The 134,944-nt window shown below is 44.4% G+C and overlaps 1 protein-coding gene and 1 pseudogene across 1 annotated transcript; one reads left to right on the forward strand and one right to left on the reverse strand.

The window, feature by feature from the left end:
* The first annotated feature begins 10,249 nt into the window (after positions 1-10,249).
* On the forward strand, positions 10,250-89,398 carry LOC141270694 (uncharacterized; annotated as a pseudogene).
* A 28,255-nt stretch (positions 89,399-117,653) lies between these two features.
* On the reverse strand, positions 117,654-120,565 carry LOC141271416 (uncharacterized). Its single transcript, XM_073681498.1, has 2 exons — positions 120,052-120,565; positions 117,654-119,768 (listed from the first exon to the last, which is right to left on the reverse strand). The coding sequence occupies exon 2, from the start codon at positions 118,767-118,769 to the stop codon at positions 117,654-117,656; it is 1,116 nt and encodes a 371-aa protein (XP_073537599.1). The 5' UTR covers positions 118,770-119,768; positions 120,052-120,565.
* Between the last annotated feature and the right edge of the window lie 14,379 nt (positions 120,566-134,944).

Consider the following 134,944-nt stretch of genomic DNA (forward strand, 5'->3'; position numbering starts at 1 on the left):
AATTTAGGAGCATACGGAAATTTGATGGACATCTCTTTCGCAAAGGAAGATGGGGTAAAAATTCAAAACAGACTTTTATCTATTATCATGGAAACTGTTGACGAATCTCCACTAATTTCGGGACCAGTGAATCAAGAGACTGAACTCTTAGAGATAGCTATGGAACCTAATCACCATAAGGTTTTATCCTTCCTACTAATCTCATCTCCACATTTTCCAATAATCATGGGGTTGCCATGGCTACAGACTCAAAATCCCACAATCAATTGGGGAACCAAAGAAGTGTCTTTTCCATCTACTGTACACTCCCCACAGGCTTCACCAAATGAAGAAGTTGTAAAGGATCCTGAACAATCTTCTAAACTACCATCTATATATAAAGAATTTGCTGATGTAGGTGACAAGAAAAATGCAGACAAACTCCCTCCTCCTTTGCCGTATGATTGTCCAATTGATCTATTACCTGGAGCAGCAATACTCTTTGGAAGCATTTAATCACTGACAGAGCAGGAATTAAAAACACTCAATGAATATATTGATGAAAACATAGGTAAAGAGTTTATTCGTCCATCTTCATCACCAGCTGGTGCGCCTATATTTTTTGTCAAAAAGAAAGAAGGTTCCTTAAGACCCTGCGTTGATTACGGAGAATTGAATAAAATTACTGTAAAGAATTGTTACTCTTTGCCTTTGATTCCTGAGTTGCTGGACAGAGTTTGTCATGCAAAGTTGTTCACAAAACTGGATCTTCGAAGGGCATACAACTTGGTTCATGTTAGACCAGATGATGAATGGAAAACGGCATTCAGATCACGTTATGGACACTTTGAGTACTTAGTCATGTCGTTTGGAATGTGCAATGCTCCTGCAACATTTCAGCATTTTGTTAATGACATTTTCAGATATTTGCTTGATCAATTTGTAGTCATTTATCTGGATGATATAATATTTTCTAATTCTGCAGACGAGCATCAGAATCATGTGAAAACTGTGCTAGAGCATCTAAGAACCCACCATCTTTATATTAAGCTGTAAAACTGTGAGTTTCATCAAACAGACAAACAGAGATCCAGTTCTTGGGCTATATAATGTCTACTCAAGGATTGCAAATGGACTCTAGGAAGATTCAAGCTATCACTGAGTGGCCAACGGCAAAAAATGTGAAAGAAGTTCAATGTGAATGAAGTCCAATTTTTACAGATGTTTCATTGAGAATTTTTCAAGTACAAATGCACCAATCACCGAACTAACAAAGAAAAGCATATCGTTTGTTTGGTCTCCTCAAGCACAAAATGCTTTTTCTTGCCTTAAAACTAAGTTCACCACAGCTACTATACTAATTCATCCCAATCATGAACATGCCTTTATTGTAGAAGTGGATGCTTCAAACGGTACAGTAAGGAGCCATTCTATCACAAAGAACAGGAACAAAAGATTTGCTACGTCCTTGTGCTTATTTCTCCAGAAGTTTGACTGTGTCAGAGAAGAATTATGATGTGGGAAACAAAGAGCTCTTAGCTATCATTGCTGCTTTCAAGGAATGGAGACATCATCTAGAAGGAGCAGCTCAACAAATTGTTGTTCTAACGGACCATCGTAATCCTGAATTTATCAGGTCTGCCAAATATTTATCCCCCCGCCAGGCTCGATGGAGCCTCTTTCTTAAACCAATTCAACTTTTTTATCTCTTACAGACCTGGCTCCCGTAACGGTAAGGCTGATGCTTTATCTAGGATCTTTTCCAAAGATCCTTATACAGCAGCACCACCAACTATTCTGCCTGAGCCCATCTTCCTGGGGGTGATCCATAACAAAGACCTGCTGGAAGATATACGGGAAGCATAAGAGACAGACCCAATTCTTCTGCATCCACCAGATGATCTGTCTCTTACCTTTCAAAATAAAGAATGGACTCATAATCATTGCATCTATGTTCCAGAAACTGTGAGACTTAAAGTATTAAAATTAATCCATGACTCCAAGTTAGCAGGACACAAAGGAATTAAAAAAACACAAGAATGTCTGTCTCTTTTCTTTTGGTGGCCCAATTGCCAAAAAGATATTAAACAATATGTATCTTTCTGTAACACCTGTGCTATATATAAAACTCCCTGCACATCACCAATGGAATTATTGCAGCCTCTGAAAATTCCATCTCGTCCTTGGGGCTCTATATCTATGGAATTTATTGTGGAGCTACCAGTTTCAAAGGGAAAGAGTTCAATCCTAGTAGTGGTGTGCGGCTTTGGTGATTCGATCCATTTCCCTGCACTGGTTTACCATCTGCTAAAGGGACTGCTGATCTTATAATTCAAAATGTGTTTAGTCTTCATGGGGTTTCAGATGAAGTCGTCTCTGATCGTGGAACACAATTTACATCGAGATTCTGGAAGAATTTTTGTGCAGCATTGGATATTGATGTCAGTTTATCTTCTGCATTCCATCCACAATCTAATGGTCAGAATGAATGCACAAACCAAACCTTAGAGCAGGGGTCGGAAACATGCGGGCCGCATGCGGCCCCTGAGGCTGCTTTATGCGGCCCGCAGGCACAGACCCCTTCATGATCCTGACTTGTTCTAGGAGGAGCCGCCGACAGCAGCGCTGCATTGCCGCACAGAGACCGTCTCCCAGCATAGCATTTCCAATGCCAGCCGCCGGCCAATCAGAGGTCAGCAGTTGATATCTGCGTGCCGGCGCAGCGAGTATGACGTCACTGCCATGCGCAGATGTCAGCTGCTGGTCTCTGATTGGCCGGCGGCTGGCATTGGAAATGCTGTGCTGGGAGACGGTCTCTGTGCGGCAATGCAGCGCTGCTGTCGGCGGATCCTCCTGGAATAGGTCAAGATCATCAAGAGGTCTGACTCTGTGGTGCCTGCGGGCCACATCTGCAGGAAGGATGCCGAGGGAACGAAGGACAGGGGAGAATCCTCTTTTTTTTTTCTATTTTATGTATGTGATAACAGCACAGGGGGCACATAGCCACAAGATGGGGACCTGGATGGGGCACATAGCCACAGGATGGGAACCTAGATGGGGCCATAGCCACAGGATGGGGACCTGGATGGGGCACATAGCCACAGGATGGGGACCTGGATGGGGCACATAGCCACAGGATGGGAACCTGGATGGGGCACATAGCCACAAGATGGGGACCTGGATGGGGCACATAGCCACAGGATGAGAACCTGGATGGGGCACATAGCCACAAGATGGGGACCTGGATGGGGCACGTTGCCACAGGATGGGGACCTGGATGGGGCACGTTGCCACAGGATGTGGACCTGGATGGGGCACGTTGCCACAGGATGGGGACCTGGATGGGGCACATTGCCACAGGATGGGGACCTGGATGGGGCACATAGCCACAGGATGGAGACCTGAATGGGGCACATTGCCACAGGATGGGGACCTGGATGGGGCACATTGCCACAGGATGTTTGCCATTATTACTATATGATGCTAATTGTAAGACAACATTACTGTATGTGGCCAATTGGGGGAAACAAAATTGTAAAAATTAAAATAAATAAATAAATAAAGCATGAAAAAATATTGGGCACTAAAAATGCAGTTTTATATGTAAACTAAAGTAAACACAAAAAAGGTGCACGTTTATTATCGCCACATCTATAACGACTCAAGCTATAAAAAAATAAACACGGCAAAAATGTTCAAAGGGTGTATACAAAAAAAATGGTATCACTAAAAAAGTCACATTGAACAAAGAATGCGGCCCCCCAAATTCAAATTTCTCCCATGTGCGGCCCATATACCCAACCGAGTTTGAGACCCCTGCCTTAGAGCAATATCTCAGATGCTACATTTGTTATCTCCAGGATGACTGGGTTCATTTGCTTCCTATGGCAGAATTTGCATACAACAATTCGCAAAATGCTTCGACCAAACACCATTCTTCCTAAATTCTGGGTACCATCCAAATATCCTTCCTAATTTTCTCAGAGAAACGCCTATCCCTGCTGTCACCAACAGAATACAATCCCTGCAACAGAATCTGGAAATCCTAAAAGACACTTTAAGAATTGCCTAGGATAAATTTCGCAGACCTTCTCCAAGCTTTCAAGTGGGTGATGAAGTATGGCTTTCCACCAAGAATTTGAAACTCCATATACCCTCACCAAAACTGGGTAAAAAATGTATTTTTCCATTTAAAATAATTGGACAAGTTAAGCTCAGTAGCTTTTCGCCTTCAACTTTCCAGAACAATGAAGATACATCCAGTGTTCCAGGTCTCCTTACTAAAGCCATTTGTTCCAAGTCCTTTTCCAGGGAGTATCTGTCTTTTAAATACGCAATGATTAAAGATGCTCAGTCTGAAACGCATTTGATAAGATAAAGTATCCCAGCGGGGTTGTGACATGCTTATTATATTTTAATACTTGCCTAATCAAGTTGATGATTTTAAGATGCTGACGCTGGAACATCTTTTCTTCTTTCTAAAGTTTGTGAAGGGGTTAAAAAAATGTAATAGTATAGTAGTATATTAGTCGTCAGGTAACTGGTAATAATTATCTCATTTGTGTGGTCTATTTGTACACACACGCTCCACAGACGTCATACGCATGGCTCTGACGTGTACACGCGCGGCTCCGCTCCACAGATGTCGTGTACACTGCTCCGCAAACTCATACACGCATGGCTCCACTTGTGCACACACACGCGGCTCCGCTCCTTACACGTCGTACATACACACGCGGCTCCGCTCCATACACACACGCTCGCATCCGCTCCGTACACACACGCTCGCATCCGCTCCGTACACGTCGTACACACACGCTCCGCTCCGTACACAAACGCACGGCTCCGCTCCGTACACACACATGCGCGGCTCCGCTCCGTACACACACAGACGCGCGCGGCTCCGCTCCGTACACGTCGTACACACACGCGGCTCCGCTCCGTGCACGTCATACACACGCGGCTCCGCTCCGTGCGCCTCGTATATGCGCGGCTCCGCACGCCTCGTACGCGCGCGGCTCCGCTCCGCATGCCTCGTACGCGCGCGGCTCCGCTCCGCACGCCTCGTACACGCGCGGCACCGCTCCGCACGCCTCGTACACGCGCGGGTCCGCTCCGCACGCCTCGTACACGTGCGGCTCCGCTCCGCACGCCTCGTACACACGCTCCACAGACGTCATACACATGGCTCTGACGTGTACACACGCGGCTCCACTCTACAGATGTCGTGTACACTGCTCCGCAAACTCATACACGCACACTCATAGACGCATGGCTCCACTTGTGCACACACACGCGGCTCCGCTCCTTACACGTCGTACATACACACGCGGCTCCACTCCGTACACACACGCTCGCCTCCGCTCCGTACACGTCGTACACACACGCTCCGCTCCGTACACAAACGCACGGCTCCGCTCCGTACACGTCGTACATACACGCTGCTCCGCTCCGTGCACGTCGTACACACGCGGCTCCGCTCCGTACGCCTCGTACACGCACGGCTCCGCTCCGCACGCCTCGTACACGCGCGGCTCCGCTCCGTATGCCTCGTACACTCGCGGCTCCGCTCCCTACACCTCGTACACGCGCGGCTCCGCTCCCTACACCCACACTCGCGGCACAGCTCCGTACACCTCGTACACACGCGGCTCCGCTCCGTACGCCTCGTACACGCGCGGTTCCCCCCCGTACGCCTCGTTCACGCGCGCGCTCCGCTCCGTACGCCTCGTTCACGTGCAGCTCCGCTCCATACGCCTCGTACACGCGCGGCTCCGCTCCGTACGCCTCGTTCACGCGCGGCTACGCTCTGTACGCCTCGTACACTCCGCGGCACTGCTCCATACACCTCGTTCACGCGCGGCTCCGCCCCGTACGCCTCGTTCACGCGCGGCTACGCTCTGTACGCCTCGTACACGCGTGGCTCTGCTCCGTACACCTCGTACATGCGCGGCTCCGCTCCGTCCACCTCGTACACGCGCGGCTCCGCTCCGTACGCCTCGTTCACGCGCGGCTACGCTCTGTACGCCTCGTACACTCCGCGGCACTGCTCCGTACACCTCGTTCACGCGCGGCTCCGCCCCGTACGCCTCGTTCACGCGCGGCTACGCTCCGTACGCCTCGTACACGCGTGGCTCTGCTCCGTACGCCTCGTACATGCGCGGCTCCGCTCCGTACGCCTCGTACACGCACGGCTCCTCTCCGTACGCCTCGTACACGCGCGGCTCCGCTCCGTACGCCTCGTTCACGCGCGGCTCTGCTCCGTACGCCTCGTACACGCGCGGCTCCTCTTCGTACGCCTCGTACACGCGCGGCTCCTATCCGTACGCCTCGTACACGCGCGGCTCCGCTCCGTACGCCTCGTTCACGCGCGGCTCCGCTCCGTACGCCTCGTACACGCGCGGCTCCGCTCCGTACGCCTCGTACACGCGCGGCTCCTCTCCGTACGCCTCGTACACGCGCGGCTCCTCTCCGTACGCCTCGTACACGCGCGGCTCCTCTCCGTACGCCTCGTACACGCGCGGCTCCGCTCCGTACGCCTCGTTCACGCGCGGCTCCGCTCCGTACGCCTCGTACACGCGCGGCTCCTCTCCGTACGCCTCGTTCACGCGCGGTTCCCCCTCGTACGCCTCGTTCACGCGCGGTTCCCCCTCGTACGCCTCGTTCGCGCGCGGCTCCGCTCCGTACGCCTCGTTCACGCACGGCTACGCTCCGTACGCCTCGTACACTCCGCGGCTCCGCTCCGTACGCCTCGTTCACGCGCGGCTACGCTCTGTACGCCTCGTTCACGCGCGGCTACGCTCCGTACGCCTCGTACACGCGCGGCTCTGCTCCGTACACCTCGTACACGCGCGGCTCCGCTCCGTACGCCTCGTTCTCACGCGCGGCTCCGCTCCGTACGCCTCGTTCTCACGCGCGGCTCCGCTCCGTACGCCTCGTTCTCACGCGCGGCTCCGCTCCGTACGCCTCGTTCTCACGCGCGGCTCCGCTCCGTACGCCTCGTTCTCACGCGCGGCTCCGCTCCGTACACCTCGTACACACGCGGCTCCGCTCCGTACACCTCGTACACACGCGGCTCCGCTCCGCACACCTCGTACACACGCGGCTCTGCTCCGTACACCTCGTACACGCGCGGCTCTGCTCCGTAAACCTCGTACACGCGCGGCTCTGCTCCGTACACCTCGTACACACGCGGCTCCGCTCCGTACACCTCGTACACACGCGGCTCCGCTCCGTACACCTCGTACACACGCGGCTCCGCTCTGTACACCTCGTACACACGCGGCTCTGCTCCGTACACCTCGTACACACGCGGCTCTGCTCCGTACACCTCGTACACGCGCGGCTCTGCTCCGTAAACCTCGTACACGCGCGGCTCTGCTCCGTACACCTCGTACACACGCGGCTCCGCTCCGTACACCTCGTACACACGCGGCTCCGCTCCGTACACCTCGTACACACGCGGCTCTGCTCCGTACACCTCGTACACACGCGGCTCTGCTCCGTACACCTCGTACACACGCGGCTCCGCTACATCCACACTGTAAACCCCTCCTGACCCCACACATAACCTTCCCCTCATCCAGCACCATGACAACCAGCACAGCAGAGTCCTGCATCCACTGAGGCCCCTGATCATGTGACCCCTGACTCCTCCCCTCCTGTGACCTCATCACAGGTCCTGTGCGCACAGAACAGCCATATATGTGGTGGCGGCTCTGCAGGTGGAGGTATGTGGAGATCCCCCATTACTGGGCGCGGGGGGCATTAACCCCCTCAGTGCTGAGACTATTTGATGCTTTTCTGTTGTTACTTTCTAAGAATAGCAAGGTTTTTGATCCTTTTCCTCTGATAGATACGACCCAACTATGGAAGAGCAAATATTGAAACACATATTGCTCTCATAGTACAGGGCCCTTTTATTGGACCCACACAGTATAATGTTCGCAAAGTACCGCAATCCCCCCACACACAGTATAATGTTCCCACAGTACCGCCATCCCCCCTACACACAGTATAATGTTCACACAGTACTACCATCCTCCCACACACAGTATAATGTTCCCACAGTACCGCCATCCCCCACACAGTATAATGTTCCCACTGTACCGCCATCCCCCACACACAGTATAATATTCCCACAGTACCGCCATCCCCCCACACACAGTATAATGTTCTCACAGTCCCGCCATCCCCCACACAGTATAATGTTCCCACAGTACAGCCATCCCCCCACACAGTATAATGTTCCCACAGTACTGCCATCCCCCCACACAGTATAATGTTCCCACAGTACTGCCACCCCCACCCACACAGTATAATGTTCTCACAGTCCCGCCATCCCCCACACAGTATAATGTTCCCACAGTACAGCCATCCCCCCACACAGTATAATGTTCCCACAGTACTGCCATCCCCCCACACAGTATAATGTTCCCACAGTACCGCCATCCGCCCCACACACAGTATAATGTTCCCACAGTACCGCCATCCGCCCCACACACAGTATAATGTTCCCACAGTACCGCCATCCCCCTACTCACAGTATAATGTTCCCACAGTACTGCCATCCCCCCACACACAGTATAATGTTCTCACAGTCCCGCCATCCCCCACACAGTATAATGTTCCCACAGTACAGCAATCACCCCACACAGTATAATGTTCCCACAGTACCGCCATCCCCCCACACACAGTATAATGTTCCCCCAGTACCGCCATCTCCCACACACAGTATAATTTTCCCCCAGTACCGCCATCCCCCCACACACAGTATAATGTTCCCACAGTACCGCCATCCCCCACACACAGTATAATGTTCCCCCAGTACCGCCATCCCCCCACACACAGTATAATGTTCCCACAGTGCCACCATCCCCCCACACACAGTATGATAATACATGTTGCCTCCACAGTCTGGTACCACCCATCACTAACATGCTTTTTTCAGTAAAATTAGTGCTAATATCATGAGTCTATAACATTTTATACACTTATATCCTATCTGCTCGTTTTGTCACAGGGGTGTGATCCTCGCATTTAGTCAGTGCTGGCACCGCCCACGCATTTGGATTTTGCTCCCGGCGAGCGCTGATGTAAGTGGAACTGTGTAGTTCCCAGCTTCACTGCACATGCACTATGAGTCGCGGCTCCCCACGCATGCTCATAACTAACTCATAACTACAACTCAATGGGGGAAGTTTACATAGTAGATAAAACATGACAGGTTCCCTTTAACATTTGATAAAAAGGAGCAACAGGTGTCTTCTGCTTTTTCCAAGGTTTTTACGAAAAATTGTTACTGACAATTTTTTTTTGAAATTTTATAACACTGCTTTTTTTCTGGTGATTTTCTTATAATAAAGGGAAAATGTCAGGAAAAAATAGAATACCCAGAGGAAAAAAACATTTAAAAAATGCTACAACACTGTCCATGTAGAATTTATAACAGTAATTCTGTAGGTTACAAATAACTCCTGTCCGTGGTGTTTTTGGAAAGAAAAATTCCTCACGCTTCTGTGTGTGAATCAGACAAGAGATCTAACACGATAGAAGATTACAGCCCGGGGAAGACGGGAAATATTCATACAGGCGGCTGGTGGTGATGTAGTCAGTTCTGGCCAGATATGTTTATAGAGCCATAGTAGAAAATGAAGATGTCGTCCTCATCATGAAGTAGTTATTTCTCATTCTTGTGTAATGAATATCGTCTGCAGTATTGCTAATGCTGATTCCAGTGTCGGTAAATGAGACGAGAATTAGTATTATGGAAGATGAGTCTATAAGAAACGTGTTCAGTTGCAGACATCGAGGAAGAAACTACTTGTTGTGTGTGGCCTAAATATATAGGATTTAATAGTAAATATAAAGAAGAAAAAAATGAAAACTGGAAAAAAGTAAAAAATATTATTACTCACATTAATGAGCCACCACAACCCTTTTACCACCACTGATTGGTCCCCCTCCAGTCCCTGTATTTCCTGGTCACATACGATCTCTACAGCTAATCAGCAGCTGAAGCGGTGACCAAAATAGCCAGTGACTGGGACAAACTGACTGTCACCAATTCAACTAATGTTCCAGTGTATACAATCTTACAATACAACATCTACACTTTCTATCTCCTCATATGTTCCCTTATGATCTCCAGTAATTGTATTATTACACAGGATTTTTTTTATGATGTTACATTGGCTCATCTTTTCCCATTCAGGTCCCTACAATATCAGATCCTCTCAGTGGAGATCTTCTATATTAAAGAATTTTCCAGATTAACCCATCAAGGATGGATAGGAACAAGATGGCAGAGAGGATAATACACCTCACCCTAGAGATCCTCTGCCGGCTTACTGGAGAGGTGAGAGATCCTGATGACGTCACTTTACATCATTCTTATTTATGCCAATAATAGATGGACAGAACTGGAGAGGTGAGGACTCTGGAAATGTCTGTAGTGAGATTTATTAATGTGTGTCTCCATAACCAGGATTACACAGTAGTGAAGGAAACCTCTAGTAAGCGCTGTCAGGCCCCTGTGTCTGAGGGATTTGGAAGACCCTTGAGCTCAATGATGGGGCCTCCACCTAACCCCCTTATACATGATGACATCAATGACCAGAAAATCCTAGAACTCGCGTACAAGATGATTGAGCTGCTGACTGGAGAGGTGACACTGCTGGGAATGCTGGGACATTATACAGTAACACTATGAAGGAATTAGGGGGTTGACGGTATCATTGTATGTGTCAGGTTCCTATGAGGTGTCAGGATGTTGCTGTCTATTTCTCCATGGAGGAGTGGGAGTATTTAGAAGGACACAAAGATCTGTACAAGGACGTCATGATGGAGGTTCCCCAGCCCCCCACATCAGCAGGTAATAAACGGAACTAAATACACACAGCCTATAATTATCTGTATGTAAAGAATGAATTCAGACCCTGTATGTGTTTCCTCCAGTTCTATCCAGTAAGAGGACAACACCAGAGAGATGTCCCCATCCTCTTCTTCCACAGGACTGTAAACAAGAAAATCCCGATGTTCCTCAGGATCATCAGGTAGATGGAGAGAAGGTGTCATGAGATCTCCCCTATGATGTGTAGACGGCTGTGAAGGTCTTGTGTTCAGTCTTGTTTTATCCCCCAGTATTATATGTTTTATACTTGTGTAATGAGAACGGTGGAGATGGCAGGATTAGAGCTGATCATTGATGTGACTTCTCCATCTGTCTGTGACTTTTACAATACTTTTTTCAGGGTAAAGATCTGATCCATATTAATACTACAGAGACATGTGTGATGGGTGATGAGTGGTGTAAAGAGGAGATTCCCACCGAAAATTGCCCAGGTGAGTTGTAACCACTAAATGCAGATAAGTCACAGATTCTTTTGGCTGTGGCTGCTTTATCTTCAGTGTAGTCTGGCCATATCACAATCAAGCAGTCATCATTCTCCTGCTAAACCAAAACTGTCCCCATTACTTTGGGCATTGGAAGTCCTTCTGTTGGAGTGAGACCTGTTCCGGCCAGAGCTTGCTGCCTGGAGAATGCTCCTACTACCTGGAATTAGAAGATGCTGACCCTTACCTTCCCAGATCTCTAAACTGCAAATCCAAATGACAACATGCGTAGAATGTGCTGAAAATATGGAGAATCATGTGAAGAAAAATATAATCCGTATGGTGGACCTTGCTCTTATCACGAGACACCAATATAAGTCTTTTATATTTATATGCTCAAATATAAACAGTAGACACATGAACACAAGAAATATAATACAATTATCATTTTTTTCTCCTTTGTTTTTCTATTTAAATGATTCACTGACACACATTCAGAGGAGAGAAAAGAAGAAAAAAACAAAATTCTTAGCATGTTTCCTAAACTCTTTGCTTCTACTTATCACAGCAATTAATTTATTGGGACGTGTAACTTGGCCCAAGCTGTTGTTATATTTTTAGAAGTTATCCAGTCCTTAAAGAGCCTCCTTGCAGATAACAACCGTGGCAAAATTAGATTCTTTGTAGGACAATCCATCTTGACTCAACAAATGTGATAACTGGTTCCCTAATTTCCAGCAGTGCCAATACATATGACATAGATCAGCCACTTCTGAGTTACACTTGGGACATTTAGAATATTTATTTAATATATCCGATTTTCTGCATAAAAGCCGGGGACGGAGCAACCTGTGAATAACCATAAATTGGAACATTCTCTCATGTGATGTAGAGAAGAACATTAGCAGAATTTACAATTATTTCCCATTGTTTAAAATAAATCCAAGATCTAATCACAGCATTTATTCTCTTCTGAAAGTCGATTAATTGAATGTTTTATAGGGAACTAATTCTGACTTTACAGATTTCACTTGACAATAAACAATCCATGAAAGGATATGTTCCCCCAAAACGAAAAGTCAGGGTGAAGTCTGAATAGAACATCTTACCTGCAAATAAGGAAAGAAATCTGAATCCTCTAATCCTACTGGTATAACAAATCCCTCTTTTAAAATCTGTGACAATAATTATTCCCTTTTTTATCCAAAGTTCGGCACTGTAAGAAATGAGGGAGATTAGTATTATCCCACAGTGGACATATAGAGGCCGGGCAGCCCACCCACATGACATTATTTAAATGCCTCATAAAATTGAGTTAGCAAAACAAAACAGGACATTAATTAAAGGGAACCTGTCATCAGGTTTTCCCCATATAAAGTACGTCCACCACCATTATGGCCTCTTAGAGCATACTAGAATGCTGTTAAAAAAAAGTTCCCAATCCACTCTGCAAATCCAGAAAAAGACATTTTATGATACTCACAGATGGGGTGGTCTGGTCCAATTGGCATCTCTGGTATTGATCCAGTGCCTTCACTCTTGATCCGGAGCCTCCGCTCTTTTATCTGGTGCGTCCTCTCTTTTTACAATCGCCTTCCTCTTTCCTTGCTTCTTGTGGATGACGCATCCTAAGTCGTCCACAAAGTGTACTGATCATGCTCCTCTGCCCAGCCGAGGACCGAGTAAATTTCTGTAATGCACATGCGCCAGGAAAGGCCTAAGAGTGCCGATGACCCAGAAATAAAACCAATGCATGTGCACTACAGTAGTTTGCTCTCTCCTCGGCAGGGTATAGAGGAGGTGAAATTTACGACATGGGAGGAAGGAAAGAGTGAAGCTACAGGATGGTGTGGAGACAGCACAGGTAATTGCACTATGTAACTGTAGTATCGATGGACTAGGCCTCTGGCCTGATACTAGCCGCACACCCTTATTCCGAAGCTGGGACTTGGGCCTCAGGTGCTGATGCTGACGTTTTGTTTCAGGAACAGAAGCTAGGCTTCATGCCTCCCACCTCCGAGCGCGGCTCTGGTCTTGTGCTTCATGTTTCTGAGTGCAGCTCTGGCCTCATGTGGCTCTGGCCTCACGCCTCCGAGCGCATACGACTCTCATCTTCGGGCCTATTGCCTGAAGGCCTTTTACACCTTGTGCATCTGGGCCTTGTGACTCATGGCCTCATACACCTCTTGCCGCCAGGCATCTGGTCTTTAGCTTTGTTCCTTTGACCTCCGGGCTTGGGCCTTGTGCCTCTATGCTTGGGGCTTATATACCTCGGGACTCATAAATCTCGGGCATCTGAGTCTCTTGTCTTGGGCCTCTGTGGGTCGTACGCCTCTGGCCTCGCTGTCCCATGTGTCCGGGTTTTATGCCTGGGGCCTCCAGCTGCGTGCCTCTAACCTCACTCCTCAGGGCTCGTGCCTCACATCTTGTGTCTCTATCTTTGACTGTGGTTAGAGGGGCCTAGTGCCTCTGAACCTGGATCCAACTTCATTTGCCTCATTCTCTCGGACTCTGCCTTTAATTGGTATACTCTGTATTCTATTTTCTAGTTTATGGTTGAAGAAAAACATATGTCTACCAAGTTCATCCTAGAACATGACATAATATTGATCCAGGAAGAGGAGTTAAAACCTTATGAGTGACAGATGCTAATTTCACTATATTAGGGCAAGAGATCCTTCCTGACTCTAGTTCCGGGATCAACGTCCCACCAGAGAATCTAGTTTCCAAACCCTTTAATACTATATTTATCAAGAGAGATGTCCAGGCCCTCTTTGTACTTTGTTGGGAATCAAACATTACATTACCATGTTACCATAGAGAATCAATATTCTCTCTGCTCTAACAGTAAAGAGTCATCCTCTGTGATTGGGAAGAGACCTTCTTTCCTCTAACGTAAAGTTTGGCCACCTGTTGCTGTTGCAGACAAAGCATAAAAGATCATTGGGAAGATGTATTGCTGTTCCCTCGTATTTGCACTCTCTAGTGGAAACGCATTAAACCCATTGTTTTTCCGAGCTAAATGAGCCCAAGTTTGGTAACCAGTCCTGTTTACCAAGAAAAAAAAATTTATTATTTTTTTTTTTGCAAATGTCCACACAAGTGTTTTGTATAAGTGTAAATCCAAACCCATTGTCTGGGGGATATAGTTCAACCTTGGTTATGCTGCCTGTCTCTGGGGGGAAGGGTTCTTTTCGTGTCTGTCTACCAGCTCTCTGAATTGGCCCAAAGTCCTATATTAGGAGCTACGGATATAGCAAAACAGTTGATGATTTTTCCTATTGTGGTAGATAGCTCGCTCAGCTGCACACGGAGGTAGACTCAGGTACACTGCCTCTTTAAAACTTCTGCTTGGTTTGTTAAAAAGTTCACCATAAACCAACACTGAGTCCACAAAAAAAAACACAGCCCGCTGGGCAAACAGGAAAAACAAAGCAAAATGGCAACACAAAAGCACAGTCTTTGTGGAAGCAGGGATCCGCCTGCTCACAGTGCAGATACTCTGTGTGGTTCAGGATAGCTCCACATAAACAGATCTGGAGTTCCTCACTCCAGATCTACTGAACGTTGAATGCCTCAGCTGGCCAAGTATTTAAACTTTCCCCAGACCATACCCTGGGGAGGAGATATGGAGAACAACCTCACACTCTCTATGGTTGTTCTCATAAAACTCGCCCTTTGGAAATGGAGACTTAACCCCTCCTTGCACATAACGTGCTGGAGGGGTTAATGGTTTTAATTCACTGACGCCAAAAGCCTCAGGGAAACATATTTCCTCTCCAGCACTTTACCAGTGACTTTGTCACACTACATTATACATATATACTGTTTATGGCACAGCCGATCGCTTTCTGCCTTCTGGCTAAGATCAACTGTACAGTCATGGCCAAAAGTTTTGAGAATGACACCAAAATTATATTTTCACATGATCTGCTGGCCTCTGGTTTTTATTAGTGTTTGTCTGATGTTTATATCACATACAGAAATATAATTGTAATCATATTATGAGTACCAATAGGTTATATTGACAGTTAGAATGAGTTAATGCAGCAAGTCAATATTTGCAGTGTTGCCCCTTCTTCTTCAAGACCTCTGTAATTCTCCCTGGCATGCTCTCAATCAACTTTTGGACCAAATCCTGACTGATAGCGGTCCATTCTTGCATAATCAATGCTTGCATTTTGCCAGAATTTGTTGGTTTTTGTTTGTCCACCCGTCTCTTGATTATTGACCACAAGTTCTCAATGGGATTAAGATCTGGGGAGTTTCCAGGCCATGGACCCAAAATCTCTATGTTTTGTTCCATGAGCCATTTAGTTATCACCTTTGCTTTATGGCAAGGTGCTCCATCATGCTGGAAAAGGCATTGTTGGGCGCCAAACTGCTCTTGGACGGTTGGGAGAAGTTGCTCTTGGAGGACATTCTGGTACCATTCTTTATTCATGGCTGTGTTTTTAGGCAAGACTGTGAGTGAGCCGATTCCCTTGGCTGAGAAGCAACCCCACACATGAATGGTTTCAGGATGCTTTACAGTTGGCATGAGACAAGACTGGTGGTAGTGCTCACCTCTTCTTCTCCGAATAAGCTGTTTTCCAGATGTCCCAAACAATCGAAAAGGGGATTCATCAGAGAAAATGACTTTGCCCCAGTCCTCAGCAGTCCACTCCCTGTACCTTTTGCAGAATATCAGTCGGTCCCTGATGTTTTTTCTGGAGAGAAGTGGCTTCTTTGCTGCCCTCCTTGAAACCAGCCCTTGCACAAAGAGTCTCCGCCTCACAGTGCGTGCAGAAGCACTCACACCAGCCTGCTTCCATTCCTGAGCAAGCTCGGCACTGCTGGTAGTCCGATCCCGCAGCTGAAACAGTTTTAAGATACGGTCCTGGCACTTGCTGGTCTTTCTTGGGCACCCTGGAGCCTTTTTGACAACAATGGAAGCTCTCTCCTTGAAGTTCTTGATGATGCGAAAGATTGTTGACTGAAGTGCAATCTTTGTAGCTGCGATACTCTTCCCTGTTAGGCCATTTTTGTGCAGTGCAATGATGGCTGCACGTGTTTCTTTAGAGATAACCATGGTTAACTGAAGAGAAACAATGATACCAAGATCCAGCCTCCTTTTAAAGTGTCCAGTGATGTCATTCTTACTTAATCATGACTGATTGATCGCCAGCCCTGTCCTCATCAACACCCACACCTGTGTTAATGGATCAATCACTAAAACGATGTTAGCTGCTCCTTTTAAGGCAGGACTGCAATGATGTTGAAATGTGTTTTGGGGGTTAAAGTTCATTTTCTGGGCAAATATTGACTTTGTAAGTACAGTAATTGCTGTTAAGCTGATCACTCTTTGACATTCAGGAGTATATGCAAATTGCCATTACAAAAAATGAAGCAGTAAACTTTGGAAAAATTACTATTTGTCTCATTCTCAATACTTTTGGCCATGACTGTAGTATCTTTCGGAAAGGTTGGTAAGAGAGCAGCCCGCCAATGTAGATTGATCCAATGCACACTGTTTTTTGTGTGCTTGTTAGTACGCCAAGTGGCTCATATAGTCATCTGGTGGAAAGCATGGCCCCCAGGATCTACGCCATTTGTTCGAGGAAGATTGAAAGCCTGAAGTGTGAAGTGCCCCAGGAGTGGAGATCCTTTGGCACATTAACTCACTGGGATTGAAAACCCCCTTGACTTTTGGCACATTTTACACTAGCACTTCTTTTAATTCTTCATTGCTCACACACTTTTCTGGGCCTTTTGGCCTCAGGATGCGGAATTTTTTAAATTCCCGGTCAGTATTACACTGAGAAACCTTCACATGTGGTCGATTTGGTTACAATTTTGTCGGGATGGTTCCCATATGGGTTCCTGTCTTGGCAGGTCCAGGGAGGGAGTATGTGGCCATTAGGTTCCGCTCCCCCCTTACTCCCTTCTTTTAGGGAAAGGGGGCATTAAGGCCCCCACTTCTGGTAGGGGGCGACGTGACTCCCCCTTTCCGGGTGGGGAGCATAGGCTTAGGCTCCCAGTTTCTTGCTTGGGTGACTTACTCAGGCAGAGGGTGGGAATAGGATTGGGTATCCTTTGACTTTGGCTAAAAGAGGCCTTAAGTCCCTGTCCCTCACTGTGGTATTCTGGCTCTGAGGGACGGGGAAAGGTTTGGGGGACCCTTCTCCTTTTGGTTAGGGTGTCAAGAGACCAACATCCTAGTGCACTTTTTTTGTGGCACTTTGTCTCTTTTTTAAGCGCACTCAGGTAAAGACACGAATTTGGGCTTTCAATAAAAAAAAAATCATGGTAAGTGCATTTATTGAGGCTGCTTTCATCAATCCCAGGGTCCAAACTCCCTCTGTAATTAACATCATAGTTACGTAGGTTGAATAAAGACCTAGGTCCATCAAGTTCAACCTTCCACCAGTTGTACATTTTGTCACTAATTTAACTATAGCCCACAGTGTTCCTCTAACAGATGGTGTGATGATGAACCCAGCATTGGTAACGTCAGGGCCAGTTACCTTACAGACTGCGGTTGTATATTTCTTTAGCTTCAATAGTGGTCCAACTCCTTACTTGAGGCCTAGAGATTTATGGATTTAGAATAGACATCAGTGGGCTTCGAGGTGTGTAATGTACACTGCTCAAAAAAATAAAGAGAACACTCAAATAACACATCCTAGATCTGAATGAATGAAATATTCTCATTGAATACTTTGTTCTGAACAAAGTTGAATGTGCTGACAACAAAATCACACACAAATCATCAATGGAAATCAAATTTATTAACCAATGGAGGCCTGGATTTGGAGTCACTCCCAAAATTAAATTGGAAAACACACTACTGGCTGATCCAACTTTGATGTAATGTCCTTAAAACAAGTCAAGATGAGGCTCAGTATTGTGTGTGGCCTCCACATGCCTGTATGACCTCCCTACAATGCCTGGGCATGCTCCTGATGAGGTTGCGGATGGTCTCCTGTGGGATCTCCTCCTAGACCTGGACTAAAGCATCCGCCAACTCCTGGACAGTCTGTGGTGCAACGTGACGTTGGTGGATGGAGCGAGACATGATGTCCCAGATGTGCTCAATCGGATTCTGGTCTGGGGAACGGGTGGGCCAGTCCATAGCTTCAATGCCTTCATCTTGCAGGAACTGCTGACACACTCCAGCCACATGAGGTCTGGCATTGTCCTGCATTAGGAGAAACCCAGGGCCAACCGTACCTGCATATGATCTCACAAGGGGTCTGAGGATCTCATCTCGGTACCTAATGGCAGTCAGGCTACCTCTGGCGAGCACATGGAGGGCTGTGTGGCCCTCTAAAGAAATGCCTCCCCACACCATTACTGAACCACTGCCAAACCGGTCATGCTGAAGGATGTTGCAGGCAGCAGATCGTTCTCCACCGCTTCTCCAGACTCACGTCTGTCACATGTGCTCAGTGTGAACCTGCTTTTATCTGTGAAGAGCACAGTGCGCCAGTGGCGACTTTGCCAATCCTGGTGTTCTGTGGCAAATGCCAAGCGTCCTGCACGGTGTTGGGCTGTAAGCACAACCCCCATCTGTGGACGTCGGGCCCTCATACCGCCCTCATGGAGTCGGTTTCTAACCGTTTGTGCTGACACATGCACATTTGTGGCCTGCTGGAGGTCATTTTGCAGGGCTCTGACAGTGCTCCTCCTGTTCCTCCTTTCACAAAGGCGGAGGTAGTGGTCCTGCTGCTAGGTTGTTGCCCTCCTACGGCCCTCTCCATGTCTCCTGGTATACTCATCTGTCTCCTGGTAGCGCCTCCAGCCTCTGGACACTACGCTGACAGACACAGAAAACCTTCTTGCTACAGCTTGCATTGATGTGCCATCCTGGATGAGCTGCACTACCTGAGCAACTTCTGTGGGTTGTAGAGTCCGTCTCATGCTACCACGAGTGTGAAAGCACAACCAACATTCAAAAGTGACCAAAACATCAGCCAGAAAGCATTGGTACTGAGATGTGGTCTGTGGTCCCCACCTGCAGAACCACTTCTTTATTGAGGGTGTCTTGATAATTGCCAATAATTTCCATCTATTGTCTATTCCATTTGCACAACAGCATGTGAAATTGATTGTCAATCAGTGTTGCTTCCTAAGTGGACAGTTTGATTTCATACAAGTTTGATTTACTTGGAGTTATATTCTGTTGTTTAAGGTTTCCCTTTATTTTTTTGAGCAGTGTATAAACATCCCAATGCTGTGCCTATTTATCCATATCCTAAAGGTTATTGGATTAGTCTTTCTTCAATCCATACAGGACCTCTGTCCTGCAGGACTCCTTGTGTTATGGTAAGCTGGTCTGTACCCGGGTTTAGTTCATCATCCTTTTCTGTGCAATAAGAGGTGTTCAATGTTTTTATAAAAACTAAGGCAGAAACAAAATAAACATATACCTTTCTGTAAGTAATTAAGTAAAAGCAATAGTGAATATAAATAACATTAGGTACTTAGTAAGCACTGTTTTTGATTAAAAAAAGCGTAAAAGCCATCCCACCAGCGTCAAGGTGTACCCAAATTCGGGATGGTCCTAATCTCTAGAATTAAAACCTTACCATGTGTCATAGTGACATCTGTGTGAATAAGGGCTGACCAGGTCCGATTCCCAACCATGAACACGCAGCAAATGGGAAGCTATTTAAATGTAATGTCCAGCTCAAAGGAAGGGAGTCCATACCCTTACCTGCTCTAAAAAGATTTCATCCTAATCTGTTTCTTCAGGGCTTTGCTGTTACTGGATATTATGGATCTAAATTCGGACATATTGTTCCTGGTTAGGGATCTGGAGATGCAATTCATAGGTTCTCAAGTGCTTGTTAAATTGATTCTATTGTCTACATTTTCTTCTGATCGTACAGATCAGCTACGATATCTAGCCTAGTTCTTGTCCGGGACTATGGTCCTTCAGGGCTTCTGTCCATCCTCAGTGCTATTTCTGTGGTATTACTCCTGTATGCTGTCCGGAGGGACATAGTGGAAAAGGGGAATTAGACCTACCAGCAAATCTATTTCCAGGTAGTCCCTCAGGACAGCACCATTCTTTGTCATCCTTTATGTTTTATCTTGCAGATGAGTTTCTATAGTTAGTATAGACCATTTTCATCCATCTTTCTGTGGTAATTTGAAAGACACAGAAGGATGGAGGTGGGAGCGGCCTTTTAATCTCTCTGAGATCCTGTCCCTGTATAGGTCAATGAAGGACTATCTCTTGGTTTCCTGTCCCGATGAACTACCGGGAAATATAATTACCAGTAGATCTAATTCCGCTTTTTGGGATCTGCTGAGTGGATTTGGGACTTTACAGCATTCTAATATGCTATAAAAGAGGCCCTAATGGTGGTGGCCGTACTTCATATGGGGAAAACCTGGTGACAGGTTCCATTTAATACATAAAGATCTGATATTTTTACCTTCACGAGCCTGAAAGATATTTTCTCTGTTAAGAATTCTACAAATGTCCATTATATAAGAACTTGAACTGGAGCGATCCATGGTTGAGTCTTAGAGGCCAGAAAATAAAAGTCCCCCTTTATTACAAGAGCAAGTGAAGTTAACCCTTTAAGAACCAGAGTATTTCTCATTTTTGCACTTTTGTGTTTTCCTTTTCTTCTTCCAAGAGCCATAACTTTTTTTTCTTGTTGGTATAGATGTGTTAACACTAGTGTTGAGCATTCCGATACTGAAATATCGGGTATCGGCCGATATTCGCGGTATCGGAATTCCGATACTTAATTCCGATACTTTTACAATATCGAATACCGGAATCGGAAGTTCCCATAATGCCTGCGCTCTGCAGTGTCTCTGAAGGATGACAAGCTGGATGGCAGCGCTCAGCTGCGATCCAGCCTGTCATCAGAATGCCATCCCAGCGTGGGAGAATTCTCCTGATCGTTTAAAAGCCGGCGGGCGGTAAAAAGCCGCCGGCTTTTAAACAATCACACAGCCCCATACTGCTTCCCCGCAGCCTCCCACCCCGATCCTCCGCTCCCCTCGCCACCTCCCATCCCGATCGTAAGTTAGGACCGGGCGGGGAGCGCAGCACGAAGGAGCGGGGAGCGAAGGACCCGGGCGGGGAAGCCGGCAGTGAAAAGACTTCACCGCCGGCTTTCCCGTTCTGTGCTGCGCTTTCCCGCCGGTTATTTCAGATGAACAGCTGAGGTATCAGGTGATGCCGATCAGCTGTTCATTTGAAGTAGCCGCGGTGCCCTCAGAGGGTTCATGTGAGTTCATGCTTGACTGCATTGCATGAACTCACATGAACTTTCCCACGGCCGCACAGGTCAGCCTCACCTCCCAGACGATCAGACCCATCATGATTGGTGTGTGCGGGGTGTCTGTGCGTGTGTCTGCGGGTGTGTACGGTGTCTGTGCGATGTGTGCGGGTGTGTGCGGTGTCTGTGCGATGTGTGCGGGTGTGTGCGTGCAGGCAGACATAGGCCGATGTGACACTACTACTCCCATCGGCCTATGTCTGTCCCCCGTCCACTCGTGCCAGCAGGATCAGCTCAATGGGAGCAGTAGTTCCCATCAGCCTGATCCTGCTATTTAAATTGCCCTACTGTGTCCCCAATAAATTTTAAATACATGTCATTGGTGGCCAGTGGTTACCTACAATAAATTAGTTTATACATTACCTGTCCCCGCTGATCGCCACCTAAAATAAAGTAAAAAATAAAAAACTACACCTATACTCACCTAGACACCTAATTCCCTGAAGCCATCGATCTCCTGTAATAAAATATAAAATAATAAACCACAACCTTATCCTTACCCCTCCGTAGTAGTCCATGAGTGTCCCACGATGATCTCCAGTTTAGAGCAGCCACATAGAATGTGACCGCTCTGAACCGCTGCCGCCGCTAGAATGATGGGGCCGTAAAGCAGCCCCATCATTGCATAAGCGGGTTCGCCGGAGTTCAGGCAGCGCTGCTCCGGTTAGCTCCTTTACGGCCCTGCTGTATCGTGAGAAATTCCCACGGTACAGCAGTGCCGTAAAGGAGGTCTCCGGAGCTGCGCTGCCTGAATGCACTCCGGTGACCTCAGTCAGTGGCTCCCGCTGCCGGGAGCGGACGTGTTCCCGGCAGTGTGAGCTTACAGCAGCCATGCACACCTGTCACCATCTCAAGATGTGACAGCTGTGCATGGGAGATCAGCGCAGGATCGTGGACAGGTAACTATTTTTTTTAAGTAAACTAAGAATTAAATAAAATGGTGTGTTTTATTTCAAATAAATTATTTTTTTCTGGGTGTAGTGTGTTTTTTCTTTTTAACACTTTGTAGGTTAGTAATGGGGGTTGTCTTATAGACGCCCATCATTACTAACCTGGGCTTCATGGCAGCTGGCGCTGACATGAACCCCAACCCTATTACCCCCTGCCACCGCACCAGGGCAGCGTGGAAGAGCGAGGCTAAGCGCCAGAATTGGCGCATCCTATGGATGCGCCATTTCTGGGGCGGCTGACGGCTGGTGTTTCTAGCCTGGGAGGGGGCCAATATTCATGGCACCCTTCCTGGGCTATTAATATCAGCCCCCAGCTGTCTGCCTAGCCTTTGCTAGCTATTAAATAGGGGCTACCCCACGTCATTTTTTGGGGGGGGGGTTCCCCATTTTAATAGCTAGTAAAGGCTAGATATTCAGCTGGGGGCTGATATTAGTAGCCTGGGAAGCTCCGTGGGTATTACCCCCTTCCCAGGCTTCAAACATCTGCCCCAGCCGTCTGCTTAACCTCCTCTAGAGACTAAAATTACGGGGAATCCCACGCCAATTTTTTTTTAAATAAATCCTTTATTTTAACACTAAATGACATTTGAGGAGTTAATAAAGATGCAGTCCCTAAATTATTATTTATTTTTTAATTAATTTTTCCCAAAAATTTTGACGTGGGCTTTGCCATATTTTTGTATGCCAGCCAGGTACAGCATCCAGCTTCTATGAACGCGCCATTTTCCGGGGTGGCTGCGGACTGCAATTTGCACCGGGGGGGGGGGCAGAAAGCTTGAGCCTCCCTGTGCTGCAGATTCCATCCCCCAGCTGCCTAGTTGTACCTGGCTGGACACACAAATAGGGAGAAGCCCCACGTATTTTTTTTTTTAATTATTTCATGAAATTCATGAAATAATAAAGAAAAAAAGGGCTTCCCTATATTGTTGTGTCCGGCCAGGTACAAATAGGCAGCTGGTGGTTGGGCGCAGCCCGTTCCTGCCTGCTGTACCTGGCTGGACACAAATATAGTGCGAAGCCCCACGTCAATTTTTTTAAATTATTTCAGGAAATTCATGAAATAATTAAAAAAAAATTGACGTGGGGCTTCGCACTATATTTGTGTCCAGCCACGTACAGCAGGCAGGAACGGGCTGCCCCCAACCACCAGCTGCCTATTTGTACCTGGTTGGACACAACAATATAGGGAAGCCCTTTTTTTCTTAATTATTTCATGAATTTCATGAAATAATTTAAAAAAAAAATACGTGGGGCTTCGCCCTATTTTTGTGTCCAGCCAGGTACAACTAGGCAGCTTCGGGCTGGAATCCGCAGCGCAGGGAGGCCCAAGCTTTCTGCCCCCACCCCCCCCCCCCCCCCCCGCTGCAAATTGCAGTCCGCAGCCGCCCCGGAAAATGGCGCGTTCATAGAAGCGCCATCTTCTGGCGCTGTACCCAACCCATCCAGGGCCCTGGTGCGGTGGCTCACTGGGTAATAAAGGAGTTAACGCCAGCTTGGCATTATCAGCTGGCCCTAAGCCCGAAATTCATGGGGTCACGGCAATATTAGACATGACCACCATGAATTTCTAGTAAAGTATTTAAAAAAAACACAACACCCAGAAAAAAGTCCTTTAATTGAAATAAACACACAATTCTTTATTGTTCTAAATTAAACCATACTTACCATCACGCCCATTCCAGCTGAAGCCAACGATCTCCTGCAATAAAAGAAAAATAATAAAGCAACCTCATCCTTACCTTTCCATGGTTCCCAGGACAGCTTCAGCTCTGCTACATCGAGATGACAGGCTGGACCGCTGCAGAAAGCTGCCATCCATCCTGTCATCCCGCAGACACTGAGAAGCGCAGGCATGCTTGCGCTCCTCAGTGTCTCTCTGTGACGGCATCCCGATGAGCCGAGTTCATGTCCAATGAACTCGGCTCACCTCATGCACGTCACTGACAGCGTGGGAAAATTTTCCTGCACTCAGCGCTTCAGCGTGAGAATTTTCCCACGCTGTCAGTGACGTGAATGAGGTGAGATCATGTCCAATGAACTCGGCTCACCTCATGCACGTCACTGACAGCGTGGGAAAATTCTCACGCTGAAGCGCTGAGTGCAGGAGAATTTTCCCACGCTGTCAGTGACGTGCATGAGGTGAGCCGAGTTCATTGGACATGAGCTCACCTCATGCACGTCACTGACACCGTGGGAGAATTCTCACGCTGAAGCGCTGAGTGCAGGAGAATTCTCCCACGCTGTCAGTGACGTGCATGAGGTGAGCTGAGTTCATTGGACATGAACTCGGCTCATCTGGATGCCGTCACAGAGAGACACTGAGGAGCGCAAGCATGCCTGCGCTTCTCAGTGTCTGCGGGATGACAGGCTGGATGGCAGCGTTCTGCTGCGGTCCAGCCTGTCATCTCGATGTAGCAGAGCTGGAGCCATCCTGGGAACCATGGAAAGGTAAGGATGATGTTGCTTTATTATTTTTCTTTTATTGCAGGAGATCGTTGGCTTCAGCTGGAATGGGCGTGATGGTAAGTATGGTTTAATTTAGAACAATAAAGAATTGTGTGTTTATTTCAATTAAAGGACTTTATTCTGGGTGTTTGTGTTTTGTTTTTTTTAACTTTGACTATGGGGTTAGTAATGGGGGTGTCTTATAGACGCCTCTCCATTACTAACCTGGGCTTGATGTCAGCTGGCATTATAAGCTGACATCAACCCCAACCCTATTACCCCACTGCCACCGCTACAGGGCAGTGGGAAGAGCGAGGCTAAGTGCCAGAATTGGCGCATCCTATGGATGCGCCATTTCTGGGGCGGCTGACGGCTGGTGTTTCTAGCCTGGGAGGGGGCCAATATTCATGGCACCCTTCCTGGGCTATTAATATCAGCCCCCAGCTGTCTGCCTAGCCTTTGCTAGCTATTAAATTAGGGGGGACCCCTCGTCATTTTTTTGAGGGGGTCCCCCATTTTAATAGCTAGTAAAGGCTAGGTATTCAGCTGGGGGCTGATATTAGTAGCCTGGGAAGCTCCGTGGGTATTACTCCTTTCCCAGGCTTCAAACATCTGCCCCAGCCGTCTGCTTAACCTCCGCTAGAGACTAAAATTAAGGGGAACCCCACGCCAATTTTTTTTTAAATAAATCCTTTATTTTAACACTAAATGACAAGTACAGTAATCAACACTGTCACTGTACTTCATATATATGTGACTGACATGTTTCTATCTATCTAATCTATGTATGATTCTCTATTCCTTCTATTCTAAATTGTCGGGTACCGCTGCTGAATTGCCGGCCGGCTTTTTTAAAGAGACGGTGCATGAAAACACAATTATTTTTTAAAATAAATCCTTTACACTAAATGACAAGTACAGTAATCAACACTGTCACTGTACTTCTTATATATGTGACTGACATGTTTCTATGTATCTAATCTATGTGTGATGTTCTATTCTTTCTGTTGTAAATTGTCGGGTACCGGTGTATGCCGCTGATGAATTGCCGGCTTTTCGCGTAATACATTGTACATTATTCTTAGTTGTTTTCCTTCATGTAGAATTAACCTACAAGGAAGAAAGGGTTTATTTTCATTCCGATATTTGTGTGCCATTGACTTGCATTGGTTTCCGGTATCGGAATCGGCGATATCCGATACTTTTTGGGTATCGGTCCGATCCAATCCGATACGATATTTCCTGATATCTGAAGGTATCGCTCAACACTAGTTAGCACTTGTGTTTTTGCAGGATAAGTTGTAGTTTTGAATGACACCATTCCTTTTACCATAAAATGTACTGAAAGAAATTCTAACTGCAACAAAATTATGAAAAATGCAATGCTGCCATTGTTTTTTTGGGTATTGCTTTTATGGTGTTACTTTTGCTGTAAAAAGTGTCTGGCGATATAATTGTCCACATCAGGTTGATTACAGCGATAACAAACATTGATAGTTCGTTTCTGTTTTTCTATTTAAGTCTTGGGAAAAAATTCTGAATATTGCAAAAAAAAACATTATTTTCCTTTTATGTTGGCATTTTCTGAGACCAATTTATCGTGTAAGTTTTTATTGGTATCATTTTGGCCTACATAACGTTTTTTGCTGGTGTATTATTCCAGTATTTGGGAGACAGAACAAACAAACAGGGTCGAACCTCATGCTCTACTCATTCGTGCTCTGAGATCTAATGTTTGATTGTCAGCTGGTTTTGTCTACATAACTTGCAATTTCTGTGTATATTTTAGAAATGTTATACAAATTTATTTTTAAGGATATTTTATTCAAAAATAATAATCTTTATTCTTGGCAGATGACTGGACCCGGAGATCACAGGGACAAGTGACATCAGCAATTTTTAAATCAGATGACCTTGAGATCACACAAGATATAAGTGAAGTCAATGCAATTACTCCAGATATTCCATCATCCCTTCACAGCAAAGATCTATCATCTGATCCTCTTAAACAGGTCCAAACTTCTGATTCATCACAGGCTATTACGGAAAATAAAAGTCACTTTAAAAATCAAACTGCTATTAGAGCGAAGGAACTATTACCAAGTGCAGAAAATAGAAATAATTTTTCCCTCGAAATGTCTTTTGTTGCTTATAAAACAATTCACACAAAGGAGAAAAGATTTTCTTGTTCACAGTGTGGGAAATATTTTAACAAGAAAGCAAAGCTTGTTAGACATGAGAGAGTTCATACAGGGGAAAAGCCATATTCATGTTCAGAATGTGGAAAATGTTATACCCAGAAATCAATGTTAGTTATCCATCAGAGAATTCACACTGGGGAGAAGCCATTTTCATGTTCAGAATGTGGGAAATGTTTTAAACAGAAATCAGTCTTAGTTACCCATTACAGAACTCACACAGGGGAGAAACCTTTTTCATGTTCAGAATGTGGGAAATGTTTTGCAGGTAAATCACAACTTGTTAGACACCATAGAACTCACACAGGGGAGAAACTTTTTTCATGTTCAGAATGTGGGAAATGTTTTACAGATAAATCACATCTTGTTAGACACCAGAGAACTCACACAGGGGAGAAACCATATACTTTTACAATCTGTAAAAGAAAGCACATAACAGAGACAGTCAAAGTAACGACAAATAAGTAAATGAAAAAGGAAAAGCAAGTTAGAACTTACATTAGAATTAAAATATATGTAGTTCCTAATAGACATCACTACCAATAGATGTGTTTTTACTGACCTGAGATATAAGAGACTATCCTGTAATTGTCACCTGTACACTATAGCTGACAACTTGCTGCATCAGCCACGATCAGTGTTGGCACCGACCATGGCCGTTTAACCCCTTAGATTCTGCTGTCAATAGTGAGTACAGAATCTAAATAGTTAACAGGATGTTGGGGCTCCCTCTTTAACCTCAACGGCACCCTGAGATCTTGATTGTGTGGTCCTAATGTTTGCCTTGGCAGTTCATGGAAAAATAACGGCCTTAGAGTCTTCTGGCAATAGCGGCCTGTTCAGAAGTTATAAAAATGTAGGTGGTAAAAATAAACTATTCCATTATTTTCATGCCACTTTCCATTATTTCCTGAAAAGAACTAGAAGGATTAATGAACTACCTGAAAGCAATTTTAAATACGACGAGGTGTGTAGTTTTTAAAATGGTATGATCTTTGGGTGGTTTTCAACATATAGGACCCCCAAAGTGACTTCAAAACTGAACTGGTCCCTCACTATATGGACAAGAGCATTGCAATTCCCTTCGCCCCCCCCCCCCCCAAAAAAAAAAAAAAATGGTCAAAAATGTTCTCACCTGAAATTTTTGTTTCCAGGTGTCCATAGGCAGCACATAATGGATTAATACTTTATTTCCAGCTGGAACAGTTGATAGGTTAATAAGCAATGAAATAATTAACCACGTCAAACTGACCACTACCATACTACATCCCAAAGGGATGTATATATATTTGCATTATATCTACCATGTATATATTTGCAGCAATAAAACAAAATGGTAGGAATTAGTCCTACTGGTAATGGTATTTCCAGGAGTCCATCATGACAGCGCCACCAGGAGGTCATCCTTCTTATCCTTGATGGGGACAGGAAATACAAAAGAGGTTAAATAGCCCCTCCCCACCACCACCCTCCAGTGACTTTCCAAGTACCACACCAGGATGGATGCAACAAATGTGTTTATTGAATTTCCTTCTATACACATCTACTCCACGTAGGAGACAGGAAATCCAAGGGAAGGGAATGTAATAGTGCTGTCATGATGGACTCCTGCAAATACCATTGCCGGTAGGACTAATTCCTACTTTCCAGGACATCCTTCCTGACAGCACCACCAGGAGAAATAGCAAATAACTCCTTTAGGGCGGGATTACTGCTTGGAGGACTTTCCTCCCAAAGGCCGTCTGTTGATTTGACAGAACGTCCAATCTGTAATGTCTACAAAAAGTACTTATACTTGACCAGGTCTCTGCTCTACAGATCTGATCCACAGAGGCCCCCCGTTCTTTCTACCAATGAAGCAGACATTCAGTGAGCTCTAATGTTCTCCAGGGGAGATTGTCCAGCTTCAATGCAAGCTGAGCTGATTGTTGACTTTATCCAACTAGCAAGAGTAGATTTTTGATGCTTTCCTTCCTTTGTTTCTTCCACCGAATTTTATAAAAAGGTTTGAATCAGTTATCCAGACTTCCGTGATCTTCAGGTATTGTAGAATTGTTCTTTTAACATCCAGTGAGTGGAAAGAAAGTTATCTCTAATTGGTATAATTTTGACAGAAGGAAGGCAAGACGATCTCCTGACTCCTGTGGAAATCGGTAGCTACCTTAGGTAGGAAAGCTGGGTTTAATCTTAGGACGAAACAGTCTTCCTGGATCTTCAGGTATGGATCTTGTATAGAAAGGGCCTGGATCTCACCAATGTGTCTAGCTGTAGTTATTGCAACAAGGAAGACAGCCTTAAGGGTTATGCTGTTATATACAGAAAAAATGTCCTATGCTGGAGGAAAATAAAGTAGCATTTGTTTCTTCGCCCTGTTATCTACAGTGGTGGCCAAAAGTATTGGCACCCCTGCAATTCTGTCAGATAATACTCAGTTTCTTCCTGAAAATGATTGCAATCACAAATTCTTTGGTATTATTATCTTCATTTAATTTGTCTTCAATGAAAAAACACAAAAAGAATTGTCCTAAAGCCAAATTGGATACAATTCCACACCAAACCTAAAAAAAGGGGTGGACAAAAAGTATTGGCACTGTTTGAAAAATCATGTGATGCTTCTCTAATTCATGTAATTAACAGCACCTGTAACTTACCTGTGGCACCTAACAGGTGTTGGCAATAACTAAATCACACTTGCAGCCAGTTAACATGGATTAAAGTTGACTCAACCTCTGTCCTGTGTCCTTGTGTGTACCATATTGAGCATGGAGAAAAGAAAGAAGACCAAAGAACTGTCTGAGGACTTGAAAACCAAATTGTGAGGAAGCATGAGCAATCTCAAGGCTACAAGTCCATCTCCAAAGACCTGAATGTTCCTGTGTCTTCCGTGCGCAGTGTCATCAAGAAGTTTAAAGCCCATGGCACTGTGGCTAACCTCCCTAGATGTGGACGGAAAAGAAAAATTGACGAGAGATTTCAACGCAAGATTGTGCGGATGGTGGATAAAGAACCTCGACTAACATCCAAACAAGTTCAAGCTGCCCTGCAGTCCGAGGGTACAACAGTGTCAACCCATACTATCCGTCGGCGTCTGAATGAAAAGGGACTGTATGGTAGGATACCCAGGAAGACCCCACTTCTTACCCCGAGACATAAAAAAGCCAGACTGGAGTTTGCCAAAACTTACCTGAGAAAGCCTAAAACGTTTTGGAAGAATGTTCTCTGGTCAGATGAGACAAAAGTAGAGCTTTTTGGGAAAAAGCATCAACATACAATGTACAGGAAAAAAAAAGAGGCATTCAAAGAAAAGAACACGGTCCCTACAGTCAAACATGGCGGAGGTTCCCTGATGTTTTGGGGTTGCTCTGCTGCCTCTGGCACTGGACTGCTTGACCGTGTGCATGGCATTATGAAGTCTGAAGACTACCAACAAATTTTGCAGCATAATGTAGGGCCCAGTGTGTGAAAGCTGGGTCTCCCTCAGAGGTCATGGGTCTTCCAGCAGGACAATGACCCAAAACACACTTCCAAAAGCACTATAAAATGGTTTGAGAGAAAGCACTGGAGACTTCTAAGGTGGCCAGCAATGAGTCCACACCTGAATCCCATGGAACACCTGTGGAGAGATCTCAAAATGGCAGTTTAAAGAAGGCACCCTTCAAATATCAGGGACCGGGAACGGTTTGTCAAAGAAGAATGGTCTACAATTCCAGCAGAGCATTGTAAGAAACTCATTGATGGTTACCGGAAGCGGTTGTTTTCAGTTATTTTGGCTAAAGGTTGTGCAACCAAGTATTAGGATGAGGGTGCCAATACTTTTGTCTGGCCCATTTTTGGAGTTTTGTGTGAAATGATCAATGATTTGATTTTTGCTTCATTCTCTTTTGTGTTTTTTCCTTGCAAGCAAATTAAATGAAGATAATAATACCAAAGAAATTGTGATTGCAATCATTTTCAGGAAGAAACTGAGTATTATCTGACAGAATTGCAGGGGTGCCAATACTTTTGGCCACGACTGTATGTTCTTGTCTGACTCTACAGTTGTCTTTACCACTTTAATGAGAGATAGTACAGACTTGCCATGCAGCAGGTATTGGTTCTACATTGAATAGTTCATAGATACACTACTGTTCAAAAGTTTGGGGTCATTAAGAAATTTCATTATTTTTGAAAGAAAAGCACATTTTTTTTTCAATGAAGCTAACATTAAATGAAGCAGAAATACACTCTATACATTGTTAATGTGGTAAATGACTATTCTAGCTGCAAACGTCTTGTTTTTATTGCAATATCTACATAGGTGTATAGAGGCCCATTACCAACAACCACCACTCCAGTGGTTTAATGGTACATTGTGTTTGCTAACTGTGTAAGAAGGCTAATGGATGTTTAGAAAACCCTTGCAGAAGTATGTTAGCCCAGCTGAAAATGGTTTGGCTGATTTGAGAAGCTATAAAATTGACCTTCCTCTGAGCTAGTTGAGAATCTGGAGCATTACATTTGTTTGTTCTATGAAACTCTCAAAATGGCCAGAAAAAGAGAACTTTCATGTGAAACTCAACAGTCTATTCTTGTTCTTAGAAATGAAGGCTATTCCATGGAAGAAATTGCCAAGAAACTGAAGATTTCCTACAACGGTGTGTACTACTCCCTTCAGAGTAGAGCACAAACAGGCTCTAACCAGAGTAGAAAGAAGTGGGAGGCCCCGCTGCACAACTGAGCAACAAGACAAGTACATTAGAGTCTCTAGTTTGAGAAATTGACGCCTCTCAGCTCCTCAACTGGCAGCTTCATTAAATAGTACAAGCAAAACGCCAGTGTCAACGTCTACAGTGAAGAGGTGACTCCGGGATGCTGGCAAAGTGGCAAAGAAAAAGCCATATTGGAGACTGGTTAATAAAAGGAAAAGATTAATATGGGCAAAAGAACACAGACACAGGAAGATTGGAAAAAAGTTTTATGGACAGACGAATCAAAGTTTGAGGTGTTTGGATCACACAGAAGAACATTTGTGAGATGAAGAACAACTGAAAAGATGCTGGAAGAGTGCCTGACGCCATCTGTCAAGCATGGTGGAAGTAATGTGATGGTCTGGGCTTGCTTTGATGCTGGTAAAGTGGGAGATTTGTACAAGGTAAATGGGATTTTGAATAAGGAAGGCTATCACTCCATTTTGCAATGCAATGCCATACCCTGTGGACAGCACTTGATTGGAGTCAATTTCATCCTACAACAGGACAATGACCCAAAGCACACCTCCAAATTATGCATGAACTATTTAGGAAAGAAGCAGGCAGCTGGTATTCTATCTGTAATGGAGTGGCCAGCGCACTCACCAGATCTCAACCCCATTGAGCTGTTGTGGGAGCAGCTTGACCGTATGGTACGCAAAAAGTGCCCATCAAGCCAATCCAACTTGTGGGAGAGGCTTCAGGAAGCATGGGGTAAAATTTCTCAAGATTACCTCAGAAAATTAACAGCTAGAATGCCAAAGGTCTGCAATGCTGTAATTGCTGCAAAGGGAGCATTCTTTGACGAAAGCAAAGTTTGAAGGAGAAAATTATTCTTCAAATAAAAATCATTATTTCTAACCTTGTCAATGTCTGGACTATATTTTCTATTCATTTTGCAACTCATTTGATAAATAAAAGTATGCGTTTTCATGGAAAACACAATTGTCTGGGTGACCCCAAACTTTTGAACGGTAGTGTACATCAGAAGTAACCCCCTCCTCTTAATCAGTTGAGGAAGAGGCAATTGCCCACTGATGTACAGCTTCTTTATGTTGTTTAGTTCTTTTTTACCTTGAGGGATCTTGAAAGTCCTGAAAAATATCAGATAACTGGTTTTTAAACCAGCTGAGAAAAATGAACGCTTCCCATTGAACGGAGGTTGCCAGCTCAAGAGAAAGACAATCAGAGCACATGTCTTTATCACAGTCCTTGGCTAATGGCTGATCACAGCAGGAGTAAAGTCTATGTCTAGAACTTCTTCTCCTGTTCTGAGGGGCAGACATGTATGGGAAAGCAAGAGCCAAGAAAAAAAAGCATACCGTTAGCATGGCTCCCTGAGCAACAGTCCAGTCCTCCCCTGGGCACCATTATATCTCCACAGAGGGCCCTGCTGACGTCATAGCCCATGCATGCGCAGATGTGATGCCGGATCTGTCCCTTAGGATGCTCGTCGGCCAGAGAGAACGGGTGCCGGATCAGATTATATAACTCCGTCAGCGTTTCCCCCTACACCGTGCATACGAGACTCAGCATGGCACAATTTACTGCAGGGAGAGAAAAAAGAGAGTGGGGATGGGCCAGTAGTAAAAATTAATAGCCATTGGAGGCAAACAATGGAAGCCACAGTACTTTGCACCAATACCATAAGCCACAATAATCTGGACATGATTAACAAAGTTTGACTGAGGGACAAATTCAGTCAGCCCAGTCTTCTACTCTGAGGGACAAGAGAACCCCTATTGTATACAGGGAGGAATATACTCTGCAGGAGCCGAGGAACTTCTGTAAAAGTATAGCGAACCTGCTACAACACGAATAAGTCTTCTGTTCCAACACGAAGAACAAAAAATACAATGGTATGGCGTTTCCTTACCACTTTTATGGGATGGATTGTGGGAGTGGTCAGTTTGACGTGGTTAAGTATTTAATTGCTTATTAACCTATTTTCTGTTCCAGCCGTAACCCATTATGTGCTGCCATAGGACGACTAGGAAGCCTAACATTTCTGCCTCTTTTTTCCTAACTCCCATTATCAGTCATCTACCATTCATTGCAGTTTCTTTAAATCCACAATCTCCATGTCTGAACAAATGTCTTTAGTGTATGTATATTACAGTAATAAACATGTTCATGTTGCAAGTTATTTACATCTACGATCCATTCTTTCTCTGTAGGATCATCTGATGGAATCCATATTTATAAAAGCACTTTCCATGCTAAGTATAGTAGTTTTTCACCATCATTAGGAACTGATTCTCTTTTCTATTCCCCAATACACTTATTTAAGAGGATTTGATTTTAAAGGCTTCCTCAATTGTCTCAATAACCTGACCCCCAAAATTTAGACTTCATAGCATAACAATAAGATATGATGGGTTAATCTGACACTTGGGACACTCGGGTCCCTTTTGTGATTCACCTTTGACAATACCTCTGGTGTTAAATAATTCTTATGTACAATAAACAATTACAAAATTCTACCCTTTGGTTCTTGTAAAACAAAGTCTTAGGCCCCAATTCATTAGGACTGGTGTTTCATACAGCAATAAGATGTGCCAAATTCATTAAGAGATGACACTTAATGAATTTGGCGCATCTTATTAGTGGCTTGTGCCTCATGAAAAATAGTACTCCAGATAGGGACAGGAGTAACACTTCTGGTGTAAGAAACAGGAAGAAATGAAATATATTTTATTACAGTTTTTAATTTTATAACAAAAATAACAAAATGTCTGCCTCTCTCCCCTTTCACAAACCAACATGTGGGGTAAGATTATCTTTACAGAGTGAAAAAGAGAGTAATGCTCACCAGCACTGCAAGTTCCAGATAACAGCTAATTAGTAAGACGGAGAGGGAAACATTCATCCACAGATCTTAAAAACACTCCCCAAGGCAGATAGTAAAGGAAACACAGGTAGTGGTGCTTAGCTCATAGTCAGAACTATGTTGTAATCCAGGCAATAAAAATTGCAGAACTCAATAGCAAATAAAGTGCTGACCTTTTACTGAAGCATGAAATTGCTAAACCAAGAAGATGAAAACCCAATTGGCCAATTTTTCTTACCTAGATTATCTCTACAGAGGCATCATTTACTGGAGCTATTAGGGCTACAGCAACATCACATATTTTTCTTTCCGCACGACAGCACCATGGAGAGAGAGGATCTACCCCCAAGGACAGGAAACCCTACAGCTTTAAAAGGTGGAGCCCTCTAGTATGCCTCAGTGGTTTCCTATCCTTGAGGGAGACCCTACAGCTCCCCGGTGTTGCCGGGCAGTGAAGATCTCACCTGGGGCAAAGGTCTCAGCATCACCAACATGGATCGGCATCCGGGGTCCCTGACTAGCTGAGCAGCCAGCGGGCAGTGACATCGCTCCAGGAGCACAACCGGACTGGGAGCAGGAAGTAGGCAGTGACGTCAGCTCCAGGAGCACGCCTGGTATGGAGTGGTGCTTACCCGCAACCTAGGAAAGCGTCCAAAGTCACTTCCGGTGGCGAGGTGCATTTCTGGGAGTCGACATGTGTGAATACAGAATTCCGGGGGCACGGGCTGGTATGGCCTAGTGCATCCCTGAATAGAGGCAGCAGGATCCAGAAGAATGGTGCAGGACAGAGCGCATTCCTGATGCCTGACTCAATCAGGGGCAGACTCGGAAAGGTGATGGAGGATAAAAACCTCCCTCCTCCTCAAGACCATACTGCCTGAGGTGTTCCAAAATGGAGGACAACAGCCAGCCTGGAGAACCTACAGAAGCAGCCCCACCAATCTTGGTAGTCCTGCGTCAGGTGCAGTGGGTCAGGTTTAATCCCTGGATAAAAATTGTCATCAATGCCTGTATTTTTATTTATAGTATGTGTTTTATAGGACAGGCATAGGAAGGCGCAGGATCTAATGTTCAGGGGACTTTCGGCCAGGAAACATAGATGTTTCCCTGTGCATAAAAACATAGAGTCACTAATGGGATACACCCGCGAGTACTGCAGGAATTAAGTAACGTCATAGATAGACCATTATTTTTCATCTTTAAAGATTCCATAATAACAGGGTCTGTACCACACAACTGGCGTATAGCAAATGTGGTGCCAATATTCCAAAAGGGGACAAAAACTGAACTTGGAAATTATAGGCCAGTAAGCTTAACCTCTACTGTGGGTAAAATCCTGGAGGGTTTCCTAAGAGATGCTATAATAGAGTATCTGAAGAAGAATAACCTCATGACCCAATATGAACATGGGTTTACGACCGTTCCTGTCAAACTAATCTGATCAGTTTTTATGAGGAGGCAAGTTCTTGACTGGACCAAGGAAATGTAGTGGATGTTGTGTATATGGACTTTTCAAAAGCTTTTGATACGGTTCCACATAAAAGGTTGATACATAAAATGAGAACAATGGGGATAGGGGAAAATATATGTATGTGGGTTAAGAATTAGCTCGGTGATAGGAAACAAAGGGTGGTTATTAATGGGAAACACTCAGACTGGGTCTCCGTTAACAGTGGGGTACCACAGGGGTCAGTATTGGGCCCCCTTCTTTTTAACATATTTATTAATGACCTTGTAGGGGGCATACAGAGTAATATTTCAATATTTGCAGATGACACTGAACTCTGCAGGGTAATCAGTATAGAGGAGGACAATTTTATATTACAGGAGGATCTATGTAAACTAGAAGCTTGGGCTGATAAATGGCAAATGAGCTTTAATGGGGATAAATGTAAGGTAATGCACTTGGGCAGAGGAAATAAAATGTATAATTATATGCTTAATTGTAAAACACTGGGCAAAACTGTAACTGAAAAAGACCTGGGTGTATTGGTGGACGACAAGCTCACGTTTAGTGGCCAGTGTCAGGCAGCTGCTGCAAAGGCAAATAAAATAATGGGATGCATTAAAAGAGGCATAGATGCTCATGAGGAGAACATAATTTTACCTCTATACAAGTCATTAGTGCGACCACACTTAGAATATTGTGTACAGTTTTGGTCTCCGGTGTATAAGAAAGACATAGCTGAACTAGAGAGGGTGCAGAGAAGAGCGACCAAGGTTATTAGAGGACTGGATGGAGGTCTGCAATACCAAGACGGGTTATTTAGTGTGGAAAAAAGAAGGCTTAGGGGTGATCTTATTACTATGTATAAGTATATGAGGGGACAGTACAAAGACGTTTCTACTGATCTTTTTACTCTGAGGGGGCATCTTCTACGTCTGGAGGAAAGAAGGTTTAATCATAATCACAGACGGGGATTCTTTACTGTAAGAGCAGTGAGACTATGGAACTCTCTGCCGCATGATGTTGTAATGAGTGATTCACTATTAAAATTTAAGAAGGGCCTGGATGCCTTTCTTGAAAAGTATAATATTACAGGTTATATATACTAGATTCCTTGATAGGGCGTTGATCCAGGGAACTAGTCTGATTGTCGTATGGAGTCGGGAAGGAATTTTTTCCCCAATGTGGAGCTTAGTGTTTGCCACATGGTTTTTTTTGCCTTCCTCTGGATCAACATGTTAGGCTATGGGTTGAACTAGATGGACTTAGTCTTCCTTCAACCTTAAAAACTGTTACTATGTATGTTACTATGTTACTAATTAGGAAAGCGTGGAAGAAACTAGACAGGAAGACTTTTATCCCGAAGGAGATTAAAGAAAAGTACCCTTTTGAAATAAAGAACTCAGAAATCTGGGACAAAGTACCCAAGATGTGGCGGTGTGCAAGGTGTCCCAGAATACAGCGGTCCCGTTTGACGATGCAGGGCTTCTTAAAGACCCACATGATTAAAAAGCAGAAAGCTTTCTGAAGAAAGCCCGGGACTCGAGGGCAGCAGTCTTTGAGCCAAATATAGCAGCCACATGTACGGCGAGATCTCTGAGCGTATGGCTGAGCCAATTACAGGAGCAAATTAGTAAAAAATGCCAAGGGATCAACTGCTTGCCACTCTTCCAAACATAGCAAAGACAGCAGATTTCCTTACAAATGGCTCAGCGGACGCTGTCCGGTAAACCGCGTGGGCCTGCGCCATTCGCAAATTCAGACAGAAGGGCCCTTTGGCTAAAAAATTGGACTGGAGACTTCCACTCTAAGACTAGGATCTGTGGCATTCCTTTTAAGGGTGAATATCTCTTTGGGTCATCCTTGGACAAGATTTTGGATAAGGCCGCAGACTCAAATTTAAAAAAAAAAAAAAAAAAAAAAAAGGAACTCCCCTAAATCAGCGCCCCAAAATTCAAAACACCTTTCCGTTCATCAAGGAAGAGCTCTCAAGGGATGGTTCTGAGGCAAAGTACACAAAATGGAAGGGGTCCAGAAATAAAGGGAAGACCTCACAAGGGGATAGTTATTTTTTATCTGTATTTCCTAAAAAAAAAAAACAGGGAGACAATGATGCCAGAGCCCAGGTAGGTGGAAGGCTGAAAGAGTTTCTTCCTGCCTGGGAAAGGATTTCCATAAGCCCATGGATATTAGACACCATAGAGAAAGGGCTAAAATTAGAATCCCACCCCCCAGAAAGATATGTGATCACGAAAGATCAGTACTCAGGGTTAAATCAAAGAGCCCTAGAGAGGGAGGTGGTGTCACTTATAGGAAAGGGGGCGCTGACTCGTGTACCAAAAGGAGAACAAGGGAAAGGGTTCTACAGTCCCCTCTTTCAAAGAAAAAAAACAGACCAATCTTTCATGACAATTATAAATCTAAAGAGTCTAAATCAGTTTTTAGTCCCCAAACACTACAAAATGGAAACAATCGAGTCAACAGTAAAACTGTTGTTTCCAGGATGTTTTATGACAACTATAGACCTCCAAGATGCCAATTACCATGTGCCTATTTATCAAAATCACCAAAAGTACCTGAGAGTAGCAGTCAACATTCAGGGACACTTAACACACTTGCAATTTCAGGTCCTCCCCTTTGGCCTGTCTATGGCTCCAAGGATGTTCACAAAGATAGTGGCAAAAATGTCAGCTCACATAACAGAAAAAGACATTTTATTCATCCCTTTCTTAGACAACTTCATGATTGTGGGGAATTTCGAAGCGAAGTGCGAACAAGCGGTAAAACAAGTAAAGGAGATACTGTATTCTCTGGGGTGGAAAATAAACATAGAAAATCACGAGTAAAACCAGATGCAATTATTCTTAGGAGTTTTGTTAAATTCAAAAAGTCAAACTTCTTTCCTTCCAGAATAAAAAATAAAGGTGTGCAGATTGGCGTCCAAGCTAATAAAAAAACCTGGTGACCACCCTAAGAAGGGGTATATCATTCCTGGAGACCTTAACATTTTGCATCCCTGCCGTGACTTGGGCACTGTCCCACTTCAGGAAACTTCAGTGGGAAATTCTGAAAGAAGGAGAAAAAGCCAAAAGAAATCTAGACAAAAGGATTATTATTTCAAGAGACACAAAAGAATCATGGAGGTGGGGGCAATGTGAAAGAAATCTATTTCGGGGATTTCTGTGTGAGATCCGGAACCCTAAAGTAGTCACCACAGATGCAAGTCCTTTCGATAGGGGAGCACACACAATGGGAAAAATCCTTCAAGGGGGATGGCCTCAAGATCTAATAGATTCATCTTCCAAAAGGAAGGAGCTAGCAGCTATCAGGCTGGCTCTACTAGAAATCCTATCAGACAATACGGCGGTAGCATATGTAAACAAACGGGGTCAAGAGGTCAAAAGATCTGGTATGTGCTGCTCAAATGGCAAAGTCAGTTTGCCACCTTTGGGAACCACTTCTTTCATACATGTTGGGAACAACTCCTGAGTCCAAGTATTTTGAGCAAAGTATTAGGAGATAAAATTAATCTTTCCAGATGACATCCTTTGGTACCACAGCTGGACTCGAGGAAGCAGGATTTATGCCAAATTTTGAAGTCCAGGGCCAAATATATCACAAAACTGTGCAATGCTTCCTGTGACAAACGAAGACCTAAAATTTTACAAATTTACTTTTTGGGAATGAACAGATGCAAGCTGATCGACGTTGTTCTGAATTTTTCCATCAACACAATCAGTTAGTAAACCCTTTTAAAACAGCCTGAGAATGAATGACAAGTGACGAATATCAGGTTGTAATAAGAGCAGACAAGACACCGGTTGGTGAGCACAAAAAGCAATTTAATTCTCCCAGTGTTAACGAAGTAGCTATTGTAATGGCTGGACAGGACTTTCCTAGCCAAGATATAATTATTCAGCGACGAAGCGAAAATCTTCAACGTATTGCAGAAATCCATAGATTATATGGTGCTCTGCAGTATCCTAGAACATTTTGGAATGGCTATAACTTTAGTTTCAATAAATTTTAAATATTTACAGATAATACTAACAAGGGGAAGAAGGGAAGGAAAATGATAAGTAATTCTTTAATGGGGGTAAGGAGAAAGGAAGAAAGGGTGGAAAACTTAAATACGTAGCAAATACGTATACAAAGGCATAAATCACAGTTTTAATAATCATATAACTTAAAGAAGTAATTAAATATATTTACTTAACGAGTTGTTTGCGATAGTATGAGAATATTCATAAGAGTTATAAAGTGAATTTTTCTGGATGATATTTGATAATTTATGAACATTTGGTTTCTTCTAAAAGTATGCTAATCAAAAACTATCTCCAAAAAATAAGTGAATTAAAATAGGTTTAAATATAAGGTTAATGGTTTCCATGTCTAATGAAAGAAGAGCCATTTGGGGAGTAATGATTAGATCCCTCTTTAATAGCTGTTTAGTAAAGGAAGAGACATCTTTCCAAAATTTCCTATGTGTGGGACATTTCCAAAAAACATGCAAGATGTCACTATCTTGCCTGCAATTCCTCTAGCACAGCGTCGAAGTACCTGGGAATGTTTTTGCCAATCACAACGGCGTAAAATACCACTTGGTAAGAGGTTTAAAGTATGATTCATATAAAGACGTACATATATTAGAAGAATTTGTTAAATTCTTGCCCTCCTGGCATTATTCTATGGGGAATTGCTTCTTTAAATCTATTTCCCACCTCAGCATATATTGTTTTTTCTCCCCCCAAAAATGTAGTTATTAAAATTAGCATAGATGTTGCTGGTTTTTCAAATGAGTTTGTTGTTAATGTTACCCAATAGCTAACCAATAATTTCGGGAAGGGGATTCTTATATAATAATAGTCTCTGGATCTTGTCTCTAATTATGGTTAGATTTAGAAAGTCGTTTGGCTATCACTGAAGCCTAACGCAGACTGATCCCAACACTGCTAGGCCGACCAATAAAAAGTATCAGCTATGGACTTCTACGTCTACAAAATAATGATCAGACATGGCTCATCAAACCACATTTTACAATGTATGCAACTTTTTCATCAATTTATAGTAGATATTGCAAGGTGGGAATTGAGCATCTTTTGTACATACAGCTGAACCAACAAAAACTTTGGGTGGGTGAATACATTAATTTAAGAGATGCTGTTGCTAATGATGGCAACGAAGCGGACATTGGGAATATGGTTATATTACCGGTTATATTACCGGCTACATGTACCGGAAGCCCCAGACATATGCTCGAGTACGCTCAGGACACCATGACATATGTTCGGATATATGGCCGTCCAGATTTGTTTATTACAATTAAGTGTAATCCAACTTTTCCAGAGATTAGGAAAGAGCTTCTGAATGGTCGGGGCCCCTCTGATCGTGTTTAAACAAAAACTGATCAAGGTCATGGAAGTAATTACAATGTGGCGCATTTTTGGTGAAACTCAATGTTGGATGTATTCAATTGAGTGGCAAAAAGGAGGTCTTCTGCATGCACACACAAAGGACAAGATACGCCCTGATCAAATTGACAGTTTTATTTCGACTGAGCTTCTAAACCCAGATGAGGACTCGGTACTTTTTGAAGCTATTTAGAAAAATATGATCCAGGGGCTATGTGGGCCACTTAACACAAGATCGCCATGCATGAAGGAAGGAAAATGCACTGAAAAAGTATCCTCGCAACTTGATTGAAGAAAACCAGACAGGAAATGATCGTTATCCTCTTTACAGAAGACAGAAACCTGGACAGGGAGGATATACTGCAACATTCAGATTTAAAAGGGTTAATCAGTACACAGATATTGAAATAAATAACCGATGGGTTGTACCTTACACTCCACTGCTTTCAAAAATGTTTGACGCGCACATTAACTTAGAAGATTGTAATTCTGTCAAGTCAAATGCATTTGCAGATACGTTAACAAGGGAAGTGATATGGCAGATTCTCAGCTACACAATCAAAAATCTGCATCTCATGAGATATCAGATGGGAAAGTATATGAGTAGTAACGATTCCATATGATGATTACTACATTTTCCCATCCATGAAAAACATCCGACTGTAGTTCATCTCAGCGTCCATCTTGAAAATGGACGAGTTTATTTCACTATTAATTAACAATGCAGAGGAAAGAGCTGCTCGACCACCTAATATTATATTAACAGCTTTCTTTCTCCTGTGTCAAGCAGATCCATTTGCGAGGACTGTATTATATTCAGATGTTCCAAAATATTATACATGGAATAAATTGAAAAAAGTATTTTTCAAGAAGAAACAAGGTGCAAAGGTCCAAGGATGGGACAGTCGTTCCAGTGATGCTCTTGGACGCGTGCATACAGTTCATCTAAACAACGCAGAGTGTTACTACCTACATTTATAGCTTCACACTGTCCGTGGGCCAACATCTTTCACAGATTTATAAACAGTTGATGGTGAGCTGTGTCAAACTTACAGGGAGTCATGCCAAAAGCGTGGTCTGATCGAAGACGATCAACATTGGGACATAACATTGCAGGAAGCATCCCTCACTCGCTTTTCACCTCAACTTCGAAACTGAGTGTTATAATGATTACAACCTGTGCACCTTCCAATCCCTGTGCTCTTTGGGACAAATACAAAGAATATCTTAGCGAAGATATGTTTAGAGTGCACAGGAGAGTTAATCCGGATTTATACTTAAATTTCACTGCCGACATATTCAACAACGTCCTCTTGACGCTAGAAGACAGGTGCATATCTATCAATACTAAAACCCTAATAGAATTAGGTTTCCGAGCACCAGTTTGACCAGCATATATGATGTTATGGACAGAGATATTCTGCAAGAAAAAAGCTATGATTTGTAAAAGTTGAAAGAATTTGTCACATTAAATAAGCTTTGGTTGCTGATCAAAGATCGGCGTATTTGGCAATTATGGCTCGGATTCCAAGATTGCTGTTCGCAGAAATTCGCTCAAACAATAGCATTGCTCTGGCTGTAGCATCGTCTGGGATTGCAGCCACTCTTTTAGATGGTGTAACATACCTGGCGGCGTCTTTGCATAGTGGTCCATCTCCCACTGTGCAAGAGCGCGCACTTGATCTCCAATCCAGAATGTTTCTCTGGCTTCCCTCCATGCTGTCTGTTTGCTTCTCTTTCTGCTGCTTAAGGGTGGCGCCCGATCACTTCCTGTTTCTTGTACCTGCTGCAGGCACACCCCTTGTGCGTCGTCAGCCTATTGCTGTCTGTTACCTGGTATTTAACCCAGCTGCTCCAATGAATACCTGCCTGAGCATTGTGTTTCATTCAGTGTGCTCTTTCACTCTGAATGTGCCAGGTCCCTTTCTGTGTTTGCTTGTCTGCCTATCCTGGAGGCTGTATTTCCAGGCCTGTCTGAACACGCTCCTTGCCTGTTCGTTTCGCCTTCTTAGGGCCGCATACCTAGACCCGCTCCTGTATCTTGTCTGTCCTGTCTGAACACGCTCCTGGCCTGTTCCTCCCGCCTTCTAGGGGCTGCATACCTAGACCCGCTCCTGTATCTTGTCTGTCCTGTCTGAACACGCTCCTAGCCTGTTCCTCCCGCCTTCTAGGGGCTGCATACCTAGACCCGCTCCTGTATCTTGCTACTGTGTCTGTTCTTGTCTGTATACTCTTCTAGCCTGTTTCCTGTGTTTCTCTATGCCCGTACCTTTCCTTTTTCTGCAGAGTCTGAACTCGTACCTAACTCCTGCTCGTTGTCACTGTACTTCCATTTGTGAGTTTGTGGTCCACTCGCTACTTCACTGCAAGTACCCTGTGGGTATCTGGTTCTGCCTTTCCCTTCCTGTCTGTTCCGTGTGAACAGAGCCCTGTCCCCCCTGCTCTGCCTTGCTCACCGCTCCGGCGGTTCTAGCCTGCTCTGCCTTTGCTCACCGCTCCGGCGGTTCTAGCCTGCTCTGCCTTTGCTCACCGCTCCGGCGGTTCTAGCCTGCTCTGCCTTTGCTCACCGCTCCGGCGGTTCTAGCCTGCTCTGCCTTTGCTCACCGCTCCGGCGGTTCTAGCCTGCTCTGCCTTTGCTCACCGCTCCGGCGGTTCTAGCCTGCTCTGCCTTTGCTCACCGCTCCGGCGGTTCTAGCCTGCTCTGCCTTTGCTCACTGCTCCGGCGGTTCTAGCCTGCTCTGCCTTTGCTCACCGCTCCAGGTGGCCTCGTCCTGCTCTACTCTTGCTCATCGCTCCAGGCGGCCTCGTCCTGATCTACTCTTGCTCACCGCTCCAGGCGGCCTCGTCCTGCTCTACTCTTGCTCACCGCTCCAGACGGCCTCGTCCTGCTCTACTCTTGCTCACCGCTCCAGGCGGCCTCGTCCTGCTCTACTCTTGCTCACCGCTCCAGGCGGCCTCGTCCTGCTCTACTCTTGCTCACCGCTCCAGGCGGCCTCGTCCTGCTCAACTCTTGCTCACCGCTCCAGGTGGCCTCGTCCTGCTCTACTCTTGCTCACCGCTCCAGGCGGCCTCGCCCTGCTCTAATCTCGCTCACCGCTCCAGGCGGCCTCGTCCTGCTCTACTCTCGCTCACCGCTCCAGGCGGCCTCGTCCTGCTCTACTCTCGCTCACCGCTCTAGGCGGTCTTGTCTTGCCCTGCTCTCGCTCACCACTCTGGGCGGCCTTACTCTGCTGTGTTTGTCCGCCACATCTGTAGTTCTGTTCCTGAGTCCCAGGGTGTACTGGGTCCTATCCCGCCTGTGTTCCTACCTGCTAGTGCCTCCCTGTCTGCACTCTAGCCGTGCTTGTCTGTACCCGCCTGCCTGCATACCCGCCTGCCTGCATACCAGTCGTGCCTGCCTATACCCACCAGTCTGTGTGCCAGCCTAACCTGTCTGTTCCTGTATTCCCCTGTGTGGGTCAACAGCCGTGTCCGGGGTCTGTCCTGGAGTAGCACCTGGTCCCTCTGCTCGGTTCCTCCTTGGTGCACTGGCGTCGTATGCCGTCGTGCGACCCTGGTCGGATCGGGTGAATACCTAGTTATGCCCCTCCAGGCATTCACTCTCCGGCACGGTCCAGTGGAATCACACGCACACGCCGCTCAGCCCGAGCGTGTGCATTACAGATGGAGGGCGCACGGCTCATTCAGCATTAGGATTGCCCTTGAAGTTAGCGCTCTTGGAAACTCCCATCTATAATATCACTAAGGGCTCAGGGAAAGCTAAAGTATAACAGACTTGCCGATTAATTATTTGGGACGAAGGTACCATGGCATACAAGAAATCATCGAGGCACTTAATCGTACCTTGAAAGATCTGTGGAAATCCAATCGCTTAATGGGGGGAATTGTTCTTTTTGCAGGTGACTTCTGACAAACGTTACCTGTTTTTAAGGGAGCAACTGTTATGATCTGCTACAAGAACTAAGGAAAGAAAGGGAATCTGTCCCTACAATAAGACTAAGCTGATTCCCTACGATGCAGCGGGCAACCTGTTCCTTGTGAACAGACCCGCCTTCGTCCTCAGCTAGTCTGAACGCAGACCTATAGAATAAAGGGAGGGGTCCCTAAAAGAACTAGGGACTGTGACAAAATTGGACACCCCCTAGCAGAAGTTGTAGCGGAGCAAAAAGACAAACAGACAAAAAGTACTTAGAGGTCCAGAGGACCAAACGAACTAGAGAGATAGGTACAAAAGCACCTGGCTAGATAGAGAGTCAAAGTAACACTGAAGTCCAGCAAAGCCAGAAGGGTGGAGCTGGAAAAAATAGGCAGCTGGTCACGTGACCACAAAATAGAAAAAATTAACAGGAAGGTTCTAACAGTACCCCCTCTTCTATGAGGATCCTCCGGATCCTCCAGGCCCAGGCCTATCAGGAAACCTCCTGTGGAACGCTCTGACAAGTCTAGGGGCAGAGACATCCTCTGCCCTTACCCAGGAGTTATCCTCGGGACCAAAACCTTTCCAAGCGACGAGATACTGCAATCTCCCTCTATGCCTTCTGGAATTCAGAATACGAGAAATTTCATATTCGCCATCTTCCACCACCGGAGGAACTGTGACAGTGGCATCCCTATCTGATACATCAGCCTTTTTCAACAAGGAAACATGAAACACAGGATAAATCTACCAGGAGGTGGGAACCTCCAACCTAACAGCAGACTGGTTAACCACCTGAAGCACCTTAAATGGTCCCACGAACTTCGGACCCAATTTTTCAGAGGGAATCCTCAACCGCAGATTCTTTGAGGACAACCAAACCATGTCACCCACCGTAAACAAAACCTCTTTACGTTTCTTGTTAAAATACTTCTTGGACTTTTTGTTAGCCTCCTGAAGGTTACCACGCACATCAGTCCAAACTCTCTCCAAATCACTGGAAAAACTCTCCTCCTCCGGCACAGCCGACACCAATTTGGAGAATGAACCAAACGACGGATGTCTCCCAGTACAACAAAAAAAAGGAGGAACACCCAGCAGAAGAGGATGTATGGTTGTTAAGAGCAAATTCAGCGAGTGGCAGAAACTCAGACCACCCCTCTTGATTGTCTGCCACAAAACAACGCAAAAACTGTTCAACATCCTGGTTCTTTCTTTCTGTCTGTCCAATAGACTCAGGATGATACCCAGATGAAAATGACAAATGGACTCCCAACCTGTCACAAAAAGCACGCCAAAAGCGAGCCACAAACTGAGGTCCCCTATCAGAAACAATGTCGGTGGGAACGCCATGGAGCCTGACAAACTCCTTAACAAATGCCCTAGCGAGTGTCTTAGCGCAGGGTAGTTTAATAAAAGGAACCAAATGACACATCTTGCTAAAACGGTCCACGACCACCCAGGTGACAGTAAAACCCTCGGACACAGGAAGGTCAGTAATAAAATCCATTGCCAGATGCGTCCAAGGCGAGAAAAGGAACCTCCAGAGGGCAAAGCAACCCCGCAGCAGGGGTATGTGAAGCCTTTGACCTGGCACACACAGTACATTGACGCACCCACTTGATGACTTCCTTCTGCCACCCAGGCCACCAAAAACTGCGACTGATAAGTCTCTTAGTCTCAGAAATTCCTGGATGACCAGCCAACCGAGACTCATGATACTCCACAAACAAATCTCTCCTAAAGGTTCTAGGCACAAACAACCTCCCATGGGGAGTGTTAGATGGGGCACCCTCCTGGGCTTTCAGAATCCCATCTTCCAAAATGGAGTCCAATGCAGCTAACACAACTCCTTCCTGTAAAATGCTCTCCTCCTCCTCGGTACCAACCATGGGAGAAAAGATGCGAGATAAAGCATCGGCTTTGACATTCTTAGTACCAGGAATGTAAGTAACAGAACAATTAAACCGGGAAAAAAAAGTGAGCACCTAGCCTGATGGGCATTCAAGCGCTTGGCAGCATCCAGATAGATCAAATTCTTATGATCTGTGAAAACCTGAATAGGAAATTTAGCACCTTCCAAGAAATGATGCCAATGTTCAAACACGAGTTTAATAGCCAGCAATTCCCGATTACCAACATCGTAATTAAGTTCGGTCTCAGAAAATTTTTTTGAAAAAAAAGCACAGGGATGTACTCCATCCTTGTTCTCCCGAGACAAAACCGCACCGACCCCCACCGAAGAAGCATCAACCTCGACCAAAAAAGGCTTGGTCTCATCAGGCTGCGTAAGGATAGGGGCAGAACTGAACCTCTCCTTGAGATACACCAAAGCTTCAATGGCCTCAGTAGTCCACTGGACCGTAATAGCACCTTTCCTGGTGAGATCGGTCAGCGGCTTAACAATTATAGAAAAATTCTTAATGAATTTCCTGTAATAATTGGCGAAACCCAAAAATCTCTGTATCAATTTCAAACCAATAGGCCTAGGCCATTCCTGCACAGCCTGAACCTTTACTGGGTCCATCTCAAAGCCCTCGCTGGAGATAATGTAGCCCAAAAAACTAATTCTCTGCACAGCGTACTCACATTTCTCCAGCTTAGCAAAAAGTGAATTGTCACTTAATAACTGCAATACCTCACGTACGCTCTGCCAATGAGACTCCAGATCAGGCGAATAAATCAGAATGTCATCCAAATACACCACCACATTCTTACCAATCAAGAGTCTCAGGATGTCATTAATAAGGTTCTGAAAAAACGCGGGTGCATTGGTAAGACCAAAAGGCATCACCAGATTCTCAAAATGACCTACTGGAGTGTTAAAAGCAGTTTTTCATTCATCACCCTCCTTTATTCGTAACTAATTGTATGCCCCCCGGGGATCAATTTTAGAGAACCACTCGGCCCCCACTAACTGGTTAAACAAGTCAGGAATAACGGCAATGGATAGGAATTGCGTACGGTAATTTTATTAATTTCACGAAAGTCCAAACGTGGACATAAACCGCCGTCCTTTTTTTTTACAAAGAAAAATCCAACAGCCACAGGCGACTTAGAAGGTCTAATGTGACCAGCAGCCAAGCTCGTCTGTATGTATTCCTCCAAGGCCTTTCTTTCAGGGATAGTCAGATTAAATAAGCAACTCTTGGGTAGAGTAGCTCCAGGAACAAACTAAATAGTGCAATCATAGTCCCTATGAGGAGGTAAAACTTGCGACTCCTCCTCTGAAAAAAACTTCCAAAAATCCTGAATAGGTACAGGTAATTCCCCTTTTTCCACAGCCGCAATGCGACCATTTATCATAGCATTTAGGACTCCAAGACTTAATCTCATTAGTAGACCAGTCCAGTAAAGGATTGTGCAGTTTTAACCAAGGTAAACCTAAAACTACTGGAGAAGGTAAATTATTTAATACCAACAAATCCAAATTTTCTTGGTGAATACCATTGATAGTGAGGGGAAATTCAGCAACCTTGTGAGTAATACATTTCAAAGGAGTGTTATCAATTGCAATCACAGAAATAGGTTTTGACAAAGGTTTGGATTCCAATTTAAGTTTTTCCAAAAACCCCTTATCAATCACATTAAGTGTAGAACCACAATCCACAAATACCTGAAATTCAATCAAATCTTCATGCAATGAGGTACTCCCTGAAAGAAATACTAACTTAGAATTTAAACAAGCAATACGGGCGTAGCTGACCATTTTTATTTTTTTGCTTAAACGAAGCTCACAGTTCTTAATCAAATGGTCAGATTTACCACAATAAAAACACAAACCTTTGGAAAACCTGCCCTCTCTTTCCTGAGAGCGGAGTGACAGCGCCCCCCCTCCATTGGTTCTCCGCCGTCCGAGCAGACCCTCTGAGGACTAGGAGCTGCCACTGCAGGAATTTTCTCATCATAAGCCCTGGCACGCAGTCTCCTGTCCACATGTATAGCTAATTGCATGGCTTCTTGTAAGGTCACAGGTGCAGGAAATGCAATCGACAGATCCTTAACCCTTTCACTTAGACCAGCAAGAAACAAACATTTTAACGCCGAATCATTCCATCTCACTTCTGAAGACCACCTTCTGAAGTGAGTGCAATAATTTTCAACATCACCTGACCCCTGCTTCAAACGTCTCAGTTCAGTCTCAGCAGATGAGACTTGATCAGGATCGTCATACAATAACCCCATAGCAGAAAAAAAATCCTCCACTGATCTAAAACACGGATCATTAGGTTGGAGAGAAAAGGCCCACCCCTGTGGTTCCTTGCGCAAAAGAGACATGATAAACCAAATGCGCTGTGATTCATTCCCAGAGGACCTGGGTCTCAAACAAAAATATAATAAACAAGCATTTTTAAAGGAAAAAAAATCTTGTTGTTTACCATCAAAAATATCAGGCAGTCCTACCTTTGGTTCAACAAAATGCGCTCCAGGACAGCTACTCACGTGTTGCTGGAGCTTGGCCATCCCTAAAGACAATCCCTGCAGGCGCTGAGCCAAATCTTGAACAATCCATTCTGATCCCCGGAATTCTTTCCTTGAAGATTTTTAGTTTTGGCTGGATTTACTGTTATGATCTGCTACAAGAACTAAGGAAAGAAAGGGAATCTGTCCCTACAATAAGACTAAGCTGATTCCCTACGATGCAGCGGGCAACCTGTTCCTTGTGAACAGACCCTCCTTCATCCTCAGCTACTCTGAACGCAGACCTATAGAATAAAGGGAGGGGTCCCTAAAAGAACTAGGGACTGTGACAAAATTGGACACCTCCTAGCAGAAGTTGTAGCGGAGCTAAAAGACAAACAGACATAAAGTACTTAGAGGTCCAAAGGACCAAATGAACTAGAGAGATAGGTACAAAAGCACCTGGCTAGATAGAGAGTCAAAGTAACACTGAAGTCCAGCAAAGCCAGAAGGGTGGAGCTGGAAAAAATAGGCGGCAGGTCACGTGACCACAAAATAGAAAAAAATAACAGGAAGGTTCTAACAGCAACACCAGCAGACGAGCTGAATGCCTGTTTAAAATCCTCTCTGTGGAGACATATTCAAAAGCTATCTATGACTACTAATGTGCGGGTTCACTTGATGGGAAATACTACTATGGACAAATTTACACGCCATCTACTATGCCTCGGAAACGACAGGTTCCCTACAGATTCCACTACTGGCTTAATTTCCTTCCCGGAACACTATTGCAAAATGACGTCCTTGGTACTGGAGGTTATTGACCAAGTTTTCCCTGATTTTGGAACAGTTTAAAATCAGTGGCTTTGTAAACGCACTAGCACCTAAAAACGATAGTGTCAGCTCCATAAATCTACAAATAGAGGAGCCCCTAAGTGTTAGAGCAGAATACTCCCTTCAAGTCACCTCATTCTATAGGTGTAGTTCCAGAAACAAGCAGCAATGGATGTTGCTGAATGAAAATTGCAAATCTAGTATTGTAATTCCCATTATGTTGTAGTGCCCAGTACATTGTTGTGGCCATACATTATGCCCAGCTCGACCCTTTAACGAGCCTTGAAATATGACATAGGATAAAAGTCAAATCAGAATCTCAATTTGAAGACCTGGTGTTTCGAAGTATTGCCCCGCGTGAATACAAAGGAGAGCGAGATGCCAGGTCTGCCACGCCAGTATGAGGAGACTTAAATGCGTTGCTTCTTCCTTTCGGAAATTAAATATGCAAATTCTCTCTTCAGAGAGACATGCAAGGCGATAATGATTTTTGAGTGCCGTGATTTAGATGAAACCTCTGAGTGAACCATTCACTATAATGAGGCAGCAGAGTTACTCTTGACTTCGTCTGTCCTCTGTTCAGTGTTGTCCTTTTCAGAAGTGCACAAAAGTGTGGTCGACCACACTTTTATGCACGCTTCAAAAGATGGACACTGCCGGATCATAGGACAGACAGCGTCCACAATGCCTCCATCTGCCTCTAGAGCACAGGATAAATGTGAGCCGAGCCTTACTGCGATCTTTGGGAGGCAGAATGAATCAAAAGCAGGAGAAGAATTTGTTTTATTTATTTTTTAAGCCGTTTCTTGTGCGGTATAAGTGATTAGACTTTATTCTTCGGGTCAGTGCGATTACAGCGATACCAGATTTATATATTTTTTTATGTTTGGCAGCTGTCACACACTAAAAGACGCTTTTTTATTGCGCATTGCTATATTTTGAGAGTTATATATTTTTTTTTAGCGCTTACACCGGGGTTTCCGTGAAAATCTCTGAAATACGTGATTCAGACAGAACCCCCGGTGGAAGATTTCCTAGAATGAGGCGGATGGAGGTAGTGTGGATGCTGTCTGACCTTGGATCTGGCAGTGTCCGCCTTTTTAGGTGTGCATAAAAGTGCCATCGGCCACAGTTTTGTGCACTTCTAAAAAGGACAGCATTGAACAGAGGCCAGACAGAGTCCAGAGTAACTCTGCTGTCTCATTATAGAGAATGGATCCCTCGGGGGTTTCATTTGAATCACGTCATATGGAAATTTATATCGAAACCCCAAAGTAACTGCTAAGTGTTGAGTGCCAGATAAATGTGGACCAAAATGTTACTTAAAATGTTCCTAACAAAAGCTTCAAATCAATAAACAAAAAAGCAAGTTCCCACTCAGATTCGTCATTTGTTGTTGGAAATATAGAGGGCTTCCACATTACTACTAGTAAAAATGCTCTGGAAAAGCGCAATGGCTCCTCACCCTCCCCAAAAATCCAGCGAATTGTGCGCTCCCAAATCCAAATGCCCCCCTCCCTTCTTAGCTACAGTGTGCCTAAACCGCAGTTAGCGTCCACATGTTTGGCATTTCTGTAGCGATGAGAGCCCACCTAATTTACAGGTGCATGTCTCCAGAAGCATGAGCACAACGTACTGGTCATTACAATGGCAGTTTGCAATTTTCACTCCGCAACATCCACTACTTGTTTCTGGAAGAGACCCATGGAGTCAAAATCGTCACTACACCTGTAGATAAATTCCTAAAGGAGTATCTTTTCCAAAATGCAGTCACTTGAGCGGGATTCTGCTCCTTATGGAGTCCGCATACTATTCTAGAAAAATCTGCGCTCCAGGAGACAAATAGTGCTCTGTCCCTCCCGAGTCTCGCCGTGTGACTAAGCAGTACTGTACCGCCACATATGGAGTATTTTTACATTCAGCAGAAATTGTGGGACAAACTTTGGTGCCATTTGTACCCATTTCCCAGTATAAAAATGTAAAATATGAGGCTAAAACAAAATTTTTGGTGGTAAAAATGTAATTTTTATTTTTTTTCACTGCCCACTAGTATAAAATTCTGTGACCCACCTGTGGTCACTGCACCCCTAGATGGATTCATTGAAATGTGTAGTTTGTAAAATAGGTTCTCTTATGGAGGAGTCTGCTGTTCTGGCACCTCAGGGGACCTGACAATGTGACATGGCACCCTCAAAGCAGTCCAGCAAAATCTGAATTCCAATAATGGTGCTTTTTCCTTCTGAGCTTTGCACTGTGCCTCAAAAGTAGTTTTCGACCACATATGGGGTATCGGCGTACACAGGAAAAATTACACAACAAATTTTGGGGTCCACTTTCTCTTGCCATCCTTGTGAAAATGAAAAAGTTGGGGCTAAAACAACATTTTTGTGGGAAAATATCTATTTTTTCATTTTTACAGATACACGTTGTAAAATTCTGTGAAGCACCTGTAGGTTCAAGAGCTCCCCACACATCTAAATAATTTCCTTGAGGGGTCTAGTTTCCAAAATGGGGTAACTTGTAGGGGTTTTCCACTGTTTAAGCACATCAGGGGCACTCCAAACGCGATGACACCCGCAGACCATTCCATCAGTCTGCATTCCAAAACGTCACTTCTACCTTTCTAAGCCCTGCCGTGCACCCAAATAATAGTTTTCCCCCACATATGGGGTATCTGCGTGCTCAGGATAAATTGCACAACAAACTTCGTGGTCCATTTTCTCCTGTTACCCCTTTGAAAATAATATTTTTGTGCTAAAATAACTTTTTTTGTGGGAAAAATTGGCTTTTTTTATTTTCACGGCTCTACGTTGTAAACTTCTGTGAAGCACCTGGGGGTTCAAGGTGCTCACCACACATCTAGATAAGTTCCCTAAGGGATCTAGTTCCCAAAATGGTGTCACTTGTGGGGGGTTTCCACTGTTTAGACACATCAGGGGCTTTCCAAACGCAAATGGTGTCCACTAATTATTCCAGCAAATTTTGCATCAAAAAGTCAAATGACGCTCCTTCTCTTCCGAACCCTGTCGTACGCCCAAACTGTGGTTTTCCCTCACATATTGGGGTATTGGCGTGCTCAGGAGAAATTGTACAATAAATTTTGTAGTCTGTTTTCTCCTGTTACCCTTGTGTGAAAATTGAAAAATTTGGGTCTAGAGTAAAATTTTTGTGAAAAAAAGTCAAATGTTCATTTTTTCCTTTAACATTCCATTAATTCCTGTGAAGCACCTGAAGGGGTAATAATTTTTCTTGAATGTGGTTTTAAGCACCTAGAGTGGTGTAGTTTTTAGACTGGTGTCACTTTTGGGTATTTTCTATCATGTAGACTCCACAAAGTGACTTCAAACGTGATGTCTCTAACAAAAATGGTTTTGTAAATTTTGTTGAAAAAATGAGAAATCGCTGGTCAACTTTTAACCCTTATAACTTCCTAACAAAAAAATATTATGTTTCCAAAATTGTGCTGATGTAAAGTAGACATGTGGGAAATGTTATTTATTAAAGCGCACCTGTCAGCAGGATTGTGCTCAGCAAACTACATACACTGTCAGGTGGGCAACATTACACTGATTAACCTGATACCTTGGTTGATGTCGTCCTGTGGTTTTTGTGTAATCTTTACTTTCAGTTTGGATATAATGATATGCTCGTGCTTCGTGGGAGGCCTGTGGGGGGCGCTCTATCTGGTGCTCTGCTTACATATTCATCTGTATGCTGTTATGACAGGACTCTGATCATTCACTGACCTGCCTCCTATTTTACATAATGCATCTAGTAGTGTGGGGCTAGGTAAAATAGGAGACAGGTCAGTTTAGTTCTCTTTTTTTGGGGATCTATTGAGTGGATTTGGGACTTTTATACAGCTTTCTAATACACTGTAAAAGTGGCCCTAATGGTGGTGGCCGTACTTTATATGGAGAAAACCTGGTGACAGGTTCCATTTAATGCATAAAGGTCTGATTTTTTACCTTCAAGAGCCTGAAAGATATTTTCTCTGTTAAGAATTCTACAAATGTACATTGTATGGTTGAGTCTGAGAGGCCAGAGAATAAAAGTCCTCTTCATTACAAGAGTAAGTGAAGTTAACCCTTTAAGAACCAGAGTGTCATTTATGCACTTTTGTGTTTTCTTTGTCTTATTCCAAAAGCCATAACTTTTCTTTTCTTGTCGACATAAATGTGTTAGCGCTTGTGGTTTTGCAGGACAAGTTGTAGTTTTGAATGAAAACATTCCTTTTACCATATCATGTACTATAATGTACTACAAAATAGGGGGAAAAATTCTAAGTGCGACGAAATATTGAAAAATGCAATGCTGAAATTGGTTTTTGCTTTTACAACATTAATTTTCCAATAAAAATGTCTGGAGACATAATTTTCCACATCAGTCTGATTACAGCAATACCAAACATTGATAGTTTGTTTCTTTTTTGTATTTACGTCATGAAACAACATTCTGAATATTGCAAAAAAGACATGTTTTCCCATTGTGTGGTATTTTCTGAGACCCAATTATCGGGTAAGTTTTCATTGGTATTATTTTAGCCATGCATAACATTTTTTGCTGGTGTATTATTCCAGTATTTGGGAGACAGAACGAATAAACGGGGTCGAACATCATGCTCTACTCTTTCGTGCTCTGAGGTCTAATGTTTGATTGTCAATTGGTTTGTATACATAAGTTGCAATTTCTATGTATATTTTAGAAATGTTATACAAATATTTTTTTAAGGATATTTTATTCAAAAATAATAATAATGTTTTTATTCTTTGCAGATGACTGTACCTGGGATTCACAAAGACAAGCGACATCTGCAATTTTTAAATCAGAAGACCTTGAGATCACACAAGACATAAGTGAATGCCATTACTCCGATAATCCATCTTCCCTTCACAGCAAAGATTTTTTATCTTTTCCTTTTAAACACATCCAAACTTCTGATTCATCACAGAATATTAAGAAAAATAAAAGTCAGAAAAGAGGCAATAAAAATCAAACTACTCTTAGAGCAAAGAAGCTATAATCAAGTGCAGAAAATAGAAATGATTTTTCCATCAGGCTGCGTGCCCACGATGCGTTTTTCATGCGTTTCCGCTGCGGAATTTCCGCAGCGGAAACGCATCAAAAACGCTTGGTAATCCGCACCACATGGTCCTCAATGGCATTCCGCAATGTCAATGCACATGCTGTGGATTTTTCCGCAGCGTTTCTGCAGCGCTCATAAATCCGCAGCATGTTCATTAATTTTGCGGAAGCGCAGCGGAATGGCCGCCAATGACTTGCATTGAGACGCATATAATCCATGTCTGTACATTTGTACACGCGGATTATATGCGTTTCAATGTGCGGATGGTACCCAGTTCTGGAGGAGAGAAGACTCTCATCCAGACCTGGGTACCATTCTACTTGTGAAAAAAAGAATAAAATAATAAAGTTTATATTCACCTGTCCGGCGGCCCCTGCAGCGCTTATCTTCCAGGACCTGAGATGACGTCGCGGTCATGTGACCACAGGCGGTCTCGCGATGTGCCGGAAGAAGCCAGGACGAGCGCGACAGCACACGCGGCGGGGCATCGGGGGTAAGTATAGCTTTATTTTTTTATTTTTACGGTCACACTATATAAATCCATGCCGGTTGCATGGATTTATATAGTGTGACCTAGTTGTCAAGCACTTTCCAAGTGATGCTATCGCCTGGAAAGTGCTTGTCAGTCCACATGCGGAAACGCATGCGTTAACGCATGTGGATACGCATGTGAATCCGCATGTATTCTGCAGGAAAAACGCATGCACAATCTGCATGCGTTTTTTCTGCCAGGGAGATGCAGAAATGCTGCAGAAATTTTCTGCTTCATTTCTGCATCGTGGGCACATAGTCTCAAAATGTCTTTTGTTCCTTACAAAATATTCACACAAAGGAGACAAGATTTTCTTGTTTACAGTGTGGGAAATATTTTAACCAGAAAGCAAAACTTGTTAGTCATGACAGAGTTCACACAAGGGAGAGGTCATATTCATGTTCAGAATGTGGGAAGTGTTTTAATCAGAAATCACATTTAGTTGGCCATCAGAGAACTCGCACTGGGGTTAAACCTTTTTCATGTTCAGTATGTGGGAAGTGTTTTGCAGAGAAATCAAGTCTTGTTTTACACGAGAGAACTCACGTAGGGGGGAAGCCTTTTTCATGTTCAGAATGTGGGAAATGTTTTCCAGTGAAATCACGTTTTGTTACACATCAGAGAACTCACACGGGAGAAACCATATTCATGTTTAGAATGTGGGAAATGTTTTAATAAGAAATCAGATGTAGTTGTCCATCAGAGAACTCATACAGGGGAGAAACTACATCCCCAAAAAATACCCAACATTTCTTCCTTTTCATTCCTAATGCCCGATCTTAGTGATCTGCCATTCATTACAGTTTCTTTAAATCCACAATCTCCAGGTCTGAACAGATGTCTTTAGTTTGTGTATTATGATAATAAACATGTTCATGTCGTAACTTACTATTTACATCTATGATCCATTCCTTTTTTGTAGGATCATCTGGTGGGATTATTTTTTTAAAAAGCACTTTCCATGTTAAGTATAGTAGATCTTTCACCATCACTAGGAACTGATTCCATTTTCTGTACCCCAATACACATATTATTGGACTTCAGCGGATTTGATTTTAAAGTTTTCCTAAATTGTCTCAATAACCTGATCCTCAAAAATGTACAGTTTATAGCATAACAATAACATATGATGGGTTAATCTGACACTTAGGACACTCAGGGTCCCCTTTGTTGTTCATCTTTGACAATACCTCTGGTGTTAAAAAAAAAACTTATATACAATTAACAATTGCAAAATTATACCCTTTCGGATTTTTGAAAAACAAAGTCATAGACCCCAGAATTATTAAGACAGGTGTTTCATACAGTAGTCTTAATGAGGAAGGTGCAGCAATAAGATATGCCAAATTCATTAAGAGACGCTACTGTCACGGATTTATCACAACAGAAAGGAGCCAAAAGACCGCAGAGTCTGATTACACATACTCCTGCACTGATTAGAAGCACTTATACCTCATATTAAACAGTGCAGGTTTCTGTCAGCAGTGCAGGGGTTAATTTGTTCAGCTTGGACTCTCTGATGCTTCCTGCTTGGATGATCTCAGCTGTGCAGTATTTGCCACTACCCTCTCCTATACTCTCTCTGGCAATCTGGATTTCCAGTGATAAGTCTTGTACTGCCTGGTGCGGAGTGGAGTGAAGGTGTCTGTTTTAGTAGAGGTGTTTTGCAAAATTGCTCTGTGACTGTTGCTTGGTGTTTTGGCTGTGTGCATAGTCCCCAATCTCTCCTATTTAGCTTACCTACCTAATCTTTCTGATGTTTCCCTCTGTTGTCAGTGAGTACATATTTTGCATGATTGGTATTTTCAGTTATCTCTCTACGTCCTTACTTGTTTGTCTGGTTTGTGTATTTAAATACACTATTCCTCCTCCCTTCCCTGGGACAGATTAGGGCTGATTCAGGAGCTCAGCAAGGTACGTGGCCACAGCATCTTCACCATCAGAAGTAACCTGAGGAGCAGGGATAGTTAGGTTGCCCCTACTGTTAGGGACAGGGAAGGAGCCCCTGGCTATCAGACAACAGAATTGTGGCAACCGCTTAATGAATTTGGCACATCTTCTTAGTAGCGTGCGCCTCACCACAATTAGTACTCCAGTTAGGCTCTGGAGTAACATTTCCAGTGTAAGAAACAAGAAGCAATCAGATATATTTTATTACATGTATTATTTTTAACAGAAATAACAAGGTGTCTGCGATTCTCTCCTTTCCCAATCCAAAATCCTGGGGTAAGATTATCTCTACAGAGTAAGAAAGAGTAATGTTCACCGGCACTCCAAGCTCCAGATAACAACTACACAGATAATGATGCTCAGCCGTGTAACACAAATGCTGGTGCCTATGCATGTCATGATTTCTGTTGCCCTTCTACAGTTTGACCACTAGTGGCAGCTATTGTTCACTTTAATATTGTGCTGCAGTTTCACTCCTTACCACTGGAGGCTGTTGTTGTATTCTGCAATTGCCCTTTACCAAGATGGTGGATTCTGAATCTATGGAATACATCTTGCTTCCTGTTTGGGCCTACTTAAAGCCACATGGATCTCTCACTCAATGCTTGAGTATTGTGTCTAGCTGTTAGCCTAGTTTCAGTCTCCAGCTCTAGAACATTCTTACCCAGACTGTTCTATTCATCTATGGACTGTTTCCTACAAACTTCTTGCTATCTCCAAGAACTTTTACTACCGCTTGATGTTCCTGCTTGTGCTCCTTCGGCCATTGGTTTCCAGCAGTACTGCGCCAGTATCGTAACAGGATACCCAAGCCTTCATCATGGACACTGCCGAGGGAGGAAAATTGGAGGTGTGTGTAACTAGGATGAACTGTTTGCTTACCAACATCTATGCAGATATGCAAACACTAAAAACAAAATACACTGTGTTGCAGTTCCACCCCTCACTGTGTCTGGGATGCAGTTACTGACAGCTCAGCCATCCAATCTTGTACAGGGGCGTGCTGGAGCTATTAGTATTGTAATTGACAGCTTGACCATCCAATCTGCTACAGGGGTGTGCAATAGCTGTCAGTGTGGTGATTGACAGCTTGCTTATCCAATCTGAGACTGGGAGGCACTGGTTTATCTTCAGGTGTTCATTATCCAGTTGAATGCCTGACTACTTAACTGAGCTGTTTCCCCCAGATCTCTGCCAGACGTACATTCAGCTAGTGTGTGGTTTGTTCTCAGTGCCCTGAATTCTGTTTATTGATCTTCTGTTGCCTGACCTTGGACCTTGTTCTGACCATCATTCTGTTTAACCCCTTCTGCTCTGATCTGCTTTCTTCCTGGTATTCTGTTGTACGGAACGTTACTTGAGTACGCCTTTGTCTCTTCCCTCTGTTTATGACATACCCTCCTGGCTTTGGCTTCGGACTCCTTGACTATCACATCTCCCTGCCTGGCCGTGAAAAGTGACTCAGCGTCACATTACGTTTCTCTCATACGTTTTTCTTTTTCGCCTGTATGGAAACTGTTCACACACTCTGTGACCAGATGGCGAACTTGAAACTGATGACTCACGATCTGTCTAAAGAATTCCAGAGTCTGGAGTCATCACAATGTCAGCTGCAGGGTCAGATAACTAATTTAATGAAAACCACTGATAGCCCTTCACTGCCGGCAGTCGCTGTGACGTCAGTACCCCCTGATGTACAGTTGGTCTCTCCAGAACCTGTAATAGACCTCCCTGATAAATTTTCTGGAGAGAGAGACCAGTTTTGAGTCTTCAGGGAGAGCTGTAGGTTATTCTTTAACCTGCGCCCCCGATCATCAGGGGAGGAGTTCCAGCAGGTCGGAATAATCATGTCCCTACTGCGAGGGGGTCCTCAGACCTGGCCGTATTCCTTATCCCCCCTTGCCCCGGAACAGTTTTCTGTAATTATGGGTTTCATCCCCATTTTGGTGAATTTTCTAGGATTAGTTCTGAATGTCCTGGGGTGGAGGTCACCGTACAAAGACTTAATTGCAAAAAGAACTTCGGCACTCCATACATGAAAATATAAGAAATATTGTATCTAGACTAATGTCACTTTGAAAAATGAATAGACCAGTGAGCGACCCCTCTTTTTTTTCTATTAATCATTTTTGGGATCCCGCTCCTGGAGCATTGCAGCAGGTACGTGTTCACACTATTAGAAGTTTGACAGCCTTTTTTCTGACCATGTGTCCCTCCCATTCAGTCACAGGTGGTTTTAACTAGCTCTACCAGCCCATACATTGTAGGTTAAAAGCCCAAGCAAAGACATATTGTCCATACAGGCTTACAGCCCAAGAGTGGCATATCCAGTGGTAGCGTAGCGTAGTTTCCCATCATACGAAGGTGACCTTGTCGTGGTTGATGGGCACACATAAATTGGCCAAATTATGCGCAAAAAACCTTCATTTTTCAAAGTGACATTAGTCTAGATACAATATTTCTTATATTTTCATGTATGGAGTGCCGAAGTTCTTTTTGCAATTGAGATTACTCTTTTCTTCAGAGCACCCGAATACACCAGTGAGCGACCCCTCTTTTTTTTCTATTAATCATTTTTGGGATCCCGCTCCTGGAGCATTGCAGCAGGTACGTGTTCACACTATTAGAAGTTTGACAGCCTTTTTTCTGACCATGTGTCCCTCCCATTCAGTCACAGGTGGTTTTAACTAGCTCTACCAGCCCATACATTGTAGGTTAAAAGCCCAAGCAAAGACATATTGTCCATACAGGCCTACAGCCCAAGAGTGGCATATCCAGTGGTAGCGTAGCGTAGTTTCCCATCATACGAAGGTGACCTTGTCGTGGTTGATGGGCACACATAAATTGGCCAAATTATGCGCAAAAAACCTTCATTTTTCAAAGTGACATTAGTCTAGATACAATATTTCTTATATTTTCATGTATGGAGTGCCGAAGTTCTTTTTGCAATTGAGATTACTCTTTTCTTCAGAGCACCCGAATACACCAGTGAGCGACCCCTCTTTTTTTTCTACCGTACAAAGACTTGGGAATATTTGGAAGGGGGTTCAAAAGAATATTGGGACAGCTCAGACTCGCCAAAAACTGAAGGACGATAGAAGACGTTCGGTGGGTCCTGTTTTTAAGATTGGGGATAAGATTTGGTTGTCATCCAGGAACATTAAACTTAAAGTGCAGTCTGTAAAGTTGGGTCCAAAGTTTATTGGTCCTTATGAGAACCTTGAGGTGGTCAATCCAGTGGCATTCAGATTAAATCTTCCTCCATCCCTTCGCATCCCTACCGTCTTCCATAAATCCTTATTAAAGGCGTTTGTTCCCTTGGTATTGTCTCCCTCATCCCCGCCTCCTCCAGTTTCAGTCGACGGTGGCTTAGAGTATGAGGTTCAGAGAGTGCTGCATAGGGTCTGTAGTTCCCTCCAATACCTCATCCACTGGAGGGGATACGCACCAGAAGAGAGATCATGGGTCCCTGGTCGAGATGTGAAGGCCGATCGGTTAGTCAGGGCCTTCCATCTAAAGTTTCCTGGGAAGCCTGGGTGTCCGGTGGCCCCCCTTAGAAGATGGGGTACTGTCACAGACCTTGTTCTGACCATCCATCTGTTTAACCCCTTCTGCTCTGATCTGCTTTCCTCCTGGTATTCTGATCTACCTATCCCGTATCACAGCCTGGCCATGATAAGTGACTCAGGGTAACACACTGCATTGGAAAATCAGATAACTCATAACGTTCACATTTTTGAACAAGCTACTCAGAAATATTGTGCAAGATCTAAGCAATAAGATTTCACTGCAGTCTGAACAGATCCTTCAGTTACAAAATCAACATATTGCTGCAGCCCCTCCACTCACCCTTACACTCCCACCTTTCAGGTTTGGTGGAGACCGTGACAAATTTTGTGGTTTCATCAATCAGTGCAGATTGTACTTTGGTGCACACCCTGCTCACTTCCATACTGACAGATCAAAAGTATTGTGTATTATTATGCTACTGATATATAAATCTTTGGTTGGGCCAACCCCCCTCATTGAAACTCATGATGATCGACAATGATCCGGAGGCTTTCCTAGCAGCCATGAGCCAGGTGTTTGATAACCCTAACCGTTGTGCAACAGCATCAGCTACACTGATGGGGCTACGTCAGGGTAAATGCTCTGTTGCAGAATATACCATAGACTTCAGACAATGGGTGATTAATGCCGAATGAAATGCTGCAAAATGTATCTTTTTTTAAGAAGGACTCTCCAGCTCACTCAAATATGAACTAGCCCGGGCCGATGCTACCACAAATTTTGATGACTTCATTCACCAATGTATTTGTATAGACAACCAATTATCAGAGAAAAGATTGGAAAAGTGGAATTCAAACTGATCCTGCAACAGTAACCGTTAACCACCTGCATCAACCACCAGTCCCAGAGACTTTGAGATAAAGTGTCCTTACATATCTGAATCTGAATCCATGCAGGTCGACAGCCTGTTAAAAAGTGAAAGTGCTGAAAGAAAAGAATGAAGACTTCAGGAAAATCAGTGTTTTTATTGTGGCAAGACTGACCACTTTCTCGTCAATTGCCCTTCTCGACATCTGCCATGGTTAATTTAGGAGCATACGGAAATTTGATGGACATCTCTTTCGCAAAGGAAGATGGGGTAAAAATTCAAAACAGACTTTCATCTATTATCATGGAAACTGTTGACGGATCTCCACTAGATTCCGGACCAGTGAATCAAGAGAATGAACTCTTAGAGATAGCTATGGAACCTAATAGGATTTATCCTTCCTACTAATCTCATCTCCACATTTTCCAATAATCATGGGGTTGCCATGGCTACAGACTCAAAATCCCACAATCAATTGGGGAAACCAAAGAAGTGTCTTTTCCATCTACTGTATACTCCCCACAAGCTTCACCAAATGAAGAAGTTGTAAAGGATCTTGAACAATCTTCTAAACTATCATCTATATATAAAGAATTTGCTGATGTAGGTGACAAGAAAAATGCAGACAAACTTCCTCCTCCTTGGCCGTATGATTGTCCAAGTGATCTATTACCTGGAGCAGCAATACTCTTAGGAAGCATTTAATCACTGACAGAGCAGGAATTAAAAACACTCAATGAATATATTGATGAAAACATAGGTAAAGAGTTTATTCATCCATCTTCATCACCAGCTGGTGCGCCTATATTTTTTGTCAAAAAGAAAGATGGTTCCTTAAGACCGTGAGTTGATTACGGAGAATTGAATAAAATTACTGTAAAGAATTGTTACCCTCTGCCTTTGATTCCTGAGTTGCTGGACAGAATTTGTCATGCAAAGTTGTTCACAAAACTGGATCTTTGAAGGGCATACAACTTGGTTCATGTTAGACCAGATGATGAATGGAAAACGGCATTCAGATCACTTTATGGACACTTTGAGTACTTAATCATGTTGTTTGGAATGTGCAATGACCCTGCAACGTTTCAGCATTTTGTTAATGACATTTTCAGATATTTGCTTGATCAATTTGTAGTCATTTATCTGGATGATATAATAATATTTTCTAATTCTGCAGACGAGCATCAGAATCATGTAAAAACCGTGCTAGAGCGTCTAAGAACCCACCATCTTTATATTAAGCTGTAAAACTGTGAATTTCATCAAACAGAGATCCAGTTCTTGCGCTATATAATGTCTACTCAAGGATTGCAAATGGACTCTAGGAAGATTCAAGCTATCACTGAGTGGCCAACGGCAAAAAATGTGAAAGAAGTCCAATGATTTGTGGGCTTTACCAATTTTTACAGGTGTTTCATTAAGAATTTTTCAAATACAATTGCACCAATCACCGAATTAACAAAGAAAAGCATATCGTTTGTTTGGTCTCCAAGCACAAAATGCTTTTTCTTGCCTGAAAACTAAGTTCACCACAGCTACTATACTAATTCATCCCAATCATGAACATGCCTTTATTGTAGAAGTGGATGCTTCAGACGATGCAGTAAAGGCCCCGTCACACTTAGCGACGCTGCAACGATCCCGACAACGATACGACCTGTCAGGGATCGTTGCTGCGTCGCTATGTGGTCGCTGGTGAGCTGTCAAACAGGCAGGCTCACCAACGATCAGGGGAGCAGCGACATCGTGGAAAGAATCGTTCCACGATGTCCTGCTCCTGGTTATGAGCCTGCTGAAGCAGGAGCAGGCTGGTAACTATGGTAAACATCGGGTTACTAGGGGCACACGCGCTCCTAGTAACCCGTTGTTTATCATGGTTACCACTCTGCTACGGTGAGCGGGAGGTTACCGCTCACTTTAGCAGGCTCGTAACCATGATAAACAGCGGGTTACTAAGTGCGCGTGTGCCCCTAGTAACCCGATGTTTACCATAGTTACCAGCGTGATCGCTGCTCCCGCTGGTCACACACAGCGATGTGTGCTGACCAGCGGGAGAGCAACGACCAAAAAATGGTCCAGGACACTTTGCAGCGATCAGCGACCTCACAGCAGGGGACTGATCGTTGCAAAGTGTCACACATAGCGACATCGCTGGTGAGGTCGCTGTTGCGTCACCAAAACCGTGACACAGCAGCGATCTCGCTATGTGAGACGGGGGCTTAAGGGGCCATTCTATCACAAAGAACAGGAACAAAAGATTTGCTACGTCCTTGTGCTTATTTCTCCAGAAGTTTGACCGTGTCAGAGAAGAATTATGATGTGGGAAACAAAGAGCTCTTAGCTATTATTGCTGCTTTCAAGGAATGGAGACCTAATCTAGAAGGAGCAGCTCAATAAATTATTGTTCTAACGGACCATCGTAATCTTGAATTTATCAGGTCTGCCAAATATTTGTCCCCCCGCCAGGCTCGATGGAGCCTCTTTCTTAACCAATTCAACTTTGTTATCTCTTACAGACCTGGCTCCTGTAATGGTAAGGCTTATGCTTTATCTAGGATCTTTTCCAAAGATCCTTATACAGCAGCACCACCAACTATTCCGCCTGAGCCCAACTTCCTGGGGGTGATCAATATCAAAGACCTGCTGGAAGATATACGGGAAGCATACGAGACAGACCCAATTCTTCTGCATCCACCAGATGATCTGTCTCTTACCTTTCAAAATAAAGAATGGACTCATAATCTTTGCATCTATGTTCCAGAAACTGTGAGACTTCAAGTATTAAAACTAATCCATGACTCCAAGTTAGCGGGACACAAAGGAATTAAAAAAACACAAGAATGTCTGTCTCTTTTCTTTTGTGGCCCAATTGCCAAAAAGATATAAAACAATATGTATCTTTCTGTAACACCTGTGCTATATAGAAAACTCCCTGCACATCACCAATGGGATTATTGTAGCCTCTGAAAATTCCATCTCGTCCTTGGGGCTCTATATCTATGGAATTTATTGTGGAGCTACCAGTTTCAAAGGGAAAGAGTTCAATCCTAGTAGTGGTGTGCGGCTTTGGTGAGTCGGTCCATTTCCCTGCACTGGTTTACCATCTGCTAAAGGGACTGCTGATCTTATAATTCAAAATGTGTTTAGTCTTCATGGGGTTTCAGATGAAGTCGTCTCTGATTGTGGAACACAATTTACATCGAGATTCTGGAGGAATTTTTGTGCAGCATTGGACATCAATGTCAGTTTCTGCATTCCATCCACAATCTAATGGTCAGAATGAATGCATAAACCAAACCTTAGAGCAGGGGTCTCAAACACGCGGGCCGCATGCAGCCCCTGAGGCTGCTTTATGCGGCCCGCAGGCACAGACCCCTTCATGATCCTGACTTGGTCCAGGAGGAGCCGCCGACAGCAGCGCTGCATTGCCGCACAGAGACCGTCTCCCAGCATAGCATTTCTATTGCCAGCCGCCGGCCAATCAGAGGTCAGCAGCTGATATCGGCGTGCCGGCGCAGCGAGCGTGACATCACTGCCATGCGCAGATGTCAGCTGCTGGCCTCTGATTGGCCGGCGGCTGGCATTGGAAATGCTGTGCTGGGAGACGGTCTCTGTGCGGCAATGCAGCGCTGCTGTCGGCGGATCGTCCTGGATCAGGTAAGGATCATCAAGGGGTCTGACTCTGTGGTGCCTGCGGGCCACATCTGCAGGAAGGACGCTGAGGGAATGAAGGACAGGTGAGAATCCTCCTTTTCTTTCTATTTTATATGTGTGAAGAACAGCACAGGGGGCACATAGCCACAAGATGGGGACCTGGATGGGGCACATAGCCACAGGATGGGGACCTAGATGGTGCACATAGCCACAGGATGGGGACCTGGATGGGGCACATTGCCACAGGATGGGGACCTGGATGGGGCACATTGCCACAGGATGTTTGCCATTATTACTATATGATGCTAATTGTAAGACAACATTACTGTATGTGGCCAATTGGGGGAAACAAAATAGTAAAAATTAAAAATAAATAAATAAATAAAGCATGAAAAAATATTGGGCACTAAAAATGCAGTTTCATATGTAAACAAAAGTAAACACAAAAAAGGTGCACGTTTATTATCGCCACATCCATAACGACTGAAGCTCTAAAAAAATAAACACGGCAAAAATGTTCAAAAGGTGTATACAAAAAAATGGTATCACTAAAAAAGTAACATTGAACAAAGAATGCGGCCCCCCAAATTCAAATTTCTCCCATGTGCGGCCCATATACCCAGCCGAGTTTGAGACCCCTGCCTTAGAGCAATATCTCAGATGCTACATTTGTTATCTCCAGGATGACGGGGTTCATTTGCTTGTTATGGCAGAATTTGCATACAACAATTCGCAAAATGCTTCGACCAAACACTATTCTTCGTAAATTCTGGGTACCATCCAAGTATCCTTCCTAATTTTCTCAGAGAAATGCCTATCCCTGCTGTCACCGACAGAATACAATCCCTGCAACAGAATCTGGAAATCCTAAAAGACACTTTAAGAATTGCCTAGGATAAATCTCGCAGACCTTCTCCAAGCTTTCAAGTGGGTGATGAAGTATGGCTTTCCACCAAGAATTTGAAACTCCATGTACCCTCACCAAAACTGGGTCAAAAATGTATTTTTCCATTTAAAATAACTGGACAAGTTTAGCTCAGTAGCTTTTCGCCTTCAACTTTCCTGAACAATGAAGATACATCCAGTGTTCCAGGTCTCCTTACTAAAGCCCCCCCCCGTCACACTAAGCGAGATCGCTGCTGAGTCACAAGCTTTGTGACGCAACAGCGACCTCAGCAGCGATCTCGCTACGTTTGACACTTAGCAGTGACCAGGCCCCTGCTGTGAGATCGCTGGTCGTGTCGGAATGGTCTGGACATTTCTTTGATCGTTGAGGCCCCGCTGGGCAGCATGTATCGGTGTGTTTAACACCTAACCAACGACCTTGTTAACGACCCAGACACAGAAACACTTAGGCGTGCATCGTTACACAGATTGTTACGGGTCGCCGCATCGTTGCTGCGTCGTTGGGAAGATCTGACTGTTTGACATCTCACCAGCGACCACATAGCGACGCAGCAACGATCCCTGACAGGTCGTATCGTTGTCAGGATCGCTGTAGCGTCGCTTAGTGTGACGGGGCCTTAAAGCCATTTGTTCCAAGTCCTTTTCCAGGGCGCATCTGTCTTTTAAATACGCAATGATTAAAGACGCTCAGTCTGAAACGCGTTTGATAAGATAAAGTATCCCCGCGGGGTTGTGACATGCTTATTATATTTTAATACTTGCCTAATCAAGTTGATGATTTTAAGATGTTGACGCTGGAACATCTTTTCTTCTTTCTAAAGTTTGTGAAGGGGTTAAAAAAATGTAATAGTATAGTAGTATATTAATGGTCAGGTAACTGGTAATAATTATCTCTTTTTTGTGGTCTATTTGTACACACACGCTGCACAGACGTCATACACATGGCTCTGACGTGTACACACGCGGCTCCGCTCCACAGATGTCGTGTACACTGCTCCGTAAACACATACACGCACGCTCATAGACGCATGGCCCCGCTTGTGCACACACACGCGGCTCCGCTCCTTACATGTCGTACATACACTCGCGGCTCCGCTCCGTACACACACGCTCGGCTCCGCTCCATACACAAACGCACGGCTCCACTCCGTACACACACGCACTTGGCTCCGCTCCACAGGAGTCGTGTACACTGCTCCGCAAACTCATACACGCACTCTCATAGACACATGGCTCCGTTTGTACACACACACGCGGCACCGCTCATTACACGTCATGCATACACACGTGGCTCCGCTCCGTACACACACGCTCTGCTCCGCTCTGTACACGTCGTACACAAACGCTCTGCTCCGCTCTGTACACATCGTACACACACGCTCTGCTCCGTACACACACATGCGCGGCTCCGCTCCGTACACGTCGTATACACACACGCGGCTCCGCTCCGTACACGTCATATACACACACGCGGCTCCGCTCCGTATACGTCGTATACACACACGCGGCTCCGCTCCGTATACGTCGTATACACACATGCGGCTCCGCTCCGTACACCTCGTATACGCGCGGCTCCGCTCCGTACGCCTCGTACACGCGCGGCTCCGCTCCGTACGCCTCGTACACGCGCGGCTCCGCTCCGTACGCCTCGTACACGAGCGGCTCCGCTCCGTACGCCTCGTACACGCGCGGCTCCGCTCCGTACGCCTCGTACACCCGCGGCTCCGCTCCGTACGCCTCGTACACCCGCGGCTCCGCTCCGTACGCCTCGTACACGCGCGGCTCCGCTCCGTACGCCTCGTACACGCGCGGCTCCGCCCCGTACGCCTAGTACACGCGCGGCTCCGCCCCGTACGCCTCGTACACGCCCGGCTCCGCCCCGTACGCCTCGTACACGCGCGGCTCCGCCCCGTACGCCTCGTACACGCGCGGCTCCGCCCCGTACGCCTCGTACACGCGCGGCTCCGCCACGTACGCCTCGTACACGCGCGGCTCCGCTCCGTACGCCTCGTACACGCGCGGCTCCGCTCCGTACGCCTCGTACACGCGCGGCTCCGCTCCGTACGCCTCGTACACGCCCGGCTCCGCCCCGTACGCCTCGTACACGCGCGGCTCCGCTCCGTACGCCTCGTACACGCGCGGCTCCGCTACGTACGCCTCGTACACGCGCGGCTCCGCTACGTACGCCTCGTACACGCGCGGCTCCGCTCCGTACACCTCGTACACACACACGGCTCCGCTCCGTACGCCTCGTACACGCGTGGCTCCGCTCCGTACGCCTCGTACACACACGGCTCCGCCCCGTACGCCTCGTACACACGTGGCTCCGCTCCGTACGCCTCGTACACGCGCGGCTCCGCTACGTACGCCTCGTACACGCGCGGCTCCGCTACGTACGCCTCGTACACGCGCGGCTCCGCTCCGTACGCCTCGTACACGCACGGCTCCGCTCCGTACGCCTCGTACACGCGTGGCTCCGCTCCGTACGCCTCGTACACGCGCGGGTCCGCTCCGTACACCTCGTACACGCGCGGCTCCGCTCCGTACACCTCGTACACGCGCGGCTCCGCTCCGTACACCTCGTACACACACGGCTCTGCTCCGTACACCTTGTACACACACGGCTCTGCTCCGTACACCTCGTACACACGCGGCTCTGCTACATCCACACTGTAAACCCCTCCTGACCCCACACATAACCTTCACCTCATCCAGCACCATGACAACCAGCACAGCAGTGTCCTGCATCCACTGAGGCCCCTGATCATGTGACCCCTGACTCCTCCCCTCCTGTGACCTCATCACAGGTCCTGTGCGCACAGAACAGCCATATATGTGGTGGCGGCTCTGCAGGTGGAGGTATGTGGAGATCCCCCATTACTGGGCACAGGGAGGCAGTAACCCCTTCAGTGCTGAGACTATTTGATGCTTTTCTGTTGTTACTTTCTAAGAATAACAAGGTTTTTGTTCCTTTTCCTCTGATAGATACGACCCAACTATGGAGACACGTCTGGCCTCTCATAATACAGGGCCCTTTTATTGGACCCACACAGTATAATGTTCCCACAGTACCGCCATCCCCCCACACACAGTATAATGTTCCCACAGTACCGCCATCCCCCCACACACAGTATAATGTTCCCACAGTACCGCCATCCCCCCACACACAGTATAATGTTCCCACAGTACCGCCATCCCCCCACACACAGTATAATGTTCCCACAGTACCGCCATCCCCCCACACACAGTATAATGTTCCCACAGTACCGCCATCCCCCCACACACAGTATAATGTTCCCACAGTACCGCCATTCCCCCACACACAGTATAATGTTCCCACAGTACCGCCATCCCCCCACACAGTATAATGTTCCCACAGTACCGCCATCCCCCCACACAGTATAATGTTCCCACAGTACTGCCATCACCACACACAGTATAATGTTCCCACAGTACCGCTATCCCCCCACACACAGTATAATGTTCCTATAGTACCGCCATCCCCCCAAACACACAGTATAATGTTCCCACAGTACCGCCATCCCCCCACACAGTATAATGTTCCCACAGTACCGCCATCCCCACACACAGTATAATGTTCCCACAGTACCGCTATCCCCCCACACACAGTATAATGTTCCTATAGTACCGCCATCCCCCCAAGCACAGTATAATGTTCCCACAGTACCGCCATCCCCCCACACACAGTATAATGTTCCCACAGTACCGCCATCCCCCCCACACCGTATAATGTTCCCACAGTACCTCCATCCCCCATATACAGTGTAATGTTTCTACAGTACCACTATATCCCCACACACAGTATAATGTTCCCCCAGCACCGCCATCCCCCCACACACAGTATAATGTTCCCACAGTACAGCCATCACCCCACACACAGTATAATGTTCCCACAGTACCGCCACCCCCCACACAGTATAATGTTCCCACAGTACCGCCATCTCCCCACACAGTATAATGTTCCCACAGTACTGCCATCCCCCACACACAGTATAATGTTCTCACAGTACCGCCATCCCCCACACACAGTATAATGTTCCCACAGCACCAGCATCCTCTCCACACACCGTATAATGTGCCCACAGGCTGCCACCCCCCCACAAAATATAATGTTCCCACAGTACCGCCATCCCCCACACACAGTATAATGTTCCCACAGTACTGCCATCCCCCACACACAGTATAATGTTCCCACAGTACCGCCATCCCCTCACACACAGTATAATCTGGAGCAGTGGGCAGCAACCAACAGAATGGTTTTTAACAGGGAAAAATGCAAAGTACTACATCTGGGCAATAAAAATGAAAAAAGCATATACAGAATGGGAGGAATAGAACTAAGCAACAGTACATGTGAAAAAGACTTAGGTATACTAATAGATCATAGACTGAACATGAGTCAACAGTGTGATGCAGCAGCAAAAAAGGCAAATACAATTCTGGGATGTATTAACAGAAGCATACAGTCTAGATCACGTGAAGTCATTATCGGTCTTTACTCCTCTTTGGTCAGACCTCATCTGGAATACTGTGTACAGTTTTGGGCACCACATTTTAAAAAAGACATAGACAAACTGGAGCAAGTTCAGAGAAGAGCGACCAGAATGGTGACTGGTCTGCAAACCATGTCCTATGAGGAACGGTTGCAGGATTTGGGAATGTTTAGCTTGCAAAAAAGAAGACTGAGAGGAGACTTAATAGCTGTCTACAAATATGTCAAGGGCTGTCACATTGTAGAAGGATCATCTTTATTCTCATTTGCACAAGGAAAGACTAGAAGCAATGGGATGAAACTAAATGGGAGGAGACACAGATTAGATATTAGAAAAAACTTTTTGACAGTTAGGGTGATTAATGAGTGGAACAGGCTGCCACGAGAGGTGGTGAGTTCCCCTTCAATGGATGTCTTCAAACAGAGGCTGGACAGACATCTGTCTGAGATGATCTAGTGAATCCTGCTTTGAGCAGGGGGTTGGACCAGATGACCCAGGAGGTCCCTTCCAACTCTACCATTCTATGATTCTATGATTAATGTTCCCACAGTACCACCATCCCCCCACACACAGTATAATGTTCCCACAGTCAGTGCCGCCATCCCCCACACACAGTATAATGTTCCCACAGTACCGCCATCTCCCACACACAGTATAATGTTCCCACAGTCAGTGCCGCCATCCCCCACACACAATATAATGTTCCCACAGTACCGCCATCTCCCACACACAGTATAATGTTCCCACAGTACCGCCATCCCCCCACACACAGTATAATGTTCCCACAGTACCGCCATCCCCCCACACACAGTATAATGTTCCCCAGTACCGCCATCCCCCCACACACCGTATAATGTTCCCACAGTACCACCATCCCCCCACACACAGTATAATGTTCCCACAGTACAGCCACCCCCCCCCACACACAGTATAATGTTCCCACAGTCAGTGCCGCCATCCCCCACACACAGTATAATGTTCCCACAATACAGCCATCCCCCCACACACAGTATAATGTTCCCACAGTGCCGCCATCCCCCACACACAGTATAATGTTCCCACAGTACCGCCATCCCCCACACACAGTATAATGTTCCCACAGTCAGTGCCGCCATCCCCCACACACAGTATAATGTTCCCACAGTACAGCCATCCCCCCCACACACAGTATAATGTTCCCACAGTCAGTGCCGCCATCCCCCACACACAGTATAATATTCCCACAGTACCACCATCCCCCACACACAGTATAGTGTTCCCCAGTACCGCCATCCCCCCACACACAGTATAATGTTCCCACAGTACCGCCATCCCCCCACACACAGTATAATGTTCCCCAGTACCGCCATCCCCCCACACACAGTATAATGTTCCCACAGTACAGCCATCCCCCCACACACAGTATAATGTTCCCACAGTCCGTGCCGCCATCCCCCACACACAGTATAATGTTCCCACAGTACCACCATCCCCCACACACAGTATAATGTTCCCACAGTACCACCATCCCCCACACACAGTATAATGTTCCCACAGTACAGCCATCCCCCCACACACAGTATAATGTTCCCACAGTCCGTGCCGCCATCCCCCACACACAGTATAATGTTCCCACAGTACCGCCATCCTTCCACACACAGTATAATGTTCCCACAGTACAGCCATCCCCCCACACACAGTATAATGTTCCCACAGTCAGTGCCGCCATCCCCCACACACAGTATAATGTTCCCACAGTACCACCATCCCCCACACACAGTATAATGTTCCCACAGTACAGCCATCCCCCCACACACAGTATAATGGTCCCACAGTCAGTGCCGCCATCCCCCCACACAGTATAATGTTCCCACAGTGCCTCCATCCCTCCACACACAGTATGATACTACATGGTGCCCCTCACATTCTGGTACCACCCTCCCCACTGACTAATAAATACTCACTTAGCCCCATTCTTAATGTCTGTACAGTTGAACCCGGGTCAGATGAGATAATCACCATCTGATAGTTATAGGATAATAGAGTATAATAAATTTTGCAGGGAGATTGTTTTCCCTATAGTGAAGTATATTACTAATTGATGAAATATTTGTGTTTTTTTATTCACTTACAATCTATTTTGAATCTTTTTTTCCACAACCCTCATTAGTCTGATCATACAACATACAAGCCTCTGATTGCTCCGGTGATGCACTGTACTACTGTAGTGCGGTGTATTATCCCTCCTGTCAGTGTAATACTAATGGACCTATACACATTAGATAACTGTCGGCCAAACGATCATGCGGCTGACGGCTATCTCTCCTGACTCCCCCATACACATGAGCACTGTGGTTGCCCGAACCTTCCTGTGGTCTGTATGAGAGAGCTGCTGGCAGATTCCTGTGGCAAAGGATTATCTCCAGGGGGAACATAGGGATCGGCCTCAGACATTTACCATAACTGATCCTTCACTCACCCATCATCTGTCAGGAGGCCTCCATATACATTAGGCTGCAGCCGATCCTGCTCAAATCTTTACCTGAATTTATTGTAATGTGTATGGGGCCTAAGAGGTATCTTATTACACTCTGCCTCTGGCAGGGCCTCATAGACTTTCATATGTTTAAGGCCCAGAGAACATTTCTAAGCCTCCTGGTACCGTAGTAACCCAGCAGCACTCCACCATCAAGTAGTGACAGGGGGCATTGGGCTGAACGAGGAGCCACGTAACTCTGACAATATTCTTAAATGCTATGTTTGTTTTTAACAGGAGCAAATAATTAAACAGCCGGGATTATTAATGCAGCCGTGCCCATACCATCCATGTGACAAACATGAACTTTGTGGTGCCGAAAGGAGTTAATTTTTTTTTTTAATCGAATGTTTAGGGTCCGTGCCCATGATGCGTTTTTGCAGCGTAAACACTTGGGAAATGCTTGGTAATCCTTCCCCCATTGTCCCCAGTGAAATTCCGCACTTTCAATGCCCATGCTGCGGATTTTTCCTCAGCGTTTTTGATGCGCTCAAAAATCCACAGCATGTTCATTAATTGTGCGTTTACGCATGCTGAATTGCCGTCTACAATGCATTAGAAAACGCAAGGCAATTCCGCATGTGCAAAATGGGCGAAAAACGCATGTCAAATTCCGCACGCGTTTTTTCCGACCAAGGAGATGCCGAAATGAAGCGGAAATTTTCTGCTTCATTTCTGCAACTTGGGCACATAGCCTAAAAGGGAACCTGTCATGGCTTATCTACTATGTAAACTTCCCACATAGTGTTGTTAGTGATGCAATGTACATCACTAACACGCTTTTTTCAGTAAAATTAGTGCTAATATCATGAGTCTATAACATTTTATACACTTATATCCTACCTGCTCGTTTAGTCATAGGGGTGTGATCCTCGGATTTAGTCCGGGCTGGCGCTACCCACGCATTTGGATTTTGCTCCCGGCGAGCGCTGATGTAAGTGGAACTGTGTAGTTCCCAGCTTCACTGCACATGCACTATGAGTCGCGGCTCCCCACGCATGCTCATAACTAACTCATAACTACAACGCAATGGGGGCAGTTTACATAGTAGATAAAACATGACAGGTTCCCTTTAACATTTAATAAAAAGGAGCACCGTGTGTCTTGTGCTTTTTCCAAGGTTTTTACAAAAAATTGTTACTGCCAATTTTATTTTGAAATTTTATAACACACTGCTTTTTTTCTGGCGATTTTCTAATAATAAAGGGAAAATGGCAGGAAAAAATATAATACCCAGAGGAAAAAAACATTTAAAAAATGCTACAACACTGTCCATGTAGAATTTATAACAGTAATTCTGTAGGTTACAAATAACTCCTGTCCGTGGTGTTTTTGGAAAGAAAAATTCCTCACACTTCTGTGTGTGAATCAGACAAGAGATCTAACACGATAGAAGATTACAGCCCGGGGAAGACGGGAAATATTCATACAGGCGGCTGGTGGTGATGTAGTCAGTTCTGGCCAGATATGTTTATAGAGCCATAGTAGAAAATGAAGATGTCGTCCTCATCATGAAGTAGTTATTTCTCATTCATGTGTAATGAATATCGTCTGCAGTATTGCTAATGCTGATTCCAGTGTCGGTAAATGAGTCTATGAGAAATTTATTCAGTTGCAGACATCGAGGAAGAAACTACTTGTTGTGTGTGGCCTAAATATATAGGATTTAATAGTAAATATAAAGAAGAAAAAAATGAAAACTGGAAAAAAGTAAAAAATATTATTACTCACATTAATGAGCCACCACAACCCTTTTACCACCACTGATTGGTCCCCCTCCAGTCCCTGTATTTCCTGGTCACATACGATCTCTACAGCTAATCAGCAGCTGAAGCAGTGGCCAAAATAGCCAGTGACTGGGCCAAGCTGACTGTCACCAATTCAACTAATGTTCCAGTGTATACAATCTTACAATACAACATCTACACTTTCTATCTCCTCATGTGTTCCCTTATGATCTCCAGTAATTGTATTATTACACAGGATTTTTTTATGATGTTACATTGGCTCATCTTTTCCCATTCAGGTCCCTACAATATCAGATCCTCTCAGTGGAGATCTTCTATATTAAAGAATTTTCCAGATCAACCCATCAAGGATGGATAGGAACAAGATGGCAGAGAGGATTATACACCTCACCCTAGAGATCCTCTGCCGGCTTACTGGAGAGGTGAGAGATTCTGATGACATCACATTATATCATTCTTATCTATGGGAATAACAGATGGACAGAACTGGAGAGGTGAGGACTCTGGAAATGTCTGTAGTGAGATTTATTAATGTGTCTCTCCATAACCAGGATTACACAGTAGTGAAGGAGACCTCTAGTAAGCGCTGTCAGGCCCCTGTGTCTGAGGGATTTGGAAGACCCTTGAGCTCAATGATGGGAACTCCACCTAACCCCCTTATACATGATGACATCAATGACCAGAAAATCCTAGAACTCGCCTACAAGATGATTGAGCTGCTGACTGGAGAGGTGACACTGCTGGGAATGCTGGGACATTATACAGTAACACTATGAAGGAATTAGGGGGATGACGGTATCATTGTATGTGTCAGGTTCCTATGAGGTGTCAGGATGTCGCTGTCTATTTCTCCATGGAGGAGTGGGAGTATTTAGAAGGACACAAAGATCTGTACAAGGACATCATGATGGAGGTTCCCCAGCCCCTCACATCACCAGGTAATAGACAGGACTAAATACACACGGCCTATAATTATCTGTATGTAAAGAATGAATTCAGTCCCTGTATGTGTTTCGTCCAGTTCTATCCAGTAAGAAGACAACACCAGAGAGATGTCCCCGTCCTCTTCTTCCTCAAGACTGTAAACAAGAAAATCCCGATGTTTCTCAGGATCATCAGGTAGATGGAGAGAAGGTGTCATGAGATCTCCCTTATGATGTGTAGATGACTGTGAAGGTCTTGTGCTCAGTCTTGTTTTATCCTCCAGTATTATATGTTTTATACTTGTGTAATGAGAACGGTGGAGATGGCAGGATTAGAGCTGATCATAGATGTCACTTCTCCATCTGTCTGTGACTTTTACAATATTTGTTTCAGGGTAAAGATCTGATCCACATTAATACTACAGAGACATGTGTGAGGGGCATTGAGAGGTGTAAAGAGGAGATTCCTACAGATAATCGTCCAGGTGAGTAGTAACCACTAAATGCAGATAAGTCACAGATTCTTTTGGCTGTGGCTGCTTTATCTTCAGTGTAATGCAAAAAAGGAGGACAAAAGAGTATTATGGCAAAGACAGACATCATTTTATTTAGTACAAAAATCCAAAGTAATAAAAATCTACAGGATTACAATAACAGGGAATAAGGTGCCAAGTGCCGGAAAACTGAGAATCCCTGGGAGGGAAACAAGAAGACGGGGCATGTGAAAATATGAATACTTGGGTATATAGGTAACGAGGGGCAGATATAAATATATAAATAGATAAAAGAGAACAAAATATGAGACAAATAAAGGGGTTTCTTTTTGTGTATGTATACCCCTGATATGGCATACAGCTCAACCATAAATCATTAAATAACAGTCATATTTAAACACAAGTCAAATGTGATGGTAAGAGCTGCAAGCAGTACTGGATTGGGAGCAATGCTCCATATAGACTCAGGGGAAATGCGCACACAGTGTCCCAAAGTAGCTGCCACACAGATAAACCAAGTAACTCACCCAAGATTTCAAGAGTGGAATAGAGCCCACGAGTCCCAGGGAGACTCCAGAGAGTGCCGATGGTGAAGAGCGCATTTCCCCTGAGTCTATATGGAGCATTGCTCCCAATCCAGTACTGCTTGCAGCTCTTACCATCACATCTGACTTGTGTTTAAATATGACTGTTATTTAATGATTTATGGTTGAGCTGTATGCCATATCAGGGGTATACACACACACACAAAGAAACCCCTTCATTTGTCTCATATTTTGTTCTCTTTTATCTATTTATATATTTATATCTGCCCCTTGTTACCTATATACCCAAGTATTCATATTTTCACATGCCCCGTCTTCTTGTTTCCCTCCCAGGGATTCTCAGTTTTCCGGCACTTGGCACCTTATTCCCTGTTATTGTAATCCTGTAGATTTTTATTACTTTGGATTTTTGTACTAAATAAAATGATGTCTGTCTTTGCCATAATACTCTTTTGTCCTCCTTTTTTGCATTAAACTGTGTGAGTAGGCAATACGGGCCTAGTGCATGACACTCCTGTCCTAGCACTATGGTCCGTCCTTTATTATTTAGCTGGCCATTATTGTGTTTATCTTCAGTGTAGTCTGGCCATATCACAATCAAGCAGTCATCATTCTCCTGATAAACTAAAACTGTCCCCATTACTTTGGGCATTGGAAGTCCTTCTGTTGGAGTGAGACCTGTTCCGGCCAGAGCTTACAGCCCGGAGAATGCTCCCTACTACCTCGAATTAGAAGATGGTGACCCTTACCTTCCCAGATCTCTAAACTGCAAAGCCAAATGACAGCGTAGGTAGAATGTGCTGAAAACATGGAGAATCATGTTAAGAAAAATATAATCTGTATGGTGAACCTTGCTCTTATGACGAGACACCAGTCCAAGTCCTTTTTATTTATATGCTCAAATATAAACAGTAGACACACAAACCGAAGAAATATCAAACAATTATAATTTTTTCTCCTTTCTTTTTCTGTTTAAATGATTCAATGACACACATTCAGAGGAGAGAAAAGAAGAAAAAAACAAAATTCTTGACCATATTTCCTAAACTCTTTCCTTCTACTTATCCCAGCAATTAATTTATTGGGACGTGTAACTTGGCCCAAGCTGTTGTTATATTTTTAGAAGTTATCCAAACCTTAAAGAGCCCCCTTGCAGATAACAACCGTTAGATGCTTTGTAGGACAATCCATCTTGACTCAACAAATGTGATAACTGGTTCCCTAATTTCCAGGCAATCCCAATACATATGAGATAGATCTGCCTCCTCTGAGATACACTTGGGACATTTAGAATATTTATTTAATATATCCGATTTTCTGCATAAAGCCGGGGACGGAGCAACCTGTGAATAACCATAGACTGGAACATTCTCTCATGTGACGTAGAGAAGAACATTAGCTGAATTTACAATTATTTCCCATTGTTTAAAATAAATCCAAGATCTGATCCCACAATTTATTCTCTTCTGAAAGTCGATTCATCAAATGTTTTTATAGGGAAATAATTCTGACTATACAGATTTATTTCCAGGATATGTTCCCCCAAAACGAAAAGTCAGGGTGAAAACTGAATAGAACCTCTTATCTGAAAACAAGGAAAGAAATCTGAATCCTCTAATCCTACTTGTAGAACAAATCCCTCTTTTAAAATCTCTGACAATAATTATTCACTTTTTTAACCAAAGTTCGGCACTGTAAGAAATGAGGGAGATTAGTATTATCCCACAGTGGACATATAGAGGCCGGGCAGCCCACCCACATGACATTATTTAAATGCCTCATAAAATTGAGTTAGCAAAACAAAACAGGACAATAATTAAAGGGAACCTGTCATCCGGTTTTCCCCATATAAAGTACGGCCACCGCCATTATGGCCTCTTACAGCATTCTAGAATGCTGTTAAAAAAAAAAGTTCACAATCCACTCTGCAAATCCAGAAAAAGACATTTTATGATACTCACAGATGGGGTGGTCTGGTCCGATTGGCATCGCTGGTATTGATCCAGTGCCTTCACTCTTGATGCGGCGCCTCCGCTCTTTTATCTGGTGCCTCTTCTCTTTTTACAATCGCCTTCCTCCTTCCCTGCTTATTGTGGATGACGCATCCTATGTTGTCCACAAAGTGTCCCGATCATGCTTCTCTGCCCAGCCGAGGACCGAGTAAATTTCTGTAATCCACATGCGCCAGGAAAGGCCAAAGAGTGCCAATGACCCAGAAATAAAACCAATGCATGTGCACTACAGTAGTTTGCTCTCTCCTCGGCAGGGTGTAGAGGAGGTGAAATTTACGACATGGGAGGAAAGAGTGACGCGACATGATGGTGGTGAAACAGCACAGGTAGTTGCACTATGTAACTGTAGTATCGATGGACTAGGCCTCCGGCCTGATACTAGCCGCACACCCTTATTCTGAAGCTGGGACTTGGGCCTCAGGTGCTGATGCTGACATTTTGTTTCATGAACAGAAGCTAGGCTTCATGCCTCCCACCTCCGAGCGCGGCTCTGGTCTTGTGCTTCATGCCTCCGAGTGCAGCTCTGGCCTCGTGTGGCTCTGGCCTCGTGCCTCACGCCTCTGAGCGCATACAACTCTCCCCTCAGGGCCTCTTGCCTGAAGGCCTTTTACACCTTGTGCATCTGGGCCTCGTGACTCAGGGCCTCATACACCTCTTGCCTCCAGGCATCTGGTCTTTAGCTTTGTTCCTTTGACCTCCAGGTTTGGGCCTCGTGCCTCCATGCTTGGGGCTTATATACCTCGGGACTCGTAATTCTCGGGCATCCAAATCTTTTGTCTTGGGCCTCTGTGGGTCGTACGCCACTGGCTTCGCTGCCTCTTATGTCTCATGTGTCCGGATTTTATGCCTGGGGCCTCCAGCTGCGTGCCTCTAACCTCACTCCTCAGGGCTCGTGCCTCACATCTTGTGTCTCTATCTTTGACTCTGGATAGAGGGGCTTTGTGCCTCTGAAGCTGGATCCAACTTCATTTGCCTCAGTCTCTCGGACTCTGCCTTTAATTGGTATACGCTGTATTCTATTTTCTAGTTTATGGTTGAAGAAAAACATGTCTATCGAGTTCATCCTAGAACATGACATAATATTGATCCAGGAAGAGGAGTTAAAACCTCATGAGGGACAGATGCTAATTTCACTATATTAGGGCATGAGATCCTTCCTGACTCTAGTTCCGGGATCAATGTCCCACCAGAGAATCAGGGTCAGTCTATAAGTAATGCCTCCTATTTTTTTTCTCCTTTTAATTGGCAAGAAATTCAAATGCAATTACATAGGTTGAAAACCACAACATTAACGATTAATTTGTCACTTTTCAATATAATCTCCATCCATTCCCACAGTCTTGGTCCACCATTTAACAAGGGCATGTATTCCAGCATGGTAAAAAGCATTCTTGGGACCCACCGTGCACACACTTTTCTGTATCCCAGTTGTCCAATAATTTTCATCACACTTTTTTGCTCTGCTCAGCTTGTCTACTGCATCTGCGGGTTTTGCTCTGCTCAGCTTGTCTACCGCACCTGCGGATTTTGCTCTGCTCAGCTTGTCTACCGCATCTGCGGGGTTTGCTCTGCTCAGCATGTCTACCGCATCTGCGGGTTTTGCTCTGCTCAGCTTGTCTACCGCATCTGCTGGTTTTGCTCTGTTCAGCTTGTCTACCGCACCTGCGGGTTTTGCTCTGTTCAGCTTGTCTACCGCACCTGCGGGTTTTGCTCTGCTCAGCTTGTCTACCGCACCTGAAGATTTTGCTCTGCTCAGCTTGTCTACCGCACCTGCGGATTTTGCTCTGCTCAGCTTGTCTACCGCACCTGCGGATTTTGCTCTGCTCAGCTTGTCTACCGCATCTGCGGGGTTTGCTCTGCTCAGCATGTCTACCGCATCTGCGGGTTTTGCTCTGCTCAGCTTGTCTACCGCATCTGCGGGTTTTGCTCTGCTCAGCTTGTCTACCGCATCTGCGGGTTTTGCTCTGCTCAGCTTGTCTACCGCATCTGCTGGTTTTGCTCTGTTCAGCTTGTCTACCGCACCTGCAGGTTTTGCTCTGTTCAGCTTGTCTACCGCACCTGCGGGTTTTGCTCTGCTCAGCTTGTCTACCGCACCTGAGGATTTTGCTCTGCTCAGCTTGTCTACCGCACCTGCGGATTTTGCTCTGCTCAGCTTGTCTACCGCACCTGCGGATTTTGCTCTGCTCAGCTTGTCTACCGCACCTGCGGATTTTGCTCTGCTCAGCTTGTCTACCGCACCTGCGGATTTTGCTCTGCTCTGCTCGTCTACCGCACCTGCGGATTTTGCTCTGCTCGTCTACCGCTTCTGCGGGTTTTGCTCTGCTCGTCTACCGCACCTGCGGGTTTTGCTCTGCTCGTCTACCGCTTCTGCGGGTTTTGCTCTGCTCGTCTACCGCATCTGCGGGTTTTGCCTGCCAGTGCCCACCTGTCTGCATACCAGCTGTGCCTGTCAATATCAACCTGTCTGCATACCAGCCGTGTTTGCCAGTAACCACCTGTCTACATGCCAGTCTAACCTGCCTGTTCCTGCATTCCCCGGTGTGGGTCAACAGCTGTGACCAGGGTCTGACCTGGAGTAGCACCTGGTCCCTCTGCTCGGTTCCTCCTTGGTTCACGGAGTCGACTGAGCCGCCGTGCGACCTTGGTCGGATCGGGTTGATACTTAGTTACGCCCCTCCAGACACTCCTGGGTTCATGGTACAGTGGGATCACTAATCACGCTCTCGCAAGTCAGTCCGGGCGTGAGCTTAACACAGGACACCTCTGGCGAGCACATGGAGAGCTGTGTGGCCCTCCAAAGAATTGCCACCTCACACCATTACTGACCCACTGCCAAACCGGTCATGCTGAAGGATGTTGCAGGCAGCAGATCATTCTCCACGGCTTCTCCAGACTCATGTCTGTCACATGTGCTCAGTGTGAACCTGCTTTCATCTGTGAATAGCACAGGGTGCCAGTGGCGACTTTGCCAATCCTGGTGTTCTGTGTCAAATGGCAAGCGTCCTGCACGGTGTTGGGCTGTAAGCACAACCCCCATCTGTGGACGTCGGGCTCTCATACCGCCCTCATGGAGTCTTTTTCTAACCGTTTGTGCAGACACATGCACATTTGTGGCCTGCTTGAGGTCTTTTTTCAGGGCTCTGGCAGTGTTCCTCCTGTTCCTCCTTTCACAAAGGCGGAGGTAGCGGTCCTGCTACTAGGTTGTTGCCCTCCTATGGCCCCCTTCACGTGTACTGGCCTGTCTCCTGGTAGCGCCTCCAGCCTCTGGACACTACGCTGACAGACACGGCAAACCTTCTTGCCACAGCTCGCATTGATGTGCCATCCTGGATGAGCTGCACTACCTGAACAACTTCTGTGGGTTGTAGAGTCCATCTCCTGCTACCACGAGCATGAAAGCACAACCAATATTCAAAAGTGACAGCACTATTCTTTGTCCTCCTTTTATGTTTTATCTTGCAGATGACTTTCTATAGTTAGTATAGACCATTTACATCCATCCTTCTGTGGTAATTTGAAAGACACAAAAGGGTGGAGGTGGGAGCAGCCTTTTAATCTCTCTGTGATCCTGTCCCTGTATAGGTCAATGAAGGACTACCTCTTGGTTTCCTGTCCTGAGGAACTACTGGGAAATATAATTACCAGTAGGTCTAATTCTTCTTTTTGGGATCTACTGAGTGGATTTGGGACTTTACAGCATTCTAATATGCTATAAAAGAGGCCCTAATGGTGGTGGCCGTACTTTATATGGAGAAAACCTGGTGACAGGTTCCATTTAATACATAAAGGTCTGATATTTTTACCTTCATGAGCCTGAAAGATATTTTCTCTGTTAAGAATTCTACAAATGTCCATTATATAAGAACTTGAACTGGAGCGATCCATGGTTGAGTCTTAGAGGCCAGAAAATAAAAGTCCCCCTTTATTACAAGAGCAAGTGAAGTTAACCCTTTAAGAACCAGAGTATTTCTCATTTTTGCACTTTTGTGTTTTCATTTTCTTCTTCCAAGAGCCATAACTTTTTTTTCTTGTTGACATAGATGTGTTAGCACTTGTCTTTTTGCAGGATAAGTTGTAGTTTTGAATGACACCATTCCTTTTACCATAAAATGTACTGAAAGAAATTCTAACTGCAACAAAATTATGAAAAATGCAATGTTGCCATTGTTTTTTTGGGTATTGCTTTTATGGCGTTACTTTTGCTGTAAAAAGTGTCTGGCGATATAATTGTCCACATCAGTCTGATTACAGCGATAACAAACATTGATAGTTCGTTTCTGTTTTTCTATTTAAGTCTTGGGAAAAAATTCTGAATATTGCTAAAAAAAAAACATTATTTTCCTTTTTTATTGGCATTTTCTGAGACCAATTTATCATGTACGTTTTTATTGGTATCATTTTGGCCTACATAACATTTTTTGCTGGTGAATTATTCCAGTATTTAGCAGGGCTGTGGAGTCGGTAAGCCACAGTTGCGACTCCGACTCCTGGATTTTATCAGGTTCCGACTCCGACTCCGGCTCCGACTCCTTCAAAAATGGCCAATTCGTAACAATAAATTTACTGTTGTAAAATATTAACATCGTGCTTATTCAGTTTCTCACCATCATATAAGTAATCAGACCACTTAGAGCAAAAACTATATTTATTAGAATACAATTAGAATATAGCAAATAACTTTTATAAACTTTTCTAAACTCTTGTAAGTAAATATGCAATAAACACTGTTATGCAGTTAATAAGAAGAAATCTATAAATTTGTCCTCAGAAAAAGTATTGCCTCTGTCAGATCCTCCTTCATGGATGCCCTCAAATCTGATCTAATTATTTTGAGAGCAGAGAACAACCTCTCTACACTAACTTGGGTTGGTGGCAAAGCAGTAACCACTCGGGCAACATCTCTGACAATGTCAGGATACAGAGGAATCGCTTGTTGCACTGTTATTTTTGATGAACGGTCAAATTTCTCAATTTCTTTTAGTGCACATGAAAAATTCTGCTGAAATGTACTGGCTGTGTTCTTTGATGGGGATGACTCTTCTATGCGGGAACGCTTTGCACGGTCCTTGTGATCCAAATATTTTTCGAAATTAAATTCTTCATCAGTTGATGATGAGGGTGAAGATGAGGCAGGACGACCAAATTCTTCTTGTTCCTCCTGACTGTTCTGCAACCCTTTCATCCTTACTGCTATTTCAAACAGAGCTTCTTTTCCTTTAGTTAGCTGTTGATCATCAAGAAGAATCCGATGCATTGGGTCTACATAAACAGCTGCCAAAAGAATGTTATTCTGTAATAGTAGCTCCTCTCTCCGTTTCATTGATGTAGCAATGCCACTTGCAATTAACCCTCCTCTTTGGGACAGGCGAAACATCAGGTTCTTCCACTCCTTTAAGAAAATACCTGTAGTTAAGTCCTCTGCTTGTAATTTTTTAGTCACTGTAAATGGGTGCTTTAGCAATTTTTCCAGCTCAGTCACCTGATTCCACTGACTTTCATTTAGCGTCAGTTGAGGGTTAGCCATCTCTACAAGAAAGGTTTTCAGTTCAACCAAGCTCTGAATCATTAAGTAAGTACTGCCCCATCGTGTGGCTTGATCAATAATTGCCCCTTTTCCAGCACATCTCTTCAAAATTGAGTCAACTTTAGGGGTTCTGGCAACAGTAGCCAATTTTCTCCCCTTGCCAATCAGTGCAGCAACATGTCCTTCTTGCAGACTGTCTCTTATAGCCAGCTGTAGCGTATGCACAACACAGCGCATGTGATGAATGAAAGAACGTATTGACACAGTTTCAACAAGATCATCTAAACTATCATGTTGCTGTTCATCTGAAGCAACTTCAGTTTGCTCCTCAGTTACAATACTGTGTTCCTCTATTTCAAACATTTCTGTGTCTGTGGACCCAGAATGTTCTATCTGCTGGTCACCATCATTACTCTCATTCATTAGCTTAATAGTACTTATCATATTTGAAGCATCGTCGGTTGCGACAGAAAGAACTTGCTCTTTTTTAAGTTCATAGTCTTGCAGAACCTTTTCCACCAAGACCTGGAGAAACACTGGTGTGATGAGCTTTGGTGTCTTTTACTGCCAATGTCTTGGTAACTATTTCATTTTTGTCACAAACAAATCGGACATTGATGGCAAAATAGTTCACTCTGTGACGTGTGCAGGCATCCATTTTAAGAAACAGAAATCGTCCCTTGAGAGTTTTTTTAAGTTCTTCCTTTTGTTTAAAAGCTCCTTCGATTACTAATTTTCTAATACTCTCTCTCTCCAGAGAAACACCAAGCTTGCGGGCCATTTCCCCATTCAGACACACAAAAGCTGGTCGTGAAAATAATGAAATAGGCACACTATCCTTTATAACAAGCTCTATGATCTGTTTTTTAAATGTATCTACTGTCATTGTCACAGTAACTTTGTCACTGACAAAATATCTTGCAACTGATGGCTGCAAAGTTCTCTGCTCCTTTGTTTGGCTGGTTCATTGGTTTGGATGCAGTCTTTCTCATCCACTGCTTTCAGTACTTCTGGATGAAAGTGCTGTAAATGTCTCTTTAGATTAGAAGCTCTGGTAGGAGCATTTTTATCTTTGCCTGAATATGCACTGATCTTGGCTTCACAGCATTTGTTTTCGTCTGGATCATTTGTCATACACTGACAGACATAATGTTTTCTATCTTGAGTGATGGTGAAATGTTCAAATACAGCTGATTTAATGTGACGCTTCTTTGACATTCTCAGGTTTTTAATTCTGCATTCACAATCCAAATGACAATTGTTTTTCCTAAAAACAATTGTACAAAATTATTGCCAGGTCGTACAACTGATATAGTGGTCAGTAATACTGTTATTCCTCATGTACTCACAGTTAACTGATGCAAAGTTTGTTGAAAGGATAATACTTCTTACAGTCTTCCTCTTCTGAGTAGCAGCTGTGAGATGCTTGGAAGACGCACACCTAGTAAACATCTAGTCTAGAGGAGGAGCTTTACTACTAAGAATTTGCAACACATTTTCACTTTCAGTTTCATACATTGTAAGTATGTATGGGGCAGCATGAGGTTAACCAAGTATTAGATTAGATAAGGGCAGTGGAGAACAGTGGCACACAAGAAGTAAGAAATGTCTCTATCTCCAGCAGAACTGCTTATCACTGTTGTTCATAGTTTGATAGAACATATATATTTGAGTAACATTTATAAAAGTCATATGAAAGTTCAATTATGAAATATTAATACATTTTTTTTAAAGTCGGAGTCGGTACATTTCTACCGACTCAGACTCCAACCAAAACTAACTCCGACTCCGACTCTGACTCCACAGCCCTGGTATTTAGGAGACAGAACAAACAAACAGGGTCGAACATCATGCTCTACTCATTCGTGCTCTGAGATCTAATGTTTGATTGTCAGCTGGTTTTGTCTACATAACTTGCAATTTCTATGTATATTTTAGAAATGTTATACAAATTTATTTTTAAGGATATTTTATTCAAAAATAATAATCTTTATTCTTGGCAGGTGACTGTACCCGGAGATCACAGGGACAAGTGACATCTGCAACTTCTAAATCAGATGACCTTGAGATCACACAAGATATAAGTGAAGTCAATGCCATTACTCCAGATATTCCCTCATCCCTTCACAGCAAAGATCTGTCATCTGATCCTCTTAAACAGGTCCAAACTTCTGATTCATCACAGACTATTAAGAAAAATAAAAGTCACTTTAAAAATCAAACTGCTATTAGAGCAAAGGAACTATTACCAAGTGCAGAAAATAGAAATAATTTTTCCCTCGAAATGTCTTTTGTTGCTCATAAAACAATTCACACAAAGGAGAAAAGATTTTCTTGTTCAGAGTGTGGGAAATATTTTAACAAGAAAGCAAAGCTTGTTAGACATGAGAGAGTTCATACAGGAGAAAAGCCATATTCATGTTCAGAATGTGGAAAATGTTATACCCAGAAATCAATGTTAGTTATCCATCAGAGAACTCACACTGGGGAGAAGCCATTTTCATGTTCAGAATGTGGGAAATGTTATACCCAGAAATCAATGTTAGTTATCCATTACAGAACTCACACAGGGGAGAAACCTTTTTCATGTTCAGAATGTGGGAAATGTTTTACAGGTAAATCACAACTTGTTAGACACCATAGAACTCACACAGGGGAGAAACTTTTTTCATGTTCAGAATGTGGGGAATGTTTTACAGGTAAATTACAACTTGTTAGACACCATAGAACTCACACAGGAGAGAAACTTTTTTCATGTTCAGAATGTGGGAAATGCTTTACAAGTAAACCACATCTTGTTAGACACCAGAGAACTCAGGGGAGGAACCATATTCTTTTACAATCTGTATAAGAAAGCACATACCAGAGACAGTCAAAGCAACGACAAATAAGTAAATGAAAAAGGAAAAGCAAGTTAGAACTTACATTAGAATTAAAATATATGTAGTTCCTAATAGACATCACTACCAATAGATGTGTTTTTACTGACCTGAGATATAAGAGACTATCCTGTAACTGTCACCTGTACACTATAGCTGACAACTTGCTGCATCAGCCACGATCAGTGTTAGCACCGACCATGGCCGTTTAACCCCTTAAATTCTGCTGTCAATAGTGAGTATCGAATCTAAATAGTTAACAGGGTGTGGGGGCTCCCTCTTTAACCTCATCGGCACCCTGAGATCTTGATTGTGTGGTCCTGATGTTTACCTTGAAAGTTCATGAAAAATAACGGCCTTAGAGCCTTCTGGCAATAGCGGCCTGTTCAGAAGTTATAAAAATGTAGGTGGCAAAAATAAACTATTTCATTATTTTCATGCCACTTTCCATTATTTCCTGGAAAGAACCAGAAGGGTTAATGAACTGCATAAAAGCAATTTTAAATACGATGAGGGGTGCAGTTTTTAAAATGGTATGATTTTTTGGGTGGTTACAAACATATAGGACCCCCAAAGTGACTTCAAAACTGAGCTGGTCCCTATGAAAATACTTTTTGTAAATTTCCTTGAAAAAAATGAAAAATTACTGCTACATTTTTAAACCTTCTAAAATATTAACAAAATAAAGCAACACATTACAAATGGTGCTGATGTAAAGCAGACATGAGGGAAATGTTATTTATTAATGTTTTGTGTGATATGACTATTGGGATTAAAGGGATAGTGATTCAAAGCTTGAAAATTGCAATTTTTAAAACATTTTTTGTCAAATTTCTGATATTTTTAAAAATGCCTAAATTTACCATTATTATAAAGTGTCACAAAAACAGTCTCAAAATCAATGGGATATGATGAAGCATTCCAGAGTTATAACTGCATAAAGTGACTCTGAAACAACCACCGAACCATAGGTCAAAAAGATAGACAAAAATAATCATAAAAAAACTTTATTTAGAAGTTATGGTTAGGTGGCACTACATGCACCAGCATGACCGCACTGCGGGGCCAAGCATAAATACGACAAATTCATTTATGTGACTAATGCACTCCAATCCTTGTGCAGGACTCAACATAAAATAAAATTGTAGCAGGAAAAAGTAAGAACATGTGAATGACAGGTAACCTGACTAGATGATCATGGATTGTTCACTTAAGACCCATGGCATATGATACATATGTGATACCTATGTAAACCACATAATAATTCAATTGACCATACGCGTGCACCATATGTATGGATTTTAATAACTATGTCTAGGTGTTAATACCACTGTCAAGTCCATGGCATCATAACCCGTACAAAAAAAGTTTTACACCTGCATTGTTGGTCCAGCTTTGTGGATGGCACCGTGCGGTACAGCTCCGACGCGTTTCGGACAAACGTCCTTCGTCAGGGGGTAGCGTCCATATACATCGGTGTGCTTAAAAATGCTATTGTGGCCAATCGGACGTTAACAGCCCGCCCAAACAATCCATGTGTGTAACAACCCACAACCCAGACGGGGGTGGGCACCAACAAATCAATAACGATCAATGGGAACAGGTGAAGTTCTGTACCTGCGCATGTGCCGTCAGGAGGGACCGGAAGTTGCGGGCGCCGCGTCATGCACCAGCCGACGTCGGGAAAACCATGTTACCCGAGTCACCTGATACATTAAGATACGAAGCCAGCACCTTACTGGAGCACAGACGGCGCATGCGCAGAACCTCCACCAGTAACCATGGGCACCCAATAAACAACACAGTGTGTCTCCAACAATTGAACTATAGAGCTTATGGGTCAGTAACAGGAAAAGAGAACAGAGGAAAGATAGGGTACAATCATATACAGTTAGGTCCATATATATTTGGACAGAGACAACTTTTTCTAATTTTGGTTCTAGACATTACCACAATGAATTTTAAACAAAACAATTCAGATGCAGTTGAAGTTCAGACTTTCAGCTTTCATTTGAGGGTATCCACATTAAAATTGGATGAAGGGTTTAGGAGTTTCAGCACCTTAACATGTGCCACCCTGTTTTTAAAGGGACCAAAAGTAATTGGACAGATTAAATAATAGTAAATAAAATGTTCATTTCTAGTACTTGGTTGAAAACCCTTTGTTGGCAATGACTGCCTGAAGTCTTGAACTCATGGACATCACCAGACGCTGTGTTTCCTCCTTTTTGATGCTCTGCCAGGCCTTCACTGCGGTGGTTTTTGGTTGCTGTTTGTTTGTGGGCCTTTCTGTCTGAAGTTTAGTCTTTAACAAGTGAAATGCATGCTCAATTGGGTTGAGATCAGGTGACTGACTTGGCCATTCAAGAATATTCTACTTCTTTGCCTTAATAAACTCCTGGGTTTCTTTGGTCGTCATTTCATACTACAGATGGACAATGACCCAAAACATAAAGCTAATCAGTTTGGCGGCATTTGGCTGGATCTGAGCACACAGTATGGCTCTGAATACATCAGAATTCATTCGGCTGCTTCTGTCCTGTGTCACATCATCAATAAACACTAGTGACCCAGTGCCACTGGCAGCCATGCATGCCCAAGCCATCACACTGCCTCCGCCGTGTTTTACAGATGATGTGGTATGCTTTGGATCATGAGCTGTACCACGCCTTTGCCATACTTTTCTCTTTCCATCATTCTAGTAGAGGTTGATCTTGGTTTCATCTGTCCAAAGAATGTTCTTCCAGAACTGTGCTGGCTTTTTTAGATGTTTTTTAGCAAAGTCCAGTCTAGCCTTTTTATTCTTGATGCTTATGAGTGGCTTGCACCGTACAGTGAACCCTCTGTATTTCATGCAGTCTTCTCTTTATGGTAGATTTGGATATTGATATGCCTACCTCCTGGAGAGTGTTGTTCACTTGGTTGGCTGTTGTGAAGGGGTTTCTCTTCACCATGGAGATTATTCTGCGATCATCCACCACTGTTGTCTTCCGTGGACGCCCAGGTATTTTTGCATTGATGAGTTCACCAGTGCTTTCTTTCTTTCTCAGGATGTACCAAACTGTAGATTTTGCCACTCCTAATATTGTAGCAATTTCTCGGATGGGTTTTTTCTGTTTTTGTAGCTGAAGGATGGCTTGTTTCATCTGCATATAGAGCTCCTTTGACCGCATGTTTACTTCACAGAAAAACCTTCCAAATGCAAGCACCACACCTCAAATCAACTCCAGGCCTTTTATCTGCTTAATTGAGAATGACACAACGAAGGGATTGCCCACACCTGTCCATGAAATAGCCTTGGAGTCAATTGTCCAATTACTTTTGGTCCCTTTAAAAACAGGGTGGCACATGTTAAGGAGCTGAAACTCCTAAATCCTTCATCCAATTTTAATGTGGATACCCTCAAATGAAAGCTGAAAGTCTGAACTTCAACTGCATCTGAATTGTTTTGTTTTAAAATTCATTGTGGTAATGTCTAGAAGCAAAATTATAAAAATGTTGTCTCTGTCCAAATATATATGGACCTAACTGTATATAACAAATATGTAACCATACATTACATATAACATATAACAGGACCCTACGGTAAATAAATATACAATTACGTATATAAACATATAAAAGTGCTAACAAAAGTGCAATATAGTGCAATATTCGTAATTGCATATGAAAAAGAAAAAAAGTGCATGTGTGCAATGCGTGTGAATATCAGAGTGTATATATCCATCATGATTATATGCTTAATACCATTAAAAACAATACATATGTGGGCATAGATGTGTTATGTGCCCACATTGTATATAGCTACCCCGTACACATTACCATAAGGCTACAATATACACAAAAGGAATAGTGTGTGTGTATGTATATGTGTGTGTGTGTGTGCATACATACATACATACATACATCCATACATCCATCCAGACCAGACCAAAAGTTTGGACACACCTTCTCATTTAAAGATTTTTCTGTATTTTCATGACCATGAAAATTGTACATTCACACTGAAGGCATCAAAACTATGAATTAACACATGTGGAATTATATACTTAACAAAAAAGTGTGAAACAACTGAAAATATGTCTTATATTCTAGGTTCTTCAAAGTGGCCACCGTTTGCTTTGATGACTGCTTTGCACACTCTTCGAATTCTCTTGATGAGCTTCAAGAGGTAGTCACCGGAAATGGTTTTCACTTCACAGGTGTGCCCTCTCAGGTTTAATAAGTGGGATTTCTTGCCTTATAAATGGGGTTGGGACCATCAGTTGTGTTGTGCAGATGTCTGGTGGATACACAGCTGATAGTCCTACTGAATAGACTGTTAGCTGCTTTTTTCTTGCCATAATACAAATTCTAAGTAAAGAAAAACTAGTGGCCATCATTACTTTAAGAAATGAAGGTCAGTCAGTCCGAAAAATTGTGCAAACTTTGAAAGTGTCCGCAAGTGCAGTTGCAAAAACCATCAAGCGCTACAAAGAAACTGGCTCACATGAGGACCGCCTGAGGATAGGAAGACCAAGAGTCACCTCTGCTTCTGAGGATAAGTTTATCCGAGTCACCAGCCTCAGAAATCTCAGGTTAACAGCAACTCAGATTAGAGACCAGGTCAATGCCACACAGAGTTCTAGCAGCAGACACATCTCTTCAACAACTAAGAGACTTTGTGCAGCAGGCTTTCATGGTAAAATAGCTGCTAGGAAACAACTGCTAAGGACAGACAACAAGCAGAAGAGACTTGTTTGGGCTAAAGAACACAAGGAATGGACATTAGACCAGTGGAAATCTGTGCTTTGGTCTGATGAGTCCAAAATGAGATCTTTGGTTCCAACCACCGTGTCTTTGTGCGACGCAGAAACGGTGAACGGATGGACTCTACATGCCTGGTTCCCACCGTGAAGCATGGAGGAGGAAGTGTGATGGTGTGGGGGTGCTTTGCTGGTGACACTGTTGAGGATTTATTCAAAATTGAAGGCATACTGAACCAGCATGGCTACCACAGCATCTTGCAGCGGCATGCTGTTCCATCCGGTTTGCGTTTAGTTGGACCATCATTTATTTTTCAACAGGACAATGACCCCAAACACACCTTCAGGCTGTGTAAGGGCTATTTGACCAAGAAGGAGAGTGATGGGGTGCTACGCCAGATAACCCGGCCTCCACAGTCACCAGACCTGAACCCAATTGAGATGGTTTGGGGTGAGCTGGACCGTAGAGTGAAGGCAAAAGGGCCAACAAGTGCTAAGCATCTCTGGGAACTCCTTCAAGATTGTTGGAAGACCATTTCCGGTGACTACCTCTTGAAGCTCATCAAGAGAGTGCCAAGAGTGTGCAAAGCAGTCATCAAACCAAAAGGTGGCTGCTTTGAAGAACCTAGAATATAAGACATATTTTCAGTTGTTTCACACTTTTTTGTTAAGTATATAATTCCACATGTGTTAATTCATAGTTTTGATGCCTTCAGTGTGAATGTACAATTTTCATGGTCATGAAAATACAGAAAAATCTTTAATTGAGAAGGTGTGTCCAAACTTTTGGTCTGTACTGTGTGTATGTGTGTGTGTGTATATATATGTATGTATATATATATATATATATATATATATATATATATATATATATATATATATATATATGGGACTACAATGTACATAAAAGGAATAACATATATATATCATCACAATTACCCCAACAGACATAACAGCTAGATACAATAGCGATGAATATACAGCAATTCATAATATAATCATAAGTGAAGCTTATAAAAATACACATATATAATTGTATATTTATACAATTATACACAATACATACTAGACCACAGAACATGTGTGTGCCTAGATAAATACAATTGTCATATAGGTCAGTTTCAATAAATACTAAACCATATACATAATGAAAGCAATAAACATGATTGAGGCAAACATCAAGGGATCACACCTATATTTTATTAGATTAGAACAGGTGTAATTATAGAAAATAAATAATAAAAATAAATAATAATGAAAAATAATAAGTAAAATCAGTGAAGTGAATAAAAGTGGCAAGGTCACATGAAGACATACTGCAAAATGTGCAGTGTGAAAGTGCAAAAATAGAAGAAAAGGGGGTGAAGAAGAGAGGGGGGAGGAAGGAAAATAAAAAGGTTGGGATAATGCAAAAAGAAAAAAGAGGGGAAGAACCAGAAAAGAAAAAAGAGAGCAGAAAGGGTGGAGAAGGAGACCACGAAGAAACAGGCCTAATGAAAATATTATAATAAAAATATGTCTCTCCTATCGGACTAGCGATATAGTTCATCCGATTACCATTCAATAATGATCACATCATATTTACATAGTATCATTGTAGTATATATTAATAGACCAGGAAAAAAGGGGGTGTAGAGATGAAAAAGGGGGGTGGGAAGGGGGGGGGGATAGGGGTAAGAAATGAGGGGAGAAAGGGAAGAAGGGAAGGGGGAGAAAGAGACCAAAAGAAAAAGAGCATTCTCCTTTCTACAGCTTGAATGTATGTGAAGACGATGGGACCCAAGATCCGGAACATTCATAGAAGAGCCACATCACAGATTACTAAAAAAATGTAAAAACAAATGATTAAAAATGATTTAAAAACATGCACACCTAAAAACAAATGTAGATACAAGGACTGTATTGGTTCACAGGAATGGGACATAACTAATGTTTTCACTGAGTCCAAATGGACAGGCGGTCTTCAGTGTCCATATCCATCTCGTTTCTAATTGGACTAGGGATTTACTAATCTTACCACCCCTGATGTTCGGTGGGATAATGTCAATGCCAATTGCTTTTAATAGGGAAGCATCACACCCATGTAGTAATTTGAAATGCCTAGGTAGTGTTTTCAAAAGAGAAAGATCATTGATTTCCTTTGCTGCCATAATACCTAAGACATGCTCACGTACTCGAACTTTCAATTGATGGGTCGTTAACCCCACATACATTAATGAACATGGACAAATGGCATAATAAACCACTGGCGTTGTAGTACATGTGATATGATGTAGGATATTATATACTCTTTGTCCATCTGAACTCTGAAATGTGTGAGACCGACCCACATTGGGGCAGGCCACACATTTACCACACGGTCTGCAGCCTTTGGGCAACCTAGATTTGGATAGGAAGGACATTGATTCATTCGTATAGTGACTTCTCACTAAATCATCACGTAGATTTGGCACATCGCGCATCAGATTGGTTTGGCCATGGTATTGTGTAATAATAAAGGGAGGGGGACCTTTTCCTGTCTGATTCTTGTTCTTCGATGGACCGCGTCCCCTTCTGGACGCGGTACATTGATGACATATTTTTGATCTGGCAGGGGTCCACTGATGATCAGCATCAATTCATGTGTCATCTAAATCAGATTCAGTGTAATATTCATCTTATCAGTTTGATGTGAATTCTATTGACTTTCTGGATGTTAAGATCTATAGAGATGCCCGAAATTGTTTACAAACTTCTCTCTTTCGTAAAGACACAGCAGTTAATTCGCTGCTATTGGCCTCTTCCTCACATCCTCCCGCAATGGTTCGGTCTATACCTGTAGGTTAATTTCTCCGATTGCGGAGAATCTGCTCCAATGATGCGGATTTTATACAGCAAGCTGAAATTTTGAAGATGAGGTTTTTGGAAAGAGGCTATAGTCGTCGATCCTTAAAAAGGGCCTTCAATAGAGCCAAACATACTTCAAGGCATACGGCACTTTATTCAACAGGGACAACAACAACAAATAAAACTGTGAGGTTTATTACACAATACCATGGCCAAACCAATCTGATGCGCCATCTGTTGGAGAAATCTTGGCCTATTCTACAATCGGACCCTTTGCTTGCAAATTATTTGAGCCCAAAACCAAATATCACGTTCCGCCGGTCACGTAATCTACGTGATGATTTAGTGAGAAGTCACTATACGAATGAATCAACGTCCTTCCTATCCAAATCTAGGCTGCCCAAAGGCTGCAGACCGTGTGGTAAATGTGTGGCCTGCCCCAATGTGGGTCGGTCTCACACATTTCAGAGTTCAGATGGACAAAGAGTATATAATATCCTACATCATATCACATGTATCACAATGGCAGTGGTTTATTATGCCACTTGTCCATGTTCATTAATTTATGTGGGGTTAACGACCCGTCAATTGAAAGTTCGAGTACGTGAGCATGTCTTAGGCATTATGGCAGCAAAGGAAATCAATGATCCTTCTCTTTTGAAAACACTACCTAGTCATTTCAAATTACTACATGGGTGTGATGCTTCCCTATTAAAAGTAATTGGCATTGACATCCCACCGAACATCAGGGGTGGTAAGATTAGTAAATCCCTAGTCCAATTAGAAACGAGATGGATTTGGACACTGAAGACCGCCTATCCATTTGGACTGAATGAAAACATTAGTTATGTCCCATTCCTGTGAACCAATACAGTCCTTGTATCTACATTTGTTTTTAGGTGTGTATGTTTTTAAATCCTTTTTAATTTTTCGTTTTTACATTTTTTTAGTAATCTGTGATGTGGCTCTTCTATGAATGTTCCGGATCTTGGGTCCCATCGTCTTCACATACATTCAAGCTGTAGAAAGGAGAATGCTCTTTTTCTTTTGGTCTCTTTTTTTCCCCCTTCCCTCCCCCCCCCCCCCCCTTTTTCATCTCTACACCCCCTTTTTTTCTGGTCTATTGATATATACTACAATGATTCTATGTATATATGATGTGATCATTATTGAATGGTAATCGGATGAACTATATCGTTTGTCCGATAGGAGACACATTTTTACTATAATATTTTCATCAGGCCTGTTTCTTCGTGGTCTCCTTCTCCACCCTTTCTTCTCTCTTTTTCTTTTCTTTTCTGGTTCTTCCCCTCTTTTTTTTCTTTTTGCATTGTCCCCTCCTTTCTCTCTTCTCCTTTTCCACCTCTCTCCTCTTCTTTCCGCCCCCTTCCACCTCCCCTGCCCTCCCTCTTCTACCCCCTCTTTTCTTCTATTTTTGCACTTTCACACTGCACATTTTGCAGTATGTCTTCATGTGACCTTGTCACTCTTATTCACTTCACTGATTTTATTTATTTATTATTTTTCATTATTGTTTTTTTATTATTTATTTTCTATAATTACACCTGTTCTAATCTAATATAATATATGTGTGATCCCTTGATGTTTGCCTCAATCATGTTTATTGCTTTCATTATGTATATGGTTTAGTATTTATTGAAACTGCCCTATATGACAATTGCATTTATCTAGGCACACACATGTTCTGTGGTCTAGTATGTATTGTGTATAATTGTATATTTATATGTGTATTTTTATAAGCTTCACTTATGATTATATTATGGATCGCTGTATATTCATCGCTATTGTATCTAGTTGTTATGTCTGTTGGGGTAATTGTGATTATATATACAGTACAGACCAAAAGTTTGGACACACCTTCGTATTTAAAGATTTTTCTGTATTTTCATGACTATGAAAATTGTACATTCACACTGAAGGCATCATAACTATGAATTAACACATGTGGAATTATATACTTAACAAAAAAGTGTGAAACAACTGAAAATATGTCTTATATTCTAGGTTCTTCAAGGTAGCCACCTTTTGCTTTCATGACTGCTTTGCACACTCTTGGCATTCTCTTGATGAGCTTCAAGAGGTAGTCACCGGAAATGGTCTTCCAACAATCTTGAAGGAGTTCCCAGAGATGCTTAGCACTTGTTGGCCCTTTTGCCTTCACTCTGCGGTCCAGCTCACCCTGCAAGATGCTGTGGTAGCCATGCTGGTTCAGTATGCCTTCAATTTTGAATAAATCCCCAACAGTGTCACCAGCAAAGCACCCCCACACCATCACACCTCCTCCTCCATGCTTCACGGTGGGAACCAGGCATGTAGAGTCCATCCGTTCACCTTTTCTGCGTCGCACAAAGACACGGTGGTTGGAACCAAAGAGTTCAAATTTGGACTCATCAGACCAAAGCACAGATTTCCACTGGTCTAATGTCCATTCCTTGTGTTCTTTAGCCCAAACAAGTCTCTTCTGCTTGTTGCCTGTCCTTAGCAGTGGTTTCCTAGAAGCTATTTTACCATGAAGGCCTGCTGCACAAAGTCTCCTCTTAACAGTTGTTGAAGAGATGTGTCTGCTGCTAGAACTCTGTGTGGCATTGACCTGGTCTCTAACCTGAGCTGCTGTTAACCTGCGATTTCTGAGGCTGGTGACTCGGATAAACTTATCTTCAGAAGCGGAGGTGACTCTTGGTCTTCCTTTCCTGGGGCGGTCCTCATGTGAGCCAGTTTCTTTGTAGCGCTTGATGGTTTTTGCAACTGCACTTGGGGACACTTTCAAAGTTTTCTCAATTTTTCGGACTGACTGACCTTCATTTCTTAAAGTAATGATGGCCACTCGTTTTTCTTTACTTAGCTGCTTTTTTCTTGCCATATTACAAATTCTAGCAGTCTATTCAGTAGGACTATCAGCTGTGTATCCACCTGACTTCTGCACAACACAACTGCTGGTCCCAGCCCCATTTATAAGGCAAGAAATCCCACTTATTAAACCTGACAGGGCACACCTGTGAAGTGAAAACCATTTCCGGTGACTACTTCTTGAAGCTCATCAAGAGAATGCCAAGAGTGTGCAAAGCAGTCATCAAAGCAAAAGGTGGCTACTTTGAAGAACCTAGAATATAAGACATATTTTCAGTTGTTTCACACTTTTTTTGTTAAGTATATAATTCCACATGTGTTAATTCATAGTTTTGATGCCTTCAGTGTGAATGTACAATTTTCATAGTCATGAAAAAACAGAAAAATCTTTAAATGAGAAGGTGTGTCCAAACTTTTGGTCTGTACTGTATATATTTGCAGCAATAAAACAAAATAGTAGGAATTAGTCCTACTGGTAATGGTATTTCCAGGAGTCCATCATGACAGCACCACCAGGAGGTCATCCTTCTTATCCTTGATAGGGACAGGAAATACAGAAGAGGTTAAATAGCCCCTTCCCACCACCACCCTCCAGTGACTTTCCAATTACCACACCAGGATGGATGCAACAAATGTGTTTATTGAATTTCCTTCTATACACATTTACTTCACGTAGCAGACAGGAAATCCAAGGGAAGGGAATGTAATGGTGCTGTCATGATGGACTCCTGGAAATACCATTACCGGTAGGACTAATTCCTACTTTCCAGGACGTCCTTCCTGACAGCACCACCAGGAGAAATATCAAATAACTCCTTTAGGGCGGGATAACTACTTGGAGGACTTTCCTCCCAAAGACCATCTGTTGATTTGACAGAACGTCCAATCTGTAATGTCTACAAAAAGTACTTAGACTTGACCAGGTCTCTGCTCTGCAGATCTGATCCACAGAGGTCCCCCGCTCTTTCTGCCCATGAAGCAGACATTGAGTGAGCTCTAATGTTCTCCGGGGGAGATTGTCCAGCTTCAATGCAAGCTGAGCTGATTGTTGACTTAATCCACCTAGCAAGAGTAGATTTTTGATGCTTTCCTTTCTTTGTTTCTTCCACTGAATTGGATAAAAAGGTTTGAATCAATTATCCAGACTTCCATACTCTTCAGGTTTTGTAGAATTGTTCTTTTAACATCCAGTGAGTGGAAAGAAAGTTCTCTCTGATTGGTATAATTTTGACAGAAGGAAGGCAAGACGATCTTCTGACTCCTGTGGAAATTGGTAGCTACCTTAGGTAGGAAATCTGGGTTTAATCTTAGGATGAGACAGTCTTCCTGGATCTTCAGGTATGGATCTTGAATAGAAAGGGCCTGGATCTCACCAATGTATCTAGCTGTAGTTATTTCAACAAGGAAGACAGCCATGAGGGTTATGAATTTTAATTATGCCTGATCTAAAGGCTCATATGGTTTCTTGCACAAAGCGTTTAATACTAGATTGAGATCCCATGGGGGCACCGAGCTCCTTATTGTAGGTCTGAGTCGTTTAATAGCTTTCATGAATCTGACTATCCAAGGGTGATTTGCTAGTGGATAGTCAAAGAATGACCCCAAGGCTGACACTTGTACCTTTAAAGTACTGGGTCTCAGCCCTTTATCAAACCCTTTTTGAAGAAAATCTAGTATTTCTGGGATATCTGGCACTGATGTGATGGAAGCTGGAGTCTTGGTCTGGGATGAAAACTTCTTCCAGATTTTCAGATAGATGGCCGAAGTCACCGGCTTCCTGCTTCCTTGCATTGTGGAAATGACTGCTTCTGGGATCCCTTTTTATCTTAGAATCTCCTTTTCAGGATCGAGGCCGATAGATGTAGCATCTTCAGATTCCGATGGTATAGTGGGTCCTGAAATAGAAGGTCTTCTCTTGTGGGCAGGAGTATCGGGTATTCTATTGACAATCTCCTCAACATGGAAAACCAGCTTCTTTTGGGCCAGTAAGGAACTATTAAAATCACCAATGCCGGGTTTTCTTGATTTTTTTCAACACTTTTGGAATTAATGCGAGGGGTGGAAAAGTGTACACCAGATCCATATCCCATGTCTGGGAAAGAGCATTTATTCCAGCTGGATTGTCTCTTGGGTTCAGTGAAAAGAACCTTTTTGTTTTTGTGTTTTGTTTTGAAGCAAATAGATCTACTGTCGGCATACCCCAGCGTTGTGTCAACTGAAGAAAAACCTCTCTGTTTAGAGACCTCTCTGTGGCTTGAACTGTTCTCATGCTCAGTAAATCTGCCACCTGATTCCTTGTTCCTTTTAGGTGTACTGCTTTGATTGATCTGACCGTGTCCTCTGCCCAACAGAATATTCTTTCTGATATCGACTGAAGGTGATAATGCTTTGGTCCTCCCTGAGGAAGGAGACTGTGATTGAATTGTCCAAAAATATTTTGATGTGCTGATCCTTTAGCTGTGCCTAACATCTGTGTAATGCTTCCCACACTGCCCTGAGCTCTTTGTAATTTGAAGATCTTTCTCTTACTGCTGCAGGCCATATTCCCTGAAGATAAAGGCCTTCTATGTGAGCTCCCCAGCCCGTGTGGCTTGCATCTGTAGTGATGTCTACAGAAGGCAAGATGATTCAGGGTCTGCCTTTTGTGAGATTTGTTGGAATCGTCCACCAAGATAGACTTTTTTGCTTTTGCTGATAATCTCATCTTGCTGTCCAGTGTCGCTGTTCTGCCATCCCATGTTAGAATCTCTTGTTGTAGAGCCTTTGAATGGAATTGACTCCATTGGACACATTAGGTCATCAGACCCTGAACCCTTATTGCTCTCCTTATCGAGATCCATTTCTTTTCCTAGATGGACTGGATTTCTCTCCTGATTGGAAGGAGTACTGTAGCTCGGAATCCAGAAGAACTCCCAGGAAGATCTTCCTTCTTTCTGGTCTGGGTTTTGATTTTTTTAGATTTATCAGCCATCCCAGACCTTCCAGAACTGAAGTGGTTGTGGATAGGTGGGGGTTCATCTGATCCATAGAATCTGCTATTAGTAGCAGGTCGTCTAAATATGGGATGATTAGGATGTCTTTCTCCCTTAGAAAAGCCATTATCTCTACCATCAGCTTCGTAAAGATTCGGGGTACGGAGGAGAGACCGAACAGAAGACATTGAAATTGAAGATGTATTTTCCCTTGATCCTTTATTGCAAATCTAAGGAATTTTTGGTATGACGGATGCATGGGGACCTGATAATAGGCACTTTTTAGATCTAATGTGCTCATTACTGAATTCTTCTTTATTAAAGTATGATGGATTTTAGGGATTCCATCTTGAATTGCTTGTAAAGAACCCACTGATTTTGTGGTTTTAAGTTGATTATCGTTCGGAACTCTCCTCCTGGTTTCTTTATGGAGAATAGACTTGAGTAGTGGCCCTGATATTGTTGAGCACGTGGTACCTGTACCACTACATCTAAATTTATGAGTTCTTTTACGTCCTTTAGGAGCCTCTGATGGTCTTTTGGAGATTGGCCCAATGTTAGGCAAAATCTTTCTGGGGGTGTACAGGTGAACTCGATCCTGTACCTCTGAGAGACTGTCTGCAGTATCCATTGATCTTTGGGTTATTTCTTGCCAGCCTCCAGAGAAATATTGAAGTCTTCCCCGACTCCTTTGTCGTCATTGTCTGTTGGTGCTAGATACCTGGTTTTGAAAGGAGCCTCTTCCGCCTTTGGGATAGCTCCACCTTCCCGATTTTCCCTTTCCTCTATAGTCCTGTGTAGGGAGAGAGCGTGTCTTCCCAAAGGAAGGCATCCTTTTAAATTTTCATCAGGGAATCCTTTCTTCTTATCGGAAGCTTTTTCTAGAAGCTCATCCAGGACTAATCAAAACATCTGTTAGCCTAAAAAGGGAATTGAGCATAATTTATTTTTGAATGTGTATCCCCTGACCATGTTCTCAGCCAGAGAGCTTTTCTTGCTGCGTTGGAAAGTGCACTATTTCTTGTGGCAAACCGAACCGACTCTGCCGAGGCGTCAGCCATAAAATCGGTTGCCATCTTCAGCAAGGAAAGTGATTTCAGAATCTCTTCTCTAGGGGTCTTGTTCCTTAAGTGATCTGCCAACTCCTCTACCCAAAGAGACATTGATCTGGCGACTGAGGTAGCAGATATATATGTTTTAATAATGGCCGCCGAGGATTCCCAGGTCTTTTTAAGGAGGTCCTCCAATCTTTTATCCACTGGATCCTATAGACTGGAAGAATGCTCAAAGGGTATAGCAGTCTTCTTAGCTACCCTGGCCTCAGTTATGTTGATCCTCGGAGTCTCTTCCCATACCTTGATATCTTCTGGGTCAAAGGGAAGGCGAGATTTGAAATCCCTTGGGATAGCCAACTTTTTCCCCACATCTTCCTATTCCTCCAGGATCATTGCCTGGATATTTTTATTTACAAGAAAAACCCTGTTTCTGCGGACTCTAAGACCACTAAATATCTCATACGGATAATGGCTCAGAGGAATCCTCTATTTTCATACTGTCTCTGACCACCTGAAGGAGTGCATCAGTATCCTCTGATGCAAACAGATATTTATTTTTCCTCTCAGGTAGAAATGCCGTGGGTCTTCCATCCTCTTCTGTTTCATGGTCAGAGTAATAGGATAATTTCCCTTCTTCTGAAGTAGAGTCTATATTCCACCTAGGTCTCTTAGGTCGAGGAGACTGCGGCGGTATAAGGGCAGATACTGTACTCTGTACTTCTTCCCTAATTATAGCCTTCATACTGGTTAGGAGTGAGGCCTGTTCGTCCTTGAGGATTTCAGCAATACAGTCCTCGCAGAGCTTTTTGTTGTAGCCCCCTGGGAGTCTAACATTACAAGTGGCACATCTGCTAGCTTTCTTCCTAGTAGCTGAAGTGGAACACAAGTGTCTCCTTGTCCTAAAAGACAATATAAACACTATGTTAGCTATGCTACAACGAAAAGGGGTAGGGTGACCCTGCTTGGGCCCTACTCACGTGATCCAGGGATGGCTCTATGGACTGAACGTCCGACCAGCTAGAACTCTGGCCCTCCATAATAAGGTAAGCCTGACAATCTAGCTAACGCTCTGCTTTTTAAATAGTTGTCTCACTTGGCTTCAGATCATCTGATTCGCCAGATCCTTCTGAGCCCCATCTGCTGCCAATCCTGGAAATTAGGTCCTGTTGCCACGGCGTCCTGGGTCAACTCCCTCCCCCTGCGCCATGTGCATTCCATACTGGAATGCACACCTGGCGCAAGGGACGTTTGTCCTCCAGGGACCGGAAGCCTGATTCATATGGATGCCGGCCAGCACCGCGTCCTGGGTTTATCCCCTGCGCCATGTGCGCTCCAGGCTGGAACACACGCCATGACGCTGGGCTTGCTGGTATCCCCAGCACCGGCCAGCACCGCAACTTCCGGCCAGATTACAGGCCCCCGGAAGCCCGCCATCGGGGAGCGCGGGCCCGGAAGTGCGCGCCGGCCACATGGGTCCTCGGATCCTTACGCGCCCCCGCCGGAAAGCTACAGGAACGCGTCCCACGTGGTCCATCGCCCGTGTCACCAGCGCAGATCCTGGCATGGCAGCAAGAGCCTAGAGCCCTCTAGAGAGGGATAGGCTTGTCTACCTTAGGAGGTATCCGTGTGGCTCTTTGACGGGAGAGGTAAGGTTTTTAAACTCCCCTGAGTCCCTGAAAAATCCTGAATCTGTAGAGTTCCTCTTCTTCCGTCTTGTCCCTGATAGGGACAGGAAAAACACTGGAGGGTGGTGGTGGGGAGGGGCTATTTAACCTCTTCTGTGTTTCCTGTCCCTATCAAGGATAAGAAGGACGACCTCCTGGTGGTGCTGTCAGGAGGGACGTCTTGGAAATATTTAATAATCGGTAGGGAAGTCTATGCTGCCTATGGACTCCAGGAAATGCAAATTTTAGACCTTCCTAGTCGTACTACGGCAGCACATAATGGAATTTGAAAAGCAATAAAAAAAATTTAGGCGGGCGGGAAACAGGAACCAACTGCCTTCTGCAGCACTCTTTTGCCAAAGGCTGAAACCTCTGTAGCAGATATATCTAATCTGTAATGCTTAACAAAGGAAGATGAAGACGACCAGGTGGCTGCTGTACAGATATGTTCTAGCGGAACATGTGCCAATTCTCTAATGGAGTGAGCCCTGACAGGAAGCGGTGGGTCTTTGTGATTTTAAATGTAGGCATTGTAAATTAAGTCCCTATTCCACCTAACAATTGTAACGGGTCTGGGAGGCGGAACCTCTGAGCCACTATACAAGGGGGCGGTCCTTGTAAGGAAGCGGGTGGCTCCCAGGGAAGACGGGCAGGTAGTCACGGCAAGTGACAGGGACAGTCTCTGGGTAGAAGGGCAGGTAGTCACAGCAAGTAACAGGGACAGTCTCTGGGTAGAAGGGCAGGTAGTCACGGCAAGTGACAGGGACAGTCTCTGGGTAGAAGGGCAGGTAGTCACGGCAAGTAACAGGGACAGTCTCTGGGTAGACTAGCAGACAGGTAGCAGGTGGACGCTCCCAGGTGAGCGGGCAAGAGTCTCTGGACGGGCAGGTGGTCACGGCAAGTGACTGCAGAGCCTCCAGGCAGGTAGCAGGTGAGCGCTCCCAGGTGAGCGGGCAAGAGTCTCTGGACGGGCAGGTGGTCACGGCAAGTGACGGCAGAGCCTCCAGGTAGGCTAGCAGGCAGGTAGCAGGTGAGCGCTCCCAGGTGAGCGGGCAAGAGTCTCTGGACAGGCAGATGGTCACGACAAGTGACGGCAGAGCCTCCAGGTAGGCTAGCAGGCAGGTAGCAGGTGAGCGCTCCCAGGTGAGCGGGTAAGAGTCTCTGGACGGGCAGGTGGTCACGGCAAGTGACGGCAGAGCCTCCAGGTAGGCTAGCAGGCAGGTAGCAGGTGAGCGCTCCCAGGTGAGCGGGCAAGAGTCTCTGGACAGGCAGATGGTCACGACAAGTGACGGCAGAGCCTCCAGGTAGGCTAGCAGGAAGGTAGCAGGTGAGCACTCCCAGGTGAGCAGGCAGGCTGGTCCATAGACAGACTGACAGGTGTCGGAAGGCTGACCGTCGGACCGCAGGCTTGCAAGCAGGTAAGCGGATATCAGGCAGGTATCAAGAAGGAATCTGGCAGGTAACTGGTAACGGGACCTGAGGGCTGAAGCAGAGTGAAGGCTTTGCAACAACATTGCTCGGGCACCTCCATTTTGGAGGAGGTGCCTTATATATGGTGAAGTCCTCCGGCCATTGGCCGGGGACTCCTTAGGACGGCGCGCGCGGCCCCTTTAAGAGAGGGGGAGCGCACGCGCGCGCGCGCCCTAAACACAGTGGCCGGGAAGCAGCGAGCGCTGCCAGCAGAGCTGGAGGAGGACGCCGGGCGCGGAGCAGTGAGGGGAACAGCGTCCCTGCCTAGCAGGAGGCAGGGACGCCGACGCTACAACAATGTACTCTTACTGGCATGGTTTTGACCTCTGAACCTCACAAATAGGCTTTCATCCTTTCTGAAAACTTGAGACTTCTGAAGGTGAAGGAGCTGGATTCTTCTGACATCTAACAAATGGAAACGCTGTGGCTTGTCCCCATTGGATTAGGTAAATAGACTGGCAGAATCACCTCCTGATTGATGTTTTAGGCTTTATTGATTTTAGGATTAAAATCTGGCATAAGCCTGAGGGCAGTATGATCTGAGAAAATGCGCAAGTAAGGCTCCCTTGACGATAAAGCTCGCATCTCCCCCAGACGCTTAGAGGTTGTAACAGCTACCAGAAACAGTGTTTTCAATGACAGATTTTTCATGGATGGCTCAATATGATATTCCTGCAAGATTCAGGCAGGCATCGACTGCCAAGAATTGAGATTTAGTGTGTGTAGCTTCAAACTCTTCTCAAATCCTACTTGGAGAAATTGCAGAATGGCAGCTAGCGCTTTCTGATCTAGCTGCTTTGAAGAACAACAATTAGAGTAGATTTTCAATTTTTTGGAATAGACCTCATGTGTAGTTGGCCTTCTGGCGGCAGATAAGGTTGCAATAACTTTGATTCGAGAGGCTCTGAGACGCTAGATGCTCCCGGACAATCTCTATGCCGTCAGATGTATTCTGGCAGGATCTGGATAATAGTTGTTCTGTTGTATCAATAGGTCTGGTAGGAGAGGTAACTTTCAGTACCTGCCCTCTGACAAATGACAAAGAAGTGGAAAAAAGGCTCTCATGGCCAAAAGGGATAATCAATGGAATTGGAGAAAACACATAAATCAGCATGTCCTTGAAGGGAAAGAAGAGACTGTTCACCTTCCACGGATGATCGAGAGGACGGAGCGGAGTGTAGCCATGATGTCCACATCTGCTAGCCCCATCTTTCAAGTGATCTGAAGGAAAATCTTGTGGTTCAGACTCCACTCTCAGCCAGTCCTCTGACATTGGACATTCCTTGAATATGGATGGCTAAAATACTTAGAAGATTTCTTTCTGCCCAGTTGAAGAGTTGCCAACATTCCATTGCCAAGGACAGACTTTTGGTTCCTCCCTGCTTGTTGCTGTAATAAACAGAGGCCAAGTTGTCTGACCGGACTAACACCACATGCTGAAATAGGATGGACTGAAAATTACTCGCGGCCTGCTGTATTGCTCTTAGATTTTTTAGGTTTGATGATAAACGGGACTCCTTGCTCGACCAGACTCCCCGGACCCAACTGTCACTGACATGGGCCCCCCAACTTGAGCTTAATGCATCCGATGTGAGAATCACCCCTTGATGAGGTGTTAGAGACCTGTCCTTCCACAAGCGGCTTGGAGATAATCACCAACGAAGATCCTGTTTGGTGACTGTCAGAAGAATAGTCTTGGAATTTAGGGAAGTGAGGTTCTTGTTCCAGTTGCTCAGAATTTCAATCTGGAGAAGATAGAAATGCACCCGAGCCCAAGGCCCTGCCTCTATGGTGAAAGTTGGACATTGGTGGAAACTCTTGGAGCTGCTGCAAAGACCAAATTGAAGACAGTTAAACAGGAAATGAAATATTTGGGACCTCACTTGAATTGCCAATCGAAGAAATTGGTGATGGGCTGTTAAATCAGAATGTGCAGATACAGTATGAATCATGAAGATCTATGGTTGACTGGAAGCCTTCTTTCTGAAAATTTGCTGCCACAGAAAGGAAAGGTCTTCATGTTTATTTATTTATTTTTTAAATAATTCAGAAAGGTAAGATCTATAACAAAATGCCATTTCCCTCTGTGTTTGGGACTGGAAAAACTGGAGGGTAAATCCCTGACCCTTCTTGGTTGACTGGGACTTGTTCCAGGGCCCCCTTCTGAAGGAAGTCTTGTATCAGATGCCTGATTCTTTGCTCTGATTCAACAGAAAACTATTTGCTGGAAATTCTGTTAGTTCACTAGAATATCCTCTCTTTAAGGCCATAGTCAAACGTTCAGTATTTGGTCATTATTTTACATAGTATTTGTAAGTCAAAATCAGGAGTGGAAAAGTATCATTGAAACACGTGCATCACTTCTGCATTTTTTACCCACTCCTGATTTTGGCTTACAAATACTGATGTAAAATACTGACCAAATACTGAACGTGGCCTATTACTGATAAGAAAAGAAACAGAGATATGAGGAAGTAACTGACCAAGCTGGAAAAAAAATAGATAATCTTCCGCCTACCAGTAGCTGATTCTCTGTATCATAACTATGAATATTTATGAAAGGATATCTTGTTTCTAGTGGAAAGCGCTTCAGGCTTTGCTCTATATTGCTTTTTCACTGAATACCTCTTTTGGAATCTGGGGGAGTTTCTCTTTTGAGACCGAAAAGACTAGAAGGTTCTCTTAAGGCCCCGTCACACTTAGCGACGCTACAGCGATCCCGACAACGATACAACCTGTCAGGGATCGTTGCTGCGTCGCTATGTGATCGCTGGTGAGCTGTCAAACAGGCAGGCTCACCAGCTATCAGGGGAGCAGCGACATCGTGGAAAGAATCCACGATGTCCTGCTCCTGGTTACCAGCCTGCTGAAGCAGGAACAGGCTGGTACCCATGATAAGCATCGGGTTACTAGGGGCGGGAGGTTACCGCTCACCGTAGCAGAGTGGTAACCATGATAAACAGCGGGTTACTAAGTGCTGACCAGCGGGAGGGCAAAGACCAAAAAATGGTCCAGGACATTCTGCAGCGATCAGCGACCTCACAGCAGGGGCCTGATCGCTGCAAAGTGTCACACATAGCAACATCGCTGGTGAGGTCGCTGTTGCGTCACCAAAACCGTGACTCAGCAGCGATCTCGCTAGCGATCTCGCTATGTGAGACTGGGCTTCAGGTTGTGAAAAGAGGAACCCTTATCTTCACCTAAAGATTTAAGTATTTCCTCAAGCTTTTGACCTAAGAGACCTGAGGCCTGAAAGGATAAGGAACAAAATTGGTTCTTCGATGGAATATCCCACAACCGTTGCTTAATCAACAACACTCTTCTTGTAGAGTTGGCCGTGGATTGAGCATTTGAGGAGCATCTCCTCACTTCCAGAGGGACGACATAAAAAATCCATAGATGACTTCATAACTGAAGTCATTCGACAGCTGATTAAGCCATTTTCTCATGGCTCTGACGACCGGAACAGAAGCCAAAGCAGTCTTAGAGGTATAGCCTGATGCCAAGTAACAATTTTTTTGAAAAATCCACCTTCCTATCCATTGGGTCCTTCAAATGGGAAGAGTCATTCGAAGGGAAAAACTATGTCTTTGACAGCCTTGCTACTGCCAGATCCACCTTAGTCTGAGTCTCCCAGAATGTTGTATGCTTATGGTCTACCTTATAGACAGCTTTGAATCTGACACCAAGATCCAACTTTTACTCTGGTTTTGACCATACTTTTTGAAGACACTTATTTAGAATGGAGTGTACTGAAAAAATGTCCTTTGCTGGAGGAAAATAAAATAGCATTTGTTTCTTTGCCCTGTTATCTATGTTCTTTTCTGACTCCACAGTTGTCTTTACCACTTTAATGAGAGATGGTACACATGTCTTTATCACAGTCCTTGGCTAATGGCTGATCACAGCAGGAGTAAAGTCTATGTCTAGACTTTCTTCTCCTTTTCTGAGGGGCAGACATGTATGGGAAAGCAAGAGCCAAGAAAAAAAAGAAAACCATTAGCATGGCTCCCTGAGCAACAGTCCAGTCCTCCCCTGGGCACCATTATATCTCCACAGAGACAAATTCCTTTGTATTCAGTCAGCCCAGTCTTCTACTCTGAGGGACAAGAGAACCCCTATTGTATACAGGGAGGAATATACTCTGCAGGAGCCGAGGAACTTCTGTAAAAGTATAGCGAACCTGCTACAACACGAATAAGTCTTCTGTTCCAACACGAAGAAGAAGAAATTCAATGGTATGGCGTTGCCTTACTCTTTTTATGGGATGGATTGTGGGAGTGGTCAATTTGACGTGGTTAAGTATTTAATTGCTTATTAATAGTGTTGAGCGAGCATGCTCGACACTGCTCAGTACTCGCCCGAGCATCTCTCTACTTGGGATGTTCGGCGAGCACCGAGCATTTTCGGGTTACTCGGGCGGGAGCTCGGGTCTCCGCCCTGCATGTTTGGCGCTCTTTACAGAGCCAATGAACAATCAGGGATTGCCAGCCAGTCACTGTAATGCCGCAGCCATGTTGATTGTGGGCATTACAGTGATTGGCTGGCCGCACAGCATCACCTCGAGTATTTAAAACCGGTCGCCGCCATCTTGGACACAGTCGCTCCGGATCAGACAGTGTAGGGAGAGTGCTGCTGAGCTAGGGAGAGATTTATACTGCGAAATAGGTAGTGTAGGGTCTCTAAAGCCTGCAAAATCAAACAGACAGTCCTTCTGAGGACTAATATCCATCCCAGATATCAGGCAGGCTGTATAGGAGACGCAGTGGTTATACCAACAAACACTGCATTACAGTCCTGTGTGCTGCTGCTGCTCAAATTTCTAGACTTAGCCCCAGGTCTCAGAGGCCAGGAAAAATCATTTTTTTTTCATCTAAATCCTCTTTTTCTTTTTTCCTCAGTCAGACTGTACAAATACCCGTCTTATTAACCTTTTGGTATCTCCCCCCCCCCCCCCCCCAAAAAAAGAAAAAAAAATTGAGTGTGTCTGTGAGTGTAGGCCAGAGAAATAGAACTGGGGTTTTCCTCTTCCACAGTTCAAATCGGGGTGTAATCCACCTTTTTGCCTTTTTTACATTAAAAAAAACTGTTTTAGTGTCTCGCTGACTGTTCAGACACAAATATATCTGTTTAAAAGATTCTGGTGTAGGCCAGATAACTAGAACTGTGGTTTTCCTCTTCCACGGTTCAAATCTCCTTTTTGTTACCCTTTTTCCATTGATAGTGCGAGTGTAAGCTATTTTACTTTATTTACAATGGGCAAGGCGCGTGGCAAGGGACATGGAACTGGACGTTCTGGTGATGGTGCGTGCAGAGGACGGGGCCGTGGCCAAGGTGAAAATGTGCCACAACCAACAGCCACATCTTCTCGCTCCCACTTCTTGACCGAATTACTAGGGAAGCACACCACACCACTATTGCGAACTGATCAGTGTGAACAGGTTATTAATTGGATAGCAGATAATACTTCCAGTTACCTGGGCACCACCACCTCCGGTCTGTTTTCCACACGGTCAAGTGTTAGTAGCCGTGAGTCTCGACCGCATACTCCTCCTCACCCTGATGCTCCTTCCTCCCACCATGCCGAGTGTCGTCAGACAGCAACTGATCCCACAGTTGGACACTCTGAAGAGCTGTTCACTGGTCCATTTCCATATTTGGGCCCCTAGCCTGCTCCGCTTGAAGTGGTGGAAGAGGAGATCCCATGTAGCGATGGCCAAATATTTGAACAGCCACGGCCACAGGAAGGTGACGCTGGCAATTTGTCACAAGAGGTGGACGATGACGAGACACAATTGCCACGAAGTCAGGAGGAGGACCGTGGTGCGGAAGTGGAAGAGGAGGAGGTGGTGGATGATCTAGTAACTGATCCAACGTGGCAGGACACGCAGAGCGAGGCCAGCAGCACACAGGGGAGGGAGGCAGAGTACCCTAACAGGCAGGAAGAAGCAGTGTGGTGGCCGCAGACAGAAGGCGGGCAACAGTTCCCCGTAACACCAACACGAGGGACGTTGCCAGTACAACCGGTAGGTCTTCCAGAGTCTGGAATTTTTTTAAAGACTCTGCTGATAACCCCAAAAAGGCCATTTGTACCACCTGCCAGGCCAGCATTAGCAGGGGTGACAAAACTACCAGCCTGACCACCACCAGCATGATCAGGCACATGTCAGCAAAGCACCCGACTTTGTGGGGCGAACCCCAGGGTCCATGACCAGTGTCAGCGGGTGTCACCACTGCTTCTTCCGCTGTTGTGCGTGTAAGAGAACCCCCTGTTGTGCGTGCAAGGCAATCCCCTGTCCATACTGCATGCAAAGATGCCCCCTCCTCTCAGTCTTCACTTGTTATGGCAGTTTCTCAAGAAACAGCATCAACGTCCACGTCCCACTGCAGCGTTGAATTGTCCATATCCCAGGCCTTTGAACGAAAGCGCAAATTCGCAGCCAACGCCCCACAGGCCACAGTCCTAAATTGCCACATTTCACGACTGCTTGCGTTGGAAATGCTGCCGTTTAGGCTGGTGGAGACGGAATCCCTCCGCAACCTTATGGCGGTGGCCGTCCCTCGGTACTCGGTCCCCAGCCAACACTATTTTGCCCGGTGTGCCATCCCCGCACTACACAAGCACGTGTCCCAAAACATCTGCCGTGCCCTCAACAATGCAGTTACTGGGAGAGTCCACCTGACAACGGACACGTGGGCAAGTGTTTGTGGCCAGGGACGGTACATCTCCTTGACGGCGCACTGGGTAAACATAGTGAAAGCCAGGACCCAGTCGGACCTTGGGATGGAACACATCCTCCCCACACCGGGGATTGCGGGCCCTATGTCAGTCAGAGTTGCCCCCACAGTGTACAGCTCCTGTGCATCATCCTCCTCCTCTTCATGTCCATCTCAGATATCACCACATCAGTTACAAGCTGGAAGCACTGTAGTACTGCCTCAGCCAAGCGGCAACAGGCTGTGCTGAAACTCATAAGCTTAGGTGATAAACCTCACACTGATTGTGAGTTGTGGACAGCTGTGAAAGAGCAGGCAGATCTGTGGCTGAGACCGCTGAACCTACATCCAGGCATGGTCGTGTCTGACAATGGCCGTAACCTGGTGGCGGCTCTGAGGCGAGGCGAGATCACACACGTACCATGCCTGGCTCATGTGCTTTACTTCATCGTTCAGCGGTTTCTTAAATCGTACCCTGAGTTGCCAGATCTGCTCGTCAAAGTACTTCGCCTGTCAGCTCATTTTCGGAAGTCGGCTACAGTTTCCGCCGCCCTTGCTGTGCTGCAGCAGCGTTTGCAGCTTCCGTCACACCGACTGGTGTGTGATGTCCCCACACGTTGGAACTCTACCCTCCACATATTGCAAAGGATTTGTGAGCAGAAGAGAGCAGTTGTGGAGCACCTGCTGCAACAAGGCCGTCGATATTCAGGTCAGACTCCACACATAAGACCTCAGGAGTGGACCTGGATGTCTGACATATGTACCATCCTGACAAACTTTGAGGATTCCACCAAGATGGTGAGTGTTGATGACGCCATCATTAGCGTCAGCATCCCACTTGTCTGTCTTTTGAAACGCTCTCTGCAGAGAATTAAAGAGGAGGCATTGCAGCCAGAGTATGATGAGATGGATCAAGAAGCCGTAATGGGTGATTACACACAGCCCAGCCTCATCTCATCCCAACGTGCATTGGGGGACAATGAGGGAGAGGACGGGAGCTGGTATCATGCACTGTAGACGGTAGTACCTGTACAACTGTCATACCGTCAGTTCAGCGTGGGTGGCCTGAGGACAGGGGGGAGGAGGAGGAGGAGGAGAGCATGGTCAGTCGTCATCTTGGTGAGGACACGGAAATCTTGCCCGTTACCAGTCTGGCACGCATGGCTGACTTCATGTTACGCTGCCTTAACCGTGACCCTCGCGTTGTCAAAATGTTGGGTGACAGTCATTACTGGTTGGTGACACTTTTAGACCCCCGCTACAAGGAGAACTTTCACTCTCTTATTCTTGAGGTGGAGAGGTCTACAAAAATGGGGCAGTACCAGAAGGCCCTTGCTGCAGAACTGTTAAAAAAAAATTCCCATCTGAACACGCTAGCGGCAGAGGTCACAGTCATTGCCCAACCAAGGCGTACAGGCGAGAGAGACGCAACTCCAATCCAGCAGAGGCAGGGGATCACTGTCAACGTTCTGGGACAGTTTTCTGAGACCCACCCAGCTTACAGGCCCTGAGGCACGGGGTAATCTCACAAGGAGTGGAAAGTTTCAAAAGATGGTGAGGGAGTACCTTGCCGACCCTACCAGCATCCTCCCTGATTCCTCTGTGCCTTTTAATTATTGGGTTTCCAAGCTGGACACTTGGAATTAACTCGCTCTGTACGCCTTGGAGGTCCTGGCCTGCCCTGCCGCTAGCGTGTTTTCGGAGCGTGTTTTTAGTGCCGCTGGGGGAATTATAACTGATAAGCGCACTTGCTTGTCAACTGACAATGCTGACAAGCTGACCCTTATCAAAATGAACAAGGGCTGGATTGGTCCAGACTTCTCATCACCACCTAATGACAGCAGAGTAACATAAAGACAAATCAACTGTGTTATTTCGGGAGGTGTATTCCCATGCACCACTTCACACCCACACATGGGTATACACTTCCTCATTTCGGCTGTTTTTTGCTCTTCTCCTTATCCTCAGCCTCCACCACCACTATACCACCAGGGTGACCGTGGTCCGTGTTGCCAGCATTGCAAGTTCCTCCGTCCTAATTTTTGGCAGCTTTTGCTTGGAAGGCATAGGCAAAGACTATGGGAGACCCACTCCCCAATAATGGGAATAATGTTTTTAATATGCTGTACTGCATGGCTCTTGTAAGGGGCATTAAAATCGTCTTGTTAAGCTACTGTGACCCCCACGTCTCTTCCAAGGGTCATTGATATTGTCTTTTTATTCCACTGGGACCTCCACATCTCTTCCAAGGGGCATTGATATTGTCATTTTATTCCACTGCGTCTTCCACCACTCTTCCAAGGGACATTAAAACCATCTTGTTAAGCTACTGTAACCTCCACCACTCTTCCAAGGGGCATTGATATTGTTTTTTTTATTCCACTGCGACCTCCACCACTCTTCCAAGGGACATTAAAACCATCTTGTTAAGCTACTGTGACCTCCACGTCTCTTTCACGGAGGATGCTGGTATGGTCGGCAAGGTACTCCCTCACCATCTTTTGAAACTTTCCACTCCTTGTGAGATTACCCCGCGCCTCAGGGCCTGTAAGCTGGGCGGGTCTCAGAAAACTGTCCCAGATTGTTGACAGTGTTTCCCTGCCTCTGCTGGATTGGAGTTGCCTCTCTCTCACCTGTACGCCTTGGTTGGTCAACGAATTGTGACCTCTGCTGCTAGCGTGTTCAGATGGGAATTTTTTTAACAGTTCTGCAGCAAGGGCCTTCTGGTACTGCCAGATTTTTGTAGACCTCTCAACCTCAGGAATAAGAGAGTGAAAGTCCTCCTTGTAGCAGGGGTCTAAAAGTGTCACCAACCAGTAATGACTGTCACCCAACATTTTGACAACGCGAGGGTCACGGTTAAGGCAGCGTAACATAAAGTCAGCCATTCGTGCCAGACTGGTAACAGGCAAGACTTCCGTGTCCTCACCAAGATGATGACTGACCATGCTCTCCTTCTGCTCCTCCTCCTCCTCCCCCCTGTCCTTAGGCCACGCATTCTGAACCGACGGTATGACAATTGTACAGGTACTACCGTCTACAGCGCATGATACCAGCTCCTGTTCTTCCTCCTCCTCTCCCTCATTGTCCCCCAATGCACGCTGGGATGAGATGAGGCTGGGCTGTGTGTAATCGCCCATTACGGTGTCTTGATCCATCTCATCATACTCTGGCTGCAATGCCTCCTCTTTAATTCTCTGCAGAGAGCGTTGCAAAAGACAGACAAGTGGGATGCTGACGCTAATGATGGCATCATCGCCACTCACCATCTTGGTGGAATCCTCAAAGTTTGTCAGGATGGTACATATGTCAGACATCCAGGTCCACTCCTGAGGTCTTGTGTGGAGTCTGGCCTGAATATCGACGGCCTTGTTGCAGCAGGTACTCCACAACTGCTCTATTCTGCTCACAAATCCTTTGCAACATGTGGAGGGTAGAGTTCCAACATGTGGGGACATCATACACCAGTCGGTGTGCCAAAAGCTGCAAACGCTGCTGCAACACAGCAAGGGCGGCGGAAGCTGTAGCCGACTTCCGAAAATGAGCTGACAGGCGGCGTACTTTGACGAGCAGATCTGGCAACTCGGGGTACGATTTAAGAAACCGCTGAACCACGAGGTTAAGCACATGAGCCAGGCATGGTACGTGTGTGATCTCGCCTCGCCTCAGAGCCGCCATCAGGTTACGGCCATTGTCACACACGACCATGCCTGGATGTAGGTTCAGCGGTCTCAGCCACAGATCTGCCTGCTCTTTCACAGCTGTCCACAACTCACAATCAGTGTGAGGTTTATCACCTAAGCTTATGAGTTTCCGCACAGCCTGTTGCCGCTTGGCTGAGGCAGTACTGCAGTGCTTCCAGCTTGTAACTGATGTGGTGATATCTGAGATGGAGGCTGAACATGAGGAGGAGGAGGATGCCCAGGAGCTGTACACTGTGGGGGCAACTCTGACTGGGCATTCCTCAATACACTTATTATTGATTTAAGAGGATTTGATTTTAAAGGCTTCCTCAATTGTCTCAATAACCTAACCCCCAAAATTTAGACTTCTTAGCATAACAAGAACATATGATGGGTTAATCTGACACTTGGGACACTCGTGTCCCTTTTGTGATTCACCTTTGACAATACCTCTGGTGTTAAATAATTCTTAAGTACAATAAACAATTACAAAATTCTACCCTTTGGTCAGTGCCTTAACTATAAACTTCGGGGCCCCGGGGCAAAACTTCATAGTGGGGCCCCTCAACATTTCAATCACTAGAGGTTGTGCGGAATGTGGTGAAGCCTGCTACACATTGTTGTATACAACACACGGGCTTCACCACATTACGCAAGACCTTTAATAGATTTTGTTGTTTATGATGCAAGTTTTAGAAGTTAAATATTCAGTGAATATGTTTGGAAAATTAATAAGGTGAATAATTCCAAATATTGCACAATTTTCAAATAACTGTATATGTTTATTAAATATTAAGTAGTTTTAAACAGTATATATTTAAACTTTGTTCACTTAAACATATTACTTAAACATTACCAATTTGTTCAGTTTTAAACAGCTACTTAAACATTTGTTTCATAACTTTCAGAGAAGCGAATTCATCAATTACTTAGTCAAAGTTGATCTGTTGAGCTCGATCATTCACAATTGAAAGTAAAGCTAAGCTGCTGAGTCTTTCTTGAGCCATAGTACTTCTCAAGTAGTTTAAGCTTAGAGAAGGATCATTCAGCCTTAGACACAGGCACAGGAACAGTCAAATACATGATGCACGCTGTGCAAACGTCTGGATAGCTTGATGAAAGTGAAGAATGCTCGACTATTAAGAAATCAGCAAATTCCTTAACACTTTTAATTTTTTCCAGTTGCTATTGAAACAAATTTTTTACTGAACATACCTGTGAAGGAAAGGCTGGAGTTACATCATCTGCAAACTTGTTAACAAAAGCAACAGCTTTTTGTGAATATCTCTTTCACTTGCACTGGCCAAAAAATCAGGTTGTATTACTTCATAAGAGTCCAGAACAGCTTTCATCCCTTCAAAGCGGCGATGAAGTTGAGTACAAAGTGTGTCTACCATTGGATAGAACACAGTAACTCGGAAACAAGTTGTTGGGTCTGCTAATCTCTCGTCTTCACACAACTCATCAAAGTGTTTCTTCACTTTCCTTACTCTGTTCTGGTGAAATTCATTTTTTATTCCCCATCGACTACACACATCTGATGCTTCAGAAACAAGTGCTTCGAATCTTTCACGCATTTCGGTTATCTTTAACAATGCATTACCCAATAACTCATATGCAGACAAGAGGTCCATGGTTTCAGATTGTAATGATTTCGATACGAGGTTGAGAGTCTCTAAAACTTCACACTGCACAACCAAAAGTAATGCAAAATCAAAACTTTCAAGTTTGCTCTTTAGCTGCTGTGCTTCATTTCTTTCCATGCTTTTTTTGGAAGTCAAAGTTATGCGAGTAAGACTTTTCATCACGTCACACAACCTGTGTTTCAGTGCATACACTGCATCATGTCTGTCAGACCAACGAGATGGATTAAGAGTTCTCAGTGTTACTTTCGATTTCGAATTCAGTGAATCAGGCTGAGCCTCGATGCAGTACACTGATTTCAAATCTTGCCAGCGAACAATACTATTACCAAAAAAGCAATATACACTTTGAATTGTTTCAAAAAACTGGCTCACCACTCTGTTCTCTTCCACAGCATCCTTCAACACTAAATTAAGGTTATGAGTAGCACAGTGCACAAAGTATGCATGTGGGGCTTTTTCTTTAATACGCTGCTGCACTTCATTGTATACCCCACTCATGACAGCAGTACCATCATAGCCTTGTCCCCGACATTTGGTCAAATCCAAGTTTTTCTCTTTCAATGAAGCTATCATTTCTTCTGCAAGACCTTGCGCAGACTGATCTTTTATCTCTCTGACGGATACAAAAGTTTCACATATTTTGATTTCAATAGGTTTCCCCTCTTCATCATTAACTATTTTGACATACCGGTAAACTTCACTCATCTGATCAATTTTAGCTCTGTTCTGGGTGGTATCTAGGATCAATGAAAAGGAATTTTTTAGTTCAACTACAATTTCATCTTTGATTTGTAAGGCTAATAGATTAATAAGCTCATTCTAAATTTTAGGACTGAGGTATTTTACAGTCCCTTGCGGACGCTGAAGCAATTCTTGTAGTGCTGGGTCATATTTTGACAAAAGCTCAACTATCGAGAGAAAGTTTCCTTTGTTACTATATTCTAACTTTTCAATAGATCCTCGAAACGCAAGATTACATTTTGAAAGTGTTAATGTCACATTGAGGATTCTTTCAAGAACTTTACGCCAAAAGCTTCTTTCACTTTCCACATTTTTGTCGAAAACATCTTCTAAAGTACCACGTTTCTGCCATTGCTCATAAACTACACAAGCATGTGTATGTCTTTTGGATGCTTCATGAACTGAAATACGTTCTGAAATATGCTTCCAGTCTCGAACGCCGGTTGTTGAAAACGCTAATACACGATTTCTGTATTCAAGTGCTTCCGACTGTGACTGAAGGAATAGCCAACATGGCAAGCAGTAAACACAATCTAATTTTGTTGAGTAACATAACCAACTTCTTTTAAGCTTCAACCCTGACTTTGTGTTGATAAAATAATAATTACTTGAAAAAGACCGACCTTGTTGATTGATATCCTTGGGAAATGGTCCATCAGGCTGTATTGGACCAGACGCTATCAGCCTACGTTTCTTATCTTGATTTTCAATCACAGTAGGAAAGGCGTAGTAGTAGGCAGAATCTTCATCTTCCAAAAAATTTGGTGTATCATTGGTTGAGTCTGTTATATCTTCTTTGCCTATAAATTTTTGCTTTTTCGAGTCATTATCATTATTAAGGTTGTCTTGTTCCGACGTATCTGAATTTAATTTTTGTGAGATTTCAATATCAGAACGATCCCCTTTTTTTTTCATTTTCCTCCAAAGTGTCTTCCAGACCTTGGGTCGTTAATTTATTCGGACCTAAAAAGAAAATAATTAATAAAAAATAATTTTTTTAACACACGTTTTTATAACGTACTAAAAACGTGTTAATATGCGTTAGTATTCAGAAAATGAAATATTTGAATGTAAAAGTACAATATAATAAATTATAAAGAAAATAAGTAGGCTAGTTTCAGTTTTGGAAATAAGTTTTTCTTCTGCATAAATATTTACGAATAACGAATAATTGAATAAAGGCAGCGTAGTGGCTTTAATGTTAACAAACATCATGCAAATGTAACCAATCAAATCATACATATACCTGTCTTATCATCATTCCCTGTCGAGTGGTTTTCAACATCCAGCCATGCTGCTAAGTTCTTCGAACTTTTTTCAGCCTCCAAGTTTCTTCTTTTCGCAGTCTGTCTTTTTTTATTTCCACTTGGCTGGTGCCGAATTCGTTTCATAATAAACGGTTTTACACACACAATCACAGACTAGTACCGTATTTTCCGGCGTATAAGACTACTTTTTAACCCCTGAAAATCTTCTCAGAAGTCAGGGGTTGTCTTATACGCCAGGTGCAGGGCGCCACCTACTGGCAAAGAGACAGTGCGGCTGCCCAGGATATATGCACTGTGTCCAGACATCAAATAGAAATACTACAACCCCCGACCACAGGTACAGCAGTCACTATTGCTCCCTCCCGATTGTGAGGAGAGTGGGGGTTGTACACAGCTCTGATTATTGAAAACAAGAGGCAGATGACTGAGAAGATAGATACTGCATGACCCGGAGCCAGGAGGAATGTGCGATTATGGAGACTTCCACCTCCTACCCTCCCACTCGCAGCAGTATAGACCTATAGCAGGGCTTCTCACAGTTTGACACAGAGATATTTGTGTCTGCTGAGACTGTCTCCTCTCAATGATGCTGAGAGTTTGTTACAGTCAGTGTGCACTGTGCCTGCCTCCTTGTGATCTGCAGACTAACATATTGTTGCAAATCTTGTGCTATGAGACTCTCCAGGCCAGTGCAGGTTTCCATTCATTGAGCTCCTGGAAATTATTGAAATGATAGTCTCTCCTGTCCTCCTGGTGACATTGTCTGACAGGAATAGAGAAGCTGGGTATTTTATGAGAAATTAAAGTATTAAAATACAATTTTTTACCATCAGTTTGGTTCCCCTTGGGTGGTTGGGGCCCCGGGGCAGTGCCCCGGCTGCCCCGGTTGTAGTTACAGCCCTGCCTTTGGTTCTTGTAAAACAAAGTCTTAGGCCCCAGGGACAAGAGTAAGACTTTTGGTGTAAGAAACAGGAAGAAATCAAATATATTTTATTACAGTTTTTAATTTTATAACAGAAATCACAAAATGTCTGCCTCTCTCCCCTTTCTCAATCCAACATGTGGGGTAAGATTATCTTTACAGAGTAAAGGGACAGATTGTAAAGGAAACACAGGTAGTGGTGCTTAGCTCATAGTGAGAACTATGTTGTAATCCAGGCAAGAAAAATAGCAGCACTCAATATCAAATAAAGAGCTGACCTTTTACTGAAGCATGAAATTGCTAAACCAAGAAGATGAAAACCCAATTGACCAATTTTGGAGACCCTACAGCTCCCCTGTGCTGCCGGAGAGTGAAGATCTCACCTGGGGCAGAGGTCTCAGCATCACCAACATGGATCGGCATCCGGGGTCCATGACGAGCTGAGCAGCCGGCGGGCAGTGACGTCAGGTCCAGGAGCACGGCCTGGTATGGAGTAGTGCTTCCCTGGAACCCAGGAAAGTGTTCAAAGTCACTTCCGGTGGCGAGGTGCATCCCTGGGAGTCGGCATGTGGGGCTACAGCATTCCGGGGGCATGGGCTGGTATGGCCTAGTGCATCCCTGAATAGAGGCAGTAGGATCCAGAAGAATGGTGAAGGGCAGAGTGCATTCCTGATCCTTGACTCAATCAGGGGTGGACCCGGAAAGGTGATGTAGGATAAAAACCTCCCTCCTCCTCAAGACCATACTGCCCGAGGTGTTCAAAAATGGAGGACAACAGCCAGCCTGGAGAACCTATAGAAGCAGCCCCTCCAACCTTGGTAGTCCTGCGTCAGGTGCTGTGAGTCAGGTTTAATCCCTGGATAAAAATTGTTCTCAATGCCTGTATTTTTATTTATAGTATGTGTTTTATAGGACAGGCCTAGGAAGGCGCAGGATCTAATGTTCAGGGGACTTGCAGCCAGGAAACATAGATGTTTCCCTGTGCATAAAAACATAGCCTCACTAATTAGGGAAGAGTGGAAGAGTAGAAGAAACCAGACAGGAAGACTTTTATACCGAAGGAGATTAAACAAAAGTACCCTTTTGAAATAAAGAACTCCGAAATCTGGGTCAAAGTACCCAAGATGTGGCGGTGTGCAAGGTGTCCCAAAATACAGTGCTCCCGTTTGACGATGCAGGGCTTCTTAAAGACCCACATGATAGAAAAGCAGAAAGCTTTCTGAAGAAAGCCCGGGAATCGGGGGCAGCAGTCTTTGAGCCAAATATAGCAGCCACATGTACGGCGAGATCTCTGAGCATATGGCTGAGCCAATTACAGGAGCAAGTTAGGAAAAAGTGCCCAAGGGATCAACTGCTTGCCAGTCTTCTAAACATAGCAAAGACAGCGATTTCCTTACAAATGGCTCAGCGGATGCTGTCCGGTAAACAGCGTGGGCCTGCGCCTTCTCAAATTCAGATAGAAGGGCCCTTTGGCTAAAAAAATGGACTGGAGACTTACACTCTAAGACTAGGATCTGTGGCATTCCTTTCAAGGGTGAATATCTCTTTGGGTCATCCTTGGACAAAATTTTGGATAAGGCCTCGGACTCAAAAAAAATATTAAATAAATAAATAAATGATTCCCCGCAAACCAGCGCCCCAAGATTCAAAACACCTTTCCATTCATCAAGGAAGAACCCTCAAGGGATGGTTCTGAGGCAAAGTACACAAAATGGAAGGTGTCCAGAAATAAAGGAAAGACCTCGCAAGGGGATAGTTTGTTTTTTTAGGAAATCCAGATAAAAAATGAGAGAAAATGAGAGACAATGATGCCAGAGCCCAGGTAGGTGGAAGGCTGAAAGAGTTTCTTCCTGCCTGGGAAAGGATTTCCATAAGCCCATGGATATTAGACACCATAGAGAAAGGGCTAAAATTAGAATCCCACCCCCCAGAAAGATATGTGATCACGAAAGATCAGTACTCAGGGGCAAATCAAAGAGCCCTAGAGAGGGAGGTGGTGTCACTTATAGGAAAGGTGGCGCTGACTCGTGTACCAAAAGGAGAATAAGGGAAAGGGTTCTACAGTCCCCCCTTTCAAAGAAAAAAACAGACCAATCTTTCAGGACAATTATAAATCTAAAGAGTCTAAATCGGTTTTTAGTCCCCAAACACTTCAAAATGGAAACTATCGAGTCAACAGTAAAACTGTTGTTTCCAGGATGTTTTATGGCAACTATAGACCTCCAAGATGCATACCACCATGTGCCTATTTACCAAGATCACCAAAAGTACCTGAGAGTAGCAGTCAACATTCAGGGATACTTAACACACTTGCAATTTCAGGTCCTCCCCTTTGGCCTGTCTATGGCCCAAGGATGTTCACAAAGATAGTGGCAAAAATGTCAGCTCACGTAAGAGAAGAAGACATTTTATTCATCCCTTACTTAGACAACTTCCTGATTGTGGGGAATTCAGAAGCCAAGTGCGAACAAGCGGTAAAACAAGTAAAGGAAATACTGTATTCTCTGGGGTGGAAAATACACATAAAAAATCACGAGTAAAACCAGAACAGATGCAAATATTCTTAGGAGTTTTGTTAAATTCAAAAAGTCAAACTTCTTTCCTTCCAGAAGAAAAAATAAAGGTGTGCAGATTGGCGTCCAACCTAATAAAAAACCTGGTGACCACCTTAAGAAGGGGTATGTCAATCCTGGGGACCTTAACATTTTGCATCCCTGCCTTGACTGGGGCACTGTTCCACTTAAGGAAACCTCAGTGGGAAATTCTGAAAGAAGGAGAAAAAGCCAAAAGAAATCTAGACAAAAGGATTATTATTTCAAGAGACACAAAAGAATCATGGAGGTGGGGGCAATGTGAAAGAAATCTATTTCAGGGATTTCTGTGTGAGATCCGGAACCCTAAAGTAGTCACCACAGATGCAAGTCCTTTCGATAGAGGAGTACACACAATGGGAAAAATCTTTCAAGGTGGATGGCCTCAAGATCTAATAGATTCATCTTCCAAAAGGAAGGAGCTAGCAGCTATCAGGCTGGCTCTACTAGAAATCCTATCAGACAACAATACAGCGGTGGCATATGTAAATAAAAGGGGGCACAAGGTCAAGAGATCTCATGGCCGAAGCAAGCAAAATAACAACTTTAGCTGAGGGAAATATAGGCAAATTATCTAAAAGGGGAAGAAAAGTCAGAGGCAGACAACCTCAGTCGTCACCTGATAGGCCAGGACAAGTGGCCTTTGAACCCGGGGGTATTCCAGAAAATCGTCAATCGCTAAGGCAAACCCGAAATAGACTTATTTGCAAATAGATCAAACAAAAAATCCAAGAAATTCTTCTCCTTGAATCCGAAAGACCTTCCCTACGGAATCGACGCCCTTCTTCACAGATGGTCGAAGGAGCTAGTTTATGCTTTCACTCCAATCTCTTTAATCCTGATAGTTCTCAGGAAAATTCAGACGGTATTACTATATTAATAGCCCCTTTTTGGCCAAGGAGAACTTGGTTCACCTGGCTATGTCAATTGGCTGTGGGAGACCTATGGGTACTTCCGGAGATACCAGAGCTCCTATCCCAGGGACCCATACTACATCCTAACGTGAGGGGTCTCCATTTGACAGCATGGTCTTGAGTGGAAACTTCTAGCTGCTAGATGATGCTCAGAAAGTTTAATCTCCACCCTTATGAAATCCAGGAAAAAAATCACAACTAATATTTATTCTTGGATATGGGAAAAGTTCTTAAACTCTTCCGGGTCAGAGACACTAAGAAACAGCCAGGTTCCCTGGGTATCTATTCTAGAGTTTTTACAAAGAGGGTGGGAGAAATGGTTGAAAAAGAGTACCCTTAAAGTCCACACCGCAGCACTAGTGGCCCTTTTTGACCGGAAAATTGCAGATCACCCTTTAATAGTTAGATTTTTTAACGCGATCGGACGCTCCGATATATCTCCTCAGCGCCAAGCCCCTCCTTGGAACCTAAACTTGGTCTTAAAAGCCATAACTAGAGCTTAAATCCTATCCTCTATTAGACTGCCCGATTTAAGATTTTGACACTGAAAACTGCACTTCTGGTAGCCCGTACATCAGCTAGGAGGGTAGGTGAACTACACGCCCTGTCTTTAAATCAGCCCTTTACTTGATTCCTACTGGATAGTCATACTCAGTCCTGACCCAGCTGTCCTCCCCAAGGTAGTTACAATCTTTCACAGGTCCCAGGAGATCGTTTTGTCATCCCTTTGTGATAACGTTAAAAATGAGGGGGAAAGAGAATTTCACACCCTGGATGTTAGGAGATGCCTTACAATACTTAGACTTTCTGAATTCTCTGGTTGACTATCTGCCTGTTTGTTTTCTTTTAGGGTCCCAGGAGAGGCCAGGCAGTGTCCAAAGGATCCATAGCCAGATGGGTTAGGACAGGGATTGCTCTGGCCTACACATCGCGAGATTTTCCCCCGATAATGTAGAAGCACACTCCACAAGGGGTGTCTCTACATCCTGGGCAGAGAGGGTTAACGCTTCTCTGAAACAAAATCTGTAGGGCTGCCACGTGGTCTTCATCCTCCACTTTTTTCAAGCGCTATAGGTTGAATTTGGGTGCTGGGGATCTTACTTTCAGGAGGAAAGTCTTACAAGCGGTGGTCCCTCCCTAGGGGATTCCTCTGTAATCTCTCTCCTTGGTGCTTTCGTGGGAATGGTAAAAATGTAGATTACTTACTGGTAATATTTTCCAGAACCCACCTTCCTTATTCCATTCCTTCTCACTCTTCCCTGGCGGATGACGCACATTTGACTCACAGGGTGTTGCAAAAAAAAATATATAATTACGGATGTAGTTGTGTATGAGGTATGGTATATCACGGGAGTGACATGTATTGCCAAACTTGTACATATTTATGTCTACTAAACTAACTGAACAGAGTTCCTCTTATGCTCTGTAAACCACTGAAGCGTACTAGAGGGCTCCACCTTTTAAAGCTAAAGGGTTTCCTGTCCTTGGGGGCGGATCACCACTCTCCATGGTGAGTAATCATCATTTTTATACAGCAGAATAGCGCTACCTCCATAGTTCTGTGTACAATGACATATAGATTAGACAAGATCCTCATATTTAGGACATTTCTATTTTACTCAAACCCTCTTTACATGAACAAGATCAGTGAGTGTCATTATACTGAGTAGAGAAGCTCCAGGGACAAAGACCTAGTCTCGTAATAACACGCTGGAGGGCAGGCCCGAAGTATCCAGCCACCAAGTCCAGATTCTCTAATTTTTAGCTCTGGCGTTTCTTTTAGAATAAATCCTTTTCTCATACAGTCCTGTAGTAATGACTTTGTTAATCATGTTTTGTAGGAGGGTTCATCTGAATCCATCAAAATGTCATCCATTCATGTGCAAGAAACAAACGTCTTACCGCAGTTTTACCATGTGTCAGGAACGTCAGGGACAACACCGGGGAAATCTCACAATATCCCACGGCTGCTGTCGCTTTGTCAAGATTTGTCAGGCATTCGCGCGCACGCGATCCCGATTACTCACTACGTAGCTATGGGCAAGCGAGCAGAGAGCGTATGGCGTACACACCTCCAGATTCCAACGCATGGAATATGTCTATATGCCCCCGTACGGTCACTTCCAGCTTCACGAAAGCCCAATTACGGTTATTCACTCCCACCACCGATCAGTTTTAAAATATAGTACAGGCCTGATCGGACGCCTGTTTTCTGGTAGCGTATGGCTTCGGGAAGGGCACGATTACAGAACAAAGAAACATTACTATTAAATTTTATATTTAATCCCAAAGTTAGGCAGTGTTTATGAAAAATATACAAAAGGTTTTACAAAAGGAGACCATACAGTACAGAATATACAGTTACACCAAAATAAAAAGGATTAATAGAAGACTTACTAGACCGATCGCAGAGATGATTCAGTTTAGCTGGAGGGAAGGCATTCCAATGGACCATTATCGAACTGGACCCGTGCTACAAAATATGTATCTTCCGGCATGAGTATGAACCCATTTTCAGCTGAGTCTTTTATGCCGAAGGGGTGACCTGCCCCCCCCCCCCCCGTGATGACCTAATGTGGGCAGGGCTCTACTTTTCATATTTTTCTTAAAAACCCTAACGTCTGCGATCAACCAGCAAGGAATTATCCCAGAAGCTCGCATTTGATACCATATTTTTTATTACAAATTTACCTTTCTTTAGAGACCACACATGGCATAGCTGCGGTCTGTTATTCTTGTACTTTTTCATTATAGCTCACCAAAAGGGTTCACAGATCCAGAAAAATGTGCATATTGTTCCTTAGCTGACCCTGCCACTAAAAATGTGTGTCCCATTATTATCGGAAGTATAGAACTTCTTTATCCCATATTCTGTGTCAGTGTCGGCGAGACTGCACATTGAACATGTGTGCAAATGGGGATACTCTGGGGGTGAGAATTCTTTTGAAGCTAGGAGCTGCATCCTCCTCATCCAGGTGTGTATTCATCACAGGCCTGTTCCACTAGGAAGTACATTTGTATGTTAATTTGAATGGACAAGTGAGTTTGCCACCTCTCCTGTGTGCTGCCATTTGCATGGAGAGCTTCTTTTACTCTGACAGATGGTCGATAAGAAAGGGGGGAAGTGGAGCTTGGTGCGAGAGATTCTTAATATTTTTTATGACACCATGTGTGTCCAGTGTCAGTTCTAATAAAAGAAACATCGGTGTCTCCTACCAAACATGCTGATTATGATTATACAATTGTAATGGCCATGCTAAATAGAGCTTGTGACGACACAGCATTTAATCTTAATTACGCCAGACGTATATTTTCAGTACGCCACTAGACATAGACTATTGTTCATACAAGTCTGAAAGTTGACTCTTCAACTGAAGTGTTTTTCGTAGGTCAAGAAACATAGACTATTGTCTTGACCGTTGACTCTTTAGTTAATGTTTCTTGTAACTTATTGTCTGCTATCTTTGAGGGACAGTGACACAGGTTCATTGAACAATCGATGTTTCCTAATATGTTGATTAACCATTGTATAAGTCCATGTAGCTTGTTAACTTGCAAACAGTGAAGGATAATCTATTCCGTTTGATTAAATACTCAATGAGAGTTGATCTTATTCCCCCTGACCTGTGGATGATGGCCTGAAGGATAGTTGTGAACTATAAAAGGGGGATTTGCCTCTGTTCTCCAGACAGAGACTCTACAGCAGGGGTCCTCAAACTTTTTAAACAGGGGGCCAGTTCACTGTCCCTCAGACCATTGGAGGCCCGGAATATAGGTTTTTTTTTAAAACTATGAACATATCTCCCATGCAGGATATCACTCCCCTGTCTTTATAATGCCCCATGCAGGATGTCACCCCCCCATATAATGCGCCATGCTGGATGTCACCCCCCATATAATGCCCCATGCTGGATGTCACCCCCCATATAATGCCCCATGCAGCATGTCACCCCCCCCATATAATGCCCCATGCAGGATGTCACCCCTAATATTATGTCCCATGCCTCCATACATTTTAAAAAAAAAAAAAATCAAATACTGACCTCACTTTTCCTCACCTGCTGCAGCTTTTCAATTCCAGACTCCAGCGTCGCCGGCCTCATCCCGCTCTGCGCTGCCTGTGATGGCTCAGGGGAGGGCGCGGTGTAAAGACGTCACCGCACCCTCTGACCTGAGACATCACAGGGAGCGCAGAGCAGGAAGACAGCGGATCTGCGGAGGCACGGGGAGAGGTAAGTATCCGGCTGCTGGGGCCCTGAGCAAGCGGGGGTAAGGGCGGTTCTGGCACCGCTCTCCTCTGCCCACAGCCCGGCAGGCCAGATAAAAATCCTCCGCGGGCCGCATGTGGCCCGCGGGCCGTAGTTTGGGGACCCCGGCTCTACAGGATAGCAGCCAGGACACCATGGTTCCATCGAGCAATACAGAGAGAGACTCTACAGAACAGCAGCCAAGACACCATGGCTCCATCAAGAGAGGCACAGATTTGACATTCTACAGGATGCCAGCATAAGGGACCACAGCCCTAGCTGGAAGAATACAGATCTGCTCCATTGACCATCATTATGCCCACGAGAAAGGAGAGTGGGCGTTCAGTGGGATGAGCCCTGGTCCATGCGTTCTTGGGCCAGCGGACGAGAGCACCCACTGACCCCCGTGTCTCCACTGAGCTTTTTTGAGCAGTTTTGACAGAGAAATAAGATTTGGGTTAGGGATTGGTTAAAATATTTATTAAATGTTGCATACCTGTAGTGTTTGGTAGTAGTTAAATATAATATCTATAGGTTTTTGTATGTATATATATTTTTATTGCATGATTGTATAAGTAGAGATTCTGTTTAATGTATTTATACATCTATAGTAATTTAAATTAGAGATTAATAAATTAGGTATTTGTATATAAATTAAAACAACAATATTTTTTTATTTAATTAGAGCATATATAAATATATATTATATTTATAAGACATTTTAATTGTTTTGTTTCTGTATGAATTTTATATTTAATCGTATCTTTAATTTTTCCTTCGAATTTTCATTTCAAAGCAGGATTTGATCAAAAACCTCTTATATGGATTGATTTCTTTCTCTACGCGGGAAGTTGTAATGACTGCATGATTTTTATATATCGACTAGTTAGTATCGTTCTATTAGCTCTGTATTAATTTTATGTGTCAGTAACATGTCTAAATTAAGGTTTTTGTGTGAAGTGAGATCATTTACAGGGCTTACAAATATTTGCTGGCTGAACAGTTTTCTTTGCATGGAAAGGTAATTAATGTTACAGCATGATATGTTTGACATCTACAGCATGTGACATTTGGACTTTGGGCTAATAATAAGGGGACTATACCCTCTATTCTCAGTTGTGTAACTTGAATCTTGTCGGTTCTATTACAAAAACTCCAAATATTGCCAGTCAGAGGAATTCTTTAGAGCCTCCTAGGTTTCTGGGCATGGGTACAATTGCAACTCTTGTTCCAAGTATAGTTATATAAAGATAAGGTAAGAAGGCAGCTCACCCTTGGAGACACCAGAGTACAGAACACCAGCAGAGCTGCAGGAAAACCAATCGAGGATGAAAGAGACGTATCCAGCTGCAGGAATCCCATAAAATCAAAACGTTTATTGATACAGCTTAAAAGTCAAAAAATGTGTAGGAACAGCATAAAGTCACAACCCCCAATGGCTTCAAGCCAGATCAGACATGTTTCCGAATGTGTGGTCATAAGTGCTGCTGCCATTCTGCTCTTAGTAATGTAAGGATGAGACACAGCTGGAGTGATGGACAGATTCTGACTGCGCACTCTGTAAAAAAGTCGCTGTGTGTACTCTGCAACCCATATCGGTGGGAGTAATGTGCCTTTAAGCTGCTATGTGTACTCTGCGACCCCACCTGTGGGAGTACTGTTTCTTTCAGCCACCCTGTGTTTTCAGCCACTCTGAGAATTAAATAATTGGCATCAGCCATCTCATTGCCATTAGTAGGTCAAATAAATATTTTTTTCTGGACTGCTGTGTGTTTTCTAGTACTGTTGCAAATAAATAAATCTACTCTTTGCTATTTCTTTGCGAATAGTGTGCAGAAAAAACACTTCAAAAAATTAGGAGAGCATCAAATAGGCAATGTGGACGTGGCCATGGCGGTAGTGGTGTAGCTGCTGCAGGGAGAGGACGTGGTCGTTCTGTACCTGCTACATGCCTAAATACTACACCTTCCTCTGGTGCATGCAGGCGACAGTACGTTATGTCTCCTTTCGTAGGCCCGAATACCGCTAGACGAATGGTGAGGCCACAAGATGTTGAAAAGGTGTTAGATTGGATGGATGAGAGTGCCTCCAGTTCCTTCACATTATCTTCCATCCGGTCCACTGCAGAAAGTGCACAGTTGGCACCTGAGGACCATGGTCACCTGGCTTCCACCTCACCTCTTTGCAAATCAGCCAAGCAGTCTGAGACCAAAGTAATGCAGCAGTCTCTTTTGCTTTTTGATGAGTCCGCTGGCTGGGGTTCCGTGGCCCATCCACATGGCCCTGTCCCAGAATTGGAAGAGACTGAGTGCACTGATGCCCAACCACTTGTTATTTTGGAGTATGAGTATATGGGAGGGCTAGTGCACACGGTCAGCAGACCACCGCAGCAGATGTTAGATGATGACAAAACTCAGTTGCCAACAACAGCGTCTTTCTGCAATGTGCAGACCAGCAAGAATGGCAGGGTTGAGGAGTCAGTGAAAGATGATGTGAGGAATGATGAGGTACTAGACCCCACATGGAGCGGAGGCCATCCTACTGACGTGCACAGTTCAGAGGAAGAGGAGGTGGCCACACTGTCCCAGCAGCACAGCAAAAGAGGGAGCAGGGTGCAAAGGTACAGCAGGCAGCTCCTAGCCAGTACGTCGGCTGCTACTGCCCACCGTGATGCTGAAATCAGCACACCAAAGAACTCCCTGGTGTGGCATGTCTTCAGGGAATATGCTGCCGACAAGCGACAGGTGGTTTGCACGCTGTGCCGTCAGACGCTGAAGTGTGGCATAAATCTCCTGAACTTGAGCACCACGTGAATGACGAGGCATCTGAATTCCAAGCACGATCTGCAGTTTAGTACACACCTTAAAAAGCATGACAGATCTGAGCCTTCTCTTGCTCCCTCTTCGGCTGTGGTCTCGGCCTCTTCCTCCCTCTCACAATCAACAGGGCCTACTGCCTCCCCGCAAAGAGAGTATGTGATAGCATCATCACCACCAGTGTCACCGAGCATATCCACACTGTCCCATGGAAGTGTTCAGCTTTGTATCCCCCAAACCTTCGAGAGAAAGAGAAGATACCCCCTAGCAATCCACAAGCCCTGGTCCTGAGAAATGATTGGCCTTTGAAATGCTTCCATTCCAGCTGGTGGAGACGGACAGTTTTAAAAAAACTGATGGCAGTGACTGTCCCACAGTACGTTATTCCCAGCCGCCACTACTTTTCCAGGCAGGCCATCTCTGCCCTGCACATGTTGTGGATCAAATCAGGCGTGCACTGCACAACGTCATCAGTGGCAAGATCCACAAAACCACCGGTAAGTGGACCAGTAAGCATGGCCAGGGAATGTTACATCTCCTTGACTGCCCACTGGGTAAATGTAGTGGCGGCTGGGACAGAGGCGAAAGGCGTTCTGGCTCATGTCCTACAACCACTGTTTATCTGTACAGGTTGCCTCCTCCTACTCCGCTTCCTCCACCGCCTCCTCATCCAGTCACAGGAAGACCTGCACCAGCAACTACAGAACGGCCAAGGGGGAAACGACAGAAGACTGCTCTTGAACTTCTCTGTTTGGGGGACAAATCCCACAATGCGCAGGACCTGTGCCCTAGGATTAAACAGCAGACATATGAGTGGTTGGCACCGGTAAACCTGTAGCCTGGCCTGGTGGTGTGCAATAACAGTCGAAATCTCATAGCAGCTTTGGGTCTAGCTGATTTGACACACATCCCTTGCCTGGCGCATGTGTTGAACTTGGCAGTGCAGAGCTTAATGAAAAACTACCCACACATGTCGGAGCTGCTGCTGAAAGTGCAGGCAGGGTGTGGACATTTTCCGCATTCTCACCCTGCTGATGCTTGCCTGTCTGCGCTGCAGCGTCACTTCTGCCTTCCAACTCACCACCTCATATGCTGGAGAGACTGTGCGAGCAGCAGCAGGCAATAGTGGAGTTTCAGCTGCACCACACATGGCTGAGTCGCTCTGCAGAACAACACCACTTCACCACCAATCAGTGGACCTCCATACGAGATGTGTGTGCTGTAACATAGTTTGCATAACATAGTTTTTAAGGTTGAAGGAAGACTAAGTCCATCTAGTTCAACCCATAGCCTAACATGTTGCTCCAGAGGAAGGCAAAAAAAAAACATGTGGCAACACTAAGCTCCACATTGGGGAAAAAAATTCATTCCCGACTCCATACGAAAATCAGACTAGTTCCCTGGATCAACGCCCTATCAAGGAATCTAGTATATATAACCTGTAATATTATACTTTTCAAGAAAGGCATCCATGCCCTTCTTAAATTTTAATAGTGAATCACTCATTACAACATCATGCGGCAAAGAGTTCCATAGTCTCACTGCTCTTACAGTAAAGAATCCCCGTCTGTGATTATGATTAAACCTTCTTTCCTCCAGACGTAGAAGATGCCCCCTTGTCCCCGTCTTTGGCCTCAGAGTAAAAAGATCAGTAGACAGGTCTTTGTACTGTCCCCTCATATACTTGTACATAGTAATAAGATCACCCCTCAGCCTTCTTTTTTCCACAGTAAATAACCCCAAGTGTAATAACCTGTCTTGGTATTGCAGACCCCCCAGTCCTCTAATAACCTTGGTCGCTCTTCTCTGCACCCGCTGTAGTTCAGCTATGTCTTTCTTATACACCGGAGACCAAAACTGTACACAGTATTCTAAGTGTGGTCGCACTAATGACTTGTATAGAGGTAAAATCATGTTCTCCTCATGAGCATCTATGCCTTTAATGCATCCCATTATTTTATTTGCCTTTGCAGCAGCTGCCTGACACTGGCCACTAAACGTGAGCTTGTCGTCCACCAATACACCCAGGTCTTTTTCAGTTACAGTTTTGCCCAGTGTTCTACAATTAAGCATATAATTATACATTTTATTTCCTCTGCCCAAGTGCATTACCTTACATTTATCCCCATTAAAGCTCATTTGCCATTTATCAGCCCAAGCTTCTAGTTTACATAGATCCTCCTGTAATATAAAATTGTCCTCCTCTGTATTGATTACCCTGCAGAGTTTAGTGTCATCTGCAAATATTGAAATATTACTCTGTATGCCCCCTACAAGGTCATTGATAAATATGTTAAAAAGAAGGGGGCCCAATACTGACCCCTGTGGTACCCCACTGTTAACTGAGACCCAGTCTGAGTGCTTTCCAATAATAACCACCCTTTGTTTCCTATCACTGTGTTATTCTATATTCCACCAATATGGCCAATGCTAATCCGCCATCATCAGCGTTACTATACAACTCATATGTCTGCTGGAAAAAAACAATTCAGGCCATGATGGATGAGGTGATGGCACCGAAGGAAGAGGAGCAGGGGCAATTCACACCTTTATCAGGCATGTCATCCATACTTGGCTCGGAGGGTGGGATACTGTCCCAAAAGTGGCCAGGTACCCCACTATACAGCCAGGCGATAGTTTTGGAGAATGATGATGAGGAGGAGGAGGATCAACCGGGTGGCACTCAGATCAGCTTTACGGGCATCACTTGGGCATGACTGAGGGGATACAAAGTGCCCAGACCATACACCTCACACCAAGGACAGCTTGTTGTTGCCTCTGGGCAGTCTGGCACACATGAGCCAATACATGCTGCAGTACCTGCGCAATGACCGCCGAGGTGCCCATATTTTTATCACTGCTGATTACTGGGTGGCCACGCTGCTGGATCCCCACTACAAAGACAACGTACCATCATTACTTCCGTCACTGAAGAAGGATTGAAAAATGCCTGAATACAAGCACACGTAGTTTGAGAAACTACTAATGGCTTTCCTACCTGACAACAAAGGCTAAGTGGAAGAACAAGGCAGAGTCAGAGGAGGAAGTCGCCAAAGCAGCTGGGTCACTGCCAGCATCTCAGAAGGGAAGGTTAACATGGCCGAAATGTGGCAAAACTTTATGAGCATGCCACAACAGCCGGCACAACCATCTGATACAGTCTGTATTAGCAGGAGACAGCGTTGCTACAACACGGTGGAAGAGTACCTGTCCACACGTCTCCACGTACTAACTGATGGCTCTGCCCCATTCAACTTCTGGGCTATGTCAATTGGCTGTGGGAGACCTATGGGTACTTCCGGAGATACCAGAGCTCCTATCCCAGGGACCCATACTACATCCTAACGTGAGGGGTCTCCATTTGACAGCATGGTCTTGAGT

The sequence above is a fragment of the Phyllobates terribilis genome, unplaced genomic scaffold (genome assembly GCF_046119375.1).
Source record: "Phyllobates terribilis strain yellow unplaced genomic scaffold, ASM4611937v1 Scaffold_5__5_contigs__length_657084704, whole genome shotgun sequence".
NCBI classification, from domain to species: domain Eukaryota; kingdom Metazoa; phylum Chordata; class Amphibia; order Anura; family Dendrobatidae; genus Phyllobates; species Phyllobates terribilis.

Bases quoted from the DNA above. Each gene is read 5' to 3' on its own strand.
- LOC141271416 (XM_073681498.1), bottom strand. From the start codon at position 118,769: ATGAGTGAAGTTTACCGGTATGTCAAAATAGTTAATGATGAAGAGGGG.